Genomic DNA, 144,179 nt, shown 5'->3' with positions numbered 1-144,179 from the left:
GACCATTGACCTTTGACCTGTCTTTTGACGTATGCCATTTTAAACGGTTGCTACTCGGATTACCCGATAGATTTGCCCTTTGTGACCTTTCCTTTTCAGTCCAAACAATTCATCTTCAACACTGTTGGTCATCATCAGGCCAAGAAGCTCGTACGCTCAGTTCAATAGTTCTCTCACCCGGTTCCCATTATCAAAATGGCCTAAATTTGATGATAAAATTTCAGTCAAGTGGCACTTAGTTCTTGAATGAAGCTTTTTAACTTAAATCGTTCATGCAATCCAACGACAATCAATTTATTATTAACCTAGGAAAGAAAGGTGAAATTATATGTTAAAAGCTTGTTCTATCTGTTTCACTCTGGTTTCCTTGGCCTTGTGTATTGTTCATGGTATGACAGTGGAGGACACAGACTCTACTAACATGTTTGTTCGGTGCAGAATGAGCATGCAGACATAATGACAGCAAATTGCCTACGTAAAAGGAGGGAAAAAAAAACTGGTGGGTGGAAGGGAATGGCAGCACCATGTCTGACATATTGGTTTTCAATCCAAACCAATGAAATGTGAAGGAAAACATTGAGTTACCTTAAACATCTTTTCGCTCTCCAATACCCATCTTCATCTACTTTACAGTTCAGTGGACCCCATGAAAACACAAACATGATATGGAAAGGACTGAGAATGGGAATTTGTCAAGGTGGAGGTTGAGTTAATGATACAAATTGCAAGAAATAATTACTTTACAATGTCCATGTGCTAGTCAAGTAAAATCTTGAAAATTTGGTCTCTTCTTGGATGGTTTCAGATATGAATTTCAAGTGCCATATATTCTCTTCAAATTGAGACAAGGAGGCTTGTTGAACTTTACATGATATTTTTTTAAGTTTCAAATTTATAATAAGTGAAAATTTATATTGATGAAAAGTACATATTATGGTTTTGGGTCTTTTTTGATTAGATTGTTTTTTATGGAAGTTTATAAGTGGCTTATTTTTGCGTTAAATTTAGTTTATGAAATGTAGAAATGTTAAAATTTTAAAATTTGAATTGAACCTTGCCATCATTTTTCTATTACCTATGTGACCTTACATTACACATAATTTTGTGACATGTAATTATTTTAAAATACATTCCTAGTTTTGCTACAACACGCTCTAGTTTGCTTCAAACCAGATAACCATTTTTACAACATCTTTGTTTTATTCCTAGTTATATTTGATTTTAGTTTGTTGTTATCTAATTTAGTCGTGGTATATTTTTAAGATTGATTTGTTAATATCCCATGTTTAGCACGGTTTTAGTTGAGCAATCATAATCTCTCTTTTTCTAGATGTTTAGATTTAAATTTCAATTTCCTTTCCCATCTCATGGAAAATTCTATGCACAAATCCTTAGTTTTGGTTCTTTTTATTTTATTAATTAGTTATATCATTTAAAATTTTGGTCTAATTCTTAGACTTGACCACTTGTCTAAATCTTTTTATAATATTACCATATCCATTATTTACATCTTTTCATTGGACATCTTCAAACTTCAATTCTTTGGATTTCTTGAATCCAAAAGAAATTCAAATAGCTTTTAATGTTTTCCAAAGTGCTCATATAGAGTGATTTTTATTTTATTCTCTAAGTTTGTTTATTTTAATTTATTTTTTAGTTTTAATAACCTAGTAAGTCCATGATCTAAAAGGTTTATGAGTCTATTTTTCATAACTATTTTTAAAAGTTCTCTCATCTAAAAGCACCACACATATTTGTTTATCAATTGTTGAAGAAAAATATTAAAAACTCAAATTTAAACAAGTTGTTTTTTCAAATTTGTTTGTCTTAATATTTCTTTGTTAAAATGTTTTTATCATAAATAATTATACTTTCTTTATTGAATTCTAGAACCACCAAATTCATATACTATTTTATAAATTTTATAAGGGCTATTTTTCAAAAGACTTTAAAGTTACATTTCAATCAAATGTATTATACGTAGCTAGAGGGTATCTAGAAGTAGTTTGATAGATTAAATGAATTAGTACATGACATTGGTTATCAAATGACTTGATGAGCTCAAAAAATCCGCAGAACGACTACCATCTTGAAGGATAGGGATAATTCCAATAGAAAGAGGGTAGATGCAAGAATTTGAGCCCCTTAAAAGTTCATGAAGTGGAAGTGTTTTTTCTAATTTCAAATTTTCCCACAATTGATCTTGAAATTTGAAGCACCTTAATATTGAATTAGTAATATAAATGTATTACTTCAAGTCTAGTTTTCAAATATATAATTTATTATAATATACAAATAATAAAAATTGATTTTTAATAGGCATGTATAAAAATTGTTGTTTAAACTCACCTTTTTGGGACCATGCCATGCACGTGTATGATCACCATATTTTGACCTAAATAATTTAGTATTTTTCTAAATCCTTTTTGAAAAAGACGTGCACAAAATTGAAGGTTGATTAGGGTTTTTTTAATATTTTTAAAAAATATTTTTAATTAGTTTTTATTGACCCTAATTGCTATCTTGAAAACCCCTCATGTACAACACCATAATTTGACCAGAACTTATCATTTTTTTTTCATTTTGAAAGAGTTGTTTAAATTGATGTCATATAATTTTCTTAAGAAACGTAAAAAAATAAAATTTATTAAAAAATACATATGAAAACTTGATATTTCAAGTTTATGGATCAGTTCCATAACAAGAATTAAAAAAAAAACAATCCCAAAAAATATTACATATTTGAAATCTATACATTGTCATCTATAATTGGTTTTAATTTCATAAAAAAAATTACAAAAGAAATCAATAATATGCCCAAAGTTAGTCTTTTCTATTGACATTAAGATGACCTTGTACTTCCAGGTCAGGGGCTAACATTCCTCTCATCATACCTTTCTTGAGTCAAAATGTGAAGCGAAATACAAGTCATAATTTTAAATTTTTAATAACATGTACCCATTTTTTAAAAAGAAAAATAGCAACTTTATGGGGTTGCGACCATTTATATTAATATAGAGAAAATATTACATCTGTATGTCCATATAGAAGTCCAAAATTGGACTACCAACCTCAACATCTCCTTCCATCCAAAAAATCCATCCCATTTAGATGGAACCATCCAACCTAGCTCCATGAGAAACAAAAGGATCGAATAACAAACCACTACCCCCTTGTTTGACCTATGACCTTAGGCTCTCAAAAACAAAAAGGAGTAGATTGCAACAAGGAGTTAAACTATATAACTAAACCTAACATGGCCAAACCGCTAGTTTCACAACATATTGCATCCACACGTCCCAAACACCAGTCGTTCTTTGTAGACATAATTGGGCCATAATAAGTCTGTTCTTTCGACACCACACTATCTTTTTCCACCTCCTTATTTGCACCTAGATACATCCTTCTTTCTACTTGCTCTTCCATGATATCCACTTGAAACTTAGGCTCTTCTTTTTCAAACCCCATCAACCCTTCCTCTCAAATATACCTATACAACAAACCCTCAAATTCTTGTAGAATCATACCCAACACCAATTTTAGGATAGACACACTTCCAACCACTGTAGCTACCTCTAAGGAAGCATCAAATCATCATGAGAGTGAATTAAAGGGAATTTGGCCACCTATCTCCCATGGTGCTAGAGGACATAATAATCCTTTATAAGAGGAACACCTCAAGGTTTAAGATCAACATTCTCCTGGATGTCATCCAGTTCACCCAAGAAATTGCTATTAACAATATTTTCCAAAGAGTGTTCACCATGGCCTTTAACTCACTCGCATTAAGCAATGTCATAAGAAAAATTATCGAGATATCAGAGTTCACCCTATGGTGATGGTTGATCATCAAATGCTCCTCACCAAGAACCATCCTAATGAAATGAATGATGAAATCATGGACAAATTTAAAATCCCTCCCGAGTCTCTTGCTAGAGACCTTTGGCAAGAAATCCATCTATATTTTTTTGCTCATTGACATCAATGGAGTGTTAATATCTATTGATATGAAAATCTATGAATTTGACAATCACATGACTCACCATAAATTGTCAAAGGCTCTAGGGAAATATAACCTTGGTTGTCATGATTGAGTCTCAAAAAATCCTTTCATTGCATTCAATTAACTTACATTCCAGTCCAATGCATCCCTCCCTCATTATAAATGTAGAGTCTTTCACTCATGGGATTCTTATAAAATGGTGTCCCACACAATGTACATGACAAAAGAAAGGCGCTGAGTTTCCTAGAGGATCAGCCAACTTAGCCCACTCAACTACCAATTTCCCATCCATCAATCCTTGATCATACAAAACAACTATTATGAAGTCCTCATCTAGGTTTGAATAAAAAAATCATAGCTCCCAAATTTGTAGATATAATGAACCTGAAATGATGCATCACATCACATGCTTGTTCTAGATATGCATAGATTGCTCCTTAATGACAAGATGTGATGTAGGAGCATCCCTGGTTCTTGGCAATCTCACATCAACCAAAAACATTTCTTTTCAATTTTTGCAATTTCAACATTTCTTTCTGCATTTTCTTGCATGTGCTCACCAAACCTTGTAGAGATGGATTTTGCTTGAGAACATGATCATCTTCCTTATTCCTAAACCATGGGATGCTTGGATCATTTTCCGGCAAGTTATTGCTTCTGAATTCTGAGACAGTTTTCTGGCTTAGAACATCGGAACCGCCTGGACCTATTTTTCTATTGGTGAATCTTGCGGATCCTTTCCATACCTTGCAGAGACCTAATTAATTGATTCTAATGTTCCTTTGCATGTGGCCGACCTTCCCTCCGATCCACACTTCTTCCTTTGGATTTTCTAGAGGATTCTCTTTGACGGAGGCTGACTTGGTGTTTTGCATGTTTGATCTTGTTCTTCAATATTTGATCCCTCTTGGGCCGATCCCTCTTGGGCGGATCCCTCTAGACCATATAAATAAATGTAATTAAGAATCATAAATAATTAGAGAGAACATAGAAGATATATCTTGAGATTTAGAGGTTCGGAGTTGACCGATTCTGTAATTGAGCATGTATCTAGCAGGTCCATGAGTTGAATCTTGTAGTCTGGATATTACCGATCATTTGTAATCAGTTTTAATGATCTAATTCATTCAGTTCTAATTGCCTCCATCATATCATCTTGTTTTCGTTGTCTTTACTCTTGCTGCCCGATACAGATTGATCTCTTTGAGGTCCCTCTTAACCGGTGACTACACCAAGTGGTATTAGAGTGAGATTTCATTCTAGAGATTGTGTTGTCCTGAAGATTTTGTTGTGGGGTAGCGGATTGTGGATCTGACCTGCAACTATAGAGGACTGGCATGAAGATGGCACGAAGAGGAAATAGGAATGGTGGAGCATGATAAACTTATAAGGCACTGAGAGGGGGGGGGGGTGAATCAGTGCAAGCAAAAACAATATAAATTTGATCACCAGTTTAACCATATTGAAACTTAACAAGAATTCAAGGAAAATAACCACACAAGATAACACCCAATAACACAAGCACCACATAATATAATATTTTTCACATGGAAACCCAAATGGGAAAAACCATAGTCGGAATTGGTACCCACAAGATCAACTATCTATAGAATAGGGATCTGACTAGTTAAGGTCTTACAACTGCTCTATTAGGAGCACACTCGGTTAAGAGTGTCTTAGGCCGATTAAGAGCTATTACAATAAGGCCTGTTAGGACCAGCCTTGTTAGAAGCTATCCAACTATAGGATTTACGCAACACAAGTTAATGTGTGACCATATTAAGGTATTTAACCTTCGAACCTATGAGGATCATATCGCACCTGGTTAGGAGTGACCTTGTTAGAGGATTTTATCTTGCTGCAATTGTTAGGGAACAACAAGTGACTGATATGCTATTAGCACCTTTGTGCATGATTAGATCTACTTCAGATCTACTTCTAACACCAACTAAACATCAATATGAAGCTTCTTCTTTCACCGCACAATCAAATTTGCACTATAGATCTCATGTCTAATACATCATCACACAATATACTCCTTTTTATAAATAGCTCTGCTAAGCCGGCTAAAAACCCTTGGAACAATTTCCTAGGTTCAATGTATTTGGTCAATCTTTCTCAACATGCTTTACTCATGTCGACCACATAATTCATAACTTAAAAATAAAACATTATGTCTACTGGTTTACCGATATAAGTAACTCTACTATGCTGGTTTAACTATTCTTCTTGATTGACTGCTTAGTACATCATAACTCACTCAAAACTTTGAATCTATTGATGCGCTTCTAGCCATAGACTCGTACCAATGTCATGAACATACATACCAAACCGCAACACTTAACTCTTTATCGATCTTCTGTACCGGTCGCTTGAACATAGCTTTGTTACTGTTCACTGGTTCACTATTTGACTACTTCCTCTATTGGTTAGGCTTTACTGGTTGGACTAAATGACATAGATGACTTAAAAAACATGGTTTCCATCAATGAAAACACAATACAAGTCATCACTCAACCTATTACATCAATGTCATCATCATCAAGCCAACAATCTCCCCATTTGGCATTGATGGCAACACTTAGGAATTTTTTTTTGTCTATGTGTCACTTTCCAAAAATTATGAGTCATGACTCAAATACATACAAAAATCCCCCTTAGAAATTGCATGCTATTACAAAATTTTAACTGACCGATACTACTCCCCCTTTGACAACAATGACAAAGGTAAGCAAATACATGTGAAACAAAATGAATACAATAGACCAAAATTTATATTACCGGTGTGTTGTTCTCAAATTCTGATTCCCTTCTCTCCTCCCTGTTAGGAATACAGTAAACTCTGTTTGCATATGAAGAGGACACCGAGGAAGAACAAAACTCCAGAAAAACATATAACAAGGTTTTAAACAAAACCTTCTACACTTTGAACTTATCCAAAGTTCAGGTGGGTATACCTTCTGTGAAAACTTTCACACTTTTAAAATTTGAGATCCATAGTAAACTAGTGCTAGAAACCTATGGACTTCATCACCTTATTAGAACTGAAATATTAATAGAAAAGCTTATACTTATTATCAATATTGATCTCCAAGAGAAATAGAAAGAAAACCACAACTAGATACCAGTGCCTTATTCGGGCTACAGAGTTACCCAGATCAAATTAGAATTCCAAAATTGAACAATCGCATACATTTCACCACCTCAGCCTTAATTAACCCCATACATGCCTAACGTATACATGAGTTTTATCCTCTTAAAACTAAAACTGTTCATCAAATTCAAAATGAGAAAACAATTGATTTACTGATAGAGGTATTTCATGCATATTTAATTCCTCTCCCTTTAAGAGAAAAGCTAGAAACACATCCATATGATTGCCTTACAATCCATGTTCAATCAAATAACCCTAGACTATTCAAATGAAACCAACAAATTAACAAGTGCACACCAGAAGACAACACAGATTTAGGCCTGAAAAGTGTTTATCTGTATCTTTATATTCATTTTGAAAAATAATCTTACATGATTCAAAGTATTCTCTGTGATAGCTAGAAAAAACCCAGATATATTTCTGCAGAGTTTCTTTACAAATATTCTTGTGATCCCTCTTCTATTAGTCCTGGTATCCATTTATAACATTATGGATGCATACAAGCTTCGAACATTCCTAAGAAAAGTTTGTTACAAACCACAATGTCCTCCAAGAAACAGTTACACGTCGTTTTCAATATCAACGGCCTCTTCAGTTCATTGCTCCTCTGTAACATATTCTAACTGCTCAGGGATTCCTTCTTCTAGCATCGCATATTTCCTTCAACTTAACCAACCTTTCCCAAGAGTTTATCACTTTATTAACCTCTGAATTCAAAAAGCCATAATGTGACTTTATCTTTTCTATTTCTTCAACTGTCTTGACAAATAGGGATGTGTCATCTGTATTAATAATTCCATTCACCCTTAGAGACAAGTTAGCTCCTAGTTCATCAAGCCATACCTATTTGTCCTTCAACTGATTTTGGTTAACAAAACCCCTAGGAAACAATTCAAATTTACGCTTAGTATATTCTTTCCTATACAAGTTGGCTTTCCTCTCCACATTGGTTCTTCCTTCTGCTAACTTGGTCAGACCTTTTGCTAACTGACATGTGGATTTAATAATAGCATCTGATCTTGCTTCATCATAGGATGCACACATAAGTTCTAAATACACTTCTCTTGGCATCCACTTATCCAAAATTGGCTCTAGAATAGCCTTGTCTTCATTCAACTCATTCCAATTATCAAAAATCTTCTTCATGCTATTATGCACCAAGGAAGACCCTATTGTGTTAGCAAAGCTCAAAATTGTGGCCTTTACCTTTTCCTCATATTTATTTGAAAACAAGACTTGAGCCTATTTCAACTTCTCCAATTCATGCTAAATGGTCTCAGCTAGTTGAAAACCAGAAGGCATAGGAGAAGGGGGAAATTTGATGATGGGACTAGTGGATAGAGGTTGTGCAAGAGAAGAAGCTATCATTAGAATAGAGGACTCACCTTGATGGTACTATCCTACCAATTGACGTTTCAATTCAGCAATGATGTTATCTCGGTTAGTTATTCCTTCTTTAGCGTCATTATAAGCCTTCAAGATTGTTTCTAATTTCAACTAGAGATTAGCCTTTTCCTTTGCCTCCTTTTCTGCCACTGCTACACTGAATTTTGCAGTTTCTAAAACTGTGCTAGCAGCCTCTACCACCCCTATATCCTGGACTCTTTTAACTATCATACCTCCTAGAAGACTAGATCCTGGGGTATCCTTCCTTCTACTTTCATCCCTCTTCAAGGACCACATGACCAGAGAAGCATTATCTTTGCTGAATGTCACTCCCTCCATAGGCTTGGTCTCTTTCCTGACTGCTTCAAGTACCAAGGAATCTACTATATCCCATTCAGGGAGGATTAAAACACCAGCCTTTGACACCATTTCCCTTCTTGCTATAGGAGTGATGGCTTTGAATTCAGACATCATTTCTTGTTTAACCTCTTCCTCCACTAAGGTTGTATCTTTGTGAGGCTACTCACTCATTCTCTTTTCACATCTTGCCTTGAATTGTTCAATGTTTTGTTTCTATACAAATTGCATGAATGCCCCTGTTGTGACAAAATTGCTATCAGCTAGGAACTCTTCACTAGCTTGCTTGACAGCTAGGTCTAACTCCTTACCTTTGAACTCATCTTTAGTTAAGTTCATTTCGGCACTAGGTGGTTGTTTTGTCATTCCCTCTTGTGTCTCTTCATAGGTGTAAGCAATCTCTCTGAGACTTCCTAACTGCAACAATTGTTCTGCTACTGCTTGTTCATCTCCTATATGGATAGGGGATTAAGATGGAGAGTACAAAGATTCACCTGTTTGCACTTCTTTCCCCACCCTCTGCCTTTTAGGAGATTCTTGGATGTCAATGACATCTTCAATTGTTCTCTTCCCTCTTGAAGTGGAGGGCTCACCTATTACTGGCATCAATACACTATATTTTGACTTTTTGTGCATCACATAATCACCAGGAGGGATGGCTTTAGCAAAGGCAGGCTTAGATAGAACTAACTTAGCCTCGTCAGGGTTATCTCTTATTATAGCCTCCCTCTTCTCTTTCAGAGTTTGCATTAAATCTTCAAAGTAAAGAATTAAGAATTTGATCTTTTCCTCAAAGGGGTTGAAGCTAGACAAAGGGTCATAACTGCTATCAAATTGATGAATGAAATCCAGACCCTTTTTGTATGCCACCCACTTTTCTTTCCTCAATTCTTCCTCATCCAAATTGAATTCATTTCTAATTAGGTCCTCAGGGAAATGAAATTGGTGTGGCCTACCTTTGCATACTGCTCTTCTCCTGAACATACCGTTGAAAAAATCCTCAGGGTCACCAAACCTAGTTACTACAGTAGACAACCTATACGGTTGAAAAAAGTCATCAAAGAATTTCCAACCACCTTTGGTGATCACAAATTGATGGGCCATTGTAACAATTGGGAAAATAGTCCCTTTACCCCTATTTGTCAGCTCTGCTTCTTGCACACCTCCAATTTGCCTTAAGACCTATACAATTCCCTACTTTCAATGGGACTTGATAAGGCAATAAATATGGAGTGCCTCTGAAACCATAAACTATGAAAACTATAGAAACAGGGTACAAATACATATCACCCTAATTATGAACAATCTTAATACCTACATCAAACTCCTTAGGCTTGAGGAACTCCAAAAGAGCCTTTGGGATCCCAGGGTTCTATGGGAATAGAAGAATCCTAAGCCTAGATGCAAAGCATCTATCAAACTTCAAATAACTGGCATCCTCTCTATCCCAAGACAAAATTGTGCTCCACAATTGCACAGGCATCTCCTCACCTTCCTTTCCTCTGATCAAATCCATTTCCTTAGCAAAATATTCAGATCCTTTTGAACAAAAATATGTGCATTAGAAGAGAATACCATCCAAAAGGTCTATCCACCTTACCATTTTTTATCCCTACAAGCCCTGCATGAATTGCACCAGTGAGGTAAGGTGCATAATCAAATGTCACTACTAGAGAGGGGTTCAGAATCTGTGCCATCATTAACATATAATGGGTTGGCATGGTTGTTTCAACATCTTCCCCAAGGATATGACATAGTGACCAATACATGCCCTTGGCCCTTAAAGTGAACAAATTCAGGGAGAAGGGTTCCATGGTGCTAGGGCCCACTACAATTACCCCTCCTATTTTAACAAAAAACTCCTTCGAAGGGGCACTCCTAAGGTGATCTTTCTGCACATCATAAACCTGGGCCAATGTTTCAAAATCAATTGGCTCTAATAAATTTGATGCCTCACTGAGCTTGAAAACATTCCTAAATTCATCATAATTGATCTCTATCGGGGCTCCTCCATTGACATTCCTCACACATCTAGCAACAGGATCATAATTGTGTGCAATCTAGGTTAGCAAGTCCACATCCATAAAAACCCTAGGGACTACGAGCTTCCCCATGTCTAGTTCTCATATGCTATTCATTGGGGCACTAGCATGTCTTTGACTGAATCCCACTTTAAAAAAGACCCAGCCCTGAAATCCCTATTTGTGAATCCCTTAACCGTCTACCCTTGTCATATAAACGTCCCCAATCCTTAGACGGGGAACTTTAGGAACTAATTCTTTGATTTTGGCTGCAACATTTGAGGACATGGTCAATTGTTCTAGGAAGTCATCACATATATTCCTATCTTGATAATTTACCTTCCCTATGAACTCCCTTCTTGGTGCCATCCTATTAATGCAATTATATCAATTGAGATTCAAATAAAACTCTAACAAGGAAAGCACACAGTAAAGAACCGATTTTCAAACTATAATTAGCAAGCAAGACACAACAACCTATTATTCTCCTGAAGAAATTCACTCTGCAACAAACTTGTCAAAATGGTGCCAATATTCAATTGATGTGGACCTTAATACGACAACTCGATATTGAATTGAGACATTAATCTTGCATGCTTTGGCCATCAACTCATAATTGAATTTGCAAATCGAATTCAAAAGTGGGCTCCAACGGATCACAAGTTTTTTGAGTATTTCCCTGTTTCGTTGTTTCACCATTTCATGGAGTTTAAAACCCCCACACTTTTCCTTTGCGAAGGAACAACGTTCGTCGGATCCTTGGAAACTTGCACTGTCTTTACTCTTCTGATCCTTCTGCATTAGTAATAGGCCCCACCTTCTTTTTGCTACTTCACAAACACTAAACCTTGTGCACTTCGATTGCGCAAAACAATGCTGGCCGTCCGATCATTTTCCACTTTCTCGATCTTTACCGCTTACGGTGACCGCCAGTCTTTTTGCTAACCATGCACCACCATCACTGCTAGTGGTCTTCGCTACTTTGCAAAAGCTAACTACCCTGCACCTTTAGGCTACAAAACAACGCCCATCATTGGATCCACCTTGAGATGTACACCATTAAATGTACTCAAACCTTTAAAGTGGGCCCCCAGCTTGGAAACCACTTGCTTTGTTTCATCATCGGTGAATGAATCTTACATGTTGGTCTCCTATTCACTCAAGAACTCCAACGGGCTCCATTCTAAGACCGCCACGTGTTCTATTTCACCATGTGTTTCAACACCATTGCTGGTTAAATCAAGGCGGGCTCTCAAGAAATCCTTTGGAGCCACGTGCATCTGACATGTCATCATTTCCCTCAACCAAGCGACCCACCTGTCTTGCCATGTCATCCACAGTGTAACTACCATGTCATTTTGCTATATAGTGAATGGTAAACTCCATTTGATTTGAGGTTGCGAATCCACGTGAGCCATCTAATCAACTCCAAGTTGATCGGTCTTTAAAACCACAACCCGCTTATCCTTTGGGCCCACCAACTTTTTCGCTACTTCGTAGGCTTTAAACCTCGGGCAGCTCTTCTTCGTGAAGCAAAGACAATCGTTAGATCTTTGGAATCTGATCATTTGTTAACCTTTTCATGACCACCTTGCCCAAGCCCTCCATCTTTTCACTACTTTGCAAAAGGTAAAACATGAACATCTTTCGGCTGCGAATCTACGTGCACCATTGGATCAACTCCACATTGATCATCCTTTAACCAAAGGAACCGCTTACCTCTAGGACCTACCAACTCTTTGTCTATTTCGCAGAGGATAAATCACATGCATCTTGGACTAGAGAAGAAACGCGAGCTGTTGGAACGCGAGCTGTTGGATCCAATACAAGATGCATTCCCTTTACTTGACTAACAATCCTTTGGCTAGGCCCTCCACCTTTTCGCCACTTCACGAATGCTAAACTGTAGGCATCTTCGCTCAGTGAAATAATGCATACTACAAGATCAACCTTGACTTGCATGATATTTAAGAAGCCCGACAAAGATTAAAACAAGACATAGGTAAAGGCATAAAAATTGAAAATATTTAAAAGATTGCCTAGGGAAAACCTATAGGGGGGGACACTTTCACGACAGAGCAACCCTTCCACCTAAGTGGAAAAAGTAATGCAGAAATAGAACACAAGGGTTTTCAAAAAATAGGAAGGGTTAAATCTTTCAAAAACCTTAAACCCTCTTTGACCCCAAGAAAACACAGAGGCAACAAGGTTATGCCAAACACATCTTTGCAGATTTTAGCCGATTATGGGACAAGAATGCCCAATTTTCAAAATAGTTATAACACGGTGCAAAGTGTATAGGTTACATATTACATTTGAAAAATATGCCATCAAAATTAATCTTCAAAGCCTACAAGTCATTAAACCATGTTGCCAAAAGAGTGGATGTGATCTCAATGTGTGTCTGAATCTAGTATGCAAGATCTTCCATGGCATCTAGAGTGCTCATCTCTAGTGTCTGCAATATTGCCTCTATTTCCTTGTATCCTCTCTACAAAATTTGTAACTTGGAAACTATATGTGTTTGCAACTCCTGTAGAGTTGTAGTCCTCTTAACCTTTTCTTCCTTTATATGACTTCAACTTATAATGTACACTTACAAAAGAACGACCAAAAATTGTAGCTGAATCATTTAGAGGGTCAAATGATTCACTCCTAACCTTTATTGCTTGTTGTTCTTCCTTGATCTTCTTCTCTATATCATCAAGAAATAATAAAAAAATACAAATTGTAGATAGTATTTTACCTCAGATCATGAGTGCATCTTTTATCTGTTCCATATTATTGTTGGCATTATGTGAACCGGTATGAGGATATAATAACATTGTATGTTGTCATTGATGTCAATATGCTGAAGAAGTGAGAACCGGCATATGAGAGAACCGGTAGAACACTATGAACCAGCATTTGTGCCAAAGTGAAGTGGTGTGTTTGTTCATGATGAACTGGCATATAGTTATGAGAACCGACACATGGAAGTATTGTATGACTACCGGTTGGTAGTCTCAACTTCAGGGTTTCCAGCTTAAGTGCTTCAAGCCTATGTGTCTCAACCAGTGACTTTGAGTGATGAGTTAGCATGGTAACAAAGAACAGCTCATGTTGCCATGTAAGCCTTGTGCACGTGAAGGATCTTGTATGAAGGAGATTGTTACTATCTACCTCAGGAATGTGAGAAGTTTGTAAAATGGTGATAACGTGTGATGGGTTATCAACTGCCATAAAATCAGTGTTAATGAACGATGGAGAATGTCTTGAGATTGGATCAAGAACTGTTGCATTTAATGCAGTGTGCTCAATGATCAGGATTGAACTATTTGAATTCCTTAACCTAACAGGTTTAGGGTTTAGGGTTTATGCTACCTACCTATCTGTTTTCCTATAAGGTCGATGTTGTGTCTCTTTTTGAGGTTGTTGGCAAAAGTTGTGAGTGTGTATCCAAGAGAAGGGATACATGATTCTTGCCAGACCAAAAAGAGAGAAGTGATACCTGCAGAGTGTAAGTGCAGAAGGTGAAGAGGAGCTTGAGTGGATTTGCATTAGCATTGAGTGCTGTTACCAGATCATTATAATACCTATTGATCTCTAACCACCTCAACAGTTGGAAAATCCCTTAATAGGGTAGCCTTAACCGACTTGCTATAAATCCTTTAACAGGGTAGTTCAAAGCTATTGAGTTCAAAATGCTTTAGCCATTGAGTTCTTGAAATCCTCTAACAAGGTAACCTTTAACAGGGTTTAACCCTTAATCGGGTATTCTAGCCATCCCTTAACTGGGTGATCCCTAACAGGATCGGTTCCTAGCAGAACCTATTATAATGTCTCTAATCGGACAAGGCTTCTAATAGAGCGGACTTCTAAAGAGTTCAAAAATAGCTTGTGGGTATTCATCCCCACCGTGGTTTTTCCCAGTTGGGTTTCCATGTGAAAAACATGTGTGTCATGTGTGATGCTTTTATCTTGTGATGCTTTGCTATTGTCTATCAAGCATATGATGGTTTTGTGTTTTATGCTTGTCAATAAAACATGTTGAACTAGCTATTATTATGATTTGATGATAGATTACCTGTTTATGCATAAGGGTGAAATGGTAGTGTAGTCTTGAGCTGAGTGAAAAGCTAAGTGAGTAACTAGTTAATGTTTGTCTCAATCATTCTTAGCTTTACTAGTTGCACTTTGTTTCAAACCGGTGTCACTGTTTGCTAGTCATTTGAAGTGTCTACTGTCAAACCGATTTAGGATTGTATTTTTGTTTGTATTGATTCACCCCCCCCCCCTCTCAGTACCAAGTTAGTACTATCTGTTCATCATTGAGTTATCAATTGGTATCAAAGCGTCCTCTAGGTCCTCTGTGCTATAAGCTTAACCGCTTGAGGTAAAGATCCCAGTCTAATGATGAAGAGGGAAGGTCCAAAGTTTAACAGAGAAAATTTCAGTATATGGAAAGACAAAATGAAGATATATATCAGAAGCATGGGTGCTCAACACTAGAGCTATGTTGAGACTTCCTATGTTGCTCCTACCGGTACCCTCACCGATGACCAAAAGAGAGAGATGCAGGAGAATGGGCAAGTTATGGAAGCCCTAATTAGTAGTTTATCTGACATTGAGTTTATTGATGCTCAAGATAAGGTAAATCCCAAAGAGGTATGAGATACTCTTGAAAATATCTATGGTAGTGATGAGCATGTAAAATAGGCTAAGGAAGAAAGCCTTAGAGGGAAGTTTGAAGATATGCGGATGGTTGAAGGTGAGACCATTCAATAGTATGGAATAAGATTTAAAACCATTGTTGGAGATATCAAGAGTGCAAGTGGTAAAATAGAAGATTCCACTATGGTAAGCAAAGTACTGAGATCCCTATTGCTGGTCTATGCAATAAGGGTTGTTGCTACTCAAGAGCTAAGATCAATAGACAAGACTAAGGTATCCCTAGATTCCATCATTGCAAAGTTGACAACCTATGAGCTAAATAGTTTCGATGGCAATGTTCAAAAGACTAAATCAACTTTTAAAGCTTCTGCAGTACCATCCAAAAAAGGAAAAGAAGCTAGCACTAGTGGTCAACCAAGACAGGGCAGAGAAATGGATGATGAGGAGATTCTGATGGCATTTGAAGCTCTCCTTTCCAAGAAACTTCCTAAAGGAACTAGCAAATATAGAGGTAAGCTACCTTTGAAATCCTTTTCTTGTAACCGGATAGGAAATATTGCTATAAACTATCCTAATGGCGACAACGAGGACAAACCGGAAAGGTTCAAGAAATTCAAAGGAGGAAACCAGAGAAATTGTTTTGTGGCAGTTGATGAAGGTGTCACAGAGGCAATTCAACAAGTACTATGAAGAACATGGCATCAAGAGGCAATTGTCTGCCCCTCGGACTCCACAGCAGAATGGCCTAGTAGAGAGGAATAACTAGACTGTGGTTGAAGCAGCTAGAACCATGTTGATTCAAGGAAAGGTAGCTCACACCTTTTGGAGAGAAGTAGTGAGCACTGCAGTCTACACAATGAACTGGGTACTCATCAAGAAAGGTAAGGATAAAACTCCTTATGAGTATTGGATTGGTAAGACACCTATGGTTAGCTACTTTAGAGTGTTTGGTAGCAAATGTTACATCAAGAGGAGTGAACACCAGAGCAAATTTGATGCGAAATGTGATGAGGGAATATTCCTAGGATATTCCACCAAGAGCAAAGCTCTTAAGTGTTTCAACAATAAGACTCAGAGAATTACGAAAAGCATCAATGTAAGAGTTGATGAAACGTCTGAGAAAACTAAGGAAACTGGTAGTGAGCAAGCAGTAAATGAACCAGTTGCAACCTTTTGGGAACCAGTTGATAGCCAACTGAGTACCAGTAACAATGTTCCTACACCAGCAAATGTAGATGTTGATACTAATGGAGATGAGGATGAAGAATAAAAGCCAGAGGAATCTGTCAAGACCATTCCTTAGTGTGTCAAGCTATATCATGATCCTAAGAAGATTATAGGAGATAAGGATGCAAGAATCCTTACAAGAAGAAAGGTCAAAGAAAACTCATGTATGATCTCTGAATTTGAGCCTAAATCATTCAAAGAGGCACATAAGGATGAAGACTAGATCAAGGCAATGGAAGAGGAACTTGACCAGATAGAGAAAAATGGTACATGGTCTTTGGTACCTAGACCGGAGCACAAAAATGTCACTGGTACTAAATGGGTTTTCAGAAATAAGCTAAATGAGGATGGCATAGTGATTAGGAACAAAGCCAGATTAGTGTGCAAAGGATATGCTCAAGAAGAAGGAAAAGACTATGGAGAAACCTTTTCTCCCGTAGCCAGATTGGAAGGAGTCTGTATGCTTCTTGCATATGCAACTTTTATAGGTTTCAAAGTATATCAAATGGATGTAAAATATGCATTCCTAAATGGTGTACTTGAAGAGGAGGTGTATATTGAGCAACCAGATGGGTTTTCCCTATTTGAAGACAGTGACATGGTATGTAGGCTACATAATGTCTTATATGGACTAAAGAAGGCACCTAGAGCATGGTATGAATGTCTGCATTCCCATCTTGTGAAGATTGGATTTGAGAGAACAAGTGAAGATAGTAATATCTACTTGAAGTTTGAAGGAGATCTGATCTTGATCTGTGAGGTATTTGTTGATGATATTATCTTTGGTGGAGATGACAAGATGAGTCATGAGTTTGCAGATGAGATGAAGAAAGAGTTTGAAATGTCACTCATAGGGGAGATTAAATTATTCATTGGACTACAGATCCAACAGATGAAGGATGGAATCTTTATCACTCAATCCAAGTATGTCAAAGAGGTGTTGAAGACCTTTGGCATGGAAGATAGCAAACCGGTTGGTACTCTGATGGTGACCGGTTGTAAACTATCTAAAGAGGATGACTCAGAATTGGTTGATGAGAAGGAATACTGATCAATGATTGGTAAGTTGCATTATGTAGTGTATAGCAGACCGGATATTGCACATGTAGTTGGCATTACTACAAGATTCCAGAAAAGCCCAAGAGAATCTCACTTGGTTGCAGTCAAGCAGATTCTTAGGTATCTGAAGGGAACTGTTGACTATGGATTATGGTATCCTTATAGCAAGGATTTCAACTTGAAAGTATACATAGATGCTGATTGGGCAGGCAATACAGATGACCAGAAAAGCACAACCGGTGGTGCATTCTTTCTTGGTGGTAGACTAGTCTCATGGATGAGTAAGAAGTAGAGTTGTATCTCTCAGTCTATAGCGGAAGCAGGGTATGTTGCAGCTTTCATGAACTACACTCAGACAATCTGGATGAAGCATGTATTAAATGGCTTCAAAGTTCCTGTAGCTGAACCGGTAAGTATATTTTGTGATAACAGAAATGCTATCAATATCTCAAAGAATCTGGTTTTACACTCTAGAACCAAGAATTTTGAACTTAAGTATCATTTCCTGAGGGAAAAGGTTCAAAACAAAGAGATTGCACTAGAACATGTTTCCAGTCAGGAGCAATTAGCAGATATATTCATCAAGCCTCTCCCAAAGGCTGCATTTATGTACTTAAGAGGTGAATTAGGGGTGTTGCCCCATCAAGAGGTAAACTAAAGATATATGCTCCACATGAGTCAGGTATTGCATAGTCAAATTTTTCTTCAGGATTGATGTGTTGAAGGATGCTACTCCTCATGGGGAGCAGTATAATGGAACAAGGAAGCTTGTGCCTCCACTTTGGCATTGTTGTCAAATGGGGAGAAGATGTGAAGTAGAGAAGATATCTACATAAAATGAGGAGAAGATGTGAAGTGGAGAAGATATCTTTGTTTATTGCCATCAATGCCAAAGGGGGAGATTGTTGGCATTATGTGAACCGGTATGAGGACATGATGACATTGTATATTGTCATTGATGTCAATATGTTGAAGAAGTGAGAACCGGCATATGAGAGAACCAGTAGAACACTGTGAACGGACATTTGTGCCAAAGTGAAGTGGTGTGTTTGTTCATGATGAACTGGCATATAGTTATGAGAACCGGCACATGGAAGTATTGTATGACTACCAGTTGGTAGTCTCAACTTAGGGTTTCTGGCTTAAGTGCTTCAAGCTTGTGTGGCTCAACCGGTGACTTTGTGTGATGAGTTAGCATGGTAACAAAGAAGATATCATGTTTCCACGTAAGCCTTGTGTGTGTGAAGGATCTTGCATCAAGGAGATTGTTCCTATCTACCTCGGGAATGTGAGAAGTTTGTAAAATGGTGATAACGTGTGATGGGTTATCAACCACCATAAAATTGGTGGAAATGAATGATGGAGAATGTCTTGAGATTGGATCAAGACCTGCTGCATTTAATGCAGTGTGCTCAATGGTCAGGATTGAACCATTTGAATTCCTTAACCTAACAGGTTCAGGGTTTACGGTTTATGCTACTAACCTATCTATTTTCCTATAAGGTTGATGTTGTGTCTCTTTTTGAGGTTATTGGCAAAATTTGTGTGTGTGTATCCAAGAGAAGGGATACATGATTCTTGCTAGACCAAAAAGAGAGAAGTGATACCTGCAGAGTGTAAGTGCAGAAAGTGAAGAGGATCTTGAGCGGATCTGCATTGGCATTGAGTGCTGTTACTAGACCATTGTAATACCTGTTGATCTCTAACCACCTCAACAGTTGGAAAATCCATTAATAGGGTAGCCTTAACTGACTTGCTGTAAATCCTTTAACAGGGTAATTCAAAGCTATTGAGTTCAAAATCCTTTGGCTATTGAGTTCTTGAAATCCTCTAACAAGGTAACCTTTAACAGGGTTTAACCCTTAATCGGGTATTCTAGCCATCCCTTAATTGAGTAATCCATAATAGGATCGGTTCCTAGCAGAACCTATTGTAATGTTTTTAACTGGACAAGGCTCCTAACAGAGCAGACTTCTAAAGAGTTTGAAAACAACTTGTGGGTATTTTGATAACTCAATGATGAACCACTAGTACCAAACCAGTACTGAGAGGGGGGGGTGAATCAGTATAGACACAAATACAGTCCAGAACCTGTTTGACAGCAAACACTCACAATGACTTATAAACAGAGATACTAGTAAAACAGAGTGCAACCGGTAACATCCAATATAGCTCAGTCAGTCATGAACCGGTCACTCACTAAGCTTTTCTCTTAGCTCAATACCACATTATCATAATATTCACATGCATGAACTAGTAGACTTAACCATCAAATCTTCACAACAGTGAGTTCAATATGTTTTATAGACAGGCATAAAACATAGAACCTTCATGTACATAATAGGTAAAACAAAGCATCACAAGACAAAATCATTTCACATGACACACATATTTTTCATGTGGAAACCCAACTGGGAAAAACCACAGTGGGGATGAATACCCACAAGCTTCTTTTTGAACTCTTTAGAAGTCCACTTTGTTAGGAGCCTTGTCCGGTTAAGAACATTACAATAGGTTCTAGTAGGAACCGATCCTATTGGGGATCACCCGGTTAAGGGTTAAATCCGGTAGGGTCACCTTGTTAGAGGATTTTAAGAACTCAATAGTTGAAAGGATCTCCTAATCTTCTCTAGCTTCTCAAAACTCATTAGCTTCGAGTTATCCAGTTAAGGGATTTATAGCAAGCTAGGTAGGACCACCCGATTTAAGGGATTTTGAATCAAGCCAGTTAAGGCTACCCTGTTAGGGGATTTTACAACTGTTGAAGTGGTTAGAGATCAATAGGTATTACAATGATCTGTTAACAACACTTAATACTAATATAGATCCACTTAGGCTCCTCTTTTCCTTCTACACATTCACTTTGCAAGTATCTCTTCTCTCCTATGGTCTGGCAAGAATCTCGTATCACTTCCGTTGGATACACACTCACAACTTTTGCCAACAACTTCAGACAGAAACCTAACATCAACCTTATAGGGAACATACAGGTTGGTAGCAAAAACCTTAAACCCTAAACTTGTTAGGTTGAGCAATTTAAATGGTTCAATCCTGACCATTGAAACATACTGCATTAAATGCACTAGTCTTGAGTTGATCTCAAGACATTCTCCATCGTCCATTATCCACCATTTTCATGGCGGCTGATAACCCATCATGTGTTATCACCATTTGACAGACTTCGCACATTCCTGAGGTAGATAGGAATAGTCTTCTTCATGCAAGATCCTTCACGCACACAGAGCTTACATGGAAACACGATATGTCCTCCATCATACTGCTAACTCATCACACAAAGATCACCGATTGAGTCACATAGACTTGAGATACTCCAACTAGAAACCCCGAAGTGGAAGCTGCCTTACCAACTGGTAGTCATACAGTGCTTCCATGTGCCAGTTCCCATAACTGCATGCTGCTCACTTTGAACAAATGTGTCGCTTCACTTTGGCATATACCGGTTCACACATATGCCAGTACCTCTTTCTTCACTTATCTCATGTGCCGGTTCACACTATGTCTCATATTCACATCAATGACAACATACAATATCATTATGTCTTCATGCTAGTTTACATAAGGCTCATGCCGGTTCACATAATGCCAACATATTCATCCCCACCATGGTTTTTCCTAGTTGGGTTTCCACATGAAATATATGTGTTTCATGTGTGATGCTTTTATCTTGTGATGCTTTGCTATTGTCTATCAAGCATATGATGGTTCTGTGTTTTATGCCTTTCAATAAAACATGTTGAACTAGCTGTTATTATGATCTGATGATAGATTACCTATTTATGGATAAGGGTGAAATGGTAGTGTAGTCTTGAGTTGAGTGAAAAGCTAAGTGAGTAACCGGTTAATGCTTGTCTCAGTCATTCTTAGCTTTACCGGTTGCACTCTATTTCAAACCTGTGTCACTGTTTTCCAGTCATTTGAAGTGTCTACTGTCAAACTAGTTTAGGACTATATTTTTGTCTATACTGATTCACCCCCCCCCCTCTCAGTACTGGGTTAGTACTGCCGTTCATCATTGAGTTATCAATTATCATTAAGACCTACCCTGTCTCTATCAATTTCCTTGATCAAAGTTGCAATCCTTCTCTTCTCATGTTCCTTCTTAGCATTCTTGATTGCAGCTTCTTCTAAGATTTTCATCTTGTTGGCCATTTGGAGGAATTGATTATGTGTTGCATTGATGTTTTGTCATTGATGTCAACACTAGCTGTTTTGGCCGCTTTACCGATATCCTTTTGGTCCTGGTAAGTTATTTGGTTTCTGGTTGGATTAGATAATGATGATCTGGTATACTCAGGTATGCTTTGGCTTTTGGAATTGGCTTAGATCTGCTATTCATGCTACTCATATTCATGTTTAGTCAGTTGGTTTTGATTTGATGATCGGATGTTATCTTATATGCTGGTACACTTGGTTTGTTGATCTGGTGAGGGTTTCACCGGTAGAGCTTTGTTGAAGATCTTTTGATGTTATGCATAAGTGCTGTTGGTGCGGCTTCTAGTAGAGATTTAGGATGCTGATGGTGATCATGTTCGAGACTTGTCTTATTGGGATCATTGCTTTAGCATGTGTGGACCTAAATTGGGTCCGGGTCTATCTAGGTTATGGACCGACTTAATGTAAAGTATTTTTGGGACTTCTCGATGTGTTTCCAGGATGTCTTATGGGTTGGATATTATTTGTTTAGTCTCAAGATGATATGTTTTGTAAATATATAATTGCTTTATTATCTGGTGGCCAACCTTATTATTTTTTGGTCGAGGGTTTATATATATATGATGTAAGATCTCATTGTAGATCATGTAAAGGATAATGTATGTGATATAAGGGATAATAAAGGATGTATAAGAGCGAATAATGTAATAATCATTCATGCAGAGGATTTGGTTGATCATTGTTGATCAAGTTGGGTTTATGTAAGAGGATTAAGTCCTTCGGTATTGAGATTAACCGAAATTGTATTCAGGCATAGGAGATGCTCATTGCAATTCATTCTTCCTTCCGAATTGTAGTCTGGATTTTTATGTAGTCAGTGAGACTTCTTTTGTAATGAGTAGAATACTCTAGGATGTTGCCCTTCTTGCAAGTGTAGGCCCCTCAATTTGTATTCACATATTTACTACATAAGTACTATCTGACTGTGGGTAGGCTTCCCACAATGGTTTTCACCTTTATCGGGTTTTCCACGTACAAATCTTGGTTTCATGTGGATGGTATTTATTTTCTAATTGTTTCATGTGCTTAATTGGTATATCTGCTATTTTGGTAATTGGTTTATGTATTTTGGTATTGATATTATGTGTTCCAATATTAAAGTTTTAATTGCTTAAGGTTCCGGTAATTTGGTGACAACTAATTCACCCCCCCTCTCAGTTGTCTTCTGGTTATTTGAGCTATCTAACAATTGGTATCAAAGCTCTGGTCCTCTCTGTAGAAAATTAACCACTTGAGGAAGATCCTATGGTGACTAATAGTTCAAGTTCATCTAGTTCATATGTTGTTGTCTTTCGAAGAGAAATTCCTAGGCTTGATGGAACAAATTACAAAGTATGGAAGGTTCAGATAGAGACTCATCTGAGATTTCTTGGTAAGGAAATTTGGGAAATCACAGAGAATGGTGTTACTCCTTTTAATCCAGCATCTGGCAATCCCCCTCTAGAAAACTTGGATAAGGAGATTGAAAATGATTGTAGAGCTAGAGAAGCCCTCTTGTGTGCACTTTTTGATCACCAAATAATGGGATTAATTGGCAAATCATCAACTAAGGATATATGGGACAAGTTGGAGACTCTTAATGAAGGTGACCCTACTGTTAAGATTGCTAAACTTGATGTTTACCAGGTGAGATATAAAAATTTGAAGATGGAAGAAGATGAAAGGATTACTGCATTCATGGAAAGGGTAAATGAAATTGTCATGGGAATTCAATGTGGTGTTGGATCTCTGAGTTAAGATGAAATAGTTTCTAAATTTCTGAGAGATTTACCACCGACTTATAAGATGAAGGCTACTGCAATTAATGAATTGAGAACAATGGATAATACCTCTATCAATAGGGATACCTTGGTTGGGAAATTATCTTCTTTTGAGATTGAATAATTTGGACCTTCTAGAGCTATGAAGTTTGAACCTTCTTTTCATACATTTACATAATCAATTGGCAAGCAACATTGGGATGCTTTGTATGAAAAGTAATTGGATGATACGAAGAGAGAAGATAAAGAATTTGAGAAACTTGAAGCCCTATTTGCTAGAAGAGAACCTAAAGGATCGGTAGGAAGTAAGTATGAAGGAAAATCATCTTTTAAATGTTTTGCATGTAATAAGCTAGGCCATTTTGCATCTAGATGTCCTGAAAGGAATTCAAGATTTGAAGAAAGAGATAGAAGATCTTTTAAGCCTAACCCTCGATATCAAAACAAGTATAATTATAGGTAAAAGAGAGATAAATCATGTTACTTTGCAGATGAGGAAGGTGTGACTGATTATGATGATGAACCAACACAAGACTCTGCTAGTGGTTTTGACAATGGAAAGGAATGGGTGTTCCTGGCTATCAAGGAAGATGATCTGGCACTAGAAGAGAATGTACCTAAAGAGAAGGCCCTTGCTGATAAAATTGAAGATAAGGATGAATGGGTAATTGACAGTGGATGTTCACATCATATGACTAGAGATAAAAGGAAGTTTCTATCTTTGCAAGAATTTGATGATGGTCTGGTTAGATTTGGAGATGACAAAACATGCATGATCAAAGGAAAAGGAACTATATCATTAGATGGTAAGAACAATATTGATAATGTTTATTATGTTGAAGGTTTAAGGTACAATCTTTTGAGTTTAGGACAGTTGGTGGATAAGGGATTTTAATTATAATTCAAGGATGGAAAATACAAAATCATTAATAGATCTAGATTGGAGATTGCAACCGGTACTCAGGCAAAAGGTAATATATTTCATTTGAATTCCGGTGAGAAGACATGTTTGATTGCAAACATTGATGAGAGTTGGCTTTGGCATAAAAGGCTATGTCATGTGAATTTTGATTGCGTGGTAAAGATTAGTTCAACTAAGGCAGTTAGAGATATACCTAAGATTGTGAAGCCCTATAATCTAGTATGTATAGACTGTCAAATGGGAAAATAGGTCAAAACCTCTTTTAAGAGTATTCTAGACAAATCTAATGATGTTCTTGATCTGATTCATACTGATTTGTGTGGCCCTGCTAGAATCAAAAAATTTCAAGGTGATTGATATTTTATGCTAATCAATCATGATTATTCTAGAATAATGTGGGTTACTTTTCTAAGGGAGAAATCTAAGGCTTTTGAAAAGTTTAAAATATTTAAAGATAAAGTTGAAATTCAGACAGGATTGAAGATTAAGTACTTAAGGTTAGATCATGGTGGAGAATTCACATCCGATGAGTTTAATAACTTTTGTGAGAAGCATGGCATAAGGAGACAAATTTCTACTCCCTGGACACCTCAGTAGAATAGAGTTGTGGAAAGAAAGAACAAAACTATCTTGGATGTTGCTAGAAACATGATGATGAAAGATAATCTACCTGATATCTACTAGAGAGAAGCAGTGAGCACAATAGTTTATGCATTCAACATAGTTCATATCAAAGGGGAAACCAGTAAGACACCTTATGAATTATGATTTGGCAATACACCTATAGTTAAGTACTTTAGAATCTTTGGTAGTAAATGTTATATCAAGAGAGATGATTTCATTGGAAAGTTTGATCCTAGATATGATGAAGGAATATTTCTTGGTTATTCCAATGAAAGAAAAACATATAGATGTTATAACAAGAGATTGCAGAGAATTATGGAGAGCACTAATGTCAAGGTGGATGAGAAAAATAGAAGTCAAATCAGAATTTATGAGCAAAAACCGATAGTGGAAATGATCATAACTGAATTGGTAACACCTTTATGAGAACAAAATGTTGAACCAATTACTTCGACAGTATAAAAAAATTTAACAGTAACTGAAGAACAAGAAAGAGGAACAGAGAGTCAGAAGACTCCTAGGTATGTAAGGTTGAATAATTCAGAAGATTAGATAATTGGGGATAAGAACAATGGAGTGATAACAAGATGAATATTTGCAGCTTATGAGTTATGTTTAAGTTCTCAAGTTGAACCGGTATCAATAATTGAAGCATGTAAAGATGAATGTTGGATGAAAGCTAGGGAAGATGGTGCAGGAGCACTTAGGACTTAGACTTTTTTTAGTTTTCTCAAATTTGGTTTGTACTAATCCTGTCCAAGTTAGTAGTTAATAAGGACTCTAGGAGGGTCCAAGAGTTAGTGTTTTGAGTCAATGTAGGCCTAGGGTGAGTTCATTCTTCTTAGGTTTTCATTTTTGTGTAAATAGTGGGTTTGAGTAGGTAATTGACCTTCTTGATGGTCAAAAGTGTCAAAAATTGGTATAGGAATTAGGAAGGGTTAAATTAGTCTTCGGAATGTTTTGAAAGTCATTTGTGATGGCTTAGAATAGGTCTAATAGGTTGGGAGGACCAAAAAGTGAAAAAGCACAAAATTGCAAAAAGTTAACATGACAACTTTTGTCCTGAATTGGTTAGTGATGGAGTTAGGGATTGTCCAACTCCCTAAGATGAATCCACACATGGGAAAAGATATAAGTACCCTCTCTTTCATGGATAACAAGGTTGGAGAATGTATTTTGTAAGTTCAACAATCTGAAACTACTCATTTTCAGACTAGTTGGCAACATGTTGGCTTGATTTTACTTATTTTGTAATTGAAAATGGATTGAGTCCATTGATCCAGCAATGGATTGAGTTTCACTAGTGTGTTACAGTATTTTTATTTCCATTTAAATCTTTGTAGATAATATTCATTAGTTTTTTCTTTCTTTGGTTTGTAAACAACCAGTTTTGGCTTGTATATAGCATTTTTTATAAACATGGTTGCCCCATGAGTTCCACACGTGCTGCCATCATGGCTTGTTGGGACATGAAGGGAAACCATCTGTAAATTGTAAATATGTAGGGACAAGTTATGAAGAAGAGTTTTAATATGACTGTCACCTTATTCTAGGCGATTCCAGGAGCAACCCGACTAGAGGAAATAAGGTGAAAATGATGTGCCAAGTGCAGGGGTGAATGCCAAATCACTATCTAAGATTTTGGAGGGGTCCATGGAGTTGGGAAAGAGTTGAAAATTCAAGGAGGATCCTTGACAAGGTCATTTGAAGCCCAAACACCAACTTGACCAGTCACTGCCAACTAGAAGGCCTAGAAACCCTTCAAAACCCTCATTTTGGGGTTAGCATATTGTACGGTGAAACAAGAAGCCAAAACCACAAAAATATTGTGAGGTTAGGTGAACCATTGAAGAAAAACCAAACTTTCTAGGGGGTCTTTTGGACCATTTTCACCCAAGCCCTAAAAAACCGGTTTTAGGAGGCCTAATTGGGCTAATTCCTTGTAGCCCTTTTCTAGGCAAAATATTGAAATCGGTAAGAAAGAAAATGGTTGCAAACCTCAAATAGACCCTAAATGCATTAAAACTATAAAAGAAGACACCTCCACCTCCACACCTCTGTATCATCTTACAATGGTAGGAGGTCAATTTGACAACTTGAAGCTAAGAAGCCATAATTGAGCACATGAGAAGCACTGTGAATTGGTAGGGTTCCTAGCCAAAACACTTGAAGAAAAAACCTTAGGATGGTAAAGAATCAAGCCCTATAAGAGACTAAGAATGACTTGGAGGTCTAGAGAGAAACTAGGCCTGGTGATTTGGTGGAATTGAGCAACACCAACTAGGTGAAGTGTTGAGCAAACTAGGTGAACCCCATCAAATTGGTACCAGAGCCTATAAGATTTGGGCTAGGTGAGTAGATGTCCTTAGTGGAATCTATAGGAGATAAAAACATGGTGAAAAATGCAGAGTTGGCAAAGAAGGTGGATGATCAAGAGGAAGAGAATAGACTCCTGAAGGAGAAGTTGCTAGAATTGGAGAGTAAGCTTGGTGAGGTAGAAACCAAGGTAGATGAAGTGTTGGTAAAGGTTGAAGGAGTAGAAGGGAAGGATAAAGAAGTGTCAGAGCTAGACAAGGTGCTTGAACCTGATCCTATCCTAGAGCAAGAACCTTTCCTGAAGGCATTGAAGGCCTTAAGTGGTAAATCACTAGAAGGATTGCCATTGTTCACTGGTAAGATGGAGACAAAAGTGGTCCTAGAGTGGATAGAAGGCATGGAGAACCATTTTGAATGTGAAGGAATAACTGAAGCCTAGAGAGTCAAGGTAGCCAAGTCAAGGATGAGAGGAGCTTCTCTCACATGGTGGAAATTTGTGCAAGATGAAAGGAAGAAAATGGTCAAAGCACCCATCTCTTCTTGGAAAGGGATGTTAGTCAAAATCAAAGAAGTGTATCTCCCTGATGACTATGAAGTGCAAATTCATAGGAAGAGGCAAAACTTAAGACAAAAAGACCTTGATGTCAATATCTATATAGAGGAGTTTCACAAACTTAGCCTTAGATCTCATGCGGTGGAAGAAGAGAGTCTCAAGGTTGCTAGGTACCTAAATGGTCTATGGTGGAACATCCAAGAAGAAATCAGTCCAATGAGCCTAAAAACAGTCCATCAAACCTATCAACTTGCCCTTAAGGTGGAGTAAAAACTCAAAAGAAGACATGACTCAATTAGCAATAGGGGCTGAGGTAGAGGAAAAGACAATAGAGGCCATAGGGGAGGCTTTGGAGGAAGAAGTTTTGAACAAAGAACACAAGGAGAGTCTAAAATCACTGAGCAACAAGATAGTGGCACTAATAAAGGAGGATTCAATAGAGGAAGGGGATCAAAAATCAATTTTAGGGGAAGATCTAGTGGACAAGGTAGAGGTTCCTCATACTTTGCAACAATGAAGTGTTACCATTGTAACCAACTTGGTCATCCAGCATATAGGTGTCCAGAGAAGGGATCATCATCTCAAGGTGGTGAAAGAAGAGTGAGCTATCTTCAAGAAGAGTCTTCAAGAAATAAGACTTTAGAGGTTTCCTTAGAGTCAGAGGTAGGTGACAACTTGATGATAAGGAGAACTTTGACCAAAGAACTGGTCAGAGAAGAGCGAAGCCAAAGAAGGTCCTTATTTAGGATCAAATGCAAGATTATGGATAAAGTGTTCAAAGTGATCATTGATTCAGGGTCTACAGACAATATTGTGTCAGAAGAGGCAGTGAGTAAGCTCAAATTGCAAAGGATACCTCACAACAATCCTTATAGAGTCACTTGGTTGAGCAAAGGCCAACATGTCCTAGTTAATGAGCAAGCATGGGTGGATTTTACCATTGGGAGGTATAAGGACAAGGTGTCATGTGATGTCCTACCCATGGATGCATGCCATCTTCTATTAGGAAGACCATGGAAATTTGATAGACAAGCTATCCATGATGGAGCCAAGAATGCATACTCATTCAAGAAAGATGGAGTCACATTCAAGATTCAGTCTATCCTTGAGGAAGGTGAATAAAGGGCAGCAGGTCCTAATATTTTTTGGTAAGTGAGAAATAGTTCTTGAAGACACTTGAGGAAGGTGAAGGTATAGGGTTTGCACTAGTAATGGAGCCCAAAGAGGAAGACAAGAAAGAGCAACCAGATTTTCCATTAGAGTTACAAAATTTGTTGAAGAAATTTAAAGGCATAGTAAGTGATGGAGAACCAACCACTTTACCTCCTAAAAGAACTATAAGCCATCAAATAGACTTCATTCCCGGAGCATCCTTGCCTAAAAAGGAAGATTATAAAATGACTCCCCAACAAAATGTCGAGATTGCCAAGCAAATCTAAGAGCTCTTAGACCAAGGCCTAATTAGGAAAAGCATTAGCCCTTATGTTGTCCCTACCATGTTAGCCCCAAAGAAAGGTGGTACTTGGAGATTGTGTACTAATTCTAGAGCCATAAATAGGATCACCATCATATATAGGCTCCCTATTCCTAGAATAGAAGAGCTAATGGATTGTTTAGGGGAAGCCAATACTTTACCAAGATTGACCTTAAAAGTGGATATCACCAAATTAGGATTAAGGAGGGTGATGAATGGAAAACTGCATTTAAGACTACTGAGGGTCTTTATGAGTGGCTTGTAATGCCATTTGGCTTATCCAATACTCCAAGAACCTTCATGAGACTCATTAATGAGGTGATGGACTTCATAGGTAAATTTATGGTGGTATATCTAGATGATATTCTCATTTCCAGTAAGGATATGGCAGATCATATTAATCATTTGCAAGATGTATTACAAAGATTGTATGATGAAAAGCTAACCATGAACTTGGATAAGTGTGAGTTTGGTAAGAAGGAGTTGGTTTACCTTGGTTTTGTGTTGTCTCAAGGAAACCTCAAGATGGATCCCAGCAAGGTTGAAGCCATAGTAAATTGGCCTACTCCTAAGTCAACAATAGAGGTGAGAAGCTTCCATGGACTAGCTCAGTACTACAGGAAGCTCATTAGGCAATTCAGTGCTATATGTGCACCAGTTTTAGACATCATTAGAGGTGGAATAAAGGAAAAGTTTTAGTGGAGTGAAGAAGCAAACAAAGGTTTTGAAACCTTGAAGGAGAAGATAGCTACTCAACTGGTGCTAGTGTTGCCTAGTTTTGAGAAACTTTTCATAGTGGAATGTGATGCAAGAAATGTTGCAGTAGGTGATGTCCTAAGCCAAGAAGAAAGACCAGTAGATTTCCCTAGTGAGAAGCTAAGTGATGCCAAGAGGAAATAATCCTCTTATGATTTTGAGTTGTATGCTTTAGTGCAAGTTTTGTAGAAGTGGAGACACTATCTCCTCCCTAAAGAATTTGTATTCTATACGGACAACCAAGCATTGAGTTTCCTAAACTCACAAGACAAAATCAGTCATAAGAATATGAAATGGGTGGAGTACATGTAGGCCTATACATTCACCATTAAGCACAAGAAAGGGAAGTTAAACTAAGTAGTTGATGCATTAAGTAGGATACTTTTGATAGCCCAAGAAATCCAATTGAGAAGAATAGGTGTTGACAGTTTTAGAGACTTATACCCGGAGGATGAAGACTTCTCAAATGCCTACAAGGTGTGTAGGAGTATCAAAATCACTTCCATAGTGAGTATTCTGATTTTACTTTGCAAAATGGGATATTTTTCAAAGGTGGGCAGCTTTGTGTGCCTAGAGGCTCAATGAGAGAAAATCTTATACAAGAGAAGCATAATGGTAGCCTTAGTGGACATTTTGGACTCAACAAGACTCAAGAGTTGGTTCAGAGATATTACTATTGGCCAAGGATGAACCAAGATGTGAAGAAGTATGTGGAGACTTCCATAGTTTTCCAAAAGACCAAGGGTACTTCTACAAATTTTGGTTTATACCAATCTCTTCCCATACCAAATAGACCTTTGGAATGCATTAGTATGGACTTTGTAGTAGGTTTACCAAGGACAAAGCAAGGATATGACAACATTTATGTCATTGTGGACAAATTTAGCAAAATGGCTCACTTTGTGCCTTGCAAGACTACTCATGGTGCATGCCAAATAGCTCATTTGTTCTTCAAAGAGGTAGTGAGGATACATGGTTTACCCATGAGCATTGTTTTAGATAGGGACTCAAAGTTCATGAGTCATTTTTGGAAGACACTATGGAAAAAGCTTAGCACTAACCTCTCTTTTGGATCAGCCTACCATCCTCAAATAGATGGGCAAACCGAAGTGGTGAGTAGGAGCTTGAGAAACTTATTAAGGTGCCTTACTAAGGAATATGGTCAGACGTGGGATCAAGTACACTCACAAGTTGAATATGCATATAATAACACCATGCATATGACTACCAGCAAGAGCCCTTTTGAAGTGGTCTATGGAGTGCACCCAAGGGGTATTTTGGAGTTGAGAGACTTAGGTAGTGAAGTAGAAAGAAGTGGATATGCAAAGGACTTTGCTCAATCAATGAAGGAGGTCCATGAATCAGTCAAGCAAGCATTGATGGAGAACATAAGCAAAATCAAACAAAAAGTTGATGAAAGAAGGAAGAGCCTACAATTTCAAGTGGGGGATCTTATCATGGTGCACCTAAACAAAGAAAGGCTATAGCAAGGAGTGCCAAACAAGTTTCAAATGAGAAGGATAGGTCCACATGTCATTCTAGCCAAGTATGGGGAAAATTCATACAAGGTGGATCTACCTAGTGACATAGGATTATCACCAGTTTTCAACATAGCAGACTTAGTTGCCTACAAGGGACCAATTCAAGGTTCAGATTGTAGTCACTCAGAGGTATCAGATGATGTGAGCAACCTTCAATTACCAGCCAAACCAATCCCAAAGGCCGAGAAGGTGTTGAGTTCAAGGATCGCCAAGAAGACAAGGCATAAAACCTATTAGGAGCACATCATCAAATGGAAAGGTATGGATGATGTTGAGGCTACATGGGTTCTTGAGATAGAATTTAAGAAGCTTTAAATTGATCAAAATTTGATTTCCAAGGAGATGACATGATCTTCTTTTGTTTGGGAGAATGGTGCAGGAGTGCCTAGGACTTAAACTTTTTTAAGTTTTCTCAATTTTGGCTTGTACTGACCCTAGAAAAGTTATTAGTGAATAAGGACTCTAGGAGGGTCCAAGAGTTCATGTTTTGAGTCAATGTAGGCCTAGGGTAAGTGCATTCTTCTTAGGTTTGCATTTTTGTGTAAATAGTGGGTTTGAGTAGGTAATTGAACTTCTTGATGGTCAAAAGTGTCAAAACTTGGTCTAGGAATTAGGGAGGGTTAAATTAGTCTTAGGAATGTTTTGAAAGTAATTTTTGATGACTTAGAATAGGTCTCTTAGGTTGGGAGGACCAAAAAGTGAAAAAGTGCAAAATTGCAAAAAGTTGTCATGACAACTTTTGAAAGTTGTCATGACAACTTTTGAAAGTTGTCATGACAACTTTTGAAAGTTGTCATGACAACTTTTGTCCTGAATTGGTTAGCGATGGAGTTAGGGATTTTCCAATGCCATGAGATGACTCCACATATGGTAAAATCTATAAGTACCCTCTCTTGCATGGATACCAAGGTTGGAGAATGTGTTTTGTAAGTTCAACAATCTGAAACTACTCATTTTCAAACTAGTTGGCAGCATTTTGGCTTGATTTTACTCATTTTCTAATCGAAAATGGATTGAGTCCATTGATTCAGCAATGGATTTCGTTTCACTAGTGTGTTAAAGTATTGTTGTTTCCATTTCAAGCTTTGTAGATAGTCTTCATTAGTGTTTTGTTGCTTTGGTTTATAAACAACCAGTTTTGGCTTGTATATAGTAGTTTTTTGTAAACATGGTTGCCCCATGAGTTCCACATGTGCTACCATCACAAATTGTTGGTACATGAATGAAAACTAACTATATAGTGTACATATGTAGGGACAAGTTCTGGAGAAGAGTTTTAATATGACTATCACCTTGTTCTAGGTAAGTCTAGGAGCAACCCGACTAGAGGAAATAAGGTGAAAATGATGTGCCAAGTGCAGGAGTGAATGCCAAATCACTTTATAAGCTTTTGGAGGGGTCCATGGAGTTTTGATAGAGGTTAAAATGAAAGGAGGATCCTTGAAAAGCTCATTTGATGCCCAAACACCAACTTGACCAGTAACTGTTGGCTAGAAGGCCTAGAAACCCTTCAAAACCCTCATTTTGGGGTTAGCATATTGTATGGTGAAACAAGAAGCCAAAACCAAAAAAATATCTTGAGGTTAGGTGAACCATTTAATAAAAACCAAACTTTCTAGGGGGTCTTTTGGACCGTTTTCACCCAAGCCTTTAAAAAACCAGTTTTAGGAGGCCTAATTGGGCTAATTCCTTGTAGCCCTTTTCTAGGCAAAATATTGAAATCGATAAGAAAGAAAATGGTTGCAAACCTCAAATAGACCCTAAATTCATTCAAACCATAAAAGAAGACACCTCCACACCTTTGCATAATCTCACAATGGTAGGAGGTCAATTTGACAACTTGAAGCTAAGAAGCCATAATTGAGCACATGGGAAGCACTGTGAATTGGTAGGGTTCCTAGCCAAAACACTTGAAGAAAACACCTTAGGATGGTCAAGAATCAAGACCTAGAAGAAAATGAGAAGGAATTGGAGGTCTAGAGAGAAACTAGGCCTAGTGAGTTGGTGGAATTGAGCAACACCAACTAGGTGAAGTGTTGAGCAAACTAGGTGAACCCCATCAGAAGAAGAATTAGATCAGATAGAAAAGAATAATACATGTATTTTAGTTCCCCGACCTAAAAATAAGAATGTTATTGGAACTAAGTAGGTATTTAGGAATAATAAATTAAATGAAGACGGACAAGTTGTAAGGAATAAAGCTAGATTGGTTTGTAAAGGATATTTTTAGAAGGAAGGAATTGATTATGGTGAAACTTTTGCACCTATAGCTAGGATTGAAGTTGTAAGATTATTTCTTGCCTATGTTGCACATAAAAACTATAAGGTTTATCAACTAGATGTTAAGTGTGCTTTCCTAAATGGGGATCTTGATGAGGAAGGCTATATTGAGCAACCTGATGGTTTTTCACTTTCAGATGATAAAAAATATGGTTTGTAGGCTAAAGAAAGCCTTAGATGGATTGAAACAAGCACCTAGAGCTTGGTATGCAAGGTTGGACAAATATATTTTAAAGCTTAGTTTCACTAAAGGTAATACTAATAGTAATCTATATTATAAATTCACTGATGATGATATACTAATTATTGATGTCTTTGTTGATGACATTATTTTTGGAGGTGAAGATAAGTTGTGCATAGAATTTTCTAACAATATGGAAATGGAATTTGAGATGTCTATGATTGGGGAAATGAAATTTTTCTTAGGTTTGCAGATTACTCGGACTGATAAAGGTATTTTCATCTATCAAAATAAGTATGCTAGGGAGATGTTGAAGAAATTTGGTATCGAAGATTCTAAACTGGTCTGTACTCCTATGGTTACAAATGAGAAAATGACAAGGAAAGATGAATCTGTGTTGGTAAATCCTACAAGATACAAGTCTATGACTGAAGGTCTTCTATATTTGACTCAGGCTAGACTGGATATAATGAATGTTGTTTGCAGTGCATCAAGATATCAAAGTGATCCTAGAGAAAATCATGAGAGTGCCGTGAAAAGGATTTCTAGATACTTACAAGGAACATCTGAATATGGTTTGTGGTACCCTAAAGATGATGACTCTACTCTATGTGCATATATAGATGCAGATTGGGCATGTGATGTTGATGACCAGAAAAGTACTTCTAGTGGAGCTTTCTTTCTTGGAAAGAAACTTATTTCATGGATCAACAAGAAACAATCATGTACTTCTCTATCTACTCCTGAAGCTGAGTATGCTGTTGCTGCTACTAACTATACAAAATTTCTATGGATGAAGCAAATGTTGAAGGACATAAAAGTGCATTGCAATGGACCAATAATTATTCACTGTGATAACTCAGTTGCTATTAACATATCAAAGAATCTGGTATTTCCCTCTAAGACAAAGCACATATCTATCAAGTATAACTTTTTGAAGGAGAAGGTGGAAGAAAATGAAGTTAGATTGGTTTATGTGAACACTAAAGAGAAGATTGCAGACATCTTCACTAAACCTTTGCCTAAAGAATCATTTGAGTACCTCAAAGACAGATTAGGGGTTTTTGCCCCTCCGACAGAAAACTGATTGATTCTATTTGGCATTAGTCTAGTATGCATTATCAGAGATATTATTCATTTTGGATTAATGTGGTGATGCTACTACTCAGGGGGAGTAGTTAGTCTTGTGATTCAATGGCTTATGTATTTGGTTTGATACTTTTGTCATATTTTTGGCATTGATGTCAAAGGGAGAGGGATATTCATGTGAAAAACATAAGGAGATATATATATATATTAGGGGGAGAAATTTGCATAACTTAACTGAGTTATCATCTGTAGGGAGAGTATGGCTTAGAACTTCATTTCTATATTCTTGTTGTTGTCCATTTGGAGGAATTGATTATGTGTTGCATTGATGTTTTGTCATTGATGTCAACACTATCTATTTTGGATGCTTTACCGGTACCCTTCTGGTCCCGGTAGGATGTATGGTTTCTAGTTGGTTTGGATCTGGCATGATCTAGTATGCTCCGATATGATTTGTTTATGGAATTGGCTTATTCATGATACTCATGTTCATATTCAGTCAGTTAGTTTTGGTCTTGTGACCGGATGTTATCATGTTTGCTTGGAATCTTGGCTTGTGGTACTAGCGAGGGTTTCACTGACAGAGCTTTGATGGAGATCTTTGGTGATATGAATAAGTGGTGTTGGTGCAACTTTTGGTATGGATTTAGGATGCTAATGATAATCATGTTTGAGACTTGGCAGATGGAGATCATTGCTTTAGTGTGTGGACCTAAATTGGGTCCCGATTGATCTAGGTTATGGATTGACTTAGTGTAATGTGTGGATTGGACATCTCGATGTATTTCTAGGATGTCTTATGTGTTGGATATTATTTGTTTGGTCTAAGGCTGACATGTTTTGTAATTATGTAATCGATTTATTGTCTGGTGGCTGACCTGACTAATTATGGTTGAGGGTTTGTATATATATGATGTAAGATCTCACTATATATCATCATGTTATGGTCAAGGAATGGGAAATAGATATGTAATGTGTGAATAATGTAATATCATTCAGGCAAAGAATTTGGTTGATCATTGGAGATTGAATTGGGTTTATGTAAGAGGATTTAGTCCTCCAGTATTGGGCTTAATCAAAATTGTACTCAGGCATAGGAGATGTTATCTTTGCAGTTTATTCCTTCTTTCGGATTGTAGTTTGGATTTCTATGTAGTCAGTGAGACTCCTTTTATGATGAGTAGTGCACTCTAGGTTGTTGGCCTTCCTGTAAGTGCAGACCCCTCAATTGTAATTCACATACTTACTGTAGAAGTATTATCTCACTGTGGGTAGGCTTCCCACCATGGTTTTTCCCTTTACCGGGTTTTCCACATACAAATCTTGGTGTCATGTGGATGGTATTTATTCTTTGATTATTGTTTATGCTTAATTGATTTAACTGGTATTCCGGTATTTGGTTTAAGCATTCTGGTATTAATGTTTTGGATTCCAGTATTAAAGTTTAAATTGCTAATAGTTCCAGTAATCTGTGACAACTGATTCACCCCCCCTTCTCAATTGTCATCCAGTTATCTGAACTATCTAATAATTGGTATCCAAGCTTTGATCCTCTCCACAGAAAGCTTAACCATTTGAGGAAGACCCTACGACAACTAATAGTTCAAGTTGATCCAATTCATCTAGAGCTATCTTTTGGAGAGATATTCCTAGGCTTGATGCAACAAATTACACAGTATGGAAGACTCAGATGGAGACTCATCTGAGATGTCTTGGCAAGGAGATTTGGGAGATCACACATAATGGTGCCACACCTTATAATCTAGAATTTGGTAATCCTCCTCTAACAAACTTGGAATAGGATCTTGAGAATGATTATAGAGAAAGAGGGGCCCTCTTATGTGCACTTTCTGATCAGCAAATAATGGGATTAAGCGACAAATCATCTGGAAAGGCAATATGGGATAAGTTGGAGACTCTTAATGAAGGTGACCCTATAGTGAAGATTGCTAAACTTGATGGTTACCGAGTGAGATATGAGAACCTAAAAATGGAAGAAGATGAAAGGATTAGTGCATTCATGGAAAGGGTAAATGAGATTGTTATAGGAATTCAATGTTGTGGTGGAACTCCGAGTGAAGATGAAATTGTTTCTAAAGTTTTGAGAGCCCTACCACCAGTTTACAAGATGAAGGCTACTGCTATTAATGAGTTGAGAAAAATGGCTAATATATCTGTCAACCCAGATACTTGGTTGAGAAACTATCTACTTTTGAGCTTGAAGAATCTGGATCTTCTGGAGCTGTGAAGTCCAAACCAACTTTTTGCATCTGCATCGTCAACCGATAAGCAAGATTGGAAATCTTTGTATGCAAAAGAATTGGATGATATGAAAAGAGAAGATGATTAGTTTGAGAAACTTGAAGCACTCTTTTCCAAAAGAGTACCTAAAGGATCACCAGGAAGTAAGTATGAAGGAAAAGAACCTTTTAAATGTTTTTCATGTAATAAGATTGGTCATTTTGCATCTAGAAGGAATTCAAGATTTGAAGAAAGAGTTAGAAGATCATTTAAGCCTAACCTTGGATATCAGAATAAATATAAGTATAGGAAAAACATAGATAAACCATGCTACATAGTGGATGAGGAAGGCATTACTGATTCTGATGATGAACCGACATAAGATTCTGCTAATGGTTCCACCAATGGGAAGGAATGAGTGTTCTTGGCTATCAAGGAACATGTTCCGGCACTAGAAGAGAATATACCCGAAGAGAAGGAACTTGCTGCTAAAATTGAAGACAAGGATGAATGGGTAATTGATAGGGGTTGTTCACATCATATGAGTGGAGATAAAGGGAAGTTTCTATCTTTGCAAGAATTTGATGGTGGTCTAGTTAGATTTGGAGATGACAAAGCATGTATGATCAAAGGAAAAGGAACTATATCATTGGATGGTAAGAACAATATTGATAATGTTTATTTTGTTGAAGGTTTGAAGCATAATCTTTTGAGTGTAGGACAATTGGTGGATAAGGGATTTTAACTTATAGTTCAAGGATGGAAAATGCACAATCATTAACAGATTTGGTTTGGAGATTGCGACTGGTACACAAACAAATGGTAATATATTTTATTTGAATTCTGATGAGAAGACATGTTTGATTGCACAAATTGATGAGAGTTGTCTATGGCATAAGAGGCTATGTCATGTGAATTTTGATTGCATTGTGAAGATCAGCTCAACTAAGGCAGTTAGAGATATACCTAAGATCCTGAAGCCCTATTATCCAGTATGTAAAGAATGTCAAATGGGTAAATAGATCAGAACAACTTTTATGAGTATACAAGATAAATCCAATGATGTTCTTGATCTTATTCATATTGATCTATGTGGCCTTGCTAGAGTTTAAAGTTTTTAAGGTGATATATATTTCATGCTAATCATTGATGATTATTCTAGAATAATGTGGGTTACTTTTATAGGGGAGAAATCTAAGGCTTTTGAAAAGTTTAAAATCTTTAAGGCTAAAGTGGAAACTGAGACATGATTGAAGATTAAATGTTTGAGGTTAGATCATGGTAGAGAATTAATATCTGGTAAGTTTAATAACTTTTGTGAGAAGCATGATATAAGGAGACAATTTTCTACTCCCCAGACACCTCAACAAAATAGAGTTGTGGAAGGGAAGAACATAACTATCTTAGATGCTGCTAGAATAATGATGATGGAAGCTAGTCTACCTCATATCTACTGGAGAGAAGCTATGAGCACAATGGTTTATGCATTCAATAGAGTACATATCAAAGGAGAAACCAGTAAGATACCTTATGAATTATGGTCTGGCAATACACCTACAGTTAAGTATTTCAGAATCTTTGGTAGTAAATGTTATATCAGGAGAGATGATATCATTGGCAAATTTGATCCTAGATGTGACGAAGGCATATTTCTTAGTTATTCTAATGAAAGAAAGGCATATAGATGTTATAACAATTGATTGCAGGGAATTGTGGAGCGTGCTAATGTCAAAATGGATGAGTTGAATAGATGTCAAATCAGAGTTTATGAGAAGGAACTGAGAGTGGAAATGATTATATTTTAACTGATAGCAACTTTACCAAAATAGAGTGTTGAACTAGTTACTCCAACAGTATCAAAAATTTCTACAGTAACTGAAGAACCGGGAAGAGGAAAAGAGAGTCAGGAGAATCCCAGGTATGTGAGATTGAATCATTCAAAAGACCAAATTATTGGGGATAAGAACAATGGAGTGATGACAAGAAGAAGACTGGCAACTAATGACGTATGTTTAATTTCTCAAGCTGAATCGGTATCTGTAATTGAAGCATGTAAAAATAAATGTTGGTTGAAAGCTATGGAAGAAGAATTAGATTAGATTGAGAAGAATAACACATGGACTTTAGTTCCTCGGCCTAAAAATAAGAATGTTATTGGAACTAAATGGGTTTTAGGAATAAATTGAATGAGGATGATCAAGTTATAATAAATAAGGCTAGATTGGTTTGTAAGGGATATTCTCAGAAGGAAGGAATTTATTATGGCGAGGCTTTTGCACCTGTAGCTAGGATTGAAGCTATAAGATTATTTCTTTCCTATGTTGCCCATAAAAACTACAAGGTTTACCAGATGGATGTTAATTGTGCATTTTTTAATAGGGATATTGATGAGGAAGTTTATATTGAGTAACCTGATAGTTTTTCACTTTCAGATGATACAAACATGGTTTGTAGGTTAAGGAAATCTTTATATGGATTGAAACAGTAACCTAGAGCTTGGTATGCAAGGTTGGATAAATATCTTTTGAAGCTTGGTTTTACTAAGGGTAACACTGATAGTAATTTATAGTATAAGGTCACTAATGATGATATACTAATTATTGAAGTATTTGTTGATGACATCATTTTTGGAGGTGAAGATAAGTTATGCATCAAATTTTATAAGAACATGGAGAAAGAATTTGAAATGTCTATGATTGGGGAAATAAAAATTTTCTTTGGTTTGCAGATTACTCAGAATGACAAAGGTATTTTCATTGTCAAACTAAGTATGCTAGGGAATTATTGAAGAACTTTGGTATGGGAGATTCTAAACTGGTAAGTACTCCTATGATTACAAGTAAGAAATTGAAAAGAAAAGATGTTTCTGCACCGGTAAATTCTACAAGATACAAATCTATGATTGGAGGTCTACTTTGTTTGACTCAGACTAGGCCTGACATAATGAATGTTGTTTGTATTGCATCTAGATTTTAGAGTGATCCTAGATAAAATCATGACAGTGCAGTGAAAAGGATTTTTAGATACTTACAAGGTACATCAGAATATGGTTTGTGGTACCCTAAGGATGATGACTTTACATTTTATGCATATACAGATGCTAATTGGGCTGGAGATGTTAATGATCGAAAAAATACTTCCGGTGGAGCTTTCTTTCTTGGAAAGAAGTTGGTTTCATGGATCAAAAAGAAATAGTCATGTACTTCTTTATCTACTACTAAAGTTTAGTACGTTGCTACTTCTACTAACTATACATAGGTTTTATGGATGAAGCAAATACTGAAGGAGATCAAAGTGCACTGCACTAGACTGGTAGTTATTCACTATGATAACTCTGCTGCTATTGACATATTAAAGAATTTGGTATTTCACTCTACGACAAAAAGTCAGATTGGTTTATGTGAACACTAAAGAGAAGATTGCAGATATTTTCACTAAACTTTTGCCTAAAGAATCATTTGAATACTTCAGAGATAGATTGGGAGTTTCTGCCCCTCTGATAGAGACTTGATTGATGCAGTTTAGCATCAATCTAGTATGTATTATTAGAGATACCATTCATTTTGGCATTGATTTGGGGATGCTACTACCTAGGGGGGGTAGTTAGCTTTCTGATTCAATGGTTTATGTTTTTACTTTGATATTTTTGTCAGATTTTTGGCATTGATGTCAATGGGGGAGAGATGTTGATGTGAAAAAGAAAAAATTAAGGAATTATATACATTAGAGGGAGAGATATATGTGTAATTTAGAGCTTTACAAAGATATCATTCATAGGGGGAGTTTGGTCTTTTTTTTAGAACTTTATTGCTATATCTTTGAGTGGGAGATTGTTGGTTGTCTTCCATTAGGGAAGACTTGTTTGGAATTTCTTGGTACTTAGATGTTTTTCACATCTAGTGTTGCCATTAATTCCAAAGGGGGAGATTGTTGGCCATTTGGAGGAATTGATTATGTGTTGCATTGATGTCAACACTAGGTGTTTTAGATGCTTTACTGACACCCTTTTGGTCCCTGTAGGATGTATTGTTTCTGGTTGGTTTGGATCCGGCATGATTCGGTATGCTCCGTTATGATTTGGTTATAGATTTGGCTTATTCATGGTACTCATGTTCATATTCAGTCAATTGGTTTTGGTCTAGTGATCGGATGTTATACTGTTTGCTTGGAGGCTTGGCTTGTGGTACCAGCGAGGGTTTCATTGACAGAGCTTTGATGGAGATCTTTGATGATATACATAAGTGGTGTTGGTGCAGCGTTTGGTATGGATTCAGGATGTTGATGATAATAATGTTCAAGACTTGGTGGATGGATATCATTGCTTTAGTGTGTGGACCTAAATTGGGTCCCGGTTGATCTAGGTTATGGACTGACTTAGTGTAACATGTGGATTGGACCTCTCAATGTGTTTTCGGGATGTCTTATGAGTTAGATATTATTTGTTTGGTCTAAGGCCGACATGTTTTGTAATTATGTAATTGGTTTATTGTCTAGTGGCTGACTTGATTGTTTATGGTCAAGGGTTTGTATATATATGATGTAAGATCTCACTATAGATCATCATGTTATGGTCAAGGAATGGGAAATGGATATGTAATGTGCAAATAATATAATATCATTCAGGCAGAGGATTTGGTCAATCATTGGAGATCTAATTGGGTTTATTTAAGAGGATTTAGTCCTCTAGTATTGAGCTTAACTAGAACTGTACTAAGGCATAGGAGAGGCTATCTTTGCAGTTTATTCCTTCTTTCAGATTGTAGTCTGGATTTCTATGTAGTCAGTGAGACTCCTTTTGTGATGAGCAATGCACTCTAGGTTGTTGGCCTTCCTGCAAGTCCAAGCCCCTCAATTGTATTTCACATGCTTACTACAGAAGTATTATCTGACTGTGTGTATGCTTCCCACCATGGTTTTTCCCTTTACCGAGTTTTCTACGTAGAAATCTTGGTGTCATGTGGATGGTATTTATTCTCTAATTATTATTTATGGTTAATTGATTTAACTATTATTCTAGTATTTGGTTTAAGCATTCTAGTATTAATGTTTTGGGTTCAGCTATTAAAGTTTTAATTTGTAAATGTTCTGGTAATCTGTGACAACTGATTCAGCCCCCCATCTCAGTTGTCTTTTGGTTATTTGAATTGTCTAACACTTGTGTGGGAGATTTGCTTGGCATTTCTTAGCACTTGGATATTTTTGTTGTGCCTAAACTTTTGGGCAAAAAAAAAAACAAAAAACATTTTTTTTCTTTTTCTTTTGAACAACGTAAACTCATAACATAGTCTACATTAAAATGAAATCAATAGAGTTTTGTCTTAACTAAGATGTAAGTAGAATCGTTCACTAATATTGGATTAATTAACTCACTCATAAAAGTGACATTAATTAATGAGGACTAATTATCCCCTAAGAGGGTCCTCACAATTTAATTAGATATTTCAATTAACCTAATTAAATTGCCACTAATTAAAGTTGAGGGAAAATTAAATATTTAAATTGCATCTAAATTATTCCAGGCAAATTGAATAATGTTGCGAATATCTTAAATCTACAATTTAATTAATCGAGCACACGCAAATTTCGTTATTTATACTTAGCCAATAAGGTTTCAAATTTAATAATGTTATTTGCCAAATAATTCTAATTTATACTAAAGCCAAGTTTAATTTCCCCTTAACCTTCAATTTTGACAATTTAAGAAATCTGGCCAACATTGGCCTCATAGGTCAAAATTTCGTTTAAAATAATTAATAATCCTCATTTAAAAATTTCCCCCAAATTAAATTCCTCTTGACGTCCATATTTAATTAAATACAAAAATTATCTAAGAAACATCCTTATTAAAATTCCTTGATAAAATTACGTCAAAAATGTGATATGATAACTATATAAAATTTAATAAAATAAATTTAAATAGGTTATCAACTTAACCTCAAATATGTATAATTAATTCTATATATACCTATATGTAAAAATATAGCATATATATAAATTATATACATATAAACAATTTGGGTGACAAATTTATATTTAAACCTATTTATATATGTAAATTTCTTTAATTAAAAGAACCAACTATGTCCATTAAATTTTATAATGCAACTTACAAATAATCCCTAAATTTCAAGTTGTAATTTAAAAACTTAATTCAATTTCTCTCCCATTAGTTTTACATGCAAACCCTAACCCGAATATGGGCTAGGGTTGCATTTTTATTATACTCTGTTATTTTAAATGCTAACCCTAACCCAGAATTGGGTTAGGATTGCATTTTTTTTTATCAAACATTCTTTTCTTTATTTTTTTTTTCCCTAACCCGAAATGGGTTAGGGTTTACTATATTTTATTTTAGTTTGAGTGCATGTGTGTGTGTGAACTGTGTGTGTTGTGCGGGTTTGATGGCCATGAGGCGACGGTCGAAATGGGGCAAGGCGGTGGCTGAGTGAAAGGGTGGAGGTTGAATGGAGGTTTGATTGCACAGTACGGGGCTCCTCAGATGCTACTGTGCATACACACAGTGGCGGGCGGTGTCGTCCACTATGTGCACCCACAATCGCTGTCGATGCCATCCATTGTGTGTAAGCACAATGGTGGCCCGGGCCATCCACTATGTCTACACACAGTGGCGACACCTCCCGCACCATCCACTATGTGTAAACACAGTGGCTCAGCCCATGAGCCATCCACTGTGTTAACACACAATGGTTTGACCCTAAGGAAAATGCCCCTTTTTTTTGTTTACAATATTTAAGAACATATATATATATCAATCTCTTGGGGTTAGGATTTTTTTATTTTTTCTTGTCTCTTTCCTGAAAGAAATTTAGACCTTAATATGCAGGAATGTTTAGAAATGTACAGGCAACCCTTATATAGATATAGTTATATAATTTTTTTGAAATGATTTATCTAACATGAATGGAGTAACTTATATCCTCATGTCTAAGACTAAATGTGCAATAATTTTTTTCTAAAACAACAATACATTTTATGACAGTAATGATAGTAGCAAGCTTAAAAACACTTTAAATAGGTTTATTTATTATTTCTATTTTGTTTATACATTAATATTCTGCAATGAATAAACATGAATAAAAATGACAGTATTAAATATGACTGTAGGAGCACTTTTAACTTCAATTAGATATCCATAGGAAAAGTAACTTTACATGGTTCTACTTTAGCTTTTTTTTTTGTTCTAAGTAAAATAAAATGACACTAAACAACATCATTTAAATATTTGTAGGAAAATACTTAAAACATTTTCATTTCTTTTTTTTCGCATCTCTTTCTTTTTTTATATAAAATGCAGAGATAAATAACAACAGATTTCAGTTTAAGACATAATTAAATAAGAATAATAGCAGCATAATATATTACAGAATTTAAATAAAAATGCTTTTCTTATATGAATGGTTTGAACACAAGTTGTCAACTATTACAAATGGGTAAATACCCAATTAGTCTCACATTCCTAATGAATGAGGACTTAACTAAATAACACATTTCTTTCTTTAAAATAATTACAACAAATACATTCTTATTTCTTTCTTTTTGTAGCTAAGTAAAATCTGCAACTCCTAGCTCTCCTTTCCAAGCAACCTGCATTCAAAATTTAAGGTTGTGACCATGGGGTGCTCGCCTCCCAGCCTAGGCTTGCTAGAAGCCACCCCTGAGCTTGGAGAACCAAGTCCTAGATGGTTTACACTCAAGCAAACACAAACAAGCAAGGGGGAAAACACAACAAACACATTCCCATTCCCAAGGCTGAATCTTCATCACATATTGTGATGTTTTACTAGGGTGGAAGTGGACCAAATACCTTTGAGGAGATCTGCTAGATAGTAACTCACAGCCACCTCATGGCATCCAAGAAACACAACAAAACTCATCTTAACCCCCATATCCTTATGACCCCCAAAGGCATACTTGCCATATTTTCTCCCCTTATGACCCCCAAATGCATAAACAAAACTATGCAGCAAGGGTCACATGGACAAACCCTTGAGATCGCTCTCATGATGAGAGCCTCTCACTCTAAGGCTATCAAACTCCTTCCACCCCCAAGACCATTTTCCCCTCGCAAGGGTAAGATAGTCTTGGATACTCCCAAAACACAACAAAATAGGAAAAGAATCACATAAAGCTTTCACAAATACAATGCAAGGAAGGATACAACATTTACATTCAAGCATCCTACATACAGATTTTAAATAAATAAGTAAGAAAAACACCAACCTTGAATCTACCAAGGGGTTTTCTAGGGATAGCTTGGAGAAGAGTAGCCCAATCCACAAAACTTTTCTGCAACACTTAGCCAAATTTTCCTATTCTCAAACTAGTTTTTCCTCCAAAAATTGTCCAAAATCTCCAAAGATGGAGAGTGGGTGATTAACTCATTAAGTCTAAATCTCTAGCCTAAGAAGGCTTCTTTCACTCCTTCCAACCTCTTGGATAGAGTGAGGGACTCCCATTGGTTGGTCTTCCCTAGGTCCTACACACTCCCTAACCAAGGCACCTCAAGAAGAGGAATGAAATAGGGAAAAGGAATTACACCTATCAAGAAGGTTATCTAACCAAGGATGACACTCCTAAAGATGAAATTCGACCATCTAGGAAAACCCACTTTTTTGAGTGGTTAAACAAGCCCTAGGGGAAAGACACATGGCCAAATCTGGCCTTCACCCATAGGTACCCCATGAGGCCCAATAAAAATGCCCCAAAACTGACTCTAGGAGTTGATTTAACCCTTTGAAAGTCCACCTAAAGTTAACCTACGGGTCAACTCTGAGTTGACCCTCCTTATGGCTCACTATCCTAGATTTCTTGGAACCTTCAGGGATAATTAGGAAATATAACAATTAAACAAAAAACAAATCTCTAAAAAAGGTGACATGACAATTGCCAACACAACATACAACATGTGTGTCAAGTGACACTACAAAATAATTCCACATCACAATTACACACATGGCAGTTGTCCCTTGAATGATTTTAAACAATTTAATAAATACAATTTACACTCATGCAAACATTTTGCATTTATGAAGAAAATATGATACATACGGGGTGTTGTCTCTCCAAATAGACAACCCCTAGTTTTACAAACATACATAGGCCTAGGCTTGATTCTCCATAATATTTCCATGGTCACATGGATAATTTCCTGTGCATCTCAATTTAAACATTAGTACATTCCAATAGCCTCATATAATATTAAACACATAATTAATAATACAATTCAATCGCTCTGCATAGAATTGACATTATACAATACAATTTACCACATATCAAGGCAATTCACATAAGCAATTCATCATAATCCCCATAATTTAATCCATTCATAAGATATGCAACCATATTTATAGCATCATAATAAAGTCCTGCAAATCAAATAATGACATACAACGCCTCAATGTTACCCTATTCTAGATCCATATAAAATTCTATATCTATAATGCATAGAAATGAAGCATCAATATATCAATGTTATCCAATTCCTGGGATCATATAAAGTCCTACATCCATAATGAAATAAAATAGAGCATCCATAATAGTTCAAACATGAAAATCACTAAAATACTAGGATGGGTCGTGGTAGGGCCTCACATTTTTTCACATCTAGTGTCTCCATAAATGCCAAAAGGGGAGATTGTTGGCCATTTGTTGGAATTGATTATGTGTTGCATTGATGTTTTGTCATTGATGTCAACACTAGCTATTTTGGCTACTTTACCAGTATCCTTTTGGTCCCGGTAAGTTGTTTGGTTTCTGGTGGGATAAGATCATGATGATCCGACATACTCTGGTATGCTTTGGCTTTTGGAATTGTCTTAAATCTGCTATTCATGCTACTCAGATTCATGTTCAGTCAGTTGGTTTTGATTTCGTGATCGGATACTATCTTATATGCTGGTAAGCTTGGTTGGTTGTTTCGGTGAGGGTTTCACCGGTAGAGCTTTGTTGAAGATCTTTTGATGTTATGCATAAGTGGTGTTGGTGCAGCTTGTAGTAGAGATTTAGTATGTTGATGGTGATCATGTTTGATACTTGGCTGATTGGGATCATTGCTTTAGCCTGTGTGGACCTAAATTGGGTTTGGGTCTATCTAGGTTATGGACCGACTTATTGTAACATATTGTTGGGACTTCTTGATGTGTTTTCAGGATGTCTTATGGGTTGAATATTATTTGTTTGGTCCCAGGCTAGCATGTTTTGTAATTATATAATTGGTTTATTGTCTTCGGGCTGACCTTATTGTTTATGGTCAAGGGTTTGTATATATATGATGTAAGATCTCAATGTAGATCATGTAAGGGATAATGTATGGGATATAAGGGATAATAAAGGATGTATAGGAGCGAATAATGTAATAATCATTCATGTAGAGGATTTGGTCGATCATTGGTGATCAAGTTGGGTTTATGTAAGAGAATTAAGTTCTCCAGTATTGAGCTTAACTAGAATTCTATTCAAGCATAGGAGATGCTATCATTGTAGTTCATTCTCCTTCCAGATTGTAGTCTATATTTTTATGTACTCAGTGAGTCTCCTTTTGTAATGAGCAGTGTGCTTTAGGCTATTGGCTTTCCTGCAAGTGCAGGCCCTTCAATTTATATTCACATACTTCCTGTAGAACTATTATCTGACTGTGGGTAGGCTTCCCTCCATGGTTTTTCCCTTTATTGGTTTTTCCACGTACAAATATTGGTGTCATGTGAATGGTATTTATTCTCTAATTGTTGCTTGTGCTTAATTGGTATATCTACTATTTCGGTAATTGGTTTATGTATTCTAGTATTGATCTAATGTGTTCTGGTATTAAATTTTTAATTGCTTAAGGTTCCGGTAATTTGGTGACAACTGATTCACCCCCTCTCTCAGTTGTCTTCCGGTTATTTGAATTTTCTAACACATCTGATCACCTACTGATGTAACCAAATGTTCTATTTTGTCAATTGGTGTAGGAAGACTATCAATACTAGTCTCTGGTAGTATACTTGAAAGTATATCTATTGTACTTTGAATAGTTTGAGCTTGTTTTCTCTGTGCTTTCATAATCTTTTTCTATGTCTTAGATTGCATGGTAGATGCAATCTCCATCAGCTCAGTTGGACTCAACATGTCCATGTTAATCGGTCTTTGTATAGATACAGTGTCACTAATACATTTGGACTAGATTTCCAACTGAGGTTTCCGACAGAGAAGGTATATTGTGGCCAAATTTGATTCTTTTTGAAAAAATGCCTATGTTCGTCATAATTCCAATGAAAATTTTCCATTTGGTTTTGATGAAGAAGGCATTAGCAATGAGAATTTTTTTTTTTTCAAAAAAGTGCTCGAGTTCATCGTAATGCCAACAACAAGGGCCATTAATTAAAAAAAAAGAAGAGGGAAATTCATTTGTGAACATTGCAATCCCGTGTAGGCATCCGTGGCAACTTCAACCCCCAAGAACATCAAACCCACATCGAAGGCATTTGTGGCATTGCTTGCAATCCCATGCAGGAGGTAGATTCAAATTTCCCTAGTTTTTAATTCCATGTTGCAAAAAATATACATCTCTTTGTGGCATCTTATCGAACAATTCACGAGCCTTGTTCATGTTTCCACATTTTGCATTCATGTCAAGTAGGGCATTTGCAAGTACAACACCTAACAAAATTCCTCTATCCATTATGCTTTGATGGATGTCCATACCCTTTTCCAAAGCTCCCATTTTTACATAGGTAGGGAGGATGCTGCCAAAGGTTGTGGAATTTGGCTTTATACCTTCCAATTTCATTTGCTTGAAAGTGTCTAAAGCCTTTTCGACAAATCCATTTTGTGCATATCCAGCAATCATTGCAGTCCACGAGACAACATTTCTTTCAGGCATTCTATCAAACAGTTCACGTGCCTTGTCTATGCTTCCACATTTTGCATACATGTCTACTAGGGCAGTTGCAACTACAACATCTGACAAAATTCCTCTATCCTTTATGCTTCGATGAATGTCCATACCCTGTTCCAAATCTCCCATTTTGGTACGGATAGGGAGGATAGTAGCAATGGTCGTGGAATTTGGCTTTACACCTACCCATTGCATTTGCTTGAAATTTTCTAAAGCCTTCTCAACAAATCCATTTTGTGCATATCTGGCAATCATTGCAGTCCAAGAAACCACATTTCTTTGAGGCAATTTGTTAAATAGTTCCCATACCTTGTCTATGCTTCCACATTTTGCATACATGATAACAGAGCAGTTGCAACTACATCTAACAAAATTCCTCTATCTTTTATGCTTTGATGGATGTCCATACCTTGTTCCAAAGCTCCTATTTTGGCATAGGTTGGGAGTATGCTGGCTAACGTAACTAAAGAAATGCAATGATCAGCTCCAAAGACATCAAACCACTACTAACAAAACCGAGAGTCTAAAATATGATAGGGAATAGTGTGAGCTGTCCTAAAATAAAATATTTTATTTTCAATTTCAACTAAAAGATAATTACTCAGCCATTTAATGTTATTAATAAGTGTTTAATCTATGAAAGAGATAAATGGTTGGCCACAAGTACATGAGTTACTAAATGCACACAAATAAGTGAATTTGATATTCTAAACTATCTACAATGAATTCAATTCTTGTCCATTAGTCATTTATGTTTGTAATAAGCATCTTTCTTTGTTTTTCTTAATCTTTATTCATAGTTATGTGCATATTTCACATTCTATAATTAGGATATCAATTGCTATGGTTGAACACTAGCATGATGTTTGTGTTGTGGTATAGATGCGTGGAAACATAATTATGGGATTGTTATATTATATAGATCATAAATCTAGATATCTCATATTAGTTCTTGATAACCCAATGATGAACGGATAGTACCAAACCGACACTAAGAGGGGGGGGGTGAATCAGTACAGACAATGACACATTCCTAAAATTAGTTTGTCAACAGACACTGTGCTTTGGCAAACAAACAGTAACACCAATCTTAAACAGAGTACAACCAACAAAAGCTAGAATAATTGAGACAAGCATAAATTGGTTGACACTTATCTTTTCATACAATCTAATACTTCATTTCCATTTCACCCTAGTGCATGAACAAGTAATCTATCATCAAAATATATAAACAACTAGATCAACATGATTTACCTTCAAACAAAAATAACTTAAACCATCACATGAATAACACCACACATGACACACAGATTTTTCATGTGGAAACCCAACTGGGAAAAACCACGGTGGGGATGAATACCCACAAGCTATTTTTGAACTCTTTAGAAGTCCGCTCTATTAGGAGCCTTGTCCAGTTAAAGACTGATACAGTAGGTTCTATTAGGAACCAATCCTCTTAGGGATCACCCGGTTAAGGGATGGCTAGAATACCCGGCTAAGGGTTAAACCTTGTTAAAGGTTACCTTGTTAGAGGATTTCAAGAACTCAATGGTTTTGAGTTACCCTGTCAAAGGATTTACAGTAAGCTGGTTAAAACTACCCTGTTAAGGGATTTCCCAACTATTGAAGTGGTTAGAGATCAACAGGTATTACAATGATCTGGTAACAACACTCAATGCCAATGCAGATCAACTTTAGCTCCTCTTCACTTTCTACACTTACACTCTGCAGGTATCACTTCTCTCCTCTGGTCTAGCAAGAATCATGTATCTCTTCACTTGTATACACACACACAACTTTTTTCCAACAACCTTAGAAAGAAACACAACATTGTCCTTATAGAAAACAAATAGGTCAGTAGCATAAACCCTAAACCCTAAACCTATTAGGTTAAGCAATTCAAACGGTTCAATCTTGACTATTGAGCACATTGCATTAAATGCAATAGTCTTGAACTAATCTCATGACATTCTCCATCGTTTGTTTTCCACCACTTTCATGGCGGCTGATAACCTATCACGCGTTTTCACCGTTTTAAGACTTTGCACATTCCCGGGGTAGATAGGAACAATCTCCTTCATGCAAGATCCTTCACGCGCACAAGGCTGACGTGGCAACATGATCTATTCTTCATTACAATTCTAACTCATCACACAAAGTCACCGGTTGAGTTACACAGGTTTGAAGCACTTCAACTAGAAACCCTGAAGTTGAGACTACCAACCGGTAGTCATACAAAGCTTCCATGTACCGGTTCCCATATCAACATGTCGGTTCACCTTGAACAAACACACCGCTTCACTTTGGCACATATACCGGTTCACAATGTTATATCGGTTCTCACATATACCGGTTCTTGGTAACATACTAGTTCTCACATATACCGGTTGTTTCTTCTTCAGCATATTGACATCAATGACAACATACAATGTCATCATGTCCTCATATCAGTTCACATAATGCTAACAATCTCCCCCTTTGGCATTGATGGCAATATACAAAGATATCTCTCCGCTTCACATCTTCTCCCCCAATTTCTGTAGATATCTTCTCCGCTTCACTTCTTCTCCCCCTTTGACAACAATGCCAAAGTGGAGGCACAAGCTTCCCTGTTCCATTATGCTGCTCCCCTTGAGGAGTAGCATCCTTCAACACATCAATCCTAAAAAAAATTTGACTATGCAATACCTAATTGATGTGGAGCATATCCCTTTAGTTCACCTCCTGAAGGGGCAACACCCCTAATTCACCTCTTAAGTACATAAATGTAACCTTTGGGAGAGGCTTGGTGAATATGTCTGCTAACTGCTCCTTACTAGAAACATTTTCTAGTGCAATCTCTTTGTTTTGAACCTTTTCCCTCAAGAAGTGATACTTAAGCTCAAAGTGCTTGGTTCTAGAATGTAAAACCGGATTCTTGGAGATATTAATTGCACTAGTATTGTCACAAAATATACTTACCGGTTCAGATACAAGAACTTTGAAGCCATTTAATATATGCTTCATCCAAATTGTCTGAGTGCAGTTCATGAAAGCTGCAACATACTCTGCTTCCATTGTAGACTGAGAGATACAACTCTACTTCTTACTCATCCATGAGACCAGTCTACCACCAAGAAAGAATGCACCATTGGTTGTGCTCTTTCGGTCATCCTCATTACCTGCCCAATTAGTATTTGTGAATACTTTCAAGTTGAAATCCTTGCTATATGGATACCACAATCCATAATCAATAGTTCCCTTTAGATACTTAAGAATCCGCTTAACTGCAACCAAGTGGGATTCTCTTGGACTTTTCTGGAACCTTGCAGTAATGCCAACTGCATGTGCAATATCTAGTCTGCTATGCACTACATAATGCAACTTACCAATCATTGATTGGTATTCCTTCCCATTAACCAATACTAAGTCATCCTCTTTGGATAGTTTACAACTGGTCACCATCGGTGTATCAACCGGTTTTCTATCTTCCATGCCAAAGGTCTTCAAAACCTCTTTGACATACTTGGACTGAGTGATAAAGATTCCATCTTTCATTTGTTGAATCTATAGTCCAATGAAGAACTTAATCTCCCCTATGAGTGACATCTCAAACTCTTTCTTCATCTCATCTGCAAAGTCATGACTCATCTTGTCATCTCCACCAAAGATAATGTCATTAACAAATACCTCACAGATTATGATTTGATCTCCTTCAGATTTCAAGTAGATATTGCTATCTTCACTTGTTCTCTCAAATCCAATCTTCACAAGATGGGAGTGTAGACATTCATACCATGCTCTAGGTGCCTTCTTTAGACAATATAAGGCTTTATGTAGCCTACACACCATGCCACTATCTTCAAATAGGGCAAACCCATCTGGTTGCTCTATATACACCTCCTCTTCAAGTACACCATTTAGGAATGCAGATTTTACATCCATTTGATATACTTTGAATCCCTTAAAAGTTGCATATGCAAGAAGCATATGAACTCCTTACAATCTGGCTACAGAAGGAAAGGTTTCTCCATAGTCTTCTCCTTCTTCTTGGGCATATCCTTTACACACCAGCCTAGCTTTGATTCTAATCATTGTGCCATCCTCATTTAGCTTACTTCTGAAAACCCATTTGGTACCTATGACATTTTTATGCTCCGGTCTGGGTACCAAAGACCATATATCATTTCTCTCTATCTAGTCAAGTTCCTCTTCCATTGCCTTGATCCAGTCTTCATCTTTGTGTGCCTCTTTGAATGATTTAGTCTCAAATTCAGAGATCATACATGATTTTTCTTTGACCTTTCTTCTTGTAAGGATTCCTACATCTTTATCTCCTTTGATCTTCTTAGGATCATGATTTAGCTTGACTGTAATGCCCCTACCCTAGTCGGACTTGTAAAACCCGTTTGACCTTGATTGACTTCCTATGTGGCATTCTTGAATGGTAGGTTAACCGTGATGCAATGTGTAGTTTAGATAATATAAATAATTGAGCATACCTATTATTGTGCTCTTGCATCGATTCTTTTGTAAATGTAATTGTTTCCTAACTCTTGTGATAAATCTCGAGCTAACACCTTCATTGAATATGTATATGTATATGTATGCTTGCATGATTCATGGGTGCAGGAGATTTCAGGTACAACACTGCCTAGGGCGAGGTTCATCTCCTTCGAAATTCACAGGGTTGAGTAAACCTCCTCCATCCTCAGAATTCAGATTTGGGGGTCATAAAACTCTCGTCTTGCCTTAGCCATGGTTAGGTGAGTGTTGTGTGTGGTCCATGGGGCTTTCTTTTTGTTGGGTTGCATGTCGTGTGATTTGGTGGACTTCCTCGGTTTGCATGCCTTGCGTGGGGTAAGTGGAGTTTGTTACCCTAAGTATTTAATTCAATTTAATGAGTAGATGTATGCATTAGTAATTTAGAAATTAAAAATAGGTAGCTTCTTTTATATGATTAATTGTTAATTTAAAGAGATCACTTTAATTATAATTGTAGCAAGCTTAAAGTATTTAACTTGAATTAATGTGTTTATTTATGCATTAGTAGTTGAGAAAATTAGAATAAATAGGTTTCTTTCATGAGATTAGTCACTCATTAAAAAAAGGTCGCTTTATTATGTTGTAGCGAGTTAATTTAATAGTTAATTTAAAAAAAAAAAACAATAAAATTCAATGAGTTATGCATTTTAGAAAGGAAAGATTTAAAGTCATTGGGAGATAGAAATAAATTAATCATTTTCGCATTTTGGAAGAAAAAGGGTAAATTTTATTATTTAAAAGAAATTATTTTCTTTTTTACTTGTAAAGCTGATATAGTATAAATGATTGATTTTTGGAAATTTAAATTAATCTAAATGCCTTACCCTGGTCAATAGTTTCAAAATATAATGTAGGCCTAAATTAACATTGAGAAAATAAAATTTAAAACTAAATAAGAGATAGAAGCATTTTAATTTTAATTAGAAAAGCGAGTTAGATTTATTGAGTAGTGGAAAAGAATGATTTCCATTTTCATTTTCTTTTATTTTAAAAATAAATACTTAAATTCGAAATTGGAAATTAGGTCAAAAAGAGGGGTTTCTGATTTAACCTAGTTTTTGAAATATTTTTGGGGGTTCTTTCCTTTGGTCATCTTTTTGGAAAAAAAATGGTTTTGGAAGGGAGATTGGGGATTTTGGGAAAAAGATGGAGTTTAACAGCAACAGATTTGGGGGCTCATCATCAACAATCCTTCCAGGAAAGCTTATTGAGGTAGGAATCTCTTTTATCGATTTGATTAAGTTGTTTTAAAAAAAAAAAAGAGAGAGAGAAAAGGGGTTTGTATGTTTTTCTTGCAATTTTGGTTTTCAGATTTTCCATTGTTGCCCATGAGTAAGTTTCATTGTAGAAATTTGTTAAAGAGTAGCTTTGTTGGATCTTTGTGTGAGAGGTGAGCTTCCTTGTGCCAAAGATTTGCTTAATGGGTGGGTTATTCAACAATTTCCTCTATTGTTTTGAAACCCTTGACATTCTAGAAAAAAAAAAATGTGTCTGTGACTGTGATAAATGGAAAATGGGGGTTTTTACATTTTGTTTTGGTTATTTCATTCATGTTTACTTCAAAAAAAAAAAAAGACATTGTTCCCCAATTTGTTATTTATTTTGGGCAATCTGGAAAATACATGGACTGTGATTTTCTTTCTGGAAAATGCTTTAAATCACTGTCTGAGACTGTGAGGGTTGTATTGGGGATTTGTTATTTATTTTATTACTAATTGTAAAAGCTATTTAAAAAGAAAAATAGTAAAATAAATTATTTTTTTGAAAACCTCATCGCTGGGAGGCAGCAGGTAGCTACTGCTACCAGTTGGTAGCAGTGCTACCAATGGTAGCGAACTGCTACCAAATGGTAGCAGTGCTACTAGAGGTAGCGGCCTGCTACCATTTGGTAGCAGCGCTACCAATGGTAGCATGGGCTGCCAAGGGGGGGGGGGGGCACGTGGGTACCTTCCCTTTCTTTTTTTTTTAAATTAAAAAAAGTTTTTTTTTTTCTATATTTTTTTTATTATTATATATAAATTGTTTAAAAAGAATATATATATATAATATATACAAAAAAAAAAAATCAAATTAATAAGTGAATTTAAATTTAGTTTAAGAGATTTAAATTCAGTTTCTTTTATATTATTTAATTTTAAATTTAGTTTCTTTTATATTATTTAATCCTAGATTATTAAATAATATATTTGGATTTTAGATAATCAACACTTAGTAAATCCATACTTTAATACAAGTTATTAATTTCATATTGATTACATCATACTCAAGTTAATACCTATTATTAACATGGACTAAATAGTAATGGTGGATTAATGTGAATTTTTAAATAAAAATTAATTTAGCAAATCCATAAACTTGATCAACATTAATAGTTAAAGCAATATGGTAAATGAATACCTCTACCGGATAATGCCTATGCAGATTTAAATTTCTATAATAGAATTTGGTTATGTAATGGTAAGACTTGATATGCTAGTGTTTGGTCATAAGACGGTCAAGCCCCTAGTTAGGGTACCATCAGACAAGAGAATCTATGTTCGTGTTTTTTTTTATGGTTCAATTTGATCCGCTTCTAGAAGGGATCACTATGTAATAATCAACCGAGGTAGATGTTGTATAGTGGATGTGTTCGCCTAAAGGGCAGAGATGTAATTGACATGAAAACTTATGTAATCCTAACTATATTAAATGCTAGAGGGGTCATGCAGTTGAGCAAACCCAGAGATGTAGCCCTCTAGGGGTGAACTCCGAGATCATATCTATGTTATGCGATGTTTTAGCTTCCTTTATTTCATACTTTAAGTTATCATGTATGGTTGTATCTTGTATGTGTATAATGGGAATTAAATGCAGCTAAATCAAAGTGCCTAAAATTAATCATCTTGATAGATGTAGTAATCAGGTTCATAAAACATTGTAAATTATGATTATGGAAAAATATTTTGCGTATGTTAATTAAAAGTGGTAATAGTGGAAAGAATCTTGCTAGGTTACCATTATTGTTTTAGCTTGATATAAGTTGGTAAATTGAGCGAACGTGAATGGGTAACAAAGTTAGAATTAATGTTGTAATTTCTAAGTTGAAATCTAAAGGATGAACATCATATAGATATCTACCTTTTTATCTTAGTAAATAAGTAACGCCATGTTAATTATGTTTCACTATATTGGATGAATTAATTTAGTTATTTATGTTTTAATCTTAACAAATAATCTTTACTAGATTAATTTGATAATTGGGTGAACTCAACTATTTATCCATAATTATAACCCTAATAAAAGAATCTCTTTATGATTGCTAAAATTGAACTAAAAAGGGAAGTATTCATATAGTTGTTTATATCTTAATCTTAGTAAATGTATCTTTTCATATTAACTTCATTTACTAAAAATAGTGACATGCAATAAGATAATTATATTTTAATCCTAATGGAAGAACGCCACTATGAACTTATATTTTAATCCTGTAATGATGAATTTCATCTAGCTAACTATATTTTAATTTAAAGGATGAACTCATGTGTCCTAACACATATCCACCTTAATGAATTGAGTCCATCTAATAGCACTATTAAAGCTTCAATGAATGAACTCTATGGCTTCTTGCATCTTATCCTCCATAAAAGAACTACGACTCATTAGTTGGTTATGCTTGAATTCAAATGAAGGAACCTCACTCTATTAATGGTAGTTTAATCCTTAATGAATGAATCACATCTTATTAACCATACTTTTAATTATAAAGGATGATAACAATTGTGGGTGGTTACCTTAAACCCAAATGAATGAACTACGTGATATTAGTCGTATTGAACCTTATGGGTGGCCCCTTAGTTTAATTATGTTTTAAAGTGCATTGAGTAAATAACCTCTCGATGGCCTCCTAACCATCCAAAGTAAATGAGTGCTTCCTAAAATTCTAAGATGTCAATTTATTGAACATAAATATATGTCCATGTCTTATGTATTATCTCATAATTAAGATATCCTGCTTATTGGATCATTTGACACGAGTTGAGTTAGGTGTAAGGTTATGTAATCATGTTGGGAAACTCCTTAGGTTCATTTATCCTTCCACTATGTTATCTAAGTTTTAGATAACTCCAAATTATCTTAATGTTGTAACTTATCAGTAATACTCTTAACTATTATTATAAAAAAAAAAATATTTACACTCTATTTGAGTGTTTTTAACTTAAACCCTTAGGGGTTTCTTGGCGGGGCATTACATTGATATACCGAGGAATGGTTTTAACAGATTCCCCTTTCTTTTCTTCTTCATCCTCATCTCCATCTGTATCAGCATCTACATCTACCAGTGTAGGAACACTGTTACTGGTACTTGGTTGACTAGCAACCGGTTCCTAGAAGGTTACTGTCGATTCATCTCTTACTTGCTTACTGTCAGTTTCCTCAAGTTTTCCAGAGTTTTCATCAAATCTAACATTGATGCTTTCCATAATTCTTTGAGTCCTATTATTGAAACACTTGAGATATTTTCTCTTGGTGGAATACCCTAGGAATATTCCCTCATCACATTTCGCATCAAATTTTCTCTGGTGTTCGCTCCTATTGATATAACATTTGCTACCAAACACTCTAAAATAGCTAACCACAGGTGTCTTACTAGTCCAATACTCATAAGGAGTTTTATCCTTACCTTTCTTGATGAGTACTCAGTTCATTGTGTAGACTATAGTGCTCACCGCTTCTCTCCAAAAGGTGTGAGAAACCTTTCCTTGAATTAGCAATGTTCTTGCTACTTCAACCACAGTCCGGTTATTCCTCTCTGCTAGGCCATTCTACTATGGAGTTTGAGGGGTGGACAGTTGCCTCTTGATGCCATGTTCTTCATAGTACTTGTTGAATTCATCGAAAGTGAATTCCCCTCCTTGATTAGTTCTAAGGCACTTGATCCTTTTATCGCTTTCCTTTTCCACTAATGCTCTGAAAGCTTTAAACTTTCCAAAAGATTCAAACTTATCCTTCAAGAATCTGACCCACATAATTCTTGAGCAGTCATCAGTGAGAATCATGAAATACCTATCACCCTACACACTCCTAGTTTTCATAGGACCACACAAATTAGTATGCACAAGACCAAGTAAATTGTTAGCAGTGAAAGGTTTACCTTTAAAGGTTGAGGAAGAAATTTTCCCTAGTTGACACTCTTTGCACAAGGTATTTTCCAGTTTGCTCAGCACCGACAACCCTCTAACTGCCTTAATCTTACTGGCCTTCACAATGTTATCAAAGTTTACATGGTAGAGTCTCCTATGCCATATCCAGCTATCATCGAACTTGGCCATAAGATATGTACTGATATTTACATTCAGCTGAAATAGGTTACCTTTGGTCTGCATGCCGATGGCCACCAATTCACCATTCTTTCCTTTGATTCTGCACACTCCATTCTTGAATTCTAGAGTGAGACCACTATCATTCAGCTGGGCAACACTCAGAAGGTTGTGTCTGAGACCATCAACCCAATACACATTGTCAACACTACTCTTTCCATTCAGAGAGATGGACCCTCTGCCTTTGACCATACATGGTGCATCATTACCAAAGTGCACCACACCACCATCATATTCTTCCAAGGCTAGAAACTTGCCCCAGTCACCAATCATATGGTGAGAATAGCCACTATCAATAATCCACTCATTCAAATTATCAAAGTGGGAGACAAGAGCCTTCTTGTCTAACACATCTTCCTTTACAACAACATACACAATATCTTCATTTTCTTCATCTTCTAATTCCTCATCTGTGACACCTTCATCAACTACCACAAAACAGTTTCTCCAGTTTCCTCTTTTGAATTTCTTGAACCTTTATGGTTTGTCCTTGTTGTCACCATTAGGACAGTTTACAACAATATGTCCTATCTGGTTACAAGAAAAGCATTTCAAAGGGAGCTTACCTTTGTATTTACCGATTCCTTTAGGAAGTTTCTTGGCAAGAAGGGCTTCAAATTCCATCAGAATCTCTTCATTATCCATTTTTCTACTCTATCTTGGTTCACCACTGGTGCTTGCTTCTTTTCCTTTTCTAGATGTTATAGTAGAAGCTTTGAAAGTTGATTTAGTCTTTTGAACACTGCCATCAAAACTATTTAGCTCATAGGTTGTCAACTTTGCAATGATGGAGTCTACAGATACCTTAGTCTTGTCTATTGATCTTAACTCCTAAATATCAGCAACCCTTATTGCATAGACTGGTAAATAGGATCTCAGAACTTTACTTACCACATTGGAATCTTCCATTTTACCAATTGCGCTCTTGATATCTTTGACAATAGTTTTGATTCTTACTCCATACTATTGAATGGTCTCACCTTCAACCATCTGCATGTCTTCAAACTTCCCTCTAAGGCTTTCTTCCTTAGCTTGTTTTACATGCTCATCACCACCATAGATATTTTCAAGAGTATTCCATAATTCTTTGGGATTTACTCTATCTTGGACATCAATAAACTCAATGTCAGATAAACTACTAATTAGGGCTTCCATGACTTGCCCATTCTCCTGCATCTCTCTCTTTTGGTCATCGGTGAGAGTACTGGTAGGGGCAACATAAGCATTCTCAACATAGATCCAGTGTTGAGCAGCCATGCTTCTGATGTATATCTTCATTCTATCTTTCCATATATTGAAATTATCTCTATTGAACTTTGGACATTCCCTCTTCATCATTAGACTGGGATCTTTTCCTCAAGCGATTAAGCTTATAACACAGAGGACCTATAGGATGCTCTGATACCAATTGATAACTCAATGATGAATGGATAGTACCAAACCAGTACTGAGAGGGGGGGGGCGAGTGAATCAGTATAGACAAAAAGACATTCCTCAAACTGGTTTGTTAGCAGACACTGTGCTTTGGTAGACAAACAGTTACACCGGTCTTAAATAGAGTACAACCGGCAAAAGCCAGAATAACTGAGACAAGCATAAACTGGTTGACACTTATCTTTGCATACAATCTAATACTTCATTTCCATTTCACCCTAGTGCATGAACATGTAATCTATCATCAAAATATATAAATAGCTAGATCAACATGATTTACCTTCAGACATAAATCACTTAAACCATCACATGAATAACACCACACATGACACACATATTTTTCACATGGAAACCCAACTGGGAAAAACCACAGTGGGGATGAATACCCACAAGCTGTTTTTGAACTCTTTAGAAGTCCGCTCTATTAGGAGCCTTGTCCGGTTAAAGATTGATACAATAGGTTCTGTTAGGAATTGATCCTGTTAGGGATCACCCGGTTAAGGGATGCCTAGAATACTTGGTTAAGGGTTAAACCCTATTAAAGGTTACCTTGTTAGAGGATTTCAAGAACTCAATAGTTTTGAGTCACCCTGTCAAAGGATTTACAATAAGCTAGTTAAAGCTACCCTATTAAGGGATTTCCCAACTGTTGCAGTGGTTAGAGATCAATAGGTCTTACAATGATCTGGTAATAGCACTCAATGCCAATGCAGATCCACTTTAGCTCCTCTTCACTTTCTGCACTTACACTCTGAAGGTATCACTTCTCTCCTATGGTCTAGCAAGAATCATGTATCTCTTCACTTGGATACACACACACAACTTTTTGCCAACAACCTTAGAAAGAAACACAAAATCGACCTTACTAAAAATAGATAGATCGGTAGCATAAACCGTAAACCCTAAACCTATTAGGTTAAGCAATTCAAATGGTTCAATCCTGACTGTTGAGCACATTGCATTAAATGCAACAATCTTGAACCGATCTCAAGATGTTCTCCATCATTCATTTTCCATCGCTTTCATGGTGGCTGATAACCCATCATGCATTTTCACCATTTACAGACTTCACACATTCTCGAGGTAGATAGGAATAATCTCCTTCATGCAAGATCCTTCACGCGCACAAGGCTGACGTGGAAACATGATCTATTCTTTTTTACAATGCTAACTCATCACACAATGTCACCAGTTGAGTCACATAGGCTTAAAGCACTTCAATCAGAAACCCTAAAGTTGAGACTACCAACCGGTAGTCATACAAAGCTTCCATGTACCAGTTCCCATATCAACATGTCAGTTCACCTTGAACAAACATACTGCTTCACTTTGGCACATATACTGGTTCACAATGTTATACCTGTTCTCACATATATCACTTCTTGGTAACATATCGATTCTCACATATACCGGTTCTTTCTTCTTCAGCATATTGACATCAATGACAACATACAATGTCATCATGTCCTCATACTGGTTCACATAATGCCAACAATTCTAGCTCTTGTTGGATTGAGTCTAAAGTTGACATATAGTTATAAAGCCATTATTAGTAGATCTATCCATTTCTAGTAAAGACAATTGAGAAAGTCATTTTGATATTGAGAGTTTCTTATCTGTTTACCTATTGATTATTATTAAGCCATAATATTTAGGTCTATTTATCTCTCTTGCAAAACCTCTATAATTGTCCTAGATTGTCCCTAGTACTCAATCTTCAATAAAATAGTGGAGTTCTAAATATTTGTTGCACAAGATGGCGTTGAAAGTATCAACAAGGCTAGGATGGAAGGCATGTTCAAGCTTCCACTTGTACAACTTACAACAAATGATTTGTTGATAGAAGAAATTCTTGAAATAGGGATACAATCGAAAGACAAGTAAGTACATACAAACCTCCTCAGTTGAAAGTAAAATCTATATATAAAAAGAGTACATTGAATCCCAATCCATAAACACAACAGAGATGCCCATGGAGACTTAATTGGATGTAGCATGTCGCACCAAAGTTGTTAGAGTATGCTAAGCTAGTACATAATGTTTCCTAAAGCCACATTAGTATTTTACCCAGATCATTATCTACCAAAACTAACTATAGTAATCCTTTTGAGGATTCATTTCATTGTGCTAGATCTTCATTTAGTTCCACTTCTTGTTGGAGAAAAGAACAATTATTTCTTGAGGTAGATGAATATCCCATCAACAAAGGACAAGACCCTTTCTAGAATATAACAAATTCTACTCCAACAAAAGATCATGGGGGTTTCACTAGAGATATTGAATAAGAGATAGACTTCTACTGCTGCATTAAAAGCATTGGCATGTTCTTGATTTATTGATGTAAACTCTCTATGATGCCACCACAACCAACAAAGGTGTAAAAAGTTGTTTGCAATGCATGGATTTTTAGGATTGTCCTTTGAGAAAATAGAATTAAAGTATGGAAGCAGGATCTGCCAGCTCCTGAGGGAATCTTGATGAAAAATAACTGTAAAATATTTGGGTGAGCTTATATGCAAAAAATCATGCTTCCTGATGGGTTTATGTACAGAAATAAGCACGAATTAAGTGGTAAAGGGGCTTCTGGAAACAAGAGGGACAGAGAGGCAGTGGAAGTGAAAACTTTTGGTGTTGTGTTTGCTCCATCTCAGAATGGGAATGGTGAAGGTGCTGTAAGAGGAGCTAAGAAGGGTGTTTGAAGAAGCGGGGGTGTTTACATTCCCCCATTTAAGTTGGTTCAAATGATGAAAGATGTGGAAGAAAAGAGCAGTGTGGAATACTAGTGCATGACATGGGATGCCCTTTGAAAGAGTATCAATAGGTTAGTGAACAAGGCAAATGCATCTAACATCAAGAACATCATTCTAGAGTTGTTTGTAGAGAATCTCATCTATGGGAGGGGTCTATTTTGTAGGTCTTGTATGAAATCCCAAATGGCATCCCCTGGATTTACAGATGTTTTTGCTGCGTTGGTTGCTGTGGTAAATACAAAATTTCTTGAAGCTGGCAATCTGCTTTTGCAAAGAATTATTTTGCAGCTTAAGAGGGCATACAAACGCAATGACAAGAACATGTTGACAGTAGTAGCCAAATTCATAGCTCATTTAGTGAATCAGCAAGTTGCACATGAGATCATTGCCTTAGAACTTCTTACCCTTTTACTAGAGAACCCCACAGATGATAGTGTAGAGGTTGTTGTTGGGTTCATGAAAGAATGTGGTTCTTTGTTGCAAGACCTTTCACCTAAAGGTCTCTATGGGATTTTTGAAAGATTTAGAGGTATTCTCCCTGAGGGGGAAATTAACAAATGAGTACAATTTTTAATCGAAGGATTTTTTGCATTTCGCAAAGCTAAGTTCAAGGGTCATCTAGCTGTGCATCCAGATCAGTTAACACATGAAGTTTTCCTAGAAGATGAACTTGGTCAAGAAGCTGGTTTGGATGTTTTCAAGCCCGATCCTGATTTCTTAGAGCATGAGGCAACCTATGAAAAACTAAAGAAAGATATCCTTGGAGATGCTTCTTCAGATGAAGTAGAAGGGGAAAATGATTCAAGTGATGATTCAGATGATGATGATGATGATGATGATGAAGAGGAAGGTGAGGAAGCACTAAGAATACAGGATGAGACAGAGACAAACTTGGTCAATTTAAGATGCACAATTAATTTGACAATCATGTTAAGTGTTGATTTTGAGGAAGCTGGTCATAAGCTACTAGAGATCAAGCTTGAACCTGGTCAAGAGAGAACATACCTTCATTATTATGGTCTTCTTGGGCAAAGATTTTGTATGATCAATAAAATTTATGAGGAATTTTTTGATAAGTGTTTTATACAACAATATTCTATGATACACAGACTGGAAACAAATAAACTGCGTAATGTTGCAAATCTTTTTGCCCACTTACTTGGCACAGATGCTATTCCATGGCATTGTCTTGCTTATATACGTGAAACAGAGGAAGATACTACTCCCTCTTCTCATATTTTTATAAAGATTCTCTTGCAGGAACTGGCAGAGCAGCTTGGTATATTGTTGCTTAATGAAAGGTTGAACAATCCAACAATGTAGGAGTCTTTTGATTCAATTTCTCCAAAGGACAATCCCAAAAATTCATGGTTTGCTATCAATTTCTTTACTTATATTGGTCTTGGTGGTATTAGTGAGAGTTTATGTGAGTATTTGAAGAATATGCCAAGGCTTCTAATGCATCAGCAAAATTCTATTCCTGAGTCAAATGAATCTACCTCTAATGATGATTCTTCTAGTTCATCAGGTTTGTCAGATTCTAATACATCATACTCATATTCTGAGAGTGAAACTGACAGTGAGAGCAGTAAGGAGTCACCAAGAAAGAAAAATAATTCAAAGCATGACAATGAGTATGAAAAAACAAGAATAAAGAAAAGGGCGAGGGCATTTGACTCAGAGGATGGAAGTGACAGTGAAAAAATCAGAAGGAAAAAGAAAAGGAATTAAAAATCTTTCTAGTTAGTTTTTCAAGGCTCCAGTAGACACCATTTTCCTAGATTGTGACAAACAAAAGAATCACTCCCAAGTGCTTTGGTTTTATAATAGATGATTATAAGATGCTACAATGTTGTCTTATGTATTTTAATAGCCATGGGTTTTAGAGTTTTGTACTTGACAGGTAATGGATAAACAGTGTTAGGAGGAGAAAATATTGAAGGCAAAGTGCAGATTGTGATAATACTAGATCAATGAATCCTGTTTATTATTGAGTATTTTTTGTTTTCCATGTTGTGTGATATACCATAAGAAAAATAGAAATCTAAATTCAATAAGATTCTTTGTTCAATGATGATAATTTCTATTTTCTTGCTTGTGAAGAAAGACCATGTCAGACAATATCAATGAACAACAAAATAAGGAGACAATTGCTAGATTGTGGTCTAACTTGAAAAGAAAAGGTGATGGAAAATGTTATTGTCCGTGCAAAATTTGTAAGGGGTTATAGAATAAAAGACTTCTAATCAAAACAATGAAGAAACATTGTAGGCTGCATGGTCACATTGAAGGTGGACATGATTATCATCCATTGGTAAATTTTTCATTATATCGCTTTGACAATTTATATACATAATAAATCATGTGATGATGAGATCATGATAATGGTTTATTTATGTTTATAAATTTTATATAGCTCAAGCACCCTATAGCACATGGTATGGATCAACACAACCCTGAGAATATGGTTTTCGAAGTGGACAAACATGGAGGTGTGAATATCGAAGCTAAAGATAATGATCCCATGGAAGATGACGATCATGAGCCAGAAAACACAATTGAAGATGATGGTACAAATACATTGATCCATGACTCATTTAGTACTCGTGCAACTGATCATGATGATGAAGATGACCTTGATGTTGTTCATGATGTCCCTCTACTTGAGAAGGCATCTGAGGCCCTTTACGAAGGCTCGCAGGCAACTCTTCTCTCTGTTGTATTGTTGTTGGTGAACTTTAAGGTTATGAATGGTTTATCCAAAATAACAATGTCACGTATGTTAAGGTATGTCATATATGTCATAATAAATTGTGAATCATGTTGTACCATTAATATTCTTTATTATAACAAATTATATTTTTTCATTATAGATTGATAGGTGAGTTTTTGTTACCACCATCAAATATTCTACCTCCCTCATACTGAGAATTATCTGCTGTTATGAAAGATATTGGAATGGAGTATCAAGCAATAGATGCTTGTCCCAATGATCATATTATATGTCATAAACAAAATGAATTTCTAACTAAATGCCCTGAATGTCATATCAGTAGATATTGAATAGATCAAATAACAAAAAGGGTTCCTCGCAAGGTTCTTCGCTATATTCCCATTATTCCACGTATGCAACGATTATTCAAGTGCACTAGCTTGGCACAATTTATGGATTACCATGGATGCAATAGAAGTTGAGATGACATTATTCAAATTCCTGCGGATGGTTCAACATTTATGGACATAGAGGAAAAGTGGCCACACTTTAAAGAAGAACCTCGTAATCTCAGGCTTTCATTGGCAACGAACGATGTCAATCCATTTGGAGAGATGAGATCTATTTACTTAGTGTGGCCTATTTTTGTTATCAACATTAACATTCCTCCATGGATGTCAATAAAGAGGGAGCACATAATGTTGGTAATGATTATTCTAGGTATTTTATCATTTAATTAAGTCATCTAAATTTAATTATAAATATTGCAGTAAAATGGTCATAATAATTATGTAATGTTTTTGTTCATTCGATTAGGTAAGTACCAAGTTAAAGATATGAATGTATATATCGAGCCTCTTATCAACGAGTTGCTGGAGTTATGGAATGGTGTCACTATGTATGACGTCTCTAGACCAATAGGACAAAGACAATTTCAATTCCATGTGATACTTCTATGGAAAATACATGATGCCCTAGGGCTAACACATTTTTGTGGTATGTTATAGTGTTTAAGTTGTGCATGAACATTATTATTCAAAAAATTATCATATTTAATCCAATTATACATTATCTTGTAGGTCTTCAAACAAAGGGAAAATTTGCATGTCTTGTTTGTGGTCCAAAGATGAAATCTTGTCATTCAAAATTTTTAGGAAAGCAGGTGTTTGATGAGTATAGGCACTTTCTCCACAAAAATCATAAGTATCAAAATACTGGAAAACATCTTTTTAATGGGAGAGAAGAGAATACATCAAAGCCATGAAGAATGACACCTCACCTATGGAAGTTGGAATATAATAGAATTAATCATCAAGGTAATGCCATTCCATCTATTGGTTTGTCATAAAACATCTTTTCTATTTTGTTTTGTTTACTGATGATGTGATTGATGTTCATGAAGGTCGTGAAGGCATAAATGACCACCTTTCTAAGGGAATAAAAAGTTATCCCCGAAAATTTAGTAGGTTGCCCTACTATGAGCAGTTAGAAATTATTCATTTATTTGATAGTATGCATATTGAAAAGAATATAACAGAGACAATATGGAAAATATTGGACGGAAGGCATGACAAAGAAAAAATTGTCAAAATATGTAGTGACATTCAGGATTCCAATCATGCAATGATAAATGTCATTCAATCAAATAGCCATGGAGACCAAATTAATATAAGTGAGCTTCCTTGGTTATTAACGAACTAGCAAAGCAATGCTATAAAAGAAGCCATACAAAAAATTTGATTTCCCACAGGATTTGCTGCGAACATAAACAATCTCATATCAAAGAAAAGTGAATTTGGGCTGGGGATGAAAATGCATGATTGGCATACCTTCATTAAGGTAATTCATGTTCTCTTTTATTTTAGTATGTATTTAAGTAGTGATATTTGTTTAGTTCATTGTATAGATATTATATTTGCAATTTGTTTTACTTCTTATGTAATATATTTTTTTGTGTCTTGAATACCTTGTAGGTGGTTGTTATGTAAAGAAATCCATAAAGACGATATAAAATATTGGAAGAGAAAAATTCCTCATTTAATGTGTGAAATGCAAAAGTGTCTACCTCCAACTTTTTTCAATGCACAAGAACACAACCTCATATACCAAGTTGAGGAGATTGAATTGTGTGGACCTGTACACACTAGGTCAATGTGGATGGTTGAGAGGCACTTGAAATTTTTGAAGGCTTTGGTTCAATAAAGAGCACATCCTGAGGGTTCTATGGTGGAGAGATATATGGTATACCAGACTATGGTGTACATTTCTAAATATCTTCCTAAGTTTGCAACAAAGATCCATGTGGATCGCATTTGGGATCCCAACACCATTAACAAATTCGAAGGGGAGTACTTGATGGGGAAAGGTAGATTGAGGAAAGTGAGAGGTAATTATAAGATGTTATTGTAGTTAATTAATTCTTAATCTTTAAAATAAATTGATTGTAAGATGTCTATTTATTTTTTGTACAGCTGGTCGAGAGTGGGATGCACTACATTTGTATATTGCAAACAATCTTGATTGGATGATAGTATGGATTGAACATTGTCAACATTCTAGATGCACGTTAACATGGGAAGGTGTGGCTTCATTGGTTAAAGAAGCACATCGTAATGGAGATTCCAATGTTACGCAAAGGGAAATTGATTTAGCATATGGTTTAAGAGATAAACAGGTACGTATAAATTTATTAATCACCCATATGTTTATCAACTCACAATGAAATAAATTTTACATGTTTGACATATCGTAGGTCAAACACCACAATGCTATGTGATGCAATGGTCATAAATTTTGCATAAAAAAGTTTCGATGACACGAAGAAAAATTGTGATTCTGGCATCACTGCAGTCTTTGAGGTGACAAATATTTCATTGAGAAATGACATTCATCCTCAACAGTCTCAAAATCGATACTATGGCATTTTGGATGATACACTTGAGTGTGACTTTAATTCCTTCAAATTAGTTTTGTTTGTAGTCAAATGGTATAGGCTACAATTGAATAAAAATGATCCTGATAGAACTATTATTGAACATGATAATGGTTTTATAATGCTAAATACAAGGTCATTTGAACCAGTTGGGGATGAGCCCTATCTTCTTCCAAGCCAATGTGAGCAAGTATTTTACTTAGAGGTTCCACATAAATCGGGTTGGTCATTTGTTGTTAGACATGATGCAAGAGGAAGGCCGATAAAGTATAATGTGATGGAAGAAGAAGATACCGAAGAAGTAGAAGATGAAGTGGATGATGATCACAATCGACAGTTTCTCAATGATGATGAAGAAGAAGAAGAAGAAGAAGAAGATGATGATGATGATGATGATAATGATGATGGTGATGGTGATGGTGATGGTGATGGTGATGGTGATGGTGGTGATGGTGATGGTGATGATGGTGATGATGATGGTGAAGACATTGATGATGATGATGATGATGATGATGATGATGATGATGTTGGTGATGATGACCTTGATGTTCATGATGATGAAGAATGAAATGTATGAGGTATGTGATTAGTATATTATCTATTTAATATTGACTTCATGATATAATTTTTTTTACATAATTAATTCATTATGTTTTGAATTCTAATGCCATTACATCATTAATTCATGATGCACCTTTTAATATGGAGATGAAGATAGGGAGAGTGACTATTTATGTGACAATTTTTAAACTGTGTTTATTTATGGAAATTGGATTGTTTATTTTCTATGTGATGGATGTTGATTTAAAATACACATGTGATGGATCACATTTTTATGATGATGCATGTGACATTTTTTGAACTTTTGTTTATTTATAGAATGTGGATTGTTTATTACCTATGTGATGGATGGTGATTTATGATACATATGTGATGGATTACATGTTTATGATGACACATGATATGTGATGCTAATTGTGATGCTCAATTATATATATGATGACACATCATGTGATGCTTCTGATGCTTTTGATACGTATGTATTTATTGTTTATCAACTTACAAATGTAGTATTGCTTATGAAGCTCAATTGATGGTGTTGATTTTAGGTATAGTCCCTGTGTGATGTTGTCACCCTTGGTGGGAACAGGTCGTTGACTACAGACATCATCCACCATTTAGTTGAGGATCCTGCATAGTCTACATAAAGTAAAGGTAAGGAATTAAAAAATTTACAATGATTTTGATGACAACATCTTTTTATTATTTAATACTCTTTCTGTCTACAAAGTTCATGTTGTTCATGTTGTGTACTATGTAATTTCACTAAAGTTTTTTATATTTTTTCTTTGTCACAAGCCGACATGGATCCATCACATATCGCAGACAAAGATGTAGCTTACGACACTTCTACCGAGTAGGTAAACCTCATTGTGATTGTACAAATTAGATAGAAGCAAACTGTTACATTATTATGTTCTTTTTTTTAGTGATTTATACTAATTTTGTAATTGATAATGATATTCTTGACACAGACAGATGTTTGGGGAAAGGGAAAGGGAGTTGTAGTACCTTAGCACCTTTCTAGGGATGTGGAATCATTAGGGTTAAGCAATGATGACCCTGAAGATCCCACAGACCTTGTGAAATTCTTTAAAATGCCTCTTATAAAAATTAGAAAAGAGATTGTTGCTTTGGCAATCGTGCATCCTACCACTGGTGAGATACGACAGAGGGTGGAATTATTGTTTAAGACAACAAAAAACTTGCAAGTATGTAGTAATGAAAGCTTTAATTATAACAAAAGTTCAATAATGGTTTATATTTTATTCTGTTTTATGTCATTAACTAAAATATGTACGTAATGTTTTTACAACAATTTATCTGCCCTCATGAAAGTCATTCCCATTATCAGGGTGTTGCAGGATCTTCAAGTGATGATGATTTTCTTGTATTATCACTTTCTTGGCTTATCACTTTGAATACCCAAAACACATCATACTTGATACTGTCAATTTTCAAAATAAAGGTTCATCCTTGTTTACAATTCTTGCACTTTTCATATATTTAATATTTGATATATTTAATGTATTATTCTTTAGGTGTTGTCAATGTTACCGTGAAAATGTCGTCGCCACCTCATCAGAGGTCACCCTCACCTGTATTGCTGACTACAATGTCGGCAACATGTAGCAAGTAGACATCCTCTAGTGCACGACATATTGGCCCGCCCACTGTTGGCAGATCCCTCTTTTGCTCTATCTTCTATCATGTGTTTATTTCCCTTCAAGCGTTCTTTCTTGAATTCTAATGCCATTTCATAGTGGATTCATTTTTTGTAGGAGGAGATGCACATGGGGATGTGCCAGAGGCAACTATTGTTGATAACATACCATCATTTCCTGGATCTTCTTGTATTGCTAGTACGGGAATGTTGCAGGCCACATTGGTGGTGAGCGATGAAGAAATACTTCCCTTAAAGATACAAAAGGTTCCAGGTACTTTAAAATTATTATTATATATACTCTAATTGTAATTTACTTTATTATCACTCATTTTTGACTAACGATCCCATAAATTTTTTGTAGGCAATGATATTTTCTATAAACATCTTAGTGACATTGCATTGTAGATATTTGGGCCCACCATATGTAAAAGGTGGTACATCATATGTGAACTAACCCTAATCCACTTTTGATTTCATATCATTGCTAGAATAGTTTTCCTTTGATCCATTTCTTGAAGTGTAATAAATGTAGCTTCAGTTCATTTCTGAATCTAACAGGTTTGTTTTTGCTTTAAAAGGTGGAATGACCAAGAAAAAAGGTTAAAAGATGAATTGACAAACCAAATGGTTGAGTGGTTTGGAAATGACATCTTTGACAAAACCAAGCTCCTTGAAAAAGCTCGCACATATCTAAAGTATGTGAGGGAACAATACAGGACCCATTTAGAGAGGAACCTAAAGTATGAACATCCCCGCATGATTCCAGAGAGGGAGTGGAAGGACCTAATTTTAAATGCCAAGGAGAGAATTGAAAGGAAAAAGGAAATACACCACTAGACGCCAGAAGAAGGTACGAGATACTATTAAGAATGTAATTATGTACTAATTAGTTATTCTTTATATTTATATAATCTAACATATTTCAAACTTTTTATAGAGTGAGTGACATGTCAAAGGCAACCAAGGCAAGGCAAGAAAAGCATGGGAAACACAAACTTGACTCTGGTGGTTACATGAAACTTATTGCATGAATTGTAAGTATCTCATGTAAACGAAATATTGCAACAAAATATTAATAAATTGAAAACATTTTTTTTATCAAACAATGCAAGCAAAATTTACGATACCAAGCAAAAATGCAGGGCTCTAAATTCAATAGAGCACCCACAAAAGATGACAAGAGAATTGCCTACCAGCAAGGCTATTCAGCCGTGGCTGATCGGCTACAAGAATTGAGTGGGCATACACAACATTCGAGTGCATCCGTCACATAGGTAAATATACTAAATGGAAGTTGTTTCAAATTGAATACTTTACCAATAATCTAATTGATGTTGAGTTCCAACATAAAGTGACTATATTTGTTTTAAATAAGAAAGCAATGATAACAATGTGCATGTCATTGGAATACAACCTGCTAATTGTGAAACACCACCTGCACATGAAGGTCCGGATGTGCATCCTAGTAGTGGTGGTATTCATTTTCTATTCAAATTTATTTATCTAGATATTAATACAATTAAACATCTTAATTTGTAATTAGAGTAGTAATTAATGTAATCTTTTTTGTTAATATTTTAGAGCATGTAGTCGGTGGTGAGCAAGTGGAGCATGATTTGGGTACACAACCTCAAGAACGTGATGTTCCCCACTCAGGTAAAGAGGACCACTGTTATTTCCTTAAGAAAATATAATTGCAATTGGTGTTCAACATTAATGTAACCTTTAGTATTTCAACTCCAGATGATCGAGAGGGTGTTCAACATGTTGAGGTTGAGGCTACACAAAATGATGTGGCCCCATCAGGTAAAGAGCACAACAATTATGTTCTCTAAATTAATGAAATACTTGTAACAATAATAATTTATTTTTTTGAATTTAACCCATTTCTTTGTTATTGGAGAGGACCCCCCTTCGCTCCAGTGTCCTCATCCTCAGTATAGGACTAGGCATACATTGAGATCACGAGCAGTTGGTGGAACATCTCCAGAGGGGAGAAATGATGAAGAAACCAATGTTCCACTTAGTATTTTTATAGCTTCAAAGAAAAAACAAAGAAATAAATGATTGTAATCTAACATTTGATAATGACTGATTTTTATGTGTTAGTGAATGTAATTATGTGCTAATTAATGGTTATGGATGATATGTGTAAATTAATATTGATGAATCTTGCATGTTAATTAATGTTAATCAATTTTATGTGTTAATGAATGTTATACGATATTAATGAATGAATGCTATATTTTATTAATGGTAGAAAGAATGAATGAATGAATGTTATAAGATGTTAATGGGGAATTTAGAGTGATGTTGAGGGGGGGGGGGGGGAGGGGAAAAATGAGCTTCCACCTTCACGTGGTTGGCTCTATTAAGTAGAGAATATTAAACTATTCTCGAAACCAAGGGAAGCTCAACAAGGTAACACACTTTTCAATATTTCATTATGTTGCACAGTTAATCTTATTGAATAATATATATTGAATCCTAATTGCAGGGTCCAACAGAGCCAACATGAACAAAAACACCACATGTTGCTGGTATAATGAACTCCCATATTGTCTTGTCTATACACGAACAATATGAGTTGCTTCTAGTGTTGATATCCAAGGTAGGACTGCAAAAGTTATGAATATGCCTCAACCTTGTTAGTAATGAATATTCCTCATCCTTGTAAGTTTTTTTATTACTTGTAAGTCATGAATATTGCTTTTTAGTTGATTAAAATTAAATGAAAATCTTTAATGAATACACAAAACTATATACATATGCAGGCGCACCATGGTTGAGATGGTCCAACTCCCTAGTCTCACTCTACAACTAAGCTCATGCCATATCTAAATCAAAGACATCTCAAATACATTGTCGGTGGAAAGCTGAAAAATGCCATTTTTATACATAAGCAAGACATACACAAGTGGGCACAATCACCAAGAGAAGGGTAAAAAGTGTGTTTGAGATTGTATTATGGATGCTTTTAAGGATTATATCATGGATGCAAAAAATCTCTTCATTAATCCTTGACTCATGATTGCTATAATACTTCTTTATACTTCTCATGTCATTTGTTGCACTTCTTCACTATTTTGGACCGAGTTTCAACTATGTATTTGCCTTGACTTATGACTATACCTAGCTTTGTCCTATCTTTGTAAGCTTCCTCTTTGAATTGTGGTTGTAGATTTGATAATACCTTTTTAATGTTGAACTATTTGTAAGGAGGAATGCTCCTAATGCATGTTGTAAATTGTGTTCTAGTGATTGAGACTAACCTTTTTATACTTGATGTTTTTGACTAGTTGTCATAACCTCTAACTTTGATGCTTGTGGCTTAATAGAACTAGATGTTTCTTGTATGCATACTTGGTCAAGGACTGCATTATGATGCTATAGGGCTACAAACTAAGATTATTTATTGTATTGAGTTGCACATTTGACATGAGTTTCCCTATGACTGCTATGCCTCTTGAGGTTATAAGGTGTTGTTCTTGTCAAGTTTTGACAATGCTACAAAAATAACGTGTTATTTGTTGTTACGGTTTGAAAAGACCTTTCAGAAACTTATACCCTATTCTTTTTCACTTAGTAGACTTGATTACTATCATTTTATTTGGTATTAGGTATGACTGCCTACTAGCTTTACTATAGACTGCAATCTCTCTAGACTATATTTTCTGAGTGTTGTTGTTCTATACTTGACCATCTATTAGGAAAACATAGCTTGAAATGTCCAAAACAATTAATGAATGACTGCACTATCACCAATATATCTTGAAGATTTGACTACTCTTTAGATTATGATTATGACTTTCATGATATTTCATGAGACTGCTCTATCCCCATATGAAACCCTTTGTTCCCACAAATCAATGCTTTGAACTTGACTGCAACTTTATAGTGATCATTGTCTTTGTACAGTAAGCTTGCTACTTTCTCAACTTTTGATATATAGGAGGCTCCTAGGATGGTTTCTATCTTATCGGATGGTTATAATCAGATTATAACCAGTCTCCATGGTTGCAAGACCTGAAGAAGGATTCTTATCATCAATTAGATGCATACTTTTGGGAATATAGAAAGACAAAAAATATATTAGAACCATATTTTTTGTTTGAGTCATAATATGATGTGTTAATTTAGCTAAATAAGGGAACCAATGTTGTATTAGGTTTAATTCCATGATGACAGTTGAAGCTTGTTAGAGATAGGAGATTTGTAGCAGTTGGCTTGTTAGGTTATGTCACAATCCCATGAAGGTCATTGTAAACCATTAATGTCAGTAGACATGAGACTGTTATGTAACGAATTGGATCAGCTAAACCTAGAAGTTCTGTAACCAATGAATCAACTGACTCAAGTGTATGTTAATTATCTTATGATGGTCATTTATGACCATTATTCTTAGTAGACATTAAGCAGTTCACTAGATAGTTGGTTAGTAAACCAGTGAGTTAGTTGGCTCAAGTGTATGCTATTTATCATATGATGGTCGTTAATTACCATTATTGTTAGTACACATTAAGCAGATGACTTGTTTAGATGGTTGGTAACTAGTGAGTTTGTTGAGCTCAAGAATTGGATGTACAAGTCGAGCAAGGGAGGTGAACACTAACAATGCATTGGTGCTTGTAATGTTAAAACCTTGGCCAAGATGGTGATGCTTTATCTAAGTGATGAAACTGGCCATTTGAATTCCTTTCTCATATTGATTAGCTTCATAATATTTGTTCAATGTTTTTTATCATTAAAATATTACCTTCCTTTTAGATAAATTAGTTAGAGTCTTATTATGTTGAAGAACATTTAGTTAGTTTTCTCTTTCAACTGAAGTAGTTATGTTTTATTTTGAAATGCTCAATTTTTTATCTTAATATAGATCACAATTTATTTTATTTAAGTATAGAATTAATGGAATATTACATATGGTATCAGAGCAACCAAGTTCGACATTGAACCTTAGGTTTTCCACCTATAAACAAAACTATATACATATGCAGGTGCACCATGGTTGAGATAATATGCAGGTGCACTATATACAAAACTATATTCACAAGTAAATCTTTTATTCAAATCCACAATATGAAATAGAGAGTTTCACTAGATGAACACAAGTAACCTTATCTCCTTTAGATAATATCACAAGCAACTGCCTACACAAAGATGCAGTAATCCACAACATATACACAAAGGAAAGATGACTGATTATATTATGTATGTTTGCAAAATGGTACAATAGTAAGCCTGAGGCTATATTCTAGTTCTTATATAATGATCCTTATTGTTACAAAAGTTCCCTCATTTATATGAGGGTATACATTGTCACCAAGCATCATGGTTTTTTAGCACATAACTACTAATTAGCACTTTTGTTAACAAACTGGAAGATAAACAAGTTCAACATTCCTATGTGTTGAATGTACTTATCATCTTTATACATTACAATGTCATTGTTTAGTGTCCTCATGTCGCTTTCTGTCTGGAAATGATTGGATAGAATATGGTTAATACAAAGTGACAATTCTTTGTCCTAATCCAACTCTACTACTGCTCGATTCTTCTCATCACTAAACTCTTGTTTCCACTATTCCAACAATACTAACTTACCATTACTGTAAAAAGAGGGCACCCTAGGGGTATTCCCATCATCTAGCCTCTAAAGCTCTTTCCTTAATTGATTTGCCAATTCATCATGGGACTTCAAGTAAGCCTTGGCTTCAATTTTCTCACCTGGATTCATTAGACTCTTGTCATTCATAATGCCTTCCAAATGAGACTTGAGCCTTTCATGCTCTTTCAAAGCTTTGACTATTCCAATGTATGTCTTCTAATAGATTTCTACAACCTGCACCATACTTTTGAATCTATGCTCAACGACCTTGAGAACTAACTTATCCATCTTTTCCTGTTCCTTTTTTACTTGCCGAGATGTCTTTTCGGCCCTGTTCCTCTAATACCTAGCATCTGTCAAGGAATCCATGGCATCTCTGTCAACACTGTATGTCATCTCTATTTGACTAGTACCTGTATCAATCTGAAGCAATCTTGCTTGCAACCTCTCTTTTTCTTCATCGGTTTTCTCATATAGGCTTTTGTATGTAGAATTTTCTCATACCAGAAACTCTATCTGATCTTGGTTCAGTTTAGCAACATCCAAATTTAGTTTGGGAGTTGTTCTAGGGTTAGTCTTTCCAACCTGCTGCACCATCAAATGTCCAAAATCTTCTTCTATATCAACCAATATAGGTCTTTTATCTTTGGCATAGATAGCCCACTGTAGAAGAGCCTTCTGATTTGGATCATATCTTGATCCTCTAAAGAGTTTATCAATCTCTTTTGGCATCATTTGCTTACTTGGGTCCTATTTCTTGAGGAATCCATCAAACAACAAGGTAGAGTTCATGTCCCATCCAGAGTATAATAGCACACTAGCTTCCTTAAGAAACTATCTTCCCTTCTCAGGTGTCATTTCTCTCATCACAAGATCCATCTCCTCTTGTAACTTTTGAAGTTGTTTCTCTTCTTCACTATTTCTCATGTCATTCCTAATTTGAGATCCTTTATGTTGATAGAGGAATGCAATGAACTCCTTGGAAGCAATAAAGTCACTATCAGCAATGAAATCCTCATGCTCCAGGAATCTGATGTCAGCCACTTCTCGGACATTCAGTTGTCCAATTGCCAAGTCTATCGGTGTATCATCTGCATAATCAAGGGGGTAATTCTCTTGAGGAGTGAATGGAATGATGCTAGATGTGGAAGCAGGAGACATATGAGCCAAAGGCTCTTTATTCCTAATAGAATCAATGTAATCCCTAGAAACATGAGGCGGGACTCCCTCAAGTATTTCCAATCATGCTCCATAAGTTTGTTGGCCAACTCCAAGGGATCTTCAATATTTTGTAACACATTCTCATCCATTTTTCTTGTAAAAAGCTTCCATTTATAAGCCTGCATTGCTTTCTCAAACTTTATTCGCTTCACTCTGACCTCTTCCCTACCAATGTTCTTAATGAGGTCATCTAGTAGGTAAGATTTATGCTCTCCAACCTTCAACTTTTGTGATGACCGGGCTATCCTTATGTATCCTTCAGGATCAAAATTGGGCCTTGGATCCCCTATACCCATGCCATAATAATCTAATTTTGTCTACAGTAGACCATAACTCTTTGAACTTTTCACAATAAAATCTAAAAATACTAACAACCCAGGTACAATTGATTGTTTCCCATGGCTTGTCACATGTTCTGTACTCACTATTAACATTTTCCTCACAATTTCTAGACAAGCCACTTTGTTAGGGACTGTAAGTTGTAGTAAGTATGGTCTCTCTTTAAACTCGTATACCCTGACTTGTGTGCAGTCTGAAAAACAATACCAATCTCCCCAATTGTGTTCAATTGAGGGATCTTCAGTGAAATATTTTAGTCTTAGGAATATTTGAACCTTTGGTGCAAGGGCATGATCGCACGGGCATCTCAATAGTCTATATAATGGCTTGACAAAGAACTCCTCAAAAATGCCAATATTGATTATTCACATACCTATGGTCCCATGAAGAAACCCATAGTTGCATTGGTTTTCTCATCCCAGCATTGTCATATGTCCTGACACATAACTCTTCTGGCCATAACCCTTCATCTTGGCCCACATACAATAGCATATGCATAAGTAAAAATAATGCTTGAAATGAACATTGATGACATCCCCCTTTAACTTTTCTAACCCATGATTCGAAACCTCAACCAAATAAGTAGAAAAATCAAAGAAGTGGGGGTCCTTAGACTGCAAAACGGCACAAATGACCATGGCTGCAATATCCATCAAAGGATGGGATTTTATCCCTAGCACTTGGGCAACACAGTAATAGGTATACTTGAAATATAAATTGAAAGAGTTGACATCATAGGGAGCTTTGTCATCCTAACCTACTGGCACTAAGGACCCTGCATTCCTAGGTCTATGTATAGGGAGGCTCCATGTTTTGTAAATGTGCTCTAGGTTAAAATATTCACTTGTTAACTTCTTGAGGTCAATCAATTCTTCAAATCCCCAATCGAACTCAAACACAGTGTCAATAACCTCCTTTCTGATTGCAAGAATTGGCTCACCCATGTAGTTATATATGGTCCTAGTTTTAGGGTCATAATTGTTTGCCAATGCCTTCATGAGCTCTACATTCATGAATACATTAGCCATAGCTAACCTTCCTAAGTTCAATCACCATAAATTGTTGATAGGTTGAGGGGAAACTCTTCTATTGTACCCATATATGAATAATTCATACCCTCTCAATTCTATCCATATGTCTCCAAGATCCTCAAAACAGTCCTTCAGGCCTTCCTCATCAACTCTAATCTTCTTGGCCCTCAAATTGGATGATGGCCACTAGTCAATCAGGTCCTGGGCCAAAGAACACCCTTCCCTTTTCTTCCTTTTAGGTTTTTATTCTGCAGTGATAGGTTCTTTTCCCTTTCTGGTCTTATTAGTTTTAGATGATGATTCCATTTGAATTCTAAAAAGAGGTCTGTGTGCAAACAACTTACTTGAAATTACTGAGCTTTATCTATGAATTCGTCCAATTCCTGCTTTTAGTTCGTTACCCGTGAATACCTTAATGTTGTGTCCTTTGATGGTGATCCACTACTTATGGTGTATTTAATCAATTAGTAATGGCGGTTTGGACAATGGTCACTTGGGCACACGTTCAAATTTAATGGCGATGTGATCTTCTGTGGGATTTGTTTCTAATTTTTGTGGCAATAAATAATCATTTCGATGAGGATATGTCTTTCGGTCATTTGTTTCTTTATTCCATCGATCTCTTTGTTTCTATCGATAATACTTTTGTTTCGAATATTACTTCGATCAATTATTTTTTCCCTTCATCAAAATACTATATTTGGTCAGTATGGCTATCTCCTCATCGAAACAATCTGATATCCATCGGGTCTTATGTTGAAGAAACCTTGGGCTTCGGTGTCCTCCTTTATTTTTCCATCAAAATACTTCTTTCATCGATATCACTATGCCCCATCGATGAATGAGTCTATTATTTCACCAAAGCTTTTCTTTATTTTCCCTTATCATTCTTCAACAATAAAGTTACATCGGCAAAACCATGCATATCAAGAACATGCCTTTTAACATCCTCAAAACCTATATCCTCATCGATATCTTTTATCGATGTAGCTTCCTTTTGTCTGATCGATATTACTCTTTTGATGAAAATGCTCCTTTCGGTGGGTCCTTTTTATGTTGCACCGATAGTATTATTTCCTCGAGAACTTTTCCCATCGATGAAGACCTCTTTTCTTTCTTCGATATCTTTTGTCGATGAAGTTTAACCTCCTTGAAACCTATATCCTCATCGATATCTTTTATCAATGTAGCTTCCTTTTGTCTGATTGATATTATTCTTTTGATGAAAATGCTCCCTTCGGTGGGTCTTTTTTATGTTGCACTGATAGTATTATTTCCTTGAGAACTTTTCCCATCGATGAAGACCCTCTCTGCTTTCTTTGATATCTTTTGTTGATGAAGTTATTATCTTCGGTGAGTCCTTTTTGGAATACATCGATGTTTCCTTCCTTTGATGGCTCTTTTATATCGATGATAATAATTATCTTCAGTGATAATAATTTTATTTTTTTGATAAAAATTATCATCATCGGAATTACGACGAATACCAAGCTTTTGACAGATGACTTCTTTGACCATCGGAAAATTCCATTGGTTGTCAAATTCTGACGGGTATGGCATCGTCGACCAATTCAATGCTGAGTTTTTGACAGTGTATTTTGTCAACACTCCGACAAAAATTCATCGCAAATCTGACAAACTGCCATCGAAAATTAGCTTTGAATGTACTAGTGTGTCATCCTCGTCATCATCATCAACAATTTTCTTTGATGTAAGTGACCAGGAGGTTACTTTCTGCTCATACTCTACTTCTTGCTTCTCTTTATCTTTCTGCTTCTCATCTGTCTTTACCAATGGCTATTTAGTTTGCTCAACATTTGTATTCACTAGTTGCTCAACATTAATTTGTTCACTTTCCTTCTGCATTTTTTTTGTATTCATCGGGGGCTCAGTAATTTTTACATCATATATTTGTACATTTTCTTCACTCTCAATCTCTTCTACATCTTTGTCTTTATCCTTACCGGTGGAGATGTCTTCTAGTAACATTGTCTCTTCATCAGTGATAATGATTGTTTCTTGCCCAGTGTATGTATCAACTATTGTGTCATCAAACATAATTTCATTCGGTATGATGTCATCAATGTTCACATTATTAGAGAGATCTTCTCCCTTTAATCTCTCCAGTTCCTCTTCTTTAGGTACCAATCCTAAAAACTTCTTCAAAATCTCCCCAGTCTCATCTTGTACTGATTGGGATTCTTCGACAAGTAATCTTGTAAGCCTTTTCTTTGATCTAAAGAATGGTTTTGAATTCAAAAAGATATTTTGTAATTCCTCCTTTGAGGTTTTTGGTTGTAAAATTACAAGAACAAATTTAATAATTTCTGTCTTAATTTATTGCAGCTTGCCATCTTGCATCTAGTTTATTGTACAAAGAATTTGGTATTTTCCCTTGAAATTTAATCAGATCTTTATTGAACTTATTCACTAAAAAAACTACTGCATCTTCCATTTGCCTTTTCTCTTGTTCACAAAATTTGTCATAAAGTTTATTCAAACTAGCTAATATACCATACTCCTTAATGTGTAACAATAATTTTTCAAAGGGAGTAAGTTTAGTTTCAGTTTCTTAACTGATTTTACAATAGATGTTCCAACAAAATTTAATTTCTTACCACTGGCTCTCATCTCTTTCTTCTCTCCTTCAGACTTTATTTCTTCTTCATCTGTAGCTCTCTTTGCTTGCTCCTTCTTCCTCTTACTAGTGACTACTGGTGCTTTAGGTGCAGAGGGCTTGATTTATTTCCCCTTTCTCTTGAATTAAATTATAGAAGGTTTCTCCTTAGCAGTTGTGCTTCCTTTTTGTCTACCGATACTGGTATCGGTTGGGGCACTAGAGGATTCAAGAACCTTCTTTTCTTCAAATATATGTCTATCCTCTGCAATTGCCTCTTTAGTAAAATCTTGTTCAACTGCAAATTGTTCCACTTCTTTTCTTACCTTCCTTGCAATGACCAGTTTTGCTAACTCTGAATCTACCTCAATATAATTCTCCTTATATGTTCCAAACCTTGTTGCATTTGGATCTACCAGTGTAGATAGAAGATGATCAACATAAGAAATCAAAAGATTAGCTTCTACCTCATAACCCATGGGCATCACCCATGATGCCCTAGGCTCTACTGCCTCCATCTAACAAGTGTCAGTATCAATCATGAAATAGATAGATGTTGTCATTTTGGCACTAAGTTATCATTGATGTCAACTGGTGGAGATTAAGATGTGCAACTAGTATAGGATACTATACCAGTCAACTAACGAAGTAGGTTTTTATTGGTATGTGTTTGCTAGACTGATTGCATGTTAGTAGGCCATATCTTGATTGGTGTGATGCCATGTGAAGCTAACGTGGCAAGTAGGGTGTGGTTGTTGAAGCTTCAACAACAAGGTTGATGAAAAAGATATTCACCATTAATTAAGGAACTAAAAATCAAGAGATTGCATCAAACTGATTGCAACTTGAGGAAGAAGGAATGACAGAGGAAGAACATGGGAGTAGTTCGTGCCTGGATCAAAGAAAGAAGATCGGATTGAAAAGAAACCTCCAGAAGGAAACAATAGATTTATTAATAGAAGTTTGACAGATGTAGATCGATATAATGGACCGTGTTTCCCTTGTCTGGAAAACATGTCTTAAAAGGTGCGGAAGTGATGGAGATGAACAGATGGACATCAAGGTAATCAAATCTTGTAGGATCTGATTGGATTTGGTTTGCCTTGTAGATAGTGAGGAAACCCTAATCATCAAAACTTTGAATTTCTTTTTGGTGGGAAATCATCTGATAAGAAAGGATAGCTATGGATAGAAAATGATGATGCTATTGAAAAAGATGAGTAGAGGAGAGAAGTTAGGGGGAGCAAGGAGAAAACTTGAGAAGGGTTCCAATCAAGTTACAGTGTTAGCGAGCAAGCAAACCGGTGAGAGGATTCTACCGACATTTTCATAGTCAGGAAGTTGAGCCTAACCCGTAAGGTGTGGCAGAGAAAGCAACATCGTAGTGTGACATAGTGTGTTGAGAGATTGTGTGTGAGAGGGAGAGAAAGATAACAAAGAGTTAATTGATTCAAGAGTTGCAGAATTCATTTGCAGCAAGAAGAATTAACTGTATTCAAATAGTATTTCATTATACATTGCCAAGTTGAAGCTTGGTGTAGGGGTTGGTGCTCCTTGGGTCAGTGCCCTAAAAGTGCAGGGGTTGGTGCACCTTGGGTTGGTGCCCAAAATCTTTGCAAATCTATGCTTTACTTGTGAGGCTGGATTGGAGCAGTAGTCTCAAACAACTCTTCTCATCGAGTTTTTTTCTCATATTGGGTTTTCCTCGTAGATCCGATGTTGTGAGTTTCTTGTGTGTGAATGATCTCTTTAGTTTTCTCTCTTTCTTTGTTGGTATGACTATTTAATGGTTAAGCACATAACTGGTTGATCTAAAGATTAGATTGGTAAGGAGAGAAATAGAAACCACTGATTCACCCCCTCCTCTCAGTGGCATTCTGTGCTCAACAATTGGTATCAGAGCCATGTTCCAAGTTATTTCTAAACCTTGGGTAGATTCTGGACTTTGAGCACAATGGCAAGAAGTGAGTCTTCTTCCTCATAAGCTCCCATGTTTGATGGATCTAACTATGCATTGTAGAGTAGAAGAATGGAGACATATATTTCATCTCTTGTCTTTGATGTATGGATTTCAGTCAAGAATGGGTATGTTGTTCCTAATACTCCCCCTACTGATTCGGATGCAAAGAAGAAGTATGAAAATAATGCAAAGGAAAAATATGCCATCTTGAGTGGACTATCCGATAATGAATTTGTCAAAGTAATGCACTGTGTTTTATAAAAGGAGACATGGGACAAATTGTAGAGGTTTTTTGAGGGAGACGCAAAGGTCAAAGAAGCCAAACTGCAAACTCTAAGGAAAAAACTTGAAAGCATCAAAATGAAAGATGATGAAAAAATTGTAGACTACCTTCACAGATTTGATGAAACTGTGAATGCTATTATAGGACATGGTGAAGAAATTGCATATGAAATTCTTGTCAAAAAGATACTTAGATCTCTCACTCCCAAATATGATACTAAGGTGTCATCCATAGAAGAAGCCAAGGATCTGAAGACTTTTACAATGGATGAACTATTTGGTTCCCTAACAGCCTATGAGATGAGGACAATCGATGAGACTTCCTTAAGAAATAAGCTACATTCAAGACCACTAGAAAGGGGAAAGAAGATATTACTCATAAGGAATCCAGTGAAGACTCTAATGTTGAAGTAGCTAACATTGTCAGAAAGCTCAAAAGAGGATCAGGCCGGTACAAAGGAAAGCCACCACTTAAGTGCTTCAACTGTGGAAAGGTATGACACTTTGCTACAAGCTGTCCTCACAAAGAAACTGATGGAGATGAGTCAAGAGAGTTCAGAAGATCTACCGGTAAAGATAGAGAAAGGAATGACTACCAACGAGGAAGAAGAGAATACCAAAATCAAAACAACTTATATACCATTGAGGATGACACAACAGATGATGAAGATGCATCAAAAGATGATGATCATGAGAACCACATAAAAGTAAATCTTTTTTATGGCACTTGACAGACCTACTGTTGAAGATGAGGAAGAAGAGGATATTGAGGCTGAAGTGGATTTGGAGAGTGAACTTATCAGTGCACTTGAAGAATTAAGTAAAAAAAGAAGAGAACTCAAGAGAGTTAAGCTTGTTGCAGTAGATGAACAAGATCTCTTGAAGCAGTCCCTGGAAGAGTCCGGTCAAATCATATATGACCTGAAGTTGCAGCTAGAAGAAACTAAGAGGATCGGTGAAGCTACAGTGTTTGACTTGACAAAGAAAGAAAAGGAGCATCAAGAGATGGAAGTAGAAATAATGAAGCTTAGAAAGGAGCTTGAAGAAAGCAAGGAAGAAATAAAAATGAGAGGCTAGTATGAAGGCAGCACTGAGGTTTTGGATAAGATGTTAAGCGAACAAAAGAAATCCAAAGACACCGGTGGCTTAGGCTTTGAAGTTGGTCAAGGTTCAACCCACAAAGGTAAATAGGACAAAGAGATAATGCTCACTTCTTTAGCTGAAGGTGAAGAAAAGAAGACATTCATTGTAGGATAGGAAAACAACAAGAAGACATATGCAGATGCTATTGGAAATCAGCATCCAAACTGATATACAGAAATGAATCGGAGGTCACATTTCATGCACAAGTTTGCAGATCCAAGGAGAAACGCCAGAATTGACCGAGAAGGATTCACCAGATTCAACAATATGAATGGAAGACCCCCAATGAGGCAGTTCCATTTAGGACCAAGGCAACCCAACCAGTATGTATCAAATTTCCATGGCTATTATTACCGGTGTAATAAATTTGGGCACAAAATAGCTGACTGTAGGTTAAACAATAAGCCTTCAATGAATTATTAAAGAAGAAATTCATTTAATTCACTTCGAGATATGAATGTTTTTTGTTATCAGTGCAATGGATATGGACATAAGAGTTTTGATTGTAGGAAGAACCAACCGATATCCTATAATAACTTTAAGGATGCTCCCTTTATTGAAAACATAAAATGCTATAATTGTCAAGAATTTGGACACATAGCCAAATTATGCAAAAATAAGAAGATAAAGCAAGTGAAGGAAAATCCTGATCAGAGACTAGTATCTGAACCTGAGCAGAATACAATAGCTGACAAAAAGAATGAAATCAAACTAGTTTGGGTTGAGAAAGAAAAGGAAAAGGAAGAATCAAGTCTCATAGTGTAGACTGGCTTGCATACTGAAAGGAAAAATCTATGGGTGGTAGATAGTGGTTGCTCAAACCATATGACTGGTGACAAAATAAAATTCATTAAACTTGAAGATTGAAATGGTGGATCAGTAAGGTTTGGAGACAATTCCTCCATCAAAAAAAAGGGAAAAGGAACACTAAGCATTGGTGGAAACTAAATGCACATGATGTATATTATGTGGAAGGCCTCAAACATAATCTATTGAGTGTGAGTAAGATGTGCAACAAAGGTTACAAATTCACCTTTGACTCAATCAGTTGTCAGATAAAGAATGACAGTACCGATAAAGTAGTGGCAGAAGGAAAGAGAACTGATGGAAATGTTTATAATCTGAATGAATGCTATGAGTCCCAATGTATGTTGGGACAAGTAGATGAAAGTTGGTTGTGGCACAAAAGATTAGGCCACATAAATTTTGATAAGTTAGTTGCAGTAAGAAAAAAGGGGTGTGTGAGGAATATTACACCCATCATCAAGCCGATAAACATATTTTGTGATGAATGTGTAAAAGGCAAGCAAACAAGAGTAAGTTTCAGGACAAAGAAGCACAACACCTCAAAGCCACTTGAAATTATGCATACAAATATGTGTATTCCAACTAGAACAAGAGCACTTGTCGGTGAACGATACTTTATGCTCTTCATTGATGACTACTCAAGGATGATATGGGTCACCTTTCTGCAAGATAAATCACAAGCATTTGAAAGATTCAAGATCTTTTGGAAGATGATGGAGAAGGAGAGTGGGTACAAATTAAAATGTCTAAGATCGGAGTGGGGTGGAGAGCTCACATCAAATGAATTTGAAGATTATTGTGAAAAATATGGAATTAGAAGGCAATACTCTGCTCCTAGAACACCACATCAAAATGGTGTGGTAGAAAGGAAGAACAGGACAGTCAAAGAGATGGCCAGAAATATGTTGAATGAGGCTAGTCTGCCTGATACCTACTAGAAAGAAGCTATTCATACTACTGCATACACTTTGAACCAGGTTCATTTAAGAACAAACAACAAGATGACACCTTATGAACTATGGTATGACCGAAAGCCATCAGTCAAATATTTCAAAGTTTTTGGAAGCAAGTGCTTCATTAAGAAAGATATGGATGGGTTGGGAAGCTTTGACTCTAGAATTGATGAAGGGATCTTCCTTGGTTACTCATCTAACAACAAAACTTACAAATGATACAATAAAAGACTAAGAAGAATTGTTGAAAGTGTGCATGTACGAGTTGATGAGGATATGCACAAAGGATGTCAACCACATATTAACAGGTATGATGACTCTGATGATGAAAATAATGAAGTTCAGTTTGACACTAAACCATAGGCAGTGCCTCAGAAGGTTCCCAACCAGTATGTACAGTTGAATCATCTAGAAGAGCAAATTTTGGGAAACAAGAGTGATGGTGTGCAAACTAGAAGAAGACTTGCCCGAAATGATGAACAAGTCAACCTATGCCTCATGACTAAAGTTGAACCCAAAACTTTCATTGAGGCTAGCAAGAGAGAAGAATGGATGGATGCCATGGAAGAAGAAATGCACCAGATTTAGAAGAACGAGACTTGGGAATTAGTCCCTAGAATGGAAGACAAGAACATCATTGGCACAAAGTGGGTCTACCAGAACAAAATGAATGAGGAAGGCAAGGTGTTGAGACATAGAGCTAGACTAGTGTGAAAAGGATACTCTAAGGTAAAAGGGATTGACTTTGAACAAACATTTGCACCGGTGGCTAGATTAGAAGCACTTAGGATGTTTCTAGCTTAGTCTACCTACAAGGGCTATAAAGTATACCGAATGGATGTAAAATCTACTTTTCTAAATGTAAATTTAGAAGAAGTATACATGGAGCAACCAGAAGGATTTTTGTTGCATGATGATGAGACATTTATATGTTAGTTAAAGAAATCTCTGTATGGTTTAAAGCAAGCCCGCAGAGCTTGGTACTCAAGATTGTATCTGTATCTAAAGGAGAGGGGATTCAAAAAGGGAAGTGCTGACAAAAATTTGTACATAAGGAAAGATGGGAATCACATGATTATTGTGGTTGTGTATGTGGATGACATCATCTTTGGTGGCAACAAGGATACTCTCTACAAAGAGTTTGTTGATCAGATGTAGTCAGAATTTGAGATGTCAATGCTTGGTGAATTGACTTACTTCCTTGGCTTGCAGATACTATAGAAAGATAAAGGAATCTTTATCTCACAAGTCAAGTATGCAAAGGAGATGTTGAAGAAATTCCAACTGGAAGATTGCAAACCAGTAAGTACTCCCATGGTGACAAGCAAGAAATTGAGTAAGAACGATGAATCATCGATAGTGGATCAGACTTTGTATAGATCCATGATAGGCAGTCTACTATATCTAACTGCTTCAAGACTGGATATTGTTCAGGTAGTATGCATGGTGGCTAGATTTCAAGCTGCACCAAAGCAGTCACACATGAATTTTGTTAGCAAAATTTTTAGGTATCTACAAGGAATGCTTAGCTATGGTTTGTGGTATCCTAAACAAGGAACTTTATTTTGGAAGCATACAATGATGTTGATTGGGCAAGATGCATTGATGATAGAAAGAGAACAAGCGGTGGTGCATTATTTCTAGGTCATCAGTTGGTCTCATGGCATAGCAAGAAGCAGGACTCAGTCTCCCTATCTACTACTGAAGTTGAGTACATTGTTGCTGGTACATGTTTCTCTCAGGTGCTTTGGATGAAGCAGCCTCTCAAAGATATCCAAGTGGACATCACTAATCCCATTCTCATCCAGTGTGACAATTCAAGTGCAATCAACATAGGTAAGAATCCGTTCATGTATTCCAAAATAAAACACATTGCAATCAAATACCACTTCCTCAGAGAGAAGGTTGAAGGACAAGAGGTAAGAATGGACTATGTTCCTAGTGGTGAACAAGTAGCAGACATTTTCACCAAACCACTACCGGTAAGCATATTTGAGTACCTCCAACACAAGTTGGGAGTTGTATCATATGCCTAGGAAGGTTTATGTGGCTAAGGAGGAGTATGGTATGGATCAAAGGAGGAGCACGCAAGTACCCTTTGTGATTATGTCAAAGGGGGATAAATTTACTGGTGAGGAGTGGACTATGAGAAGTTGACATCAATTCTAAAGGGGGAGATTGTTGGCATTTTGGCACTAAGTTGTCATTGATGTCAATCGGTGGAGATTAAGATATGCAACCGGTACAGGATACTATACCAGTCAGCAAAAGAAGTAGGTTTTTACTGATATGTGTTTGCCAGACTAACTACATGTTAGTAGGCCATGTCTTGATTGGTTTGATGTTGTGTGAAGCTGAGGTGGCAAGTAGGGTATGGTTGTTGAAGCTTCATCGACAAGGTTGATGAAACATATATTCACCATTAATGAAGGAACCAAAACTCAAGAGATTGCATCAGACTGATTGCGGCTCAAGGAAGAAGGAAATATAGAGGAAGATCAGGGGAGTAGTTGGCACCTGGATCGAAGCAAGAAGATCAAATTTAAAATAATACCTCAAGAAGGAAACAACAGAGGTATTAATAGCAGTTTGATAGATGTAGATCGATATAATAGATTGTGTTTCCCTTGTCTGGAAAACTTGTCTTAAAAGGCACGGAAGTGATGGAGATGAATAGATGGACATCAAGGTAATCAAATCTTGCAGGATCTGATTAGATTTGGTTTGCCTCGTAGATAGTGAGGAAACCCTAACTGTCAAAACTTTGAATTGCTTTTTCACGGGAAATCATCTAATAAGAAAGGGGAGCTATGGATAGAAAATGATGATGCTATTGAAAAAGCTTAGTAGAGGAGAGAAGTCAGGGGGAGCAAGGAGAAAACTTGAGAAGGGGTTCCCATCAAGTTACAGTGTTAGTGAGCAAGCAAACTAGTGAGAGGATTCTATCGACAATTTCATAGTTAGGCAGTTGAGCCTAACCGGTAAGGTGTGGTAGAGAAGACAACATCCTAGTGTGACACAATGTGTTGAGAGATTGTATGTGAGAGGGAGAGAATGATAACAAATAGTTAAATGATTCAAGAGTTGCAAAATTCATTTGCAACAAGAAGCCTTAACTGTATTCAAATAGTATTTCATTATACATTGCCAAGTTGAAGCTTGGTGCAGGGGTTGGTGCTCCTTGGGTCAGTGCCCTAAAAGTGCAGGGGTTGGTGCTCCTTGGGTTGGTGCCTAAAATCTTTGTAAATCTATGTTTTACCTATGAGGCTAGATTGGAGCAGTAGTCTCCAACAACTCTTCTCACTGAGATTTTTCCCATTTTGGGTTTTCCTCATAGATTTGGTGTTGTGAGTTTCTTGTGTGTGAATGATCTCTTCAGTTTTCTCTCTTGCTTTGTTCGTATGACTGTTTATTGGTTAAGCACATAACTAGTTGATTTGAAGATTAGATCGGTAAGGAGAGAAATAGAAACCACTGATTCACCCCCCCTCTCAATGGCATTCTGTGTTCAACAATAGAATCTTCATACCTTTTAAGAACCTACTCTGGAATCCTTTCTCTTTCATGCATCCTCTTTTTAAAATCTTTAAAATATCCCCAAATTATCTTTGTAAACTCATTACCAATCATCTTGATGTTGTTCTTGAGTTTTAACATTGTCGATGTACCTTCTGACCATTGTATATCATCGATACTAGGAAAGGAGTTCCAGAAATAGAAAAATAAACCTATGATCAAGTGTCCAAATTTAAATTTTTGCCTTTTATCCTTATTGATAGATTCGAGATTTAATATAACCTGGGTTCTCAGGGCTTCAACAAGATCATAGTTTGCATTTTCTTTTATCATCTGGTACACAATGTGAATTGCAGCTCTGGGAATACTGTTTGTTTTGCTTCAATGATAAACTCTATATCCAATGACCATAGATGCAAATTTCACCTTGGGGTCTTCAATCTCATTTATAGTCATTGCTCGACCATCCCATTTAGACTTTGTTAATCGGGCGACTTCATCCTTCAAGATTTATCTCAAGACAGGAACTTCATCAGTTTCCCATAATCCGGTGATGACATGGATAGCTTCCTTTGTAATCTTATGCAGTCGATCAAGCCACATAAATTGATCATGTATTCTTCTCAAGACATATCTGATATGGTCTTCTTCAATTCATAAAGAAATTTCAACACATGGTGAAAACCTTTATCAGCAACCCTTCAAAATTGATCTTTTATGACTCCTTGCTTATCACACAAAGTCCGATATTGATTAAAGATAGAAAAGGTTCCCAAATATTCCAGTTTGCAATGAGTATAGGATTAGACATCTTCCACATGTAATACAACATAGGGTAAACTGGATAGGGCTCCAGCTAGATTAGCTTCTATTGACTTATGTGGATTCCTCTTGAATTCTGGTTGAGGCCTTTCAGTAACATTTGAAAAGTGTGATGTATCCATTGAAATATATCAAAAATAGATATAGACTCTCAAATAAATACCTTTTCAACTTCTTCGCTACTAGGGTTTCTACACTATTTAGTTTGAATGCACTTCACCGATTCACTTCTATACAAATATCTTCAATCTGCAGTCAACCTTGCCAATGCAGTAATCAAAAGCTCTTATCTACTTTAGTCGCTCTCCAAATTCTCTCGATAATGCAAAGATAAAAATTGATAAACTTGTAAAACACTCTTTATTTACCTTTCACAAACTACATTAAATGCTATACTCGGTTGAACAAACTCTAAACACCGTTCAACCCTAAAACATGCTACTAGTTCATATAACACATCCAACTTACTGGTTTCAACTCAAAATCATTACTCATCATCAAATTACATCTAAAAATGCAGATTTAACTTAGTGCATAGTCCTTCAAGGGGTCTAAAAATGGATTTGACAATAAGCTCCCCCTAAGCTTTATAACTAGGTTAGTTTACTAGTAATGGGTTCTCTACACTAGGTGAAGAATTAGAATGTTTCAATAGTTTCTCCTCACTTTTATTTCTCTAGATATTGTTCATTTCTTCTTTGGTTTCCTCCACATCAACCTTCTTCTTGCTGGCAGTTAACACTCATCTGGGTTATAAGTGTTGTCCTTGATTGCAACACACTTCATGGGAGATTAGAAAATCAAGGTAATTGACATTCATTACACTAACATTTAGGGAACCAACATTCAGGGTGATGAATACTAAGAGGGGGGGTGAATTAGTATACCCAAAAACTTTACCAAAAACTTAGCCAGTTTTACTATAGACCGGTATAGTCTTTTAAACAGTAAACTAATTAATACACAAACAAGCCAAATAGCAAATAAAGAATTCACCCACAATAACACAATCACCATAACACAAGATATTTTAACGTGGAAACCCAAATAGGAAAAAACACGGTGAGTAAAACTCACAAATCTACTATCTGCAAAATAGCAACCAGACCAATTAAGGCCTTACAATGTTCTTCACCAGAATAGATCCTGTTAGGAATCCTGATCTCTGTTAGGAGACAAAACCTATTAAAGACTACCTTGTTAAAGGATTTCAGATCCACAACTGTGAACCACCTTGTTAGAGGATTTAGAAAAAGCTTAACTGAGCCTACCCGGTTAAGGGTTTCTAACTTGTCGAAGAGATTAGTAATCAACAAGTCAGTGATCTAGAAAGTAGAACAAAATGCTTAGTTAGATCCTTGATTGCTCTCTGTTAATGCATTGTAGCATTACTTCAGTCATCTATTCAATCTCCGTCACAAGATACCTTTTCTGCAAAGACCTAATGCTCATTGCAACATTCCACACATACACACACACACACACATGAAACCCTAGACATGATGTCCTCGTATAGGAATTTTATTTCATTTCGGTCCAATGAGATTAGACTACAATTTCCTAGGTATAGTGCATCTAGACACAATTTGTAACACGACATAGAATCATCGCATCGGTGTTGGTGGATGATAAGTCATCACACTTTACAAGTTTCTCAGTTAACAAAACACAGTTTACCGATTACCGGTTTACAAACAAAGAGTGGTAAACTAGAACATAGTGTTCTGATCTTAAAAAGATTTGTTGTTGCTTGGGGTCCTTGTACTACTTTGAGGTCCACGGTCATGCATTGACTGGTAAGCTCCTTTTGCAAACACCGATAGTCTTCTACAAATAAATACTATGCATACAATGGCATATGATACCGTTTTGAACAATACATCACATAGTACCGGTTGAGAATAACTCAATAAGTGTGTGTCCATCAATGACAATCACAACTAAACATCATCAAAATGCCAACAATCTCCCCCTTTGGCATTGATGGCAACACTTATGAAAATTGGACATCTAAGTGCTTACAAAACAAAAACAATGTTGTAATCATATTACTCCCCTTAAGCATATACACTACTCCCTTTGCCAAATTACAAGCATGTACAAACATGTACTACTTCCATTTGCATAAAAATTTGCACAATACCACTCCCCCTTTGCCAACAATGACAAAGTAATACAAACATGCCAAAATCATATTGCATGACATGAAAAAAGAGTATATGTCTATGATAATAATGAGTAAAAATTTTCAAAAATGAATTTAAAGTTTTTCAGAAATTCCTTCATGTTTGTAGATCAAGTATCTAGGAGTGTGGCAGCAATTTCACTCTGTGTCTTCATCTGGAATGCTAACTCCTCCATGACATCTATAGTGCTCAATTCCTCAGTGACAATGATGGCGTCCATGTTCACAAAGAACTTCTAAATAATCTGCAACTTAGGTAACAAAACCAACTGAAGTTTCTGCAGATCTTGAGTCCGCTTGCAGATCTTTGAATCAATCCTGTCAATTTGTTGCTTGTGATTCTATACAGTCTATCCATACACTATGAAGGAATAATATGGCACTTTGAAGTTCTCTATATACTGCTTTAACTCTGATTGGAGTTGACCCTTCTTCTTTAGAGCATCACCACATAATAGATTGGGCTGGTAGATTTTGCTCAAAAGTTTATGTCCTTCAGCCATTGCTAGACTGATATCATCTCTTCGATGGATCACCTTGGCTCTGTCTTCGTTAAATTGCTTCACCAATGCAACTTTTAGTGCCTTTGAATTCTTTTTCTCTACAATATCTTGGGCAGCATCTTCCAACAATTGTACTTGATCACCCACTATTGTGCATAGAAGCTTCAACTGGGCTAGTGAGGAATCAGTACCAAAAAGATCAGTATCAAGGACTAAGGTTGAAAGAGTATCAAAAACAAGTTGAATAACATATTTTTCTTTCTTTCTTCTTAGTTCCTCCAATCTTTCTTGAGCAAGTTTAATACTTTTCAGTAGCTCATTTTCATCTACAGATTTGGTAAGACAGGCAAGAGTCAATTCACTGTGATCCGTGGGATCAACCTATTTGGCTTGAACTCTGGTTGCCTTGGGAATCTGTCCACATTCCTTTGTTTTGATCTCCTCTTGTCTCTTCTTCTCCTGCTCTTCTTTCTCCTTAGCCTCCTTGTCGGCCTTCTCTTACTCCTCTTTTTCCTTTTTCTCCTTTTCTGCTTTCTCCTTCTCCTTCTCTGCTTTCTCCTTCTCCATTTTCTCCTTCTCCGCTTTCTCCTTCTCCTCTTTTTATTTCTTCTCTTTCTCTTTCTCCATTTCTCCTTCTCCTCTTTTTCTTTCTCATCTTTCTCCTTCTCCGCTTTTTCTTTCTCCTCTTTCTCCTTCTCCTTTTCTGCTTTCTCTTTCTCCACTTTCTCTTTCTCTGCTCTTTCTTTTTCTGCTTTCTCTTTCTCCGCTCTTTCTTTTTCCACTTTCTCTTTCTCCACTTTTTCTATTTTTTCTTTCTCCTTTTCAGCTTTCTCCTTATTTGCTTTCTCTTTCTCAACTACCTCTAGTTTAGTACCTTCAGCATCTAATGCATTCACATTGATAGGATCATTTTTCTTAGCTATTCTTTCTCCCTGATCATTGAAGGTTTCATCCAGTTTAGATTGGGTAGACACTTGTTCAGCTTGTAGATTTTCTTCAGATACCTTTTGTATCTTTACAGCTTCTCGAGCCCATAGATGAGAGTCTTTTTCTACTTTAGAGACATTACCTCCAAGTAAGTAAAGTCTTCTCCTTCTCATAAAAAAGGTGCCTTTGTACCGATCAAGGATCTCAAATAATTTGGAATTAGAGGCATCTGGAAAATATTGAGCAAAAATTTGCTCCCTACTTGTTTGCTCCTTTTCAATGACAATGCGCCATTTATTATCTAGAGAATTATACAAAGAATTAGAAACAATAGGTTTGATATCAATTGGAGACCGATCATTATCACATAAATACTTAATAAGTTCTTGCTCTACCTCCTATTTTTTAGTATTGCTAAGATCATTAAAATAATCTTTTAGATCATCAAGAATTTTCCTTCTAATATTCTTTATAATCCTTTGATAATGTGTCAGAGGCTTGTAAGAAGCAACGTGTATATTTATCGGTGCAGAGGTTGCAGGTACATTACTGGTTAGCTTGGTCTTCTTACTTGATATTTCAGCTTCCGATTCAGTGTCTTCTAAATCCTATGTTCCATTCTTGGTTCTCTTCTTCCTCTCAAATACCTTTGGCAGAATAGCCTTCAGTTTCTTCTTGGTTGATGACCTCTTGGTCACTTTAGGACTGGCAACAGATGTAACCGGTGCAGATGTCGATGACACACCTTTCCCCTTGTTTTTCTTAGGTACTTTAGGAGGATTAACTCTCTCAAAGTAGGTACCAGTCCTCTTCTTCTTTGGATCAAGCGGTGTAGCAAGTAGGGTAGAGGCATACCCAATGAGTATATTGTTCACCACTTCATAGCTCATAGGCTCAACTTCATCTTCTCTTGGCTCAACCACTTCCATTATGGAATGATCCACTTTGATCATGAAACATAAATCATTTTCATACTTCTTTACAAGGTCACCTGATAGCCTTATTCTCTGGTTCATCTTTAATCTAAACTCCTCAAAATACCTATTCAGAATCTCTAGATAGGTAGATCCCATAGCTTGCAAACTCTCCTTGATTTGTCTAGTAACCAATAGGTCGCTTGACCATTAAACATCACCAACTCCTGGAAAATACCCTTGAAAGTAGAAAAACAACCCAACAAGTAGTTGACTGAACTTGAACCTGAGTGCCTTGTCCTCTTTGATGGATTTCAAAATCTCCATGAGTTGTTTTTGCATGTAGGTACACATGTCGTACTCCGCATCTTCCTTGATCATTTGATAAGCGGCATGCACCGTAGCTATAGGAACAAGATTCATTCTGCTAGCATAGAATACTCTATACCCGATCACCATGCATGCATACTTCACTAAGTCATCTTCAATGGTGTTGACAGTCATTTCCCTCTTGTCACTCACAAAATCAGTGAGCTATGTGACTTTGGTTTTTGTAATCTTACGAAGTACAAGGACTTCTCCAATATTGCAGAGACCAGTCACAGCAAGGATTTCCTTCGATGTGATATCATGGGTTCACTCAAGATACATCTTGTCACCATGAACCCTACTAAGAATAATTCTTATATGATCTTCTTTGAATTCCTCGAGAAAATATACTGCATTGTGGAGTTTCTTCTTCTTGATCACACTGTACTCTGGTTTAATCTTCTTAGCTTTTCCATAGAACAAACTCAACTATGAGTGAATCACTAGAGACCCTAGATCTTCTAGTCTGCAATCAATATAACCAGAAACATCCCCTTTGACAATGAATCCAGTGGGAATTTGAGATAGGGCATTGCATTTCAAATTCTTCCTAAGAAATTTAGATGACTCCTCAGGTGCGGAAGAACTAGAAGAGACTTTGGATGTAGAAGCCATGTCTAAATAATTCTGAATGATAAGAGTGATTTGATGAAAAATACCTTCACTCTGAACTAGGGTTCGTTGATGTCGAGCACAACACACTTCTCCAAAAGCTTGCTTTACCACTCTGAACTCCACTCTGGATATCTTGAAATAACTGCTTGGTCTTGCACAAGATTCATTCCTAGATTTCTTCGAATGCAATATTGATCACTTTTGTTGCATTGCTCAGGTTAGACAAATGCTTCATCAAAAATAGGTAAGTAAAAATAACTACAAGAATCACCTTTATACATGTTCCTGCCGACCATAATAAATGCATCACTTTTAGGGTACAAACCCTAATTTTACCTTTTACCACTTCATTTCTTTTGTTGGTTGATAGGTAACTAGTACCAATAAAAGCACTTTAACGATATACTCTGGGGGTTCAAAACATTGTTACCGATATGTTCCCCCTTAAGCTTTTCGAAGCTCAATTTGCCGATTCAAGGGTCTCCATACTGGGTGCGGAAACTAGTACATCTTGTGGCTTCTCTTCAAATTTATTTTTCCAAATTTTATCCATATCAGCCTGAACGGTTTCAACATCGACCTTTCCTTACCTTCTGGGTCGACTGGTTTGTCTTCTAATGGATTTTGTCTTAGTCTGCATGCTCTGGAAAGATGTCCTGATTTGTACCATACCAGGTGATCTCCATGGTCTGGTGTTCACCTTTCCATTCTTTCTTCTACATGTTGCAGCAGTGTGACCGCTACCATGACAAATCACACAGGTTACACTCCAACCATTTGTTGATGCATAACCATTTGACTAGTGGTCATAGGTTCTATACCGGTTTGGATTCAGTTCATAAGAGGTTGTTGGACAAATCCTTTTGATCTTAGTGCATAGCCTCTAGGGTTGTTCATAACTGATCTGCACTTGAAAGATCTATGCCCAAAATTGTTTCATGCATAACAATGACCATTAAATATAGTAGTTATAGCCTTATGGATATACACATTATTTTGCATGTAAGGGAAATTATTATAAGTCTTTCTCCTACATACATTGGCAGTATGTCCTTAATTATGATAGTTAAAGCATACAGGCTTGAACTTTGAATTTCCTTTTCTTTTGTTGATGTTTTTAGGTAACGGTTTCTCTTTTGATGCATTAGTCTTGGTTCCAAAGGACTCACCTTCCTCATACACAGAGATACCAAGTCCAGTGATATCCTTTGATGGCTTCATTGATTCCATCTTTTGGTCCAATTTTGCAGCACTTCAGTTGAACTTTGCAAGTATCTCCTTCATCTCAACAAGTTCCTTGGCAAGAGCTTCATTGGTCTTCATTAGGGTTTCATTCTGAGAAATGGTTGCATTGAGTTTTGCTTGCATTTATTCTTTCTCTTCCTTACCCTCTTGCAGATAAGTGGTAATGGTACCTATTGGGAGTATTTAAAACTGAGTCAAGTTTATAGGCCCATTTCAAAATTTGCCCGACATTTCTGAATGATTAAAATAAGTCAGTTTGAATGGCCTAGTTAGCAAGGGGGTAAAATGGAGCCAGTTGATTTTCAGAGGGTAAGGCTTGAGATTCATGTCCCACACCTTTCATTTGGCCTATGCAGTGATGTGCAACTTTCAGAATTCAGTTTGGATAAGTTTACTAGGTACCCATTTCGAGGGGTGAGCTGAAAGTGCATTTTAGGCACAAATGCAAATTTTATGGAGTAGCCTTTTTTGAACGATTACATCTTTTGCCCTGTTGATCGTCATGAAAAAATTCAAAATGGATTCAATTGTATGCATTAATGTGAGTCACCCTGCAAAATTTCAGGTCTTGACGAATCCATTTGCTTAGTTTTCAAAACTGAATCCGTTTGCAGTTTGTGTGTTTTGGCAAGTCCCTGTTTCGACAGCTCGTCGGAGCCTTGTTTTGCACAATTGTAAAACTTGCCTCAGTAAGCATCATGCCAAAGTGTTTCTTCTAGGTTAATGTCAGTATAAATGGTGAGCTACGTTTCAAATTTCAAGGCTCTACTAATCCGTTTGCTCAGTTTTCAAAGCTCAATCCGTTTGTAGTTTGTGATGTTTGCACAAGTGTAAAAATGTCCTAGTGAGTGTCATGCCATAATGTTTATTCCAGACTAATGTCAGTATAAATGATGAGCTACGTTTCAAATTTCAAGCCTCTATCAATCCGTTTGATCGGTTTTCAAAAGGATTCATTTAGCTATCATTTTCAGTTATCCGCACCTCCAGTGTTATATCAGTTAATGTAGTCGTTTTGGTGAGCGCGCCGTTTGCATCCTGTCAGTCAGGTGATTGAAATGAGAATTCAAAGATTTAATATGTACTTTAAGGTACCTATGTTCTGAATTTGAGGACCTACGGAGGTCGTTTGATATTTTTGAGAAAGGCATCATGTGTTGCCAGAACATTGACTTCATCAGGTCCGCAGTGTCGACAAAGCCAGTTGGCCGTTTTCGGAAATTAATATCTCTTCGCTCGGGACTCGTCTTGAGAAACCGTTTGGTAGAAGTCATCCTTGTATATCAAAGTACACGTCTGTCAGATGGGGAGCTCCAGAAAGGTGTTTTGATCACATTGAAAATTACATCTTCGCGATTAAATGCGAAAATTGTGGCGTAATTGCCTGAAGGTTGTAAAATGCGGATTAATGATCCGAAAATGATGTCGATCGTTTCCAGAGGTATGTTTGAGGTCTATGAAGCATTTCAAAGGCCAGTTGCTTGAAATCAAAAAAATTCTTTAGTCGGACCCACTTTGGGGCCCAACCTGGCTTGCCACTTCATGCATCTTTTCAGGCAAGGTTTAAATTGTTTTTTTTAAATCATATGTTATATGATTTAAGTATTAAGGAGTTCATGAGGAATGAAGAATATTGTATGTTCCAGGATGCCTATCATCCCACACACGAAATGTTGAAATAGATGGTGCCTTCCCAATTCAAGCGAATGCACTGAATATGTTTTTTCAAGAGAACAAGGGCTACGATGGCATTTGGATTAAATGCTTTGAATGGAAAGAAAAGGTTTTAAAGAGCCCTCCAAATAAATTGGCAATAGGCAGCATGATGAAAAGGTGTTTAAAACCTCTTAATACAAATGCCTTGGCAGCTTAAAGTAAATTCTATGAATTCTCCAGCAGCCTCTTCATGTGAAACATTGCAAGGCATAAAAACTCTAGCAATGGGCATTTGAAATGCCCAATTTAATAGAGCATGTGAGAAGGCATTAACACTTCAAGCAAATGTTAAACTAGCTCCATGATCCCTCTTCATATAGCATTTGGGGAGTGAAGTCAAAAAACTAAAACAAATGCAAGATGAGGTGCAGACCAAATATCTTCCTTGCTGTGGTATGTGGGTTTTATGTTTTCAAATTAATGCAAACAAAGTAACCAGCAGTAACTCCTCCCTCTCACATGGCATTGTAAAAGCATAAAAACTCAAGCAAATGAGATGGCATGACATGAGAAATGGTGGAAGAGGCATTTCAAAAGGTTTTCAACCAAATGCTTTTGGCAGCAGTCCTCCGTCTCCTACGTGGCTTTGACAAGTGGAGAAATGCCCCCTGCGTGGTGTTTGGGAGGAGAGACATCGAAGGCTTTGCAATCTCCTCTACTATGTGGTTTTTGAGCAGCATTCAATTTTTTTTAATTTCAAATGTAAAGTGCAGCAAACAAGTTTTCAAAAATCCAGATTGACATGGAATTGGCAAATGGAAATGCCAATGAAACCTCTAGCATCCTCCCATGCAGAGTGGCGTGGTTGGAAAGACCATCGAACCTCATGCAAATGTCCAAAAACGCCATTAAAGTCTCAGAAATATTCAAAATACATAGTCCCAGGCTTAATGTTTTAATCCCGCATTGGGTGGGGAGTGTTATTTTTAAATATTTATAACCAAAGCTCCACGCATGTATAATGTCTAAGCCATAAAGGCTTTTGACACAAGGTGCCTATGGGCGCCCAAGGTGGGCCCATGCGCGAGCACACTTCCTGAGGTGATAGAGGAGTTGACTGGATGACAATTAGGTGGACCCCATGCAAGAACACTTCCCGAGGCAGACAGGCAAAATTTTGCAGAGAAAGGTCGGGTTATCGAGTGAGCAAGTTTGAGATGGATCGACGGTGCGCACTATTTCGCGAAGGGAAGATGCACGCGAGTTAAACCAGCAAAATAGAGAAAGTGAATGAGAGCCGTCCACGTGTCGTGATAGGTGGCAGTCCAGCAAGTGGGTCCCGATGAGGTGGCACACCATTGGCGCACAGGTGGCAGTCTAGTGGCGATGATGTGGCGACCAAGTGGCAGTGACGAAGCAGATGACGTGGCGATGATGAGCTGTCATCCCAGGTGGCGTCCGGTCAACCCCAATGACCAATCAGAGGCCACCACGTGGCAAAAGCATCAGGAACAAATGGAGGCAAAAATCAAAATTAAAATGAATAAATGATATAGTTCTGACTATATTAAATTTCGAAATATTTAAATGACTGAGCACAAATGGGAATTAATTCGCCCAGGGTCTAAATTTTGGCCAAAATATAAAGTATTATATATCACCGGAAAGCTCTCGGAGTGAGAAATCTGATTATGAGGTTAATTTTGACAAATGTGGGATATTTTGGAGGCAATTTCCATGGGAACAAAATTCAGTTAGAGGGGAGACACTTGGCAATTCAGTTGCAGATTTGATTTTCTTCCCTCCTCTTTTTATTCCTAATTCTTCTCAGTTGTAAGGGTTCCAGAAATTTGGAAAATGCTCCAGATTTGATTGCTTCCACTTTCTGAATATCATGAACCAGATTTGTGAATGCTTCTGTTTGGTTTCAGGGTATAGAGATTGCAGTGTATTGTTGTAAATGTGGTTTTAGTTGCAGGTCTTGCTTGTGTCAGGCATGAGTAAATTCCTCACAGTATTGTCTCTAATTATGAATTTCATTATCATAAATTGAATCCTCAAGGAGGATGAAGATTTGTCAATTTTAAGGAAATTGTGTGACTGTTTATAGGTATCCTTCAAGGAAGGTTTTAAATTCTGTAGTCAGTCATGAATGATGAAATGTGTATCCAGATCTGATAAATTTGTGAATGAATCAAATAGTGCACTAATATAAGCTATTGGTGCATGAATATTTTGTTTAAGGAAAATAAGCTTGCATCTATGAGTCATATTTGTAGTTTCTGTCTGTGACTCTGTTGCCCAATGAACAAGGCACTGGTCTTGCAAGTTTGGGGATGTTTTCAGATATATATTTTAAGCAACAAATCTAATTTCCCTTCATGTTTAGGGGTGTTTGTATTCCATTCTTTCCAGGCTCTATTTCATCCTATTGTTTGTATAGATCTAGCCAATTTGTAATGTTTCTTAACCTGTTGAGCTTGTGAAATGATTTATCTGCTTAGTGTTGATGTAGTTATGTGTCTGTAATTGTTGTATTTAATGCATCAAAAGGGTGTCCCCCCCTAGGTCTAGCAGAACCTGAAGTGTAGGAGGATCATTAGGATCCTATGTTATGTTGTCCAAGCCCTGAGGTGTTTCATCGATTGAGATTGGCTATCTCATAGATAGATTTATAGGTGTCTTGGGTTATCACTTTTGGTTAACAATAGTACCAATTTCTTATTTCAACTTAAAGATCTTGTGCTCCTTGTCCTTCACTATATCCTCAAGTTTTCTTCGGTTGTCTAGTTCCCAACTCATCCTAAAGGTCAGTTCTTCAAGCTCCCTCCTTAGGTTAGTTTTGGACTCATTCAGTTTCTCCACTTCTTCAACCAGGGCATCCATGTCAGCTTCATCAGAAGAGTTGTTTTCAGTAATTTCCCGCATTTTCTCAACAAGTTCTCTTCTTTTGGCCAAAGTGGCTTTATACTTGACCTTAAGTTCATCATAGGCTCTCTCAGATTCAACTAGACAGTGAGTGAGTTCCCTCATGTTGTATTCCCCCATATCTCCTTTCAAGTGGTTAGACTTAAAGAAAGGTTGGCTCTGATACCAATTGATGAATACTAAGAGGGGGGTGAATTAGTATACCCAAAAACTTTACCAAACACTTAAGCAGTTTTACTGTAGACTGATATAGTCCTGTGAACAATAAACTGATTAATACCCAATCAAGCCAAATAGAAAATAAAGCATTCACCCACAATAACACAATCACCATAACACAAGATATTTTTAAGTGGAAACCCAAATGGGAAAACCCACGGTGAGTAAAACTCACAAGTTTACTATCTGTTGAATAGCAACCAGACTGGTTAAGGCCTTACAATGTTCTTCACCAAAATAGATCCTGTTAGGAATCCTGATCTCTGTTAGGAGATAAGTCCTATTAAAGATTGCCTTGTTAAAGGATTTCAAATCCACAACTATTAACCACCTTGTTAGAGGATTTAGAACAGGCTTAACTAAGCCTACCTGGTTAAGGGTTTCTAACTTGTCGAAGAGATTAGTAATCAACAAGTAAGTGATCTAGAAAGTAGCACAAAATGCTTAGTTAGATCCTTGATTACTCTTTGCTAATGCATTGCAGCATTACTTTAGTCTTCTATTCAACCTCTATCACAAGATACCTTTTCTGCAAAGACCTAATCTTCTTTGCAACATTTCACACACACACACACGCACATGAAACCTTAAACATGATGTTCTCATATAGGAATCTGATTTCATATTGGTCCAATGAGATTAGACTACAATTTCCTAGGTACAGTGCATCTAAACACAATTTGTAACACGACATAGAATCACCGCATCGGTATCGGTGGATGATAACTCGTCACACTTTACAAGTTTGTCAGTTAACAAAACATACTATACTGATTACTGGTTTACAAAGAAAGACTAGTAAACTAGAACATAGTGTTCCAATCTTAAAAAGATTTGTTGTCACTTGGTGTCCTTGTACCACTTTGAGGTCCACGGTCATGCTTTGACTGATAAGAGCTCCTTCTGCAAACACCGATAGTCTCCTACAAATAAATACTATGCATACAATGGCATATGATACTAGTTTGAACAATACATCACATAGTACCAGTTGAGAATAACTCAATAAGTGTGTCTCCATCAATGACAATCACAACTAAACATCATCAAAATGCCAACATAGGGAACCAACAAACTTTGAACCAGTATTCTAAGGCTGACATAGGAGATTGATCCGGCAAGCGTGGAAGTGGAAATAATCATATTTTTTTATGTTTATATTTTATCTAGGCCAACATGTGTCTTATCTTTTTTGATATGTTTGTAAGCCGACATAAGGCATTTGTGTTTATTTATGTAAATGGGTATATAAGTCAGTCTGGGTTAGATCATTTTTTATGATGTGGATATATGGGAGATATAATAGATAAGTGATGCGAAAGGTTTTGTGAATTTATCTTGATCGATAGAATGTGAATGTAAAGATCTGCAATCGGTCTTGATTATTGGTCTAGAGGATTGGGAAGTGATCTAAGATACTGGTAAGGGAGGTTACAGTATAATTGGTATAGATAGTGCTTTAATCAGAACTCATCTAGCATAACAAATTCACATTCTGAGTTCAATTTCTATTTTTTTCCAGTGTTTGGATTTGTAGTTAATGAGGCTCCTTTTATGATGAGCATTGTGCTCTAAGCAGTGTGTCTACATGCATGTGTAGGCCCCTCTTCTAATATTTATTCATTTGGCTAGTGGATAGATATTGTGGGTCACCAATCCCACCGTGGTTTTTCCTCTTTGAGGTTTTCCATGTATAAATATCCATGTTATGGTGTTTATTCATGTGGTTGCATTGATATTACTTGTTGTTACTTTCTTTTATGCATACTGGTTAATAAGTAGATTTGTTAATAAGGTTAAAATTACTCTAATCAATAGAACATTGATTCACCCCCTCTCAGTGTTCTTGGATTCCAACAATTGTTATCAGAGCCTTCTGCCTCAAAATATGTCTAACAACTTGAGGAAGATCCTAAATTAGGAATCCATGGAGATGAGTCTACAGAAGGAACTTGAAGTAGCACTTGAGGACTATGATGCTAAAAGGTTGAAGAACTTGAAGCTGCAAGATGAGTTGAATTATGCAAAGGAATTCATTCTTGCCCTGCAAGAGAGGTTATCATCTACTCAAGCTAAAGGAATAAACTTTTACAAAATCTAGATGACGATGAGAAGAATGCCCTTAAGGAATTATGTCAGAAGCCGAGTCAGGACAATGGTGTCATGAAGAATGAAATGAAAGTCATGACTATGAGGATGTCAAAGGAGATTGAATATTGGAAGAAGAATGAGGAAAACATTTCTATGTCAATGAAAGATAGATCTGAGGAATGCATTAGGTTGGTGCATGAGAATGATGTGTTGAGAACTGAGTTAGTGCAATCACATAACAATGAGCAAGAGTTGGAAAGAATGATGTGAATCCTAAGAAGTGATTTGGATGTTGCAAATAAATATAAAGAAAAGTTCAAGGTTAGTTCTGCAAGACTTGATGAATTATTGAAGGATCAAAGAGACACTAGAGACACTAGAGGTCTTGGATTTGAGCATGGAGAAATCTTTGGTACTGCAAATTAGGGGAATACACTAGACAAATAGAATAAAAAATCACTTGTAAGGTAACCCAATGCACATAAATTTAATGGTAGATGCTTTATTTGTAATAAGTTTGGTCATAGAGCAAGTCAATGCGGAAATAGAGGAAATTAGAATAATAATGTTGTTCCCGGTCAGTGTTCAAAGTGTAATAAGTATGGTCATAGGATAGAAGATTGTAGAATGAATGTGAGATGTCATGCATATGGAAATTTTGGACATATGGCTAATCAATGTAGGTCAAAGAATGGTCAAGGACTCAACAAGGCAATTCAGAAGAATAATGTTACTTGCTATGCATGCAACAAAATAAGACATATTGCTAAATATTGTAGAAGCAAGAATACATCGAAAGGGAATGACACATCAAATGAGAAAGGAAATCAAAAGGTTGATGAGATCCGATAGGCTCATGCTAAATAATGGATTAGGAAGTCTAAAGATCAATCGACATAGGTAAATTCTCTGGTTACTCAACCCACAGAACAAAATGTTCTTGCACCAATAGGAAACATATCCAGTAACTAATGCCTTAGCCTTAGGCGGAGGCAAATTAATGACAGATCCCACATTGCCCCTGGTAGAGGTCTGAAAGCTTTTTTCAGATCTTGGTGAAGATAGTCTGGAGATTCACCAATGCTAAGATAATGGATTTTGCATACGGTATCATATGTTGACATGCATTAATGTCATTGGGAAATTAGGGTTTCATAGATTAAAAGGGATAAGTTGCTTCATTTCTGATCACACAACACTCAAAGAAAAGCAGAGGGATTTTAAGGTGATCAAGGTGATTAAGAGCATTTTCTAGCGATTTCCAGTATTCTTTGTGTGGATTTATCAAAGGTTTCAACTGGCTTTGGTTGTGAGAGATTTTCTCTATTTTCATGCTATTATTCTAAAATCAGAATGGGTTTTAGATTTGCTCCCACTTCGGTAGATGTGGTTGTCCCTATTGTGGTGGATATTAGGGATCATCCACGTCCAGAATTAAAACAATTCCCTCAAATTGCAAAGGTCCATGACTCTATCAGTGCATTTCCTAGGGTTCCCGATGGAGTTCTCTATGTGGAAGATGTGAGAGCATATATTTATTGCACTCTGAAGGATTTGGATTCATCAGATATTAAATCAATGTATCTATCTACTTTGCTGAACAAGGATGGTATTTTGAGTAACATACAACACTATTATGGTGATATGGATGATAAGGAACAAAAGGAGATTGAGGAATCAATTTTGTTATATTTAGACATATATAAGAAAGATTTAATTGAAATTGAGATTCAAACACTGACAAATTTGTATAATAAGTTATATGCTAAGAGGTTATCAGCTATTGAGGAGGATAAGCATATTAAGATTCAAGAATTGCTAATTGTTTGTGGTGCTATAACTGATGAAGAGATGCAATAGTGTCTAGAGTTTTCTAATAAAACATTTTTCTGGAGTAGACACCGACATATAAGTCTTATGGTGGGAAGAGTAAATAAAATTGTGAAGGAAACTCTTGGGTTAAATTGTTTATGGATAAACTAGTTTTCTCTACATCACCAGATATTCTGCCTAAGTATGATATTCCTAACATCCTGGTTGATGCTAAAGGTAAAGGTATACTAGGTGGAGATCCACCGGTTTAGGTATGTAAAACATTTGAGGACATTCCTTTGGCAGATACACTTGTACATGATGTTGAGATCAATAAACTGGTAGATAATCCTCTAGTAATTGATTTTGATACAATTGAAGTTTTCAAGGTTGAGGTAGTGGAAATAACTTCACCAAGCGGCTAAGCCACTGGTGTTGAGGACGTAAACGATAAAGTTGGTCAGAAGGCAGAAGGTCAGTTTGATTAGACTGAGATCCAAGTACCGACACCTTCACCGGTTGTTGGTCCCTCATTGTTGGCACTTGACTCATCTAGTCAAGAAGATTTTGGTCATCTTGGAAATAAGAACATTTAGAAATTGAGCAGTTCTGAATTGATGTTTGTTGCATCTCATAAATTAAGGAAGGAAGGGTTAGAAGATAAGCAGGTTATTGAGAAAGCTATTCCTATTTTGTAGTAGCTTGCACCAGAATGCAAGATTGATCAGGTAGCTAGTCCGTCTAGTAAATTGAAAGGTTTGACTGAGCACATTGCCAAAGCATATAAAAATCTTCAAAAAGTGTCAAACCCACAGTTGGTGGAAAGGTATAATGCAACTAGGAAGGTCACCTATGATGACATGTTCACATCCGACAAGGCTAAGATGATAGATGAGATGACAAGGATTGATGAGGCTCTTCATCAACCGGTCTTGCATTAACACAACAAAACTAATAGCAGACCTGGATAGTAAAGTTAAGGAGGATAAGGACAAGTTGGAACAACTTGTAGTCAATTTTTGATGGTACTGAATCATTGACCAACAGGTTGATGGTCAGATTTTTCTTTTAGAGTCTAAAATTTCAGCAAAGGAGAAGGAAAAAGATAAGTTAATCTGGCGGGCTAGAGAGTTGAGAGGTTTGGTAAGTCCTTGGCTAAATACTTTGTTACTTCATAAGTGGGAATGTATGGAACAAATGAGTTTGCCCACACTGACAATCCTAAAAGAGGAAGAACTGCATGCTTACATTCTGAATGGGTTTGTATCTATTTTGGGAACTTTGAAATCTAGCTAGGATACTTATTTGGCATTTTTGAAGGTTTCTTATCTAGATATTTTCAAGTATATCTAGATCCGGTAATCACATTTTGGTTTGTACAAAATTTCATTTTTTATTCTTTTTGCCCCGATCTTTGGCATTGATGTCAAAGGGGTAGAGGTGGATGTGGAAAATGTCTAGGGACATAAGAAGTAATGTATAGCTCAGGGGGATTAGTCTTCTGATATCATTTTTGGGAGATCGATTTTTGGATAGGAACTGGTACAACACTTCAGCAATTCAGTTTTTACATGAGTGTTGCCATCAATGCCAAAGGGGAAGATTGTTGGCAATTGACACTCATTCGGGTTATAATTGTTGTCATTGATGGCAACACACTTAATGGGAGATCTGGCAATCAAGGTAACCAACATTCACTACACCTGCATTAACTACACCATCATATCAAGGAACCAACAAACTTGGAACTAATATTGTAAGGCTGACATAGGAGATTGATTTGACAAGCGTGGAAGTGGAAATGATCATGTGTATCTTCATTCTACCTTTGTGACTGGATCTTCTCATCAAGCATAGTAGAGTTCTTATTGTATTTAGCTAGGATCTCATTAGCATCAGCCAACTCCTTAGTAAGATCTTCATTCTTCTTCATAATACTTTCTCTAAGAGACATAACCATGTCTAGATTATCCTTAATTTATTCTTTTTCTTCTTTTTCCTCATGAAGATGTGCATGCAGGGTACCAATCTCCTGATTCAATTTAGAGATCTCATGATCCTTCTCTCTGATCTTGTCTTTAGCAGCCCTCTTGGCATCCAACTCTTGACTCATCTTGATAGTTAGGGCTTCCAACTCTCTCCTCATATTTGAGTTATCCTCATTCATCTTTTCCACCTCCTTAGCCAATGCATCAATGTTAGCTTCTTCAGATGAACTATGTTCACTAATTTCATACAACTGCTTAGCTAGCTCTCTCTTCTTAGCCAATGAAGCTTTATACTTGACCCTTAACTCACCTAGGGCTTCTTTGGATTTTGTAAGCCAGTTAGAAATCTCTCTATAACTCATATCCCCCATGATAGCTTTGAGGATCCTTCCCAAGTGGTTAAGCCTTAAGGGAATTAATATTTGATACCAATTGATAAACTTATAAGGCATTGAGAGGCGGGGCTGAATTAGTGCAAGCAAAAACAATATAAATTTGATCACCACTTTAACCAACTTGAAACTTAACAAGCATGTAAGGAAAATAAACACATAAGCTAACACCCAATAACCCAAGCACCACATAACACAATTATTTTCACGTGGAAACCCAAATGAGAAAAACCACAATGGGAATTGGTACCCAGAAGATCAACTATCTGCAGGATAGTGATCTGACCGGTTAAGGTCTTACAACTACTCTGTTAGGAGCCCACCCGATTAAGAGTGTCTTAGCCCAGTTAAGATCTATTACAATAAGGCCTATTAGGACCAGCCCTATTAGGAGCTACATAGCTATGGGATTTACACAACACAAGTTAATGTTTGACCCTATTAAGAGATTTAACCTTTAGACCTATGAGGATCCTACTACACCTGGTTAGAAGTGACCTTGTTAGAGGATTTTTTCTTGTTACAACTGTTAGGGAACAACATGTGACTGATATGTTGTTAGGACCTCTATGCTTGATTAGATCCACTTCAAATTTGCTTCTAACACTGATTAAATATCAATACCCAACTTCTTCTTTCACCACACAATCAAATTCACACTATAGATGTAGAGCCCTTGCCCGATCAAGCTCAGGTTAACTTACTTGACCATGGTTGCTTGTATTAATTAATGCTATAATTGAATAGGATGGGCTATGTTAGATGGATAGATAAGTGGGGAAAAATAATTGAACCAAGTTATGGAATCATTTTGCCTTGCAGTGCACATTTTGATGTGTTATGGATTTAGATCCTATATGATCCATTGATTTGATAATCTTGATATGATGTATGTCAGCTATCTCAGAATTTGCAATACTTCTTTTTGATATTTGAAAACATGTATGGATGACGTATTAATGATTGAGTTTCATAAGGATTATGAGGATGCCTTTTGAGTAAATTTCTTTATGTGGATTTTATTAGATAAAGGATAAATTGATCGTTATGATTGAAATTGTATGCAAAGTGTCTGAATTGTATTATTTTGATATGTTGATATTAAATGTGATTTTTTTGAATTACTAATGTGCAAAATGAGATGTGCAGGAAAATTATTCCATGTGACCATGGAAACTATTTGGAGAATCAAGCCTAGGCCTATGTGCATTTGTGAAGCCAAGGGTTGTCTATTTGGAGAGACAACACCTCGTTTGTAAATGTTTTTAAATTTGTAAATGTTATGCTTGGATGTGTGTTTATTTTGGAAATTGTTTAATTTATATCTTCCAAAAAAGAAAAGGGACATTTGCCATGTGTATTTTAGTGATGTGTAATTATTTTTGTAATGTCACTCGACACATGTGTTGTAGGATGAGTTGGTAATGAAATTTCCCTTTGGAGGAAATTTGTTTTACCAATGCATATTTTTCAATTATCCTAGTATGGTCCCAAGAAAGTCTTGGATAAGGAGCCATTAGAAAGATCAACTCAGGGTTGACCCATAGGTAAACTTTGGGTGAATTTCTAGGGGGTTAAACTAACTCATAGGGTCAAGTTAGGGGCATTTTTAGTGGGCCATATGATGTACCTATGAATGAAGGTCAAATTTATCCATGTGTCCACTCCCTATGGCCTATTTAGCCACCCCAAAAATAGAGTTTCCCAAGTTGGCCGAATTTCAACTTTAGAGGAGCCTTCCTAGGTTAGATAACCCTCCTCATGAGTGACATTACTCTTCCCCATTCCTTTTACCTTTTTTGAAGTGTCTTGGCTAGAGAGTTTGTAAGGTATTGGGAACACCAACCAATGAACATCCTTCACCCTTCCAAGTGGGTTGGAAAGAGTGAGGAGTGTCTTCTTAGGGAATAGTTTGGGAGGGAGAAGTTTAATCACCCACTCTCCATTTTGGAGACTTAGATTCTTGAGTAATTTTTGTAAGTTTTTTTGGAGGATTTTTGGCTAAGTATTGAGGGGAAAAGAGATAGTGGATTTGGGCAACTCTTCTCCAAGATTCATCACCCCTTTTGGTAGATTTAAGGCTGGTTATTGTCTATCTCATCTATGTTGTTGTTTTGTTGAAAAAGTTGCTTGTAATAGTTTATTTTCATTGTTGATATCTTAGTGTGTTGGGAAGATGTTGATTTCTTCCCTATGTGTTCTTTTCCTTTGTTATGGTGTTTTTTCTTGAGTTTTGTTTTGGGAGTTTTCAAGGCCAAACTGACCCTTGGAAGGGAAGAGTGGCCTTGGGGTGAAGGGTTGTTTGACAGACTATGAGTGTAGAGTCTCTCTTTGGAAGAGAGTGATTTACAAGGGGTTATGGGACCCTTGTTGCATGGTATTTTTTTATGAAATGGAGGTCATAAGGGGAGTTTGTTGGCTTGTATGCCTTGGGGGACATAAGGGATTGTAGGGACAAGTTTGGAACTTGTGGATGTGTTTATTTGTAGCCTTGCTATGGCATTATGTTCTCTATTTGTAGAATTCTCCTCTAGGTATATGGTCCGTCTTCATCCCACTTGAAAAGTCACACAAGTGACATTGTTTAACCTTGGGATGGGAATGTTAATGTTCTTATGAGTTTTCTTGCTTGTATGTGTTTGAATGTGTGTTTCCCATCTAGCCTTGGTTCTCCTAGCTCGGGGGTGGCTTCTTGTAAGCCTAGGTTGGGAGGTGAGCCTCCATGGTCACAACCCTAAAGTTTTTATTGCAGGCTGCTTGGGAAAAAGATTTGGCTTGGGGAAAAGATTTGGAAGGGAAAGCTTTGTGATGATCCTATGTCCTAATGTATTTAGTTAGAAAAATAAATGTAATGGATAAGTCCTCAATTGGTAGAAATGAAGAGGCTTGATTTTTGTAACTTTCCTATTTGTGTAAAGGATATGATAAAGAATGAAATGTATTTAATTTGACTAGTTCATTCAAAGAAATAAAAAATAAAATAAAATAAAGAAAAGTATTTGAGTTATTCTTTTATATTTATTTATTGCTTGGAAAAGTTGAAAGAAAAATATGTTTCTATTTTATTTAATTAGTAAAGGACAAACATATTGAAAATGGAAGAGAAAAGTAGTTGTATATTTAAGTGGGTTCATTCTGTTATATTTATCATTCTACAAAAATTAGTACTAGAAATGCAATTTTAAATGAAAGAGGAAAGGTTATTTTTGTCTATAGTTTTTAAAAAAGAAATGTAGGAAAAACACTTTAAGGTGTTCTGATTGATTGAAAAACAGGTTTTGAGGACCCGAAACCATTACATCATAGTAAGAAAGAAAGTAGTGAAAGGAATAAAAGTCCACATATAGAGCGATTGACCAAAAGACCAGTGAACAGAAAGAATAGCTAAACAACAAAAAATAGCAAAGAGACCAAGGAGACACTACATAGCAATTTTCTTTAGGAGATCCTCTGCCTTTATCACCAGCTTATCATAGGTCACCCCGACTGCTTTCAACTCCTCCAGGTCCTTATTCACTTTCTTTTCCTTCCTCTTACCTCCGGTGCGGGTTCTGGGACCTTGGGCTTCCCCTGTTCCTTCAGTGTCTAGGTCAATTTCCTAGATTTCCTTGTCATCATCAAGCTTGCTGATGAGGGTATGGGTGTTATTGGCCGAGATTTTCAAAATGCTAAGGCTCTGCTCCGCAATGTTCTTAAGGCACTCCTCAATCTTTTCCACTTTGGTGACTGTGTCCGAGAGCGTTTTTTCACTAGTTTCCGCTAGGATTTTTCTGTCCTATATCTCCTTTTCAATCTTCTCAAACCTGGGATTAAAGACATCTCTTATGTCTTCTTCTTTAGCAATAGTGTTCTTCAGATCCTTGATATAATCGGCTATAGTATTCCCCTCTCCAATGTTAATGGTCTCCAGGATCAGGACTTTGTTGCAAAGTTTTTTGTACTCATCCGCAGCTTTCTTATACCCATCAATAAGCCATTCAATAGTTTTCATAAAACCATTCAAGGCCTCGGGAGGAGGGCCAGAAGAGGGAGTCACTTTTCCAAGGGTTACCTTTTCATTTTTAGGGATATGGAGGGCAGAAATAGTGTCGGGCACCCTGAGAGTCTCCTCCATTGTCTCCATATCCAGGCTGTGCTCAGCTTCCAGGGTCCTAGTTTGCCAGTCTGCTCCAGTTCCTTTCCAGTCTCCTCTATTTTCTTATGCTTCTTCTGGGTCTGGGCTTGGTTTTTACTTTTCTTCTTCAGCAACCCCTTAGGGTTCTTCTTCTCTTCAGGAAAATCAGAGTACTCTTCTTCCGAAGAGATACTAATCAAGGGTTTGCTTTGAGGTTTTTTGCTCTTAGAAGAGGAGGGTCTTGATTTCCTCTTCTTACTACTCTCATACTCTTTGTAATCAGAGCTATCCTCATTATCAGTTGAGGAATCATTGTTTGATTCCTCCTCCTTTGAAAAATTAGAATTAGACATATCTTCCTCAGAGTCAATAGAGAGTTGCATCTAGTTGATTTGGCTAGCCTTTAAATGGTCATAAAGGACCATAAGACCCTGGTACATTGCGGTATCACCTCGAGGATTTTCTTTATAGGCTTTTAGGGAGGCATTCATATAGTAGAGCAAGAAGTAAGGGAAATTCACCTTATCATTATGCCTAAAATGGTTTAACAGAACAAAATGATACCCATAGACTTTCGTAAACCTACCATCTAGAGTTATATACCACATTAAAACAAAGAGAATTTCCCGCCAGGGTTTTGCAAAAGCCCTAGGTGGGTAATAGGTTTTACTCAACTTTACCAGTCTTTTCTTCTCTTTCTTTGTAACTGGGTACATTTCAATGGCTTCCCTGTTGACCTTCCTATCTCTGTAGAAGTTGCAGCCCTTCCTGTTGAGACCCATAGCTTTAGCTATTAAATCTTCTTCAATTTCCACCATTTGGTCACCCATTTTAAGCATGCCCTTCTTCCAATTTTTGTAGAAGAAGCTAGTTACCATTCCATCACGGCCATGGAGTCTCTCTATGAAGCTCGAAAGACCACCCTTCTGCAAAATTTCCCACACCTCTTCTTTCTGTTTGCACTCCTTGCAACTACTTGGCTCATATCATCTCCTATTTCCACCCATGGTGTTGTTTCTCACAGCCAAATTTTGAAATTTATAGAACTGGTAAAACAAAGAGCTTTTCAGAGCTAAAACAAATACCCAAAAAGCGTGTGTGGCCTTAATGATCTAATATATTATAAAACACGTTTTGCTGGCTTTGATGTTATAATGAGTGATTATCTCATTATAGAAGTAACTCTAAGTGCTTACTTCAGTACTTATCATAATTGCCCTGTCAATCAAGAGTCTTTGGGGTACTTCGATATCTTTCATCAATTATGATTTGTCTGACATCTTTGGGGAGACCACTCTCGCCTATCCATGTGGTAATAGTCTCATTCTTAACCGCCACATTTGCAGCCCACTCAGCAGAAAAATTGGCCTTTCGATAGATATGGGATATATGGCATTTTTTGAAGGTTCTGATGATGTCAATAGCAGAAAAAATTATATTGTGAATCGACCATGAGGGCTTTGAAGTCCCATTGAGGCACTTTATTATATTATTAGAGTCCCCTTCTATCCAAAGATAGGGACAGTTCCATTTTTTGGCTACGATAATGCCTTGAAGGGCTGCCATAGCTTCCGCTTTATGATTGGTTTGAGTACCAATAGGGACAACAATCATACCTTTGCAAATGCCTCTATAATCTCTAAGAATAGCTCCACAGCATAAAGGACCTGGATTTCCTTTGGCTGCACCATCGAAATTGATTTTGAGCTAGCCTTGGGAAGGGGTATGCCATTTAACTCCAAGCCTTTTATTGTAGCTGAGATTAAGACCATCAGTGATCTTCATATTCCAAGCTCTTAAGATATTTGACTCTAGGGAGTTATTTGAGTAACAAGAAACCTCCATGGTTCCCATATTTTCTTGGATAGCCCTTTGAATTTTCTGAAAAATAATGTCTTGTTTTAGGGACACATCCCTGAATATTCGGTTGTTTCATTCCTTCCAAAGACCCCACAAAATGTGAGGAAGAGAGAGCTGCCACATACATCTTAGAAAAGAGTTAGTCCATTGAATATTAGGAGGAGAACAAATCTCTGATGTTATTGGGAAACACCCAAGCTAGACTAAAGCTCTTGAGGAAGCTTTCCCAAACAGAGGCTGAGAAGGAACAGTGGAGGGAAAGATGGTCCACTGACTCTTCCTCTTGAAAGCACAACACACACTTGTTAGGAAGGGCAAAACCTCTGCATTTTAGGTTGTCAATAGTAAGGATCTTATTTTGGAGAATAGTCCAGAAGAACAAATTGATTTTGGGAGTGAGACCTTTTAACCAAGCTTTAGACCAGAAGGGATTTATAGGAGCGGGGGGGAAGGATACAATACATTGAAGACACAGTAAAAATGCCTTTGGGGTCATGTTTCCAAATCAGGGAATCCTCTTCCTTATTCAGCCAAATAGCAGACAATTGGGTTTTGAGCTTAGAGAGGCTAGGATGAATACTATCAATGTTCTGCCAATTGTTCCCATCCCAGTTTTCTGCCACTAAGGTACCAAAAGAGCCAATACAGGAAGGGGCATAGGAAGCCCACTCATAGGAATCCAAAAGGGGTTTGTCAAAAAGCCAGGGATCCTCCCAGAATCTGACTTTTCTGCCATTTCCAAGTTTCCATGTCACTCCTTTAGCAATCACATCTTTACATTTAGAAACATGGTTCCAGATATGGGATCCATTTATGCTGGAATCCTAATTAAGAAAAGAAGAAAGAGAAGAAGATAGAAGAGAATACTTACTTCTCCAAATTTTGCACCATTCAGAATTAGAATGAAACCATCTCCAAGCTTGTTTGGACAAGAGAGCTTCATTTAAAGTGTGAATCCTCCTGAGCCCCAGACCACCTTTTCTTTTCATCTTACAGACCTAATCCCATGCCACCAAGGACATTCTTTTCCTTTCCTCAACCCCAGACCATAGGAATCTTCTTTGAATTTTCTCAATAGCTTCAGCATACTTGACTGGAATTCTGAATAGGCTAAGAGCATAAATAGGGATACTTTGAAGAGTAGCCTTAAGGAGAAGGAGCTTACCAGCTTGACTTAAGAGAGCCTCTTTCCAACCTGCAAGTTTTTTTTGAAATTTTTCAACTAGAGAACTCCAAAATGAGTCAGGAGGGGCAATCCCCATGGGGAGTCCAAGGTAGGTAGCAGGAAGGTCAGCAATCTTACACTCCAGAATTCTACTGATCCTTTGTTGTCTTCTCTCAAGGGCATTAATGAAAAAGACATCACTTTTGGCCTAGTTAATAAGTTGCCCCATTGCAGATGCAAATTTGCACAAGGTACTCTTTAGTACTTTAGCTTCTAAGATGCTTGATTCCCCCATAATTATTGTATCATCAACAAACTACTAGTGTGAACAAATAAGGTCAGCAGAAGAGGGTTGGAGGCCCTTAAAGGATCCTTGCTGCACCAAATTATCCATGGTCTGACCAAAGCATTCTGCCATAATAATGGAAAGGATGGGGGAGATAGGATCTCCTTGCCTAAGACCTCTCGAAGCTTGGAAAAAATTTGAAGGAGAACCATTGACAAGAACAACAAAGGACACAAAAGTGGTAAGTTGGGAGAAAAGATCCACAACTCTTGGGGCAAACCCAAAGGACGTGAGACTTTTTGAAGAAGAGACCAGTCAACCCTATCATAGGCTTTGGAGAGGTCGAGCTTAAGGATGAGACCCTACTTCTTCGCTTTAACAAGAGAGTGAATATTCTCCTGAATTGTAATAATGGAATCAAGAATTTGTCTTCCAGGAACAAACCCATTCTGCTGGTGTTTAATTAAGGTAGGGAGGATAGACAAGAGTCTAGAAGTCAGTACCTTAGATATGATCTTGTAAAAGGAGTTGTAGAGGCTAATAGGTCTGAACTTGTCCAAAGAGACAGCACCTTGAATCTTGGGGATGAGAGCAATAAAAGTACCATTGATTTCTTTCAAGAGTTTTCTAGCCCCAAAGAATTCCTTAACCCCATTAGCTACATCAGTCCCAATAATGTCCCAAAACTCTTGAAAAAAGAGCATTGGGAAACCATCGGGTCCAGGTGCTTTGTTTCCATCAAAGGAGAAAACAACATTTTTAATTTCTAAGATAGATGGAATGGAAGAGAGAAAGGCATTATTTTGGGCATCAATGAGACAAGGGATGTTCTAAAGGAAAGAGGACTGAGCTTCAGCATCCAGACTTTGATCCCTCTTTAGGAGGTCCAAGAAATACCTCTTAGCTTCATTCCTTATTTCATCCTCCTTGACCAGCTCCCCACTGTCCACAACTAACTTGTTCATCCTGTTGGCTATTTTATGCTTGATGGTTGACATATGGAAGAATCTTGTATTCCTATTCCCTTCCTTGAGCCAAATGCATCTTGATCTCTGCTTCCAGAACATTTCCTCTTTAGCAATAATGTCATGGTATTTCTTAAGGATATCATTTTCATCAGCAATAGAAACAGTACTGAAACCATCCTTCTGGATCTGGTCCTATATTTCTTTAAGGTTTTCCAGTATTTTACTCTTAGCCTCAAATATATTCCCAAAGTTGTTCTTATTCCAGATTCGAATGTTGTCCTTCACACTTTTGAGCTTCTTAACAACTTTGAACATAGTCATTACCTCAACTTGGATACTCCACCATTTTTGAATATATTTTTTAATGTTGGGGTGAAGGGTCCACATTTTTTCAAATCTAAAGGGATAGTTTCTCCTTCTATTGATTAGATCAGCATTGAAGGTGATTGGAAAGTGATTGGAACCAACCCGAATATGTGTAGACAAAGAACAGAAGTACTAACTATACCAGTCATCAAAAATGAGAGTTCGGTCAAGACGCACTTGAATAAGGTCATTACCATTTCTCCTATTTGTCCAAGTGAAATTACAACCCTATATCTCCAAGTCATTAAGAGCTTGGGAATTAATAAAATCCATGAGGGCCATCCTACTTTCTAGCTGAGGAGGATTGCCTCCAAATTTTTCCTCCTCTTTCAAAGGTGTATTGAAATCCCCCATAACCATCCAATTAAGATTTTTGAAGCTTTCCCTAGCCTGTCTAATCTTTTTCCAAAAAGAGTTTCTAGCCTTTAAGGTATTAGGAGCATAAATGTTTGTGAGAACCCATGAAGAACCATCTTTAAGATGCTCAAATTTGATACAAGAAAAATTACTTTCCTGAATAATGACCTGGTCTTTAATAGTGTTAAGATTCCAGATGGTTGCAATGCCTCCAAAAGCACCCTTAGAACTACCCCCACTAACATTACCATTTTTGAAGAACTTCAAAGATTCAACTTTTTCTCTACTCATTTTGGTTTCTTGAATAAGAAAAATGTCAAGATTCCTATCTCTTATCATATTCCTAATAATAACATGTTTATGGGGATTGTTTAGTCCCCTTATGTTCCAAGAAATTATCTTCATAGCTACTTACCAATTCCTAGCTCCTTGAGAGTTTTTTGAGTTCCATCTGCTATGTTCTTGCTGGCCTCCATATCTCTAACTTTGTAATTAGAGGGTCATCCTGGGGAAGAGGAGAAGTATCCCACATCAACTTGAGCTATTTTGCTGGATTTCCTTATCAGAGATGTCGAGGGAGTTGCTTCTTTCTTGTTCCTATGTTTAGGTTGCTTCCATTCCATTTCTGACACAGGAGCCACTTCCGGATTGATGAGGATTTTGGAAATTTCTTCTTCATTACCCGATTTAGGAGCTCTGGAATTAGTTGAAATATTATTTGCTATTCTTGAATTCTGATCTGAATCTAAAAGACTCATTCCCAAAATTGCACACTTTTGGGCTTCTTGAATTTCAAAATTAGGTATGGCTATAGAAGACTTAGTCCTTTCAACTTGGGGATCTGGGATCTCTCCTTCCTCAGGTTGACAGTCTCTAGCTTCCACTGCCTTGTTTTCATATGTGTCATCAACCACTTCAGCTATCACATTTGGAGGATCATTCTGATCGTTCAAATCCTTTTTTTGAGATGTTCTTATGGGACTAGTTTTGGTTGTTTCATTTCTCTCTGCTTCCTGTATAGTGGGACTAAAGATAGAGTTTGAGGCTTCCTTCTATTCCCCCAAAGGAGAAAAGCGATTGGAATTTTCTTCCTTATTTTTGGTGTTTTTAACTTGCCACACCCATTTCTCTAGCATATTCTGACTTTGAATTTGAGGTTTGAACTGCTTAGGCTCCACCTTTTTCTTTTTTGGGCAGGATTTTGCCCAATGACCTACTTTTTAATAGTGGAAGCACGCAAAAGGAATAGTTTCATATTCTATATGTTGCTTCCAGGTTCCCAGTTTTGAAACTAGGTCAATCTGTTCCAACATATCTGCCTCAGGGGCTACCTCAACACAAAACCTTGCATGGGTTAATCTTTTTTTTGAAGCAGTGACTGGGTCTATAGAGAGAAGCTTGCCAAAAGAACTTGCTATTCCAGAGAAGATACTTTCTGCCCAATATTCAAGAGGCAATCCTGGAAGCTTTATCCAAACAGGAACTTGGGCTAGAAGAGAATCATTCATGTTTAGGTTTAGATGCCATTTTCTTAGAACCAAGGCTGTCTTTCCCACCATCCAGGGACTCCCGCACAAGATCTTAACCTTATCTTCTTCACACGAAAAGGAAAAAGATAGAAGACCTTTGGGTAATCCTGAGACCTCAACGTTTCCTTTAAGGGCCCATTTTCATTTGACAAAGGCCCTAACAACTTCAATGTTGGGGCGTGAACCCATAAATTTCCCTACCAAGGAGTTCGACATACTATTGATATTATGGTCCAGAACCTAGTGAGGGATGGAGATAGCAAACTTACCACTAGAAGGGTTAGAAATGTTCATAATAGGAGGAAGGGAGGATTTACAAGTTGGTCTAGTTCCAAAAAGGGAAGACCATTTCTTTCCCCCCCTCCCACTATCCACGAGGTCATCTAGTGGCATGGGCCCCCCATTGGACCCTTCCCCCAGATGCCTAGAAGAATCCGTTGTCATGGCAAATAGAGTACCATCAGACTGTGAGTCAGCAACAACAACTGGGAAGTCTGGGGGCTTGTCCTTATTGCCAATAGGACCAATGCCATTGATCTAGCCGCTCTCACCATTGGAACCAGGGTTCCCACCTTGCTGAGAATTTGAAATTTGAGCTCCCGCTCCCGCTCCTGCCATTAGGAAAACTATTAAAAACACTTTAAGGTGTTAGTTTAAATCTTCTTTTAGATTTTCATTTTGTTGCTTTATTGAACAATGTGAAATATGGAAGAATTAATTGCAGCTATAAATAAATTATTTTTGTTAAACTCTATTTTCTAATAATGCTCAGTTAGAGGGACATTTTAAATTTATGCATCCTTACTTAAGTAGAAAAAAAATAATAATAAAAGAAAGACATGATGCTCATTTATCATACCTATTCTAAGATAGTGTAAAGGAAACAAATAGTGCAGATTTAAGTATTTATATATGTCAATCTAATCTGTTGTTAAAGGGAAATTTAATAGATATGAGTTGCATGTAGTAAAAAAAAAGAGGAAGATTTCATTTACATTTAAACCAAGATTCATGCATTTAATATTTTGACTAAAATGATAGCATCATTTAAAACTGTACATAAATATTTATAACATTTAGTATTCTGATTTAAAAGGGTAGATTATTTAACCTATGCAGACATTATTATAACATCTAGTATATTGATTATAAGTATAGATTATTTAATCTATATAGATATATTAGTAACATTTAATATAAAAAAAAGAGATTATTTATATCTGTGCAAGTATATGGTATCACTTTATATTCTACATTACAAGAACCATTACTTAAAAGTAAAAATAAAACATTATATATATTTAAGCATGAATATATATATATATATATATATATATATATATATATATATATATATATTTAAACATATATATAATATAAATGTATTTGAATATACCCTGAAATTTATATTTACCTTATTGCTATATATATATATATTTTAATATGTACGTATAATGCTTGCATATTATTTATTTTTAAATAAATATCACAAAGTATGCATTTTGGGAAGGAGCCCCCGACTCCCTCCCTATGGGGTGCGAACCCATAGGCAGCTCAGGCCGCACTATGGGCCGTGACCCATAGGTGACCATGGTCGCGTACTACAGTGGTGACCTCGGCCGCCACTGTGGGTCGCGACCCACAAGCATGGCCTCGGTCATGCTGTGGGTAGCCCCCCAACGGTCGTCATCTCTGAGCTAGACTCCCCTTTTGTAATCACAACCCCTCTCTCCATTTTTCCTTCGGCCCTCTGCAACCCGCCTCCTTCGGCCTTGAGCCATCTCCCACCTACACACACACACACAAAAGAAAAAGAAACCCTAACCCAATTTTGGGTTAGGGTAAAGACAAATAGAAAGAAAGAAAGATATGAGTGTTATAGTTTTAAAAAGAAAAAAAAAACCTAGTTAGGGTTAGGGATTAAAATTATAATAAAATGGGGGGGAGTTTTCTTTTAAATTTTGAAATAGGAATTGCCCATTTAATTTGTATTATTATTATCTAGTTGGTTCTTTAATTGGGGATATTCCCACTTATTATGTTAATATTAAATTTGGTAGACTCTTTAATGAGATTATAATCAAAATTGGGGATTGATTAGTTATAGATAAATGATAAACTCATTTTGAGTAAATTTATTAAAGAGGTTTATTAATGGAAATTTTATATAATTTAATGATTAAATTTAAACGAAGAGGTAATTTAAATGTTGATTATTAAATATTTAATATTTAATGTTTGGAGGAGTAATATATAACAACTTGATTTAAGTTATATAAATACATTTTAGAGATTTTAATGGTATTTATAATTAAATGGAATAATTTAATAAAGGTTATTAAATGTTATTTGTAAGAGGGTATTGTGGTGGAGTAATATACTTTTCTAAAATAAGTTAATGGACTTGTTCTTGCATACTTATTTAACCCTAGTGGAACCTTTTATTAAATAATTTAATTATTATAATAATGTTTGGCACCTAATTTTATTTTCTCAATTAATTAATAATAATACATTGCTTCCTCTATCAGTTAGGCTTTATCGGTTGGACTAAATGACTAAGATGACCGACAAAACATGGTTGCCATCAATGATAAGACAATACAAGTCATCACTCAACCTATCACATAAATATCATCATCATCAAGCCAACAAAGTGCGTGGAAATGTAGACCCTATTGTGATGGAAATGTTGAGAGGAATTGTATCCCAATTAGAAGTCGTTGAAACAACCTAGAGAAGAGGCTGACATATCGAAGATGTGCGGAAAGATGATGAAGAATAAGTACCATATAACAAGTATCAAACCCACTGGAGATCGATCCAGATGAAGAGAGGTTCTTGAGGGTTTTGAATAGGGCGAACACCAAACCTCATTTTACCCCAATAGAGTATGATGGTATATTGGATTTGGATGATTTAATGGATTGGATATTGGAGATGGAGAAGTATTTTGATTTTGAGAACACCGCAGAAGAAAGGAAGGTGAAATATGTTTATCCTTGGTTGAAAGGTCATGCATCTCTTTGGTGGGAACATTTGTAGGTTGATGGATAAAGAAGAGGAAAAGAGAAGATCAAATCATGGGAGCAGTTGGTTAACATGTTAAAATCAAAGTTTATGCTAGTTGATTACGAAGTAAATTTGTTCCAGAAGTTATAGAACTTGAAGCAAAAATAATCTAGTGTGAAGGAGTATACTGGAACATTCTACAAGCTGAATATAAGATCCAGACATGTTGATGATTAGGTTGAACAAGTTGTGAGATATTTGAATGGATTGCAGATGTCTATATAAGATTAACTTAATTTGATCAAGTTTCAGAGTGTTGAATAATCTTACCAATATGCCTTGAAAGTAGAAGAGAAGTTGAATAGAATACATGAGAAGAGACAAAAAAGTAGAGGTCGAAGGTTTTCCAGAGGAATATTTCAAGGAGGAAGAGAAACCTGTATGGATCAGAAAAAGGACAAGGAAGTAAGCAAAAAAGGTAATTCATACCGAAAGGATGACAAAAATTTCTACAGGAGGAGAGAACCTGATGGTTTCCAAAATGAGAGTTTTGGAAACTATGACAGAAGACAAGATAAGAGAGTGTTTAGAGGAACTTGATTTAAGTGTGGAGGAGAAGGAAATTGTTCTTTTGAATGTAAGAAGACAAAGAACACTGGGAGAACAAAATTGGTAGAAGAAATCCTCACCGGATCAGCTAACAAACTGGAAGATGGAAAATTGTTGATGATGAGGAGAGCTTTGTGTCATAACGGAGAGGATGAAGAGCCCTTGCAAAGGATAAATTTGTTCAAGACTAGATGTAAGGTATCTGGTAAGTGTTGTAAAGTAGTTATTGATAGTGGTAGTTTGAATAATTTTGTTTCAGAAGAAATGGTGAATAAATTGAAGTTCGAAAGATTAAAACACCCCAAGCCTAATCAGATAGCATGTACTTGGGATGATCATAAGTTGTTAGTAAGTGAGCAATGTTTGGTGAAATTATCATGATGAAGTTTTGCATGATATTATGTTTATGGATATTTGTCACCTTTTATTGGGTAGACCTTGGTAGTTTGATAAACATGCAATACATGATGGAAGAAAGAACATATACACTATTGTAGCAAATGGGACAAAACAAACCTTGTTACCCTTGGAGGAGCCCCTAAAGAGTGAAGTTTGTATGAATTCTAGAATCTATTTGGTGGATGGAAGGATATTCCTAGATGGAATGAGGCATGAGAGTGTGTGTTTTGCCTTAATTCATAAGAAGACTGAGAAACTGGAGCATGAAGAAGAAGAACTGGAGGAGATAAAAGAATTACAAACAGAATATGAAGACATCATTTTAGATAATGTGCCTAATGGATTACCACCTATGAGGAGTATCAGTAATTGCATGGACCTGATTCCCAGAGCTAGTTTGCCTAACAAAGCTGCACATCGGATGACACTGATAGAGAATGAAGAGTTCAATAGATAAGTGCATGAATTGTTGAGGAAAGGTTTGATTAGAGAAAGTTTGAGTCCCTATGCAATACTAGCAGTATTAGGACCTAAGAATAATGGAGAATGGAGGATGTGTACTGATTCCAAAGTAGTAAATAAGATCATAGTGAAGTACTGATTTTCTTTGCCTAGGATGGATGACATAATAAATTGTTTGAGTTGAGCCAAATACCACACAAAGTTAGATTTGAAGAGTGGATATCATCATATCAGAATCAAAGAAGGAGATGAGTGGAAGACAACATTCAAGACAAATGAGGGATTATATGAATGGTTGGTAATGCCTTTTGGGTTGAGTAATGCACTAAGTACTTTCATGAGGTTGATGAATGATGTATTGAATAAATTCTTGGGTAAGTTTGTAATTCTATATTTGGATGATATACTGATTTTTACTAAGACAAAAGAGGAGCATTTGTCGCATTTAAGACAAGTTTTGTAGAGGTTAAGAGAGGAGAAGTTGCTAAGAAATCTTAAGAAGTGTACATTCATTAAGAAAGATAGTCTATTTGGGATTTGTGATATCTGTGGATGGATTGAAGAATGACCTTGAGAAGGTAAGAGCAATTGTTGAATGACCTACACCAGAAAGAATTGGAGAGGTAAGATCATTTGATGGATTGGCTAGTTTCTACAAGAAGTTTATCAAAAATATCAGTTCAGTTTGCAGCCCTATGACTGAGACCATGATAGGATATAGGAAGGAATTCAAATGGATAACTAGAGAAAATAAAAGTTTTGAATTACTGAAGCAGAAGGTCACTGAGTAGCTTGTGTTAGCTTTACTCGATTTCAACAAAGTATTCCAAGTGGACTGTGATGCAAGTGGGAATGGAATCAAAGTTGTGTTAAGTCGGGAAGGGAGAGAAATAGATTCTTTCAGTGTGTTATCCCTTGATTTTTGCATTCATTGATTTTTTTCCAATTTCAGAATATTTATGTCGAGACAATACGCATCAACTTTAGCATAGTCGGTTTATCTTGGCCAAAGTGTCTCTATTCTGAAGTGTTCATGTCTTTAAAAATTTTATTTGAATCCAGGGTTTAGTTCAATAGTTCATCGGTTCAATGGTTCATTGGGTCTTTATATCCTATGTCCTAGTTGTGGAAACACTAACTTGTGTAGAAGGCGTGTGCGGGGAATGAGCTTGAACCATTGAACCTTCATTTATTCTAGAATTCATGAGTTTAATGGTTTAGTGGCTACACTTTCAAAATGGAAGCTTTGTTAAAATGGAGTTTGATGGAGGAAAGTGATTGGCCTAGAGGGGATTATTCCAAACATCTCAGCAACATTTAAAAAGATTTTTCACTTATTGTGGCAATCATTTCTCTGATAAGAGATTGTGCGAAGTGTTATGTAATAAAGATGGGTGTCAGAAGTGTCATCTCCTTCATCACTCTACACAATTGAATGAGTTGTGGTATCATGAAACCAGATTTTTAGCCATTTATATCATTTTTGTACAAAAAAGATTTGTATCTTCATGAAATAGCTAAATTAAGAAAGGAGGAGGTTCGACACTAGAGGTAATTTTCTTAGAATTGGCAGACACTCGTTTGCATGAAAAGTGTGTTGAAAATATTTTCCATCTCTATCATTATCATGCTTCAAGGAAGAGATTGTTAATTTTTGTTGTAGTAGCTATAGTGGGTGTTATTGCAGCCTATTTTGGTTTTGAAAATGAGACCTATTTCATCAATATCAGTGCCAAAATCAAGTGTTAGTTTCTCCCTTCTAGAATTTGGGGATACATCCCTAGCTCATGCTGATTTAGATGAATTTCTAGAAAGAGCTAAGAATTCCTCTGGTTCACCCATGATGAGAAGGATTATAGATAGTGGGTGAATCGAAGCTTCATTTTTCCCTTCTGCTATATAGTGCCCTGAGTTAGTACTCGAATACATGAACACGTATGACCTTGAACATAGATGTATTAGAAATGCAAATGGGGGTGTCCTATTGAATGTGAATAGGGAAACTATTATGGTTTTCTTTAAAATTCTCACTAAAGAGCCGTATGAAGATTGGACAATCACCACCTCATATGGGTTCTTCTCAGAAAAGAAAACCTAGTACATAAGTGTTATAGGCAGAAATTGGCTCCTGAAATTTCAAAAGGGCAGTTGCAGACTGCCCAAGCCCTTAACTAGAGAGAATTTGATTAAAGAAGTGAGGGACATTATCATTTCTTTACATTAGGTAAAAGGAAGCTAGTAGGCATTTTATTAGGAAGACTGGATGTACTTTTTCATCCAGGTCATAATAGATGAGAAGAGATATATAGACTAGGCAAAATTAATTGTTGAGAGATTGCATGAAGGGCTAAGTAATTACCTCAGAAATAATAATTTTTATATGTCCTCATACTTATTTTATTGTTTGGCATGTGTTAGACCTTGGCCAGGTTTGCATCATGCGAAATGGGTTGATGGAATGGAAATTTATGATTACCATCCACACCTTTAGCTATAGAAATGTCATGAGGATTTTAGAAGAGTTCATGATGTGTTTGCAGGGAGACTGATTTATGAGCTACAAGGAAATGTTAACAAGTGATTATCTGATGAGGTAATGCAACTAGTGAGTACAAATGAAAGTTATTTCATTCACTATCCTCGGTTCACCTATATTAGGGTTGGAGGGTTTGAAGGAGAACCATTTAAATAACTGAGGGTTTCCCTTGATTGCTTTATGCTAATTGAACTATGTGGGAATATTTCTCATATTGATAGGAAGATTCTGTCCAAATAAGATTCGGGCGTTTCTTTCCTAGTTGAGCTGGGTTATTATATTTGTCACTCTATTTCTGATGGTTTGAACCTAGAGGTTGGCTTTAAAAAGCTTAACCTTCAAGATTATGCAACTCGAGGTTGGTTTTCCCTTAAAGAGGACTTCTCTCATGTTTCATAGCTTGAATATTTATAGGAAGATTATGGAGATGAATTGGAAGTGAGGAGGAGAACATTCTCTAGGTTTATAGTGGACCAGATTATTTCCTTCTAGCTCAGAATGAATATAACAAGAATTGTGGATAATGGTGAAGATTTGATTGACCCATAGTATATAGAAAAAGTACAGGGTTCCCCAATCCCTGAGATAGAATGGGGTAAGAAGGAGGAAGATCAGATAATGTGTAGAGCTAAGAAGTGGCTACAAAAATTGAGACTAGGAAAACTAGTAATCAAGGATACTCCTGTTCAAAAAGTTTTGTCTAATAATTCTTTTAAAACTTGTGTTGCAGGTGGTGCCAAGGTCAATCTTGAGGCATATACTATCAAAGGTTCAAAGAAGTCTCTTGTTAGCTAGCTTCCAACTCATGTTACCAGGTCAAGAACCAAGAGAAAGGGCAAAATGTTGCCAGAGAGTACAGTGGTGGCGTATTTGTAAGGGTCTCCTAAAGATGAGAGCGAATGGCTGAAAAAGACATTGAGATATCCTCCTTGGAAGTTGAAAATATCGAAGAGCCTGAAAAAGAAGAAGGCGGCACTAGGATTCATTGATCTTGGCCAATGTAAGGGTTGAGCAATCCCAAGCAAAGAAAGATGCAAGTTCCAGTACTCCCCATTGGTTTGACACCCCCCTTAGTAGCAAAAAGAGAAATGTGGTTCATGTCTTGGTGCCCATTGAATATATGGTTAGTAAAAACTTGGTAAAACCCCAGAATATAAAAGGTTGAAGACCATTTCAAAAATAGACTTTGATTAGGATTCAAGTAATTGGATTGCAGAGATAGCTCGTCGTATTTCAGATAAGGAAGTGGAAAATCCATCAGCAAAAGATTTCAATGTTGAAAGAGTTAATTTGGGTGTTGGATCGCATGTGGTAGACATACACAATTTGGAAGCCTCCACCAAATGAATAATAAATAGGATGTGGAAGGATGAGAAAGATAAACATGATCTCAAGGTAACGCTGAGGCATATGGTAGAGTGTATAGATGCTATGCATAATCCTAATGCTCAACTAATTTCATAACTACCACTGTCATTTGATCCTAAGTCGCCTGTTAATAAAAAACTTCTAGGCCAAATTCACAAGAGTAAGATGGTGACTGAGATTTTACTAGAATGGTTGTAGGGTATCACTCAATGTGGAACGAAATACTTCAAAAATCTGAGCAAGGTGTATGAAAATTTGATAACTGTGATAAAGGACCTAGAAAAAAAATTTGCCAATTGGAAGAAAGAAGAAACCAAATGGAGAACCATGGAAGCTAAAATGGTTGATGTACAAAAGTATGGCATTATGAAGATTTTGTTAGAGAAATCAGTGTAGGGCCTGGATGATAATATCCTTTATGTGTGCAGGAAAAACATTGAGTGGCGAAAATCTATAGTACAATAGGGATGTGAAGAATCTTCTAAAATACGAGACAAGTTAGCTCAACTCATTCTATCTATGCAGAATGATTTGAAGTGCATAGGGACTAAATGCTTGAAAGAGGATGGGAAAACCATAGAAATTTTAGAATTCATCACTCAATCTTTTGAAGGGAAAATTAATTATGTTAGGGAAGCAAAAGCTCTAACAACAAATGATTTCTCAACCATGGCAAAAATCAAATCCCTCCTTTTCCTATGCATAGAACACTTGGAAAGTCACACGGACATTGTGTCATAGGTCAGGTTAGACAATAGCATGTGGCATCTGAGGATTTCTCATATTGGACTTCCACACTTTCCCATTAGACAAAACTTCTCAACCACCATTTAGATTGGAAACGTGTCACCAACAAAGTGCAGAACCAACTCGAAGATCCTGTTCTGTAGCTACTATTTCAATAATTTAGATATTGACTAAGGGACAGAGTTATAGATCTCTATGTTTCCCTAAATTTCAGTTAGCCGACATGTGGCTATTTATATGTTTTTAAAAGACTATGTGAAGGTCCAAGTTTTGGTTAGATTTCAGACTTGGTATATTTTGTTTTGCACTTACATAATGTTTCAAAATAAAGTACTCATTTATAAGTGAATGAATGAAAGGATTATTTTGAAGCCTCAAATCTATGTGTTTGGTCTATGAAATTGAATTTATGTGGGAGTTCATTTCTGTCAAAATAATCTTTATTTCTTTATGGAATGCTATGCACTTAAAGAGTAATTTAGTTCGAAAGTTACTTTGAATGAAAAGTGTGAAATATAACAAAGTTAGTGAGCTTTTTTATTTTAAAACTATATTTTAAAAATTGTATTTACAACATATTTATGTGTAGATGTGAAAAATTCCTTTCGTACTTTTTGGTTAAAAGTATATGCATAGTTCATTTTCTTGTTTTCATTAATTGAAAATCCAAAGAGGGAGTTGTACCTCAAAAAAATTCAAAGGGAAACTTTCATAAGTTTACTCAATTGTTTGATTAATGTTTTGTTCTTTAAGGGGAAATAGAGTGGTGTTATGTTAGTTTTATCAAAGGACAAATTTCTCAACCAATGAAAGGTCGAGGCATTACATAAATAGAGCCTGGGATCAAATTGAAAGTTTGGATGCACTTTCAATTGAGGCAATTCTTAGAGATCAAAATACTCAGGCTGATTCGCTTGTTGTATCATCTTTTCTGATTCTCCCTCACCCTTATTTTAAGGAGGAAACATATCAGATTAAGATCATTTATCATCCTAACATACTTGGTAATTCTGAATCTTGGTAGGTGTTTGAGAGTGATAAGCAAATTGATAATTTTCTATAGAGTGTAGGTATGTTCATGACAACTTTCTTTGAAGGTTCTGGCTCTACATGTAAAGAATTATGTCCTGATCTAGGAGATAATTTAGATGAGAATATAATTCAGCTGAAAGGAAACAAAATTCCTAAGGGGTTAGTGTCTCTTGAAAAATTGTTTGATCAACATGATAGGGATTTAGGAGTGAAAGATAATCTACCTAAGTTCAATGAAGATGGAAACATATCAATTGATGAATATTTGAATTCTTTTAATGTATCATGTGGTGTATTAGGTGTTCAACATGAGGATGTGGTCGTGAGGCTTTTTGTACAAACCTTGATTGATGCTGCAATAGAATGGTTCTATCATTTTCCCAATGGTTCAATTGCCACTTGGGATGATATGAGAACAAGATTTGAAGCTAGGTTTAAAAGTGTAGAGGATGAGCATTCTCTTCTTGCTCAGCTAACTTAGTTAAAAAAATAAATTCATGAACGTATGAGGGAGTTTGTAGCCAAGTATAAGAAGATTGTCAATAAAATTCCAATAAAAGGCCTTCTGCTGATAATCAAAAGTGTTTTTTCCTTAACTCAATTCCCCTTGATATAGGCTTTCACCTCAGGAGATAAAGGGTAGTTGATCTGGCAACGGTTCAAACTTAGGTATTGGGTTAAAGGATAATTTAATAACAACTAGTAAATGGAAGAAAGAGGTTCAAACACCAAATACCCTTCCTGAAGGAGCAAAAGATAATCTGCCTAAGTTCAATGGACATGGAAAAACATCAATTGATGAACATTTGAATGCTTTTAATGTAGCATGTGGTGTATTAGGTGTTCAACATGAGGCTTTTTGTACAAACCTTGATTGATGCTGCAACAGAATGGTTCTATCATTTTCCCAATGGTTCAATTATCACTTGGGATGATATGAGAACAAGATTTGAAGCTAGGTTTAAAAGTGAAGAGGATGAGCATTCTCTTCTTGCTCAGCTGACTTAGTTTAAAAAGGAAATTCATGAACCTATGAGGGAGTTTCTAGCCAAGTATAATAAGATTGTCAATAAAATTCCAGCCAATAAAAGGAATTTTGTTGATAATCAAAAGTGTTTTTTCCTTTACTCAATGCCCTTGATATAGGATTTCACCTCAGGAGACAAAGGGTAGCTAATCTGGTAGTGACTCAAATATTAGCTATTGTGTTAGAGGATGATTTAATCACAACTGGTAAATGAAAGAAAGAGGTTCAAACACCAAATGCTCAACCTTCAACTTCTTCTGACCCAATGATACAAAGATTGGTTAATGATGTCATAGCATTGAAGAGGAAATTGCCAAAAGCTAGCACCTCTTTTCAGCAACCTTATCAAGATACTCCCAAAATAAATTATCAAGATAGTTTCAAAGGCATAAGGGGATTTGGATAACTTATGAGTTGGAGGTGAAAGATCACAGACTTCTCGATAAAATCTGAGGTTGCTTGTTGTCAGGGATTTTGAAGTAGAAATTGTACAATCAAGGAAGAATAAGATCAGAACATAATCATTCATGTAAGATGGGCCTTAACAGGAGGTAGTGAATTGTAGCTTAGATGTGATGGTGTCCTAGACTTGATAGGCATGACTTCTAGAGTCCAAAGCTGGCGGGGTAAGTAGAAAGCACCAAAATGATGATTTTTCACATGAATGAGCACCACCAAGTGAAGTGATTTTCATTATAAATATAATGGGGTGGTGCTTCAGTTGGTAGAAGAGAAAAGAAACCTCTTCATTTTCTGAGAGTGGTTTTCTATTAGCAAAGAAGATGATGTTTGAGCACTATCGTGCATGGAGTTTTTGTGTACTTTGTGATAACAAATGAATAATGGTCTTTCTTTTGTGTGAGTTTCATTATTATCAGAGGGGTTGTGAAAGTTTGAATGATTATAAAGAGGGGGCGTGAAAGCCATTTCTTATCAGAAAAAGCCACTCATGATACATCCTCTACTTCTACTCTACCACCAACTGGAAGGGGGTTTGAGGAAGGAGCCCACAGGGGAATGAAAGAAGGATTTGTTTGAGTGGGGAGGTGTAGCCAATTGTCTTTGAGATGACATCGAAGCTGCAACCCCTTACCAACATATTATGTTTCCCTATAAGCTCCTCCTTCCACTTTCTCTAAACCTGGGCATAAATGCTGGAGGTCTTCCTCTAGTTTGAGGGTGAATTTACTTCGTGCCAAGTTCCAGTCTCCCTTCCAGGAAGGGAAATGCTCTGTAGGATAGAATGACGCATCTCACACTCCATCCGAAGGCATCAGGGTGGTAATGACATGACTAAAGCACTTTTGTTTCTACCAATTTTTTAGTTGCAAATTTTGATTCTATTTCATCACGGGTGCCAACATATGGATAGTTTTTAGGAAGTTATAAGGAATATTTTTGTTACAAAATCCCATATGGCCTTTTAGGCCTAATTGCTGAGATTAAATCTTCTGATGGCATGTGTCTCTTCTGGCCCATATCTTTTTTGCTCCCTTGTTTTTGTAAAAAGGAATTCAAGGCCATGAGATAAGGTTCCTTTTCTGGTTCCTTTTTCGGTTCCAGTAGTGAGTCTAGGTGAAATGATCAAGTTGTAAAGTCATTTACAGAGCAATGAAAAATATTTAATCTGAAGCTTTGTGTAGGTTCTTGAAGGAGTTATATGTAAATTATTTTGTGACAAAAGTAGTAAATTTATTCAATAGAGATACAATTCTGGTATATTTCTCTCCACTGTATAATTCTATCATATTTTGAACTTGTAGAATCAAGGGTTTTATCATTTGTTGCATTGTTATGATGTACGTAATTTTTTTTTTCATGCTTCGATCTAAGGGGTTTATTAAATGCTTGAGTGGAATTACAGAGTGGTAGGGTTTATGCAGAGATTTTGATAACTAGTTTGGGTTGGGATTGCATATGAGATATATTGTAAGGCAATATTATCTTAGATCCTATGCTATTAGATAAAATTCTATCATATTTTCATTTTATATCTTGTAAATTTAGGTACCCAATGGAGTAAGGCATTGATCACATCTTGTAACTGTCTTTCATGTCAATTTTGTGTTCAAATTCACTGACAAATTGCTATAATTTTTTGAATATCATAATACCTTTGAATTCATGTTTATTATTGTGTATTCTACCCATCTCATTCTCCAATTAGGTTGAGGATCATTGAAGGATTTTCCATCCTTAAGCATTCTCCTTGTTGTTGAGCCTACATATAGGATCATCTGTTTAGTTTTAGAGAAACTTTGAGTATGGTATAGAGATCATAAAATTCACTAAGGGATCACCCTTCCAGATTTTACAGAGCCTAAAGCGTAGAAGGATTTGTAGAACCTTATCAGTTGCTCCAATTTCTTTAAGATTTTAATAGTCAAAGTTGACTTCTCCATAGATATTTGAAGAATCAACTTTGTTTCTACCTCTTGCAGTGTAAACCCATTTGGGAACCAACAAAATGGTCACTCTGCAAGGGATATTGCATAGATTGTTCCATGTCTTTCTATGATTTGATGGTTGAGCTATGCTCTTGCGTCATAGGAATCAAATATTTTGCCTTATAGAGTCATGATCTTGTTAAGTCCATCACTTTCCAGTTGAGTCAATTCTCATAAATGTTGTTGGAGAATCTGTTGTACTTCATTTTTCAATGTAAGTTATGTCTAGATCTATCTATTTTTCATGATTACTATATAATACCTCACAATTTGCAAGTGGCGACTCTAACATCTCTGCACCAGTGTGCATTATTTGAAGAAGAAGCAAGAAGAACCAAAGAATTTGCAGCAGAGATGGAGTACCCTAACAAGTTGAGGATGGAATCCATACGATACCTTATGATGATAAGGAGGTGTTGCACTGCTAGTTTTGGAACAAATTTAACTTGTAAAGAAATTCTATCTATTCAAATATTTGTCCTCAGTAAAAAGGTGGCAACTCTACAAAAGAACCTAATGAAGATGTGAAGATTGCTTCATATCTACCAATATTTCACACTAGAAAGCTGATTTGCAGCCGCTACAACATTTCCTGGTATTTTGATTTTCATGAGTCAAATATATTTTCATGAAAATCATGTGTAGAAAATGTTTCCCTATTAAAGTGGGTTAAGAACTAAGAAAGGGAATGGTAGTAATTATTCTACATACTTCTCAGATATAATTTTTAGATTTTGTACTAAGTTGGCTAAAGTATGTTTTGAGCTATGCATTGTAATATTTTAAGATTATGATAAAGGAAAGAAGTAGGGAAATGAGTGAGAAGATGTATTGTTTTCCTATACATCCCTATGAAATATTAAATGTAAATGTGAAAAGTATACAACCTCTGTCAAATCACAATAGAATGTTCTCTATGAAAAGATATAAGTCATTTAGTTTTAATGGTATTCAAGGTTTCCCAAACCCTGGTCCTACCAAGGTTAGGGAACATCTACCAGAGTTCAATGGGAGAATATTAGAATTAGCACATCAAAATTTACATGAGTTTTCTGATTTAATGGGAGATTTTGAGATAAGTTAGAAAGACATCTTCATGAAGCTTTTTGTTCAATCTATGAAAAAATATGCCAGAGATTGGTTTTCTTATTTGCTAGCATGCTCAGTCTCTTCATGGGATGAAGTAAAGACAACCTTCATGGAACAATTTGGTGAAAGAGTTGATTGAGGTTTAGTTATAAAAAGATTCATGGATATTCAAAAGAAAGAAGATGAGTTAGTCCTTGTTTTCAATCTCAGATTTGTAAGAAAATTGGATGACATTCCTTGTAGCTATAGGCCAAATGATGCAGTGTGTTTAGTTGTTTACCTAGATGCATTTGATGAGGAAATAAGCTATTTTCTAAGAGACAAGGATCCTAAAACCATGCATTAGGCTTATAGGATAGCAATGGATATTGTAATGCCCCTACCCTAGTCAGACTTGTAAAACCCGTTCGACCTTGGTTGACTTCCTATGTGGCATTTTTGAATGGTAGGTTAACCATGATGCAATGTGTAGTTTAGATAATATAAATAATTGTGCATACCTATTATTGTGCTCTGGCATTGATTCTTGTGTAAATGTAATTGTTTCCTAGCTCTTGTGATAAATCTCGAGCTAACGCCTTCATTGAATATGTATATGTATATGTATGCTTGCGTGATTCATTGGTGCAGGAAATTATAGGTACAACACCGCCTAGGGCGAGCTTCATCCCCTTCGGGATTCGCAGGGATGAGTATACCTCCTCCATCCTTAGAATTCGGATTTGGGGGTCATAAAACTCTCGTCTTGCCTTAACCATGGTCAAGTGAGTGTCGTGTGTGGTTCGTGGGGCTTTCTTTTCATTGGGTTGCGTGTCATGTGATTTGGTGGACTTCCTTGGTTTGAGTGCCTTGCGTAGGGTAAGTAGAGTTTGTTATCCTAAGTATTTAATCCAATTTAATGTGAGGATGTACGCATTTGTAATTTAGAAATATAAAATAGGTAGTTTTCTTTTATATGATTAATCATTAATTTAAGAGATCGCTTTATTTATATTTGTAGCAAGCTTAAGCATTTAAATTGAAATAATGTGTTTATTTACTCATTAATAGTTGAGGAATTAAAATAAATAAGTTCCTTCATGAGATTAGTCATTTATTAAAAAGGGTGGCTTTATTATGTTGTAGCGAGTTAATTTAATAGTTAATTTTAAATAATGAATTCAATTAGTTATCCATTTTTAGAAAGGAAAGATTTAAAGTCATTGGGGAATAGAAATAAATTTATCATTTTCGCATTTTGGAAAAGAAAGGGTAAATTTTATTATTTAAAGGAAATTATTCTTTTTACTTGTAAAGTTGATATAGTATAAAGGATTGATTTGTGGAAATTTAAATTAACCTAAATACCTTACCCTTGTTAATAGTTCAGAATATAAATGTTGGCTAAAGTAATATGGAGAAATTAAAATTAGAATTAAATAAGAAATAGAAGCATTTTAATTTTAATAAGAAAAAATGGATAAGATGTATTGAATAGTGGAAAGGAATGATTTCCATTTTCATTTTCTTTTATTTTAAAAATAAATGCCTAAATTCGAAATTGAAAATTAGGTCAAAAAAAAGGGGTTTCTCATTTAACCTAGTCTTTGGGAAATATTTTGGGGGTTCTCTTATTGGGATTTTTTTGGGGAATGGAGATGGGGGAATTTTGGAGAAAATTGAGTTTTTCTTTGAGTTGCAGGTGGAGCTCTCCTTCAAGTCTTGCCCGGAATGCATTATGAGGTAGGATTCCAACCTACCCTTTTATTTATTTATTGAATCAAAAACAAATTGGTGTTTGAATGTTCTCCATAAAATGCTGGAAAAAGAAATGATAATACTTAGGAATGTTTTAAAGATTTAGTTTCAGTTTTTTTGTTGGAAAGCTTGATTGTTCTTGGATTCAAGATTCTTTATGGGATTCTTGAACATTCTGAAGAGAGAAAACTAAAACAAAAAAAAAAGGGGGAAAAACTATTTTGAAGACCTTTTTGTTTGACTGTAAAAATGGAGTCCAAATTGGTTTTCTTTTTTACCAATTACTACTTTGGCCATGTTTTTCTTTATTTAAAAAAAAAAATTATTATCAAAATGGGGCGATTGGGGTTTGGCGGGCGAAGGAGTTGAGGCTCAACTCACGCCGCCACTTCCCCCCCCCTCTTCCCTTTCCCCGTAGCTCGCAGTTCTACCTGCGACCACATTGTGGTCCGCAAGGACCTGCGTCCACAATGTGGGCCACAGGGAACCCACGACCACACTGTGGGTCGCAGGGAGACCTGCGACCATAGTGCGGCTCGCAGGGCCTACGTCCACACTGTGGGCCACTAGGAACCGGCGACCACAGTGTGGTTTCGCAGGACCTGCGTCCACACTGTGGGCCGCAAGGAACTTGCAACCACAGTGTGGTTTCACAGGACCTGCGTCCACACTGTGGGCCGCAGGGAACTACGCATTGGTTTCTCCCACTCCCGTGATGGGAGGTGGGACCTGTAGGCTAGGGTTCCCCAAAAAATTAATTTTGTTTTATTTTTTTTACATATATATTTTTTAAAAAGAAAAAAAATATAATATTAACATTTATAAAATGAAAAAAAAATAAATGCAATGGGGTATGAATAAAAGAAGTTGTAATAAATTTGTAGAAAAATCTATTTTATATAAATTTAGATTTTAGTTGCTAAATATTATTAATATATATATATATATATATATATTAAATATTGGAGATTGCATATTTTTTTTTAATTTGTAGACTAATTAAAATTTATTAATCTTGGATTATTAAATTTATATTAACGAACATTTAAATTTGGAACCCATTTCTAACAGGAAAGGTAATCTTTGGAAAAGAGATCAAATAATGTCTTTATTTGAAGACCTTTGAAATAAAACACTTTTATTAACATTATGTAATATATTTTAATAAGAAGTTTTTTTTTGGAATAAGTATTGTCTTTCAATTTGAATGATTAAGATCTTCTGGGAATTTTAGAAATGAAAACTAAAGTATAGGAGAGTATGGAATTTGAATCTAAATTATCTTCGTATATTTTGTTATCACTTCAACGATATGCTAGAAGAATGAATGGAAGTTTGATAATGTATCGATTTGGAAAATTTGTAAGTTTAAGTTCCGCATTTGCCTTGTTTAAAGTGATGGCAAACCTTGATGTATTTGTTTGGAACCTGTCGTTGTTGAAATTGGCACTTGTTTAAGTCTTAGGTCTCTAAATAGAGTACCGTTGGGCAATGGACCTTGTACTTTCTTTTAGCATACTCAGTTGGTCCTGCCTCTACGTGGAAGTCAATTAGGATTTATGGACCAAAGTGGTCACATGTATACCGGTTGTGTTCACCTAAGTGGCAAAGATGTAAAAGACTTATAAATTATGTATTCCTAACGATATTAATACCAAAGGGGTCTTGCAGTTGAGCAGATCCATAGATGTAGCCCTTTAGGGGTGAACTCCGAGATCATATCCGTGTTATGCGATGCCTTGTTTCTTTATTTCATATTATAAGTTATCATGTATGGTTGCTTTTCATAAGTGTATGATGGGAATTTAATGAAGCTAAATCCAAGTGCATAAAATTATTCTTCTTGATAAATGTAGTAGTTAGGTTCATAAAATATTGTAATTATGATTATGGAAAAATATTTTGTTAATGTTAATTAAAAGAAGTAATAGTGGAAAGGATCTTGTTAGGTTACCATTATTGTTTTAGCTTGATATAAGTTGGTAAATTGAACGAATGTGAATGGGTAACAAAGTTAGAATTAATGTCATAATTTTCTAACTTGAAATCTAAAGGATGAACATCATATAGGTATTTACCTTTTTATCTTAGTTAATGAGCATCGTCATGTTAGTTATATTGCACTATATTAGATGAATTTATTTAGTTATTTATGATTTAATCTTAACAAATAATCTTTACTAGATTAATTTGATAATTGGGTGAACTCAACTATTTATCTATAATTATAACCCTAATAAAAGAATCTCTTTATGATTGCTAAAATTGAACTGAAAAGGGAAGTATTCGTATAGTTGTTTATATCTTAATCTTAGTAAATGTATATTTTCATATTAACTTCATTTAACTAAAAAGAGTAACATGCAATAAGATAATTAGATTCTAATCCTAATGGAAGAACGTCACTATGAACTTATATTTTAATCCTGTAATGATGAATTTCACCTTGCTAACTATATTTTAATTTAAAGGATGAACTCATGTGTCCTAATACATTTTCACCTTAATGAATTTAGTCCATCTATTAGCATTATTAAAACTTCAATGAATGAACTCTATGGCTACTTACATTTTATCCTCCATAAAAGAACTACGACTCATTAGTTGGTTATGCTTGAATTCAAATGAAGGAGCCTCACTCTATTAATGGTAGTTTAATCCTTAATGAATGAACTTCATCTTATTAACCATACTTTTAATTATAAAGGATGATATCAATTGTGGGTGATTACCTTAAACCCAAATGAATAAACTTTGCTATATTAATCGCATTGAACTTTAAGGGAGGCCTCTTAAATTAATTATGTTTAAAGTGCTGAGTAAATAGCCTCGCGATGGCCTCCTATCCACCCAAAATAAATGAACGCTTCCTAAAATTCTAAGACGTCAACTCATTGAACATACATATGACCATGTCTTATGCATTATCTCGTAATTAAGTTATCCATCTTATTGGATCAATTGACACAAGTTGAGTTAGGTGTAAGGTTATGTAGTCACGTTGGGAAACTTCTTAGGTTCGTTTAGCCTTCTGCTGTGTTATCTAAGTTTTAGATAACTCCTAATTATCTTAATGTTGTAACTTATTACTAATGCTCATAATTAGTATTATTATAAAAAAAAATATTTGCACTCTATTTGAGCGTTTTTAAATTAAACCCTTAGGGGTTTCCTGGTAGGGCATTATAGATATGGAGAATAACTTGAAATATGGAATCCCTAAGGGTTATCTATCTGCAAGAATATGTTGTCCTAAGATGCTAGATATCGAAGAAAGGTGTGATTCAAGAGGTGAAGATGAATGTCAAAGCATTTGCATCCCTGTTGATCACACTAATAATGTTATGAATTATGATTCAAACAAAAATATGACTGAGGAGAACTTGTCTCAGACAATGGTTATTCCTCATGTTAATGAAGAAAAGGTTGGTGAGAAATTATGTGACACAACTGATATAGAGATGCAAATAATTTCATTTACTGCACCATATGACAAAAATAATATTTGTTCCAGCAAGGAGATCCCACAAGAGGTTCATCTGCAGTCTTATGTTTCAGATGAATCTAACAGCATGTATGAAGAATTAGAAAGTTGTACATTTGATGAACACAATGCTAGTGTGCAAGATTTTGATGACATATATTCATTCTCTCAGGAATCAGTTATGTGTGATGATGAGAATTTAAATGATGAGGTGCTTCCATTTTTTGTTGATAATACTTTTGAGATAGAAAGTTGCATAGTGTGTTTCAATAAAGAAAGTATTTTTCAGCTTGTATCTATGCCACATGAATTTATCCAAAATAATGCACATGAAGAGCTAGTTGAGGTATGTGTGCCTGAAAAATAATATTACAAGTAGCTGCACACTAGCTATCCCATTACAAACAACTCTTCATGCAGCGGATAAGATTGAGTCTCATATTTTGAATCAACAGTTAGTAGTCCTTCATGATTCCATAATGCATACACAAGCATTAATTAGAGAAAAGCCAAAGTGGGCTGCAAATAACAAAGAAGGTAAGTCTTAGCCTGTGCATATGTCACCTTATTCTATTCAAAATGAAAAAGAATTAACTAGGGTATGTGTCCCTAAAAATAATGTCATAAATAGTTGCATACCATTTGTGCCATTACAAATAGCTATGCATGAACAAACTCAGAAGTTTATTAATAATAAAAATATTACAATAGACAAATCTATGGATCATCCATATAGTATGTCTACTTTATGTGGAGAGTCTTATTCATGTGAATAATTTTAAAGTGAAGAGGATGAAATGGGGTGTGACGAAACCTGCTATCCTGATGATTTTGAAGATTTCTTTAAATCTAATTTAGAAACATTTGTAACTAGTGATTATGAGGGTGATTTTTCTTTTGATGTTATAAGTGCTAACATTGAATATGACAGTTTGGAGTTCATTGATATTGTCGAAGGCTATGAATTGGATGAAGAAGATTGTTGCCTTGTTTCTCCACATGACACATTGAAATCAAATTATGAAGCTTTTGTTGTGCATGAGGATAGTTTTGTCGGTAAGGTGGATGATGATGCTTCTTCATCATATAGTGATCCAAGTGTACAAAATGTTAATCAAGAATCAATGTCTATGTCAACGAGAAGCAAAAGTGAATTAGAATGGTTTTCAAATGTTGACTGTTTAGATATGGATATTTGTAAACCAATTGCTATGTTGGATGAACTAGCATATGAGAGCACTTCCTTTGACATTTGTAATGAATTTGTATTATGTTTACATGAGTGCTTCAATGATGAATATGTTATGGAGGTGCAAACAAATGAAGAGACCAATTTTCATGATGCTAGTTGTAGAACAGAGTATGAAGTGTTTCACTTCCCTTTTCAGCTTGATGGGGCTATCATGAAACTTGATGAATGTTGTTGTTAACATGTTTTTATTTCAGACATTGATCATGGGTATTCTCTGTTTCAATTAATTCTTGGTGATAAATTTTAGATCAGTGAAGAATGTGCTAACATAAAGGGTTTTTATGACATGCTAAACAATGAAGAGCTTGTTGATCATGAACAGGTATATGATAGTGATACTCCTAGATTGTTCATGATGCAATGTGATCACAACTACACATTTGATTGAGGAAAGAATTGAATAATCTTTTCATATGGCCTTTGACCATCACATGTGGTTTGACCTTTAGGCCACAAGTATCTTGGAGTAGAGTAATCATGTTTGAATCTATTTCCAATGGAGTAGTTATCATTTTCTTCTTGAATTGCCTATCCATGGATAAATCTTGAAGCCCTACTTTTCTTAAAGTATCTCTTTTCCATGAACACTAGATTAGGTCTTTTACATGAGTAGTGTAGATTTCCTTTCTATTTGAGTTTCCCTATCCAATTAACTTCCTTTTGGTCTAGTCTACAATGGCTTGCTCCACTTGAGATTCTAGATTCTTGCTTCATTCCAGTGAAATAAACATCCCCAACTAGAGCCATTGATAGTCCTAAAAATCACTGCACAAAAATCTTCATGCCTTAATTAAATTTTTTGGTCATTTTGAATTAGTCTTGCTTAGGGTTCAAGGTTCAGGGTTTAGGGTTTATGTATTTTGTTTAAGTCTTTTATTTAAACCCTAAGACTGTTCTATTTCTGCATTACTTTTTTTTATTAATGTTGAGGGTCCAAGTTCGTGGGCAGGGCCTTGTGTTCTCTAGGTTAAGTTATTAAATGTTGGCCCCTTATATTTTCCTATGACCTCATTTTAATATGGTCGAGCCCCCTTTAATATTTATGTCAGTGCCTATTAATTTTTTCCTAAGCCTAAAGTCTTTCATACTTTGTCGGTGACTTTAGGTAACGACCGAGCAGAACCTACGATCCACACTTCCCCATGGTCGAAGGTGCAAGGGAGATAAGGATCGTGACATCACGAGATGATACCATGTGTCTCCTCTAGCCCGTAGCTTGTTTGGTCCCTTATTTTTATAAAATGGAATTCAATGCCATGAGACAAGGTTCTGAATTTTGATTCCTTTGGGGTTCCTTTTTTTGGTTCCATTAGTGAGTCTAGGTGAAATGAGTAATTTGTAAAGTCACTTACAGAGAAATCAAAAAGAATTTAGTGTCAAGCTTTGTGCAGGTTCTTGAAGGAGTTATATGTAAATTGATTTGTAATCTAGAAGCAGCAAATTTATTCAATAGAATACAATTCTGATCTATCTCTCTTAGTGTATAATTCTATCATATTTCAAATGAGTAGAATCAAGGGTTTTTCATTCATTGCATTATTATGATATATGTAATTTTTCATTTCATGCTTTGATCTAATGGGTCGATTAAATGCTTGAGTGGAATTGCAAAATGTTAGGGCTTATGTAGGGATTTTTATAAGTAGTTTAGATTGGGATTGTGGATGAGATTATTGTAAGGCAATACAATCTTAGATCCTATGCTATTAGATAAAATTCTATCATATTTTCATTTTACATCTTGTAAATTCAGGTGCCCAATGGAGTAAGGCATTGATCATAGCTTGTAACTATCTTTAATGTCAATTTTGTGTTCAAATTCACTGGAAAATTGCTATAATTTGTTGAATATCATAATACCTTTCAATTCATGTATGTTATTGTGTATTCTACCCATCTCATTCTCCAATTAGGTTGAGGATCACTGAAGGATTTTCCATCCTTGAGCATTCTCCTTGTTGTTGAGCCTACATATTAGATCATCTGTTTTGTTTTAGTGAATCTTTGAGTATGATACAAAGATCATAAAATTCACTAAGGGATCACCCTCCTGGGTTTTATAGAGCCCAAAGTGTAGAAGGATATGCAAAATCCTTTTCAGTTGGTCCAAGTTCTTGAGGATTTTAATAGTTGGAGTTAGATTCTCCATAGATATTTGAAGAATCAACTTGGTTTCTGCCTTTTATAGTGCAAACCCATTTGGGAACCAACACTATGGAAGAGATTGCAGATGATGGGAGGAATTATGAGCAGCCTATCGACTCTAGGGTCCACTTCTTAGAGTATGAATTAGATTCAGCAAGAGGAGGTTATATATTGGTTACTCTAAAAGATCCTTCATGTGCTGTGTTGACTAAGAATAAGCACATTTTCAGATCCATAAATGATGTTGTTTCTCCAAAAATATTAGCTAAAGGTAAAGAACTTCAAACTTGTACCCTGCTAGTAGTTCAAAGGTTCAAGAGGTTCAATTGTTCAAGAGACCTAGTTTGGAGGCCTCATTTGATATCATAGAATTTTTTAAGTC

The sequence above is a fragment of the Cryptomeria japonica genome, chromosome 1, assembly GCF_030272615.1.
Source record: "Cryptomeria japonica chromosome 1, Sugi_1.0, whole genome shotgun sequence".
Classification (NCBI taxonomy): domain Eukaryota; kingdom Viridiplantae; phylum Streptophyta; class Pinopsida; order Cupressales; family Cupressaceae; genus Cryptomeria; species Cryptomeria japonica.
This window is presented reverse-complemented; position numbering follows the sequence as displayed.